General features: G+C 42.2%; 1 protein-coding gene, 1 non-coding gene and 1 pseudogene across 2 annotated transcripts; 1 reads left to right on the top strand and 2 right to left on the bottom strand.

Moving 5' to 3' along the window:
* Positions 1–25858: 25858 nt before the first annotated feature.
* LOC133114188 (NACHT, LRR and PYD domains-containing protein 3-like) lies at positions 25859–53715 on the bottom strand. Its single transcript, XM_061223357.1, has 13 exons — positions 53694–53715; positions 50415–51700; positions 50155–50336; positions 49747–50064; positions 42324–42497; positions 40156–40329; positions 38746–38919; positions 36478–36651; positions 35004–35177; positions 33375–33548; positions 27754–27906; positions 27080–27126; positions 25859–26457 (listed from the first exon to the last, which is right to left on the bottom strand). Exons 1-13 carry the CDS (start codon positions 53713–53715, stop codon positions 25859–25861), a joined length of 3651 nt encoding a protein of 1216 aa, XP_061079341.1.
* A 14044-nt stretch (positions 53716–67759) lies between these two features.
* Positions 67760–67841, top strand: trnal-aag (transfer RNA leucine (anticodon AAG)). Its single transcript has one exon. It is a non-coding gene; the product is annotated as a tRNA-Leu (tRNA).
* A 17319-nt stretch (positions 67842–85160) lies between these two features.
* Positions 85161–114258, bottom strand: LOC133114006 (NACHT, LRR and PYD domains-containing protein 3-like; annotated as a pseudogene).
* Between the last annotated feature and the right edge of the window lie 6364 nt (positions 114259–120622).

The raw sequence follows: 120622 nt of genomic DNA, 5'->3' as shown, positions 1-120622 counted from the left end.
GATGAAGTATGTAATGTCAGTCACATGTAACATCAGTAACATTTTATAACGTCAGTCACATAATTTATTTGAAGTTTCATTTTAATTTCATTAAAGCTCAGTATATAAACACAAAGTTAGTTGCTTTCACAAGGTGATGTAATCAATTATGTTAGCTAGCTAGTTTGCTTTCATAAGGACATTATAGTTGTGCTTTTATCTTCACTTGGCTAGCTAGCTAGCAAAAATTATTATTGGATAAGTCAGTGTCCTTACCATAGGTATCTATAGTTATACTAAGTTAGCTAGCTTGTGAAAATGCAGTTTCCCAAGATGAGCATGTATCATTGAGATAGCTATGGTAACAAACGACAATGTGGAAAATGTGAGCACGGTATGTCAATCATACCTACTTGACAATTCTCATTACCACACCCAGACATTACATTACAGCCATTTGGCAGATGCTCTTATCCAAAGCAAAATACAGTTGATTAGACTAAACAGGAGACAATCCTCCCCTGGAGCAATGCAGGGTTAAGCGCTTTGCTCAAGGGCCCAACAGCTGTGCGGATCTTATTGTGGCTACACCTTTCGTGTCCCAGTCATGCACCTTAACCACTATGCTACAAGCCGCCCTATGGATAGCTTTGGTGAACTTCTATAGTGGAAATTTAGGCTTAGAGAAATATGTTTTAAAATACATTTAAATGACCGAATAATAAAAAAATTATGCACATTTGTTTTGTTGTTGCCTAATGACAACTGGCAAGTGTCACATTCAACCACCATGTTAATCCTTAGGTAATAATTAGTGGTTCTAAGGGCGGCACGGATGGTGCAGTCGGTAGCACTGCCGCCTCACAGCAAGGAGGTACTGGGTTTGAATCCCCCTCTATGTGTGGAGTTTGCATGTTCTCCCTGTGTTCGTGTGGGTTTCCTTCGTGTACTCCAGTTTCCTCTCACAGTCCAAAGACATGCAGGCTAGGCTGATTGGAGAGTCTAAATTGCCTGTGGGTATGAGTGTGTGAGTGTGTGAGTGAGTGTGTGAGTGAGTGAATGGTGACCCTGTGACCCTGTTCAGGATAAGCGGGTTAAGATAATGGATGGATGGATAGTGGTTCCAAGCCATTTAGAACTCTTATACTTTACTTTGCCAACCCAAGCTGCAAACAGAGATATACAAAGTGGCTTGCGCACTGTATATTGTAAGTGGTCAGTCGCGGTAATGGCAGTCACGCTATATTTATGTAATTACTGGAAAAATAAATAACCATTTTCTTTTATTATTATTCTTTGTTCATTACTGAGATATATAGTCAATTTTCACAGTCAGTGCAAAATCAATATTTTCTTTATGTTGACTTCAAATGTCACAGGACTAGTATAGCTCTTGGCTTTACTATGCAGCCTGACCTGCTGGGAGCACATTGTGATGGTTCTTTGGGGCCTATTGGATCTGTAGTGTTCTGTTGTAAAGTCTTGGACTCTCAGGCTCCATCGTGTGGCCATTTGTTGTAACTTCCTGACCTGTATCACCTTCACCTGTTTGTAGTAGGTGACGTTGATTGTGCCTGAGTGTGTGGCCTTCATCTGTGATGATTTTGTAGGATCTCTGGGTACTTGCTGACTCCATGACTGTGGCAGGTTTCCATGTCCCAGTTAGGTGCTGTAAATGGACTGTGGCCCCTACTGGTAGTGCAGGCTTTTCTGTCGTAGTATTGTTTCTGTTGTTTTTGGCACAGTTTTCCCCTGCCATGGACTGTGCTGTGACAGGGAAGTTCTAGTCACAGTTGCTGTCGTGTCTAGGAAATGACAGAATTCTAAGTCCAATCTCTAATTTGCTGAAAAACAACTTCACGAGGGAAAAGACAGAAGGCAGCAAGCTCTTCAGGAAAATCAGACTTTATTAGCACAAGTGCACAAAGCCAGATCAGTCCTGCAGAACTGAACCTTGATTGTTGGTTTCACACACATTTTATACACTTCTTTTACCATAACTCCTCCCAAAACATTCCTCAGAAACAACAGGTGGTCTCTGTGGTGCCTCAATGCCTAGGCCCACTTTTTTGCTTTGTACGCTGTTTAAAAAATAATAATTTTCTTATCACATCTTGTTCCGAAAACTGTGAACATGACAGTCTTCAAAGCAAGACGTCCCGCCACGCCAGCCGGTCAGGTCACCCTGCCCCGCAAACTATTTTGGCAAAGACAGCCTTCAAGGCAAGATCTGTAATGAATGACATAGGGTCATTGGATTACATATTCTACAGTTGACACTGGTTTCTTGCGTTTCCATAAGCTTATCTGTAATTAATGATATAGGTTCATTGGATTACATATTGATTACATGAGTAATAGGCTGCATAAATATGATACATTGGTTATAGGCTGCATACTTATTGGTGCACTTTTGGCCTGAAGCGTTAAGAGTTTTGGAGGAACCAGCGTGCTCAATTGTAATGGTTTGGCGGTTTAGTCATTAAACAGAGGAAGAACACCTTGTTCTGTGAATTTTCTCTGACATTGCTTTTCGGTGATCAGGAGGATTGAGCAAAGACGCTTACACATCAACAGTTGTGCTGCTAACTTCAGGCCATCCACTGGTGTGTTTCTGTATTCCAGTAAGCTGAGGTAAGGATCCTCCATGCCTGTGATTTGTCCATGAGCGCTTTGGCTGTCAGTACAATCTTCTCAGCCAACCCATTACTCTGCGAGTATAATGGATTGCTTGTGACATGCTCAAAGCCCCATGCATGAGCAAAGCAACTGTGAGCTGTAGCAAGGTCCATTGTCACTCATTACAGTGAGGTATTCCGAACCTAGCAAACATGGCCTTCAGCTTTTGGATGACTGTTGATGTTGATATGAACTGCAACTACATAGTCAGTACTATTCCATTTGAATAGGTCTGTGCCTATAACCTGCCAAGGTTGTTCAGGAATTGGTGTGAAAACATTGGTTCTTTGGAGACAGAGATGCGTCACTCAAGGCAAATGCTCCAGGAACTTACTAGTGTCTCTATCCGTTTACCTATACCTGGCCAGAATAGAACATTGCTTTGCGTGTAGCTTGCATTTTTCCAAGCCTCAATGCCCTGTGTGTATGTGTGAAAGCATTTCGGCTCTAAGTGAGTGCGGCACGATTATTGTTTCCCATTTTAGCAGGATACCACTCACCTCTGAGGTTTCATCCAGATGGTTCCGATACTTAGTGAAGGCAGATGGATATTGGTTCTTTGTCTGAGGCCACCCTGATAGAATAACCAGTCTCTGAGAGTTGCTCATTTTTGGCTGTAGTGGCTCTGATCTCCGCCATCTTGTCCATGGTCGCATGGCCTATGCGACTGGTTTCTCTTTCTGCAGGACTACTCCTCACCTGTAATTCCACATCTTTGGTGTGGTCAAAACAGGCGACTAATGGACCGGGCTCCTGTATTAAAAGGCATTTCACTTGTCCTTGTTCAGCTTTATTCCTCTCTCCCTGGTTCTCTCCATCATGGCAAGGAAGATGTTGTCCATGATGATGGCAACGCCCAGAAGCCCCTCATAGGTCTCATAGGCTAGGCTTCTGTGAAACTCACCCTGTGCAGATATGATTCTGAATGGGAGTCTCTTGAACCTATATCTGCCACAGTGTTAAATGTGCTGAGAATAGATAACACTTTATAGCTTTATTGTCCAGTACCTGGACTTGGCATCTAAGACACTAAAGTACTGCGACCCGGCTAGTCTTGGCGTGAAGTCATCTAGAGTGGGGAGTGGATAATATGGTATCTGGATGGCTTTGTTCAGGGAGCGGGGATCAAGACAAATCCTAAGCTTTCCTGTTTTGGGCTTTTTCACAACCACAACCACCATGGGTTAACCCATTCTGTTGGCTCAGTGACCTTTTGGATTATGTTCATTTTCTCATTTTGCCTAGCTCATCTTTGAGCCGACTTCGCAGAGCATATAGGATGCGGCAAGGTGGGTACACCACTGGTGTTGCTGTGGGTGTGAGACAAATGCAGCATTCTCCAGGAAATAGTGCAATCCCTTTAAACACATCAGCAAACTCATCTATGATGCTTGTGTGTGCTTTTGGCTGTGCATCAACCATCTGTACTAGTTTAACCATGTTCATATCTCAACATGCTCACATGCCCAAGACCAGGGGTCGGCAACCCTGGTCCTGGAGAGCCGCAGGGTGTGCTGGCTTTCGTTGTTACTTGGCATTAATTGATCAATGAAAGCCGTTGATTACACAGTTAACTCACCTCACCTGGTTTCTTGGGTCTGAATTGGTTGCTTATTTTAAGGTGGAGACGAAAGCCAGCACACCCTGCGGCTCTCCAGGACCTCTCCAAGTTCTCTCTCTGTATCTGCATGTTAACCTACAAGCCCCTCTTCCTTTAAGCATATCCCCACTATATCCTGAGAGCTTGCTGGCTTGTGGGCCTAGTACTACATTTCCAAATATTTGGTGGAATGTGTTGACTGGTATTATGTTAGCCTGGGCACCTGTGTCTATTTTTAATTTAATTTTAAATTTTCCCTACTTCCACCTCTGCAAAGGTCTGTTCCCTAGCTGTGTTTGCATGCTGTTTTGTGATAGTGTCAACATACAGGTCATCTGGTTGCTGCCAAGCTCTTTCCAAGATGGCATGCACCCTCTTTGGTTCATACTTTGCCTGGCTGTGCTTGTGCCCTACATACTAGCAAAGTGGTTTCGTTTCTTGCATTTCTGTCCCTTTACTGGACATTGCTCCACATATCTTCTTGTGGAACTTGGGCGAAAACTGGGTTAGCTTTGGGCATAACACAGGCTTCGAAAGCATCATATGTATTCAGTAGCTGCTGTAAGAGTCCATGTGTTAAAGACGTCCTTCTCCCCAATCCATAGGAGTAAATACCTGCATTTCTCCTCCGCCTCTTTAGCACAGAATGGACCCAAAAATGCTGGCGAAACATCCTCCATGCATCAGGTAAGTTAGACGAATCCCAGTCCATCCTTGGTGTTGGAATGCCAAAGTTAAGGGTTAATGGCCTTGCTCAGGGGCCCACCAGCCATGCAGATCTTATTGTGGCTACACCAGGGATTGAACCACCGAACTTGTGGCTCCCAGTCTTGGGCCTTAACCACTATGCTACAGGCCATCTTGTGTGTCCTACTGTCGCACATTTCTCACTGTCTAGAGATGCTGTATTTCTCAGATGACCACAGAGCAAAGAATAGTAGGCACTATATTATTTTGGTGTCAAATTGCAGTGAATTCTAAAATGCACCTACTTTCCCCCACCTTCTTCAGTCTAAAGTAGGCTTACATGTTTCATTTGTAGGACCAAAAGAATGTTGGACAAAAAAAACATTTAATTATACATTTTTTTGTGTGGATTTTCTATTTTTTTTGCCATCATAGTGTCGCATAATAAATTACTCATAATCCTAAAATCACGAAGCCATGGTATTTTCTCTGGCTATAATCGTCAGGCCAGCTGAGGAGTGATGGAGGGAATTCTGTGCATACCCCTCCCTGGGAAGGAACTAGGTCCACTCATCCTGCTGTTTCTGGCAGCGGCTTCAGAGAAACCTCCCAAGTTCCTCTCCACCTGTCTGTTCGCCCTTGGATGTGAGGCTCACTGGAACCCCCGACTTCTCCATGAAGGCTTTCCATATGTGCAATGTGAATTGGAGGCTATAGTCAGAGATGATGTCCTCCAGGACGTAGTGTATGCAGAAATGATACGTGAGTATGTTGATGTATGATGTGACATACTGAACCAAGGTGGGCCACCAGTACACAGAGAGTGTATGTGCTCCTCCAAAGTGGCAGAGTGGATCAGGATTTCATCTATGCACAATGAACTAGTGACAAAGCATAGCCCTGAGGACCTCAATAACAACACTTGGAACACAGAAGGTGCATTCCCTAACCCATATGTCATCACCAGGTTAATTCATAATGGCCAGAATTAGTGCTAAATGTCGTCTTCCACTCATCTCCTTCCCGAATATGGACCAGATTGTAGGCACTCTAAAGTTCCCGTTTGGTGAAGACGCAGGACCCTCAGAGCTGTTCAATGGTAGCAGACATCAGAGAGAGAGGATAATGGTACTTTACCATGATACTGTCGTGGACTTTCTGCTGTATTACATTAGGTTACATGACAAGGCATTTAGCAGATGCTCTTATCCAGAGTGACATACAATGAAGTGCAGACACAAGTGTGAAGAGATCTAGAGAGGACAGTACAGTTCCAAGTCCTAGCGTGACCATACAGATACAATCGGAACCCTTGAAGAATACATAAATTTACAAACTAGCATACCACGGAGTACAACAATACAATAGCTAATACAATACAAAAATATCTATATCTAACTGCGTTTGAAAGAGGTCAGAGACTCTGCCGTTCAGACATCCACAGGGAGGTCATTCCACCACCGTGGGGCCAGGACAGACAGCAGTCGTGAGCGAGAAGTGCAGGTATGGCATGAGGTGGCAGAACGGCGGGGTCTTGCTGGTGTATATTTCTTGATAAGCGATTGAATATATACAGGGGCTGACGCCTTAACTGCCTGGTACGTGAGCACCAAAGTTTTAAATTTGATGCGAGCCATAACAGGCAGCCAGTGGAGGTTGCTGAGCAGGGGGCTGACATGTGAATGTCTGGGAACATTGAATACCAGACGGGCGGCAGCATTCTGGATCAATTGTAGGGGTCTGATGGCAGATGCTGGAAGGCCAGCCAGCAGAGAATTGCAATAGTCCAGGCGGGACGAGACCATTGCTTGGACAAGGAGCTGAGTGGAGTAGGTGGTGTGGAAGGGTTGGATTCTCTGGATGTTGTACAGGAAGAACCTGCATGCCCGGATCACCATCGCGATGTTCTCAGAGAAGGACAGCCTGTTGTCCATCACCACTGTGAGATGGAAAAATCAGAGAAGAGAGAGGTTAGAGCAGGGATGAAGATTACTTCCGTCTTACCTGGGTTGAGCTTTAAATGGTAGTTGCCCATCCAGCTCTGGATGTGTCTCAGGCAGGCGGAGATATAGGTGGATGTGTGTCTGATGGAGGGAAGGAGAGAAAGATTTGGATGTCATTGGCATCACAATGATATGAGATGCCATGAGCAGAGATTACAGGGCCAAGGGATCTTGTGTAAATGGAGAAGAGGAGGGGGCCAATGACTGAGCCCTGGGGGACTCCTGTACCAAGGGGGCGAGGGGTTGCCACTCTTCCAGCCCAGGTCATCTGGGAGGACTGGCCAGAGAGATAAGATTTAATCCAGTCTAAGGCTGTGCCGCAGGTCCCTGTAGATGCCAGGGAGGATAGGAGGATGGAGTGGTTGACCATGTTGAAGGCTGTAGAGAGGTCAAGGAGGATCAGGACAGAGGAGAGAGAGGTTGCTTGTACAGCCTGAAGGGACTCATTGACGGAGAGGAGTGTGGTATCCATCAAGTGGCCAGGTCTGAAGCCAGACTGGTGGGGGTCCAGCAGGTTATTCTGTGAAGTTAACAAGGGAGGTGACAAATGGGAGGATGTCAGGCGTGATTGCCTGAAGGAGGTTTGAGGGGATGGGGTCCAGGGCACAAGTAGTAGGGCAAATACTGCATCAACAGTGAGGGAGGACTGAGATGGTGGGGGAGGTGTGCTGAGGAGAGAGGAGAAAATGGAGAAAAGTTGACGAGGGTTAGAGGTGAAATTCTGAAGCAAGGGGGATGGAGAGGGAAATGAGGTGGTGATCAGACAGGGGAGAGAGCAGACTGAAATGGGGTACTGACACACCATACCATGCTAAATGGGAGGGAGCGACGCTAGCGTCACTCTGAGCATGCCTATATAACCTGCTAATTACCAAATGGAATCTAGCGATCTAATAATTACCATAACAATTGCAACCTCCAAAGTATCCAACTGATTCTGATCACCGAATCAGAATAACAGTAACGAGCGAAACTGCTGGCGGCTGGTGGAAATTGCACTACCTTCACTAACTAATATCAAAATGCAACACAGCTGGTCTAACTAACATGGCAATTTGACTAATAAATCACAAGGTTTCCTTAATATCTAATGCTCACACGCAAAAAACAGAAACAATACTTAAGTATTGGTGTGCAGGTATAATGATGCCACAACAACAATAGCCAGTTCTGGGAGTTTACTGAACAACTGCACAAGATACAGTACACATCACAGGACAGGACAGGACAAACAAAACGTGATACGGGTAGGTTAAGTCTTCTGTAGTATAACTTGCAACACTGTCGGTTGCCAATCCAAGGTCCCGGGTACAGAGGGAGGGGTTCACTCATATGTCCATGGGTTCCGGAAGACAACTAACTTAAAGCAGGTGGGCTCAATAGAGCTCCGCTGTGCCCGGAAGCCAATAAGAACACATTAAATTGTAAACATGTCCAGTAAATGTAATGGTAATTTTCACCCACGCTACAATAAAATTGAGCCCTCTGTAGTCAATGCAATGACACAGACCACCATCCTTCTTGGCCACAAAGAAGAACCCAGCCGATGCAGGGAAGGTGGAAGGTCAGATAAACCCCTGCTTCAGCTGGATGTAGTCCTCCATGGCCTAGGTCTCAGCCACGAACAAGGGATAGGCACAATCCCAGGGCTGACGAGGAGGGAGACTGGTTGCATTGACTTTGGAAAAGACCTCCGCCAGGTCCTGGTAAGCCTCCGGAATGACTGGATGGTGGGAGGCTAATGGACCCTCACAGAACCACAGGGCAGGGAAAGGCAGGTCCTCCATTGAGGTATGCAGGCGGTGATCTCTATATTTGGTGGGAATGTGGTGGGAAAACCAATACTGCCTGCTGGCTACAGAAAACTAAAGAACATAAATAGGTGGTGATTTGGAGCAGGTGGTGGAGATAATGAGGGACAGGTTCCAGTGATTAATACACTGGGGAAGTGGAGCACTGATACGAAGGTATGGGCATGACAGGAACATTCTATATTTGAAAAATGTAAGACTTTGGTTGCATTTTTTTATATACCCATTTTAATGTAAAATAGAAAAAAAAGAAAATTTGAAGAGTTTCAGTGCAAAACACTATATAAGAAAAAGGCCGATTTTTGTTAGGAATACATTATTGAACTATTTTAAATAATATGCCAGTTAAAAAAAAAAGTCATTTTTTGTTTTTTGCAAAACGCTGGAGCAAAATGCTATATATTTGGTCCTACAAATGAATGGCCAAAAGGCTCTTAAAAAGGTAAATTGTTGCTAAAAGTAATCCTAAGTGTTTCCTCCAATACCATTGTAGGAAAACAAAAGTTAAAGAGGATGTTAACAATAAAGAGTAAAGCATTAAGAATAACAAAGGAGCACCGCTTTATGACAATAGGGATATTGCTGATGCCTTAAATAGATACTTTGTTGAGAGTTTTACCCAGGAGATGGGTAAGGCAGGAGGACTGGGCAGAGAACAAGGTCCAGAGTGAGCAAGGGTCAAAACCAGGACTGGGTGGAGGAGCAAGCAGGCAATAGGAACTTGTCGGGTATCAGGAACATGCAGGGAATCAGGAACATACAGGGAAACCAGAGACAGGAAAACAGGATACAACTGTAGGCACAAGACGGTCTAGCCCAGAACAAAGACACAGGCAGACTTATATACAACACTAATGACGAGACAACAAGAAGCAGGTGAGACAATTACACATGAGGAAACACATATCAGGTGCAGGGGGCGTGCACACGTAACCAGCTCAAGAGGGAAAACATGAAATGGAATATTGACACACAGAACACAAAGAAATGGAGAAACAGGGAAAAAACTTATATCACAATTGAATTTATTTCATGAAAAAAGTGATCAAACACCCATATCACCGCTGTGAAAAAGTAATTGTCCCCTTCTTCATAACTGGTTGCACCACCTTTTGCAGCAATAACCCCAATCAAACACAGGAATTTTAGCCCACTTTTCTTTGCAGTTGTATTTTAATTCAAATTCATAGGTTTGGTATGCCATTATCAAAGGGAACTCCAGACAAGATGATTAAAAAAGATGATTACAAAGCCATTCCTCAGGCTCTGGGACTACACCAAACCTAGATGATGAAACTTTATCAATACAGAAACATTCACTCTGTCTAATGGCAGTGAATGTGCCGGTTTCATTTATTGTAATTTGAATAACTTTGCATCAAATATTTTAATATTTTGCATCAGAATGAAGATAGCAGAAATGTAAGCACAATTCAGAGGCATTACGAATAGAGCCTGTGAATGCCCTGTGAAAAACCATGGCCAGCACAATCAATTAGCTGGACTTAAAGCAGAAGTGAAGAATGACCATTTCAGCTCCAGATCATTGCCCTCTTGTGGGGAGAATGAGCACTACATGCCCAACACAGAAATTGGACAGAGTAGAAAATGTGCAAACACACTGCTTTTCTGTTTAGGTGTTAAAGAGTACAGGTGAGCAGCCAGCCAAGTTTGTGCATTAACCAAGTGGTCTGGTTGCTTCAGCATAAGAATCCATGTCTATATATAGCGATCTCTCTCTCTCTCTTTCTCTCTCTCTCACTCTCTCTCTCTCTCACGCACACACACACGCACACACACACACACACACACACACACACACACACACACACACACACACTTTGCACGGACCTATACCTCTGCAGACCTGTACAGCTGCTCTGCGCCTGCAGGAAAAGGTCAGGGTGTCATGTTCAGTAGCCAAGACAAAAAAAAAAAACCTGCTCCAGTTTCCCCGTCTGGGAAAGTCTGAGGGTTGCAACACTGTACTTGACTGGCATGGGAAAGTAGCAAAGGTGCAAAATCTGTAAGTCTATTGCCAATATACTGAACAGAGCACATACTCTTAAGTGTCTGATTTAGGCTATGTGAGATTTTTAATCTTAAGCAATCTGCCCAGTGGTGAGTACATGTTGTTTTATAGCAGAGGAGGAGGACTGTAGCTGCTGAATAATTGCATTGGCACAGGATATGGATTTATTAATGATTTCAGTTCCTTCGGGAACAGAGAAAACTTTTTTAAAAGAGGCGCCATTCACGCTAATGATAATGGGGTGAAGTGAATGTTTATGCACTTACTCTTGTTGACTCATACCTCAGTATGGAAACATCCAAGATAGTGGTCCCATTCACCCCTCGCCTTCGACACAATGCAATGGAACCCACAAACCCCCAGATAAAAAAACACAATACAAGCAAATCACATAATTTTGTAGAGGAGTGCTCTATGTTGTATGAATTGTAGAATTGCCAGTGGGTGCTGTGGCCTATTCTCCCATTGAAATAATATAATTCTATCTATCTGAAATAATCGAATCTATTTTTGCCATTCAACCCCTTATCACCCCTTTTCTTAACACAAGTTTGAAAATTACATACCCAAAATAAAATGGTTACTATTCTTGCATAATCCAGACGTACTCCAAGTATTACTGCTTCTAGTCAACTTTCTTCTTTCTTTTCTAGGAACACCCTGTTTGACCCCCATCAGTCTGGCTTCAGATCTGGCCACTGGACAGAGACCGCACTCCTCTCCGTCAGTGAATCACTCCATGCTGCACGAGCAGCCTCCCTCTCCTCAATCCTCATTCTTCTAGATCTCTCTGCTGCCTTTGATACTGTGGATCACTCCATCCTCTTGTCCTCCCTGTCAGCAATGGGGATCTGCGGCACAGCCCCGAACTGGATTGAGTCCTACCTCTCTGGTCACTCCTTCCAGGTTGCCTGGGCTGGTACAGTATCAACACCTCGGCCCCTTGCCACAGGAGTTCCCCAGGGCTCAGTCCTAGGCCCGCTTCTTTTCTCTCTTTACACACTTTCCCTTGGCCCTGTTATCACTGCTCATGGTCTTTCCTACTACTGCTATGGTGACGATACCCAACTCATTCCCACTGTCTGACACACAGGTTTCAGCCCTGGACAGCAGACTGTTCCTCTCCGAAAACATTGCAGCTGTGACCCGGTCATGCAGGTTCCTCCTATACAACATCCAGAGAATCCGCGCCTTTCTCACCCCCTACTCGACCCAGCTCCTGGTCCAAGCGATGGTTTTGTCCTGCCTAGACTACTGCAACTCTCTCCTGGCTGGCCTCCCAGTGTCCGCCATCAGACCCTTCCAACTTATCCAGAATGCAGCAGACCCAAACATTTGCATGTCACCCCCCTGCTTACTTCCCTCCACTGGCTGCCTTTCATGGTTCGCATCAAATTCAAAACATTGGTGCTAGCCTTCCAAGCAGTCAAGGGGTCAGCCCTAGCTTACCTCCAAAAAATCATCAGACCCTACACCCCTGCCAGACCTCTTCGTTCGGCCACTACAGGCCACCTGGCACCTCCCCCTCTCCGAAGTTCCACCTCCTGCTCACAACTACTGTCTGTTCTGGCTCCATGGTAGTGGAACAAACTCCCCGTGGAGGTCAGAACAGCAGAATCTCTTGCCATCTTCAAGCACAGACTGAAGACGCACCTCTTCAAGCTGTACCTCTCCCCGTCCCTCCCTACCTCCCGGTAAGCAATAACTGTTGTCGTTACCTGTGTTTTTGCTTGTGTACTAGGATGATACCTTTGCTAGTTTTGTTTGGCTAGGTAAGCAGTTTATTTTTGCGTGTTTCGGTATTGCTATTTAAAAATAATTCAAAAACTCCATAAAAAATTGATGATCAAATAGGCACTGGTTGCAGTTGAAATTGTATTTCCCTCTAGGGTCTTTCAGCGCACTTATCCCTGGTATGGGTATGCACTTTGCACTTTGTTGTACGTCGCTCTGGATAAGAGCGTCTGCCAAATGCCATTAATATAATGTAATTACTGAATCAAAGTTACAGAAATTGAAACACTATGGAAATGGAAGATTTTTTTCTCACAGAAAAGAGTATCTTATTTGGAGTGGATACAGATTATTGTGGCTGTATCTGGTGTGCTTAGAAACACAATGGAGCCACAGCCAAAACACTGGACAAATCCTTATTCAAATTTGATGACAATATCGCCAGAAATGAGCATTCTGCATTGTTGTTTCTAAGACATTTGGAGACTCCAAAAGGACACATTGGAAACTTAATTATATTATAGGTCTTATGAGTTGTAAAATACTGTATTTTGCTTATTCAATTATTTTTCTGGATACAACACTTTTTATCCAGAAAAAAATGTTCGTACTTCCCCTGCCTGTCACCTTCCCCCTAGCTCTGTCTCAACCTTTTCCTTGCACTCTCCTCAGCCAGCAACAGGTCGTAAAAAATAAGTACAGTAATCACAATAATAACATCTTGTATTATAATATATTCATTGAGGTCCATTGATTTAAGTTTTTGTCAATATCCAACCCCCTTCAACAACCCCCTTCAACAACAAATATGTGGTTTCACTACATATTCTGGTATTAGGCAGCTTGTATTTTTAATATATGTTTAAAAAATGACTAAATGACTAAATGTAAAAACTGCCATCTAAAAAATACCGTAAACTAGAAATATTCATAACTTCTGTCATAACTGACTGTAATTTCACAAAAGAATATGTTCATGATTGTAGGCTACAGTGTTTAAATTAGAATTGGGTTTTGGAAATACAAAGGCAAGAGCTATGTATCAAGGTGCACCCAAAGTAATTTTAAATCTCATTTCAGATCTTTCCAGCCAATCGCTATAAGGCAAGATTGTGCACTCAGGTCAGTTGTAATATAATAAAGAACACAACGCAACTTTTTTATAACTCTTGCAAAGCCAGCTACCTCTGAGGAGAACAGACTAATTTAAGCATAATATTTTACTTGGTGGTAAATGCAACAATTTAAAAACATGTATACATTAATTTATTAGAGGAACATTAATTTTGAGGAACATATTGTGCCTAATGGAATATTTTTCTGGAATTCTTCTGGAATTTTGAGAGGTGTCTTAGAAAATGAGTAATTTCATAAAATAGGACAGAGATTCTATTTTGAAAATAGAATGTTCTATTTTTAAAATAGGACGTGGATTCTATTTTGAAAATAGAACCTCCATGCTATTTTAAAAATGGAATCTCTGTAGGAGGTTGATTCCATTTTGAAAATAGAAACTCCATCTTCTTCTTCTAGAACATTCTATTTAAAAAAGTAGAACAGGTTCTCTATATTCCTCCAATTTAAAAAAGTACAGGCCGGATTGGTAAAAAAGGGCAGGATTGGTGACACTCACAACTTGAACTCCAGTTGATGGTGGGTGGTTAGGGGACCGGATAACGCGGAATTGAATCATCTCATGATGGTTCCCAGAAATTATTATTTGGATGGGTTTTGGCAAAACGTCTTTCCATCTAACGACCAAGTATTCTCAGGGTGGGGCAGTGGGAGACCCCTCATGTCTGTTGAGCGCTCTCACCTCAACAGATGGGCCGGATTTCTTGGACTGGAGGGTGCACTTGGGTGTGTCCTAGCCTCCCAAAATGGAAACAGGAGCCGGTTGCTCTTTGACGTCTCTGTTTTTCAGGTAAGATCTTCATACCCGCACGGGAAAGGTCCATGGGCTCTACTCCTTCACCTTGCGCCTCCTCCGGTCGGGAACTTGACCCTCGACTAGGATAAGGCTGGCTGGGTGGGACCTGTCTCTCAGTCCGGGGTTGTCTGGCACGGTTGTTGACCACACAGCTGTAGTCCAGTCCAAGGCTCTCCCCTTGAGTAGCCCCATCACAAAGCTGATCCGACGGTCGTCGTTGCTGCAGGTCTCCGGTTGCTGCCGGAACACAAAGTTGCACTGGAGCAGGAACGCCTCGCATCTCTCCGGTCCTCTGCTGAACCTCTCTGGGGGGGGGGGGGGTTGTTGTGGCTCCCAGAATTGCTAGGGTCCCATGGGGTTGGTAGGTGGAGGAGCAGGCGCGTTGGCAGGTTGTTCCACTGGGTGTGGCTGAACCGCAATGGTTGACAGGTGCAGACAATTAGCTTGAGAGCAGCATGCGAATGGAAATCAGATGTGGAGGATTGACAAGTTAACAAGATAATTAGTAATCGGTAGTAATAAACCTATCCTGACCTTGCGTTAGTAAATTAGTAAATGATATGCACGAGAAACGTAAGGTAAACAGGAACACATGGTTAGAATGTTAGTATTACCCAATCCTGATCTAACGTTAGTAGATTAGTAAAAAGACACAGGAAAATGAAACAATTCGGGAAGCGTGAGCAACAGCAAGGGAGAGAGAGAAAGCTTGAATGCAAGGTGTGTGGAAAGACACAAAAAAGTATGCTAATCAATGAATGGAACAACATAACATGAAACAAACATAAATCGTGACATAGCAAGTTTGTGAACTGTGACATGAATAAACTGTATAATGTGACATGACAAGACTGAAAAATAAATTGTAACAAGGACTAAACATGAAACGTAACATGACATGAAAATGAAACGGAACAAGAAATAAAACATAAAAACGTGGCAAGACTAGACTAACTTCATACGTGACATGACAATAAAAAAAAAAACAAGACAATAAGTAAACCTGACGTGACAAGCATGAAACGTGACAAATTGCCAACTACCAGCACACTTAAAGCTAAGTGTCTGCTTTGGTACCAATACAATGAATATAGTGGAGCAACAACAAAGATATTTAAATTAAGTCTGAATTTCTATGAACAATACAATACAGTAAGGATATGTGCATGGCAGATCAGGCAACAACACACATAATCTTATATACCCAACCTAGATTAGCTCACATTAGCCAACAGTCAGCTAGTTATTATGGAAATAGAGAATAGAATAAAGACAGTGGATTTAGGAAGGGGCGAGTATATATATATACAGTGCATCCGGAAAGTATTCACAGCGCTTCACTTTTCCCACATTTTGTTATGTTACAGCCTTATTCCAAAATGGAATAAATTCATTTTTTTCCTCAAAATTCTACACACAACACCCCATAATGACAACATGAAAGAAGTTTTTTTTGAAATTTTTGCAAATTTATTAAAAATAAAAAACTAAGAAATCACATGTACATAAGTATTCACAGCCTTTGCCATGAAGCTCAAAATTGAGCTCAGGTGCATCCTGTTTCCACTGATCAACCTTGGGATGTTTCTACAGCTTAATTGGAGTCCACCTGTGGTAATTTCAGTTGATTGGACATGATTTGGAAAGGCACACACCTGTCTATATTAGGTCCCACAGTTGACAGTGCATGTCGGAGCACAAACCAAGCATGAAGTCAAAGGAATTGTCTGTAGACCTCCGAGACAGGATTGTCTCGAGGCACAAATCTGGGGAAGGGTACAGAAAAATTTCTGCTGCTTTGAAGGTCCCAATGAGCACAGTGGCCTCCATCATCCGTAAATGGAAGAAGTTTTGAACCACCAGGACTCTTCCTAGAGCTGGCCGCCTGTCTAAACTGAGCAATCGGGGGAGAGTCAGGGAGGTGACCAAGAACCCGATGGTCACTCTTTCAGAGCTCCAGCGTTCCTCTGTGGAGAGAGGAGAACCTTCCAGAAGGACAACCATCTCTGCAGCAATCCACCAATCAGGCCTGTATGGTAGAGTGGCCAGACGGAAGCCACTCCTTAGTAAAAGGCACATGGCAGCCTGCCTGGAGTTTGCCAAAAGGCACCTGAAGGACTCTCGGACCATGAGAAACAAAATTCTCTGGTCTGATGAGACAAAGATTGAACTCTTTGGCGTGAATGCCAGGCGTCATGTTTGGCGGAAACCAGGCACCGCTCATCACCTGGCCAATACCATCCCTACAGTGAAGCATGGTGGTGGCAGCATCATGCTGTGGGGATGTTTTTCAGTGGCAGGAACTGGGAGACTTGTCAGGATTGAGGGAAAGATGAATACAGCAATGTACAGAGACATCCTGTTTGAAAACCTGCTCCAGAGCGCTCTTGACCTCAGACTGGGGCGACGGTTCATCTTTCAGCAAGACAACGACCCTAAGCACACAGCCAAGATATCAAAGGAGTGGCTTCAGGACAACTCTGTGAATGTCCTTGAGTGGCCCAGCCAGAGCCCAGACTTGAATCCGATTGAACATCACTGGCGAGATCTGAAAATGGCTGTGCACCGACGCTCCCCATCCAACCTAATGGAGCTTGAGAAGTGCTGCAAAGAGGAATCGGCGAAACTGCCCAAAGATAGGTGTGCCAAGCTTGTGGCATCATATTCAAAAAGAATTGAGGCTGTAATTGCTGCCAAAGGTGCATCAACAAAGTATTGAGCAAAGGCTGTGAATACTTATGTACTTATGTACATGTGATTTCTTAGTTTTTTATTTTTAATAAATTTGCAAAAATTTCAAAAAAACATCTTGTAGTCATTATGGGGTGTTGTGTGTAGAATTTTGAGGAAAAAATTAAATTTATTCAATTTTGGAATAAGGCTGTAACATAACATAAAATGTGGGAAAAGTGAAGCGTTGTGAATACTGTTCTGAACATTTTTTCCCCATTCTGATGGTTGATGTGAACAGTAACTGTGGCCTGTCGTGTAGTGGTTAAGGTACATGACTGGGACCCGCAAGGTCGACGGTTTGAATCCCGTTGTAGCCACAATAAGCCATTGGGCCCTTGACTCTGCATTGCCCCAGGGGAGGATTGTCTCCTGCTTAGTCTAATGAACTGTATGTCGCTCTGGATAAGAGCATCTGCCAAATGCCATTAATTTAATGCCGAACAGTGGCTATTAGTAATTCACCTATAATAAGTGTGCTGAATTAATCTTTTATTTTAAATACTTTCAAGTGCATCTCTGTGTATATTTCTGTGTCAGAAAAACATGCTGTGGAAGGAAGGAAAAAGAGGAACTTGCAGTCTGCTACTATAACAGCATTTTCGCTTATTTGAATAACTGTGGCCAGACCAAAATGAAGCCAAAATGAGAAAACAATCATCTGTTGGTATAGTTGAGTTTTAGCTCTGCAACTATAGTTGGAAAAACAGGATAAAAGGAGGATTCATTTGGAGAAGAGTGGGGACTGTTTGAGACTGACTGTGTATTTCTCAACGCAGACCAGCCCGGGTTCTTGTATGTCACTTCCGAGTCATATACAATAAACCCACTTGCATCAGACTCTTGTTTATTTGTGTTTGATTTTTGAAGAAGTTTTCATCAAGTGTGGAGGGAACACCCAGTCCATGTGGCTCATACTAGGGCAACAAGATCTCGTGTCACTCCGCGAATGTAGGACCGGCATCTCTTCATGTCAGGGCAAAACAGATATCAGAGTAGCAGCTTGCCAAATACGTTTTGGAATACAATTGGAATACAATTACCTGAAATGTAATTTATTTACTGTTAAAAAAAAAAGCAAAAAAAAAGAGTGACAGTGAAGAAGACGGGCACAATGATTTTTTATGTGAGTAAATCCAGCTATTTCTAGCCTACATGAACTCCTGAGCTGATGCGTCAGAGAGCGGAGGAAGGTCCATCCATCTATCCATCTGTTTTTACAAATAGGTTCACAGGTAACGTTAGATAATGTTACTATAAGTTACTTTCAGCTAACATATAGCTGATAGTCTCTCGATACTAATGTTATGTAATGTGACCATTACACGGCTACCATATACTATTTGTTTTATAAAATCAGAAGAAAACTATTTCAGCAATTCTGTAAGCCAGTCATAAGTAACATTTGGTCTCATGCGCTGGTCAGCTTGCTGACTTCCCCCTCCTGGAGCATACATTGTTAGCCCCCACCGTTGGCACACATGCCTGTGGGGGAGAGCTAGAGAAGGATTCTTAGAGGCGCCTTCTTGGGCCCTGGGGGCCCCCCTTTTCTCACATTCCAGAACAGGAATATTGGAGATGGTATAAAGATGTTTCATGATAATCCCAGGTCAGAATATAGTAATGTTTGGTGTTATTCTGATTGGTTCAGTGCGACTGGTGTAATGGTCTAGTTTTTGTAACAGTCTACCTTTGATAGCATAACCATTCAGGAGCCAAGGGGAAACTGGGCAAAAGCTGTCTCTGTAGAAGCCATGCGTTTTAGCCTCCTGCCTGGTGGGCCTGGCTGTAAATTATAGATGGGTGACTCACTTTTAGGGTCAAGAACTAAGGCCTGGATTTCGGAGATAAGGAGAAGAAACCAAGCAATCTGGGGTTGTGTCTCCTTTCCTTTCATTCACCCAAATCAGGTTTATCCAAAAGGTATATTACCATGAGAGGCACAAATACATATTTGCAGCATAATGCAGTTATCATGAAAACTCCCAACTACAGCATTCATAGATATGATGGGGCGGCCAGTAGCATAGTGGTTAATGTCAGGAAGGGCTGCCATTTGTGAGGGGCCTGAGAGCTGGGGTTTCAATGTTGTTTAGACTACCTGTTGGGGAGTTAAGATGTATGAGTGGTCCAAGGCCAGTTGGGTCATGGGAAAAGAATCCTCCTGAACATTGGTGACCTCCCTGTGACCCCATACCTGGTCACTTCAAGGAATCAAGGAATCGGATGAGATACATTTCATACCAAATGGAATTTAATAAACTATAGTTTCAGTAAGGGAAAACCTACACATCCTCTCTTGGTAATCATCTCACTTTCCCTACTCAACAACCCCCGACGGTGGGGGTCTAAATTCCAGATTTAACCACCCCTCCAGGTTGATTCATGGCACTGCCGCCTGGTTCCAAACGTATGATTTGGCATAAAAGCAAGGGAGACAGACCAATCTGGGAAGATCGTATTCGACTTCCCACACAGCATATTGTACGTGTATGTAAGTATCAGGAAGATCGTATTCGACTTCCCACACAACATGTCTTGTGTATGTATGTATGTATGTATGTATGTATGTATGTGTAGCAGCGGAAGATCGTATTCAACGTATTCCACACGGCATATTCTATACTCTGTGTTTGTGTGTAGTCCAAGCAGGCTAGGTATGATTATTTACTCTATCTCTATTCTTAATTTGTGTATTTTGTAATTGATTGTGATATTTTGAAGCTAATAACCTACCTGTCTGCGGATAAACTATTTTGTTTGTAACTTGCGTGATCTCCATGACTCTAATTCATCTTGTACCTTTTCAGCCTAAATTACAACTGAATATTGAGGGGGAAAAGGGGGGCCAAAAACTGACCGATCGGCAGTTTGGCACATATGTGATAGTTCTAAGCTTTGAGGCCAGCAAGTTTCTGCCAATTAAAGGGTTGGGGGACGCACGGCTCTTGTGATTTGACGCGAAGGGAACCCCTGGGCAGGTACAAGTCGAATGTAATCACTCCCGAGGTCCGCATAAGTTGCAAACCCAAATTTCTAAATTATATTTTAAATGGAGTCAGATAAACGAGTAAAACTATAGTAACTATACTATAGTATAAACTATAGAGTATAAACTATAGTAACCACTAAGCGTTGGCCCCGTTTGAGAACGGAGAATATTAAGAATTGTACTGATCCCTTTCTGGCCAGCTGTAAGCTGGGGCAGGTAAATCCATATCCGACCCATGGCAACGGACCCAGTATATTTTTAAACATAATTGTGCTCTGTTCTTGTACGGATAATTAACCCTACTAATGTTCTCCCAGCAACGCCAGAAGGACAAGCACGCAAAACCCCCTTCGGCCCCCGCTAAATTCCGTCATTGGGTTAGCGTGGGGTTTTACAATACCATCTGACAATAACAAAACTAAACTAACATGCTAGCTACATCTTTACTAACATCCTAACATTAGTTTATGACTATGGCTACTTTTCCACAACATCCTAGATGGATCATTCAGCTAAGTTGCATTGGCAATCTTGTTGTTCCCTGTGTAACTAGCTAGCTAACTTACATAACATTGCACTTACTTCATGTAATGGTCTTTTCTATGTTTGTTCTTCAGTCCATGATGTAAAAACTGATGGAACAGCTGTTTTGCTTAGACAACCTGGTCCATCATAATCTTCTGGTTGAAAATTATTGCGACAAATTCAAACATTTCTAACTTAATTTGTAGTACTTTGTTTGCAACGAACTGACAAAAATCCAAAGTTTGCACCTCCCCAAATCACACAATCGAAAACAGTTAAAATACAAAATTATGGTTTATCTCCATGCTTCTCCTCGATGATACAAGATATTGTTGACAATTTATTACATCAATCATCAATCATCAATGTGAAATGGGCTAGCTAGTTGAATGCATTCATCAGGGGCACTACTTTACCTAGAAACCTAAGCGTAGGTATACATTGGTATGTAGTATTTTAGCGTGGCTCGGAATGAGAAAATATAACAGACTGAATCTTCATGTACATGCTTGATTCGAACATGTCATCAACATAAATGCTCATATATTTTAATGGTCATTAGCAACACACACAACAAATTGGCCTTCAGTATGAACGTTTTATTTGAACTTACATTAAATGGATTACTTTACCATGATTACATCTGTCAAGATGTAATGGCCCCAAAGATTGGTCTAGTCCAGATTGGTGTAACGTCAGTAACAAAAAACATCAATTTTATTGCATAGCCTTCCATTATGATTACTTGTGCCTTTCATAATTCTCTTAGTAGAGATTGAGTAATTTATCCATAGCAAACAAAAACAACAGGTTAACTAATTGTGCTGACAGGCTGGTGTTGAAATATGTAATGTCAGTCACGCTATTTATTTGAAGTTATTAAAAATAATTCAAATTTAATCAAAGCTCTATATACAAAGACAAATGTTAACTTTACCTAAATCTTTAGATACGACCTCATCTGGATGTTAGTTGAAATGGAAATTGTTTACATGCAAAAATTTGTGATCATACTGCTTGTTGCCTGATATTAATAGTGAATAATTATAATGAATAATTAATAATAATTAATAATTTACTGAAATTCTATATTTTTAGTTTTAAGTATTTTGTCATTAAAGGATTAACATGGTGGTTGGGCACACTTTCTAGGTTTTTATTTGCTATTTGCACAAGAGGGCATTGAATAAATTTAGTTTGGGAGAAACATACAAGGAGACGTGTTATAGACAGCTATATAAAATAGGCATTTTTCCCTAACAACACCCAGCCAAACTCCTTCAATAAATGACATGGGAGTCAGAATGTAGCTGAATGTAGTTCCAATGCTTTAACAGCCCCATTGCATGACTGTACAATACAGCAACAAAATATTTTGGAAAGAGTAAAACTAGAAAAATAAAGAAATACAGAAACCGTTAACTAAGCTTCGCTAATGAATTGCATCAATTACAATGCTTGTGTTTGCTTATTCTCTAACAGAAAACTGTGTGACTTTAGAACATTATACTGCATAATTAAATGGCAAAGTTACTTTGCTTGCTTAAAGTGGCAGTTTATGAGAGTGAGAACATGGCCTTTATTTTATTAAAGGCCAGAAGACTTCCTGTCTGGTGTCTGTTAGATGCCACTACTAAGTAAAACAGATTATCAGAAACTATCAGAGCAGTCCTTTTGGTCTGACATGCTTCCTAACTGTCCCTTGAACAGTGATCTTGATCTCAAGCTTGCGTACCCTGCCATCCCTGCTGGGAAAGACAGACAAGACAAGACCCATAGGGCACTCGTTGCGGGACAGTTGGTTTTCTTTCAGTGGCACAACGTCACCTACTTGAAGATTCTGACGAGCCTTGTTCCACTTTTGTCGACTTTGCAAAGTGGGTAGGTACTCACTGCACCAGCGGCTCCAGAACCTGCTGGCTAAAGCTTGCACTTGTCTCCACTGGCGCCTAGTGTTGATTATCGGAGACACTTCAGCCGTGAAGGTGCAATGCCCTTCATGGGTCAGATTAGCTGGTCTGTTCTGCAGCAACATAGTCGAGAATGCGGCGCGATACTCCAATCCCATGCTCCCATGCTCCGCCCATGTGTGAAGCGTGTGGTGGATAAAATTCCTTGCTGGCTTAGGTGTGTCAGGATGCTTGACTGCTGGTTGTGTTCCTTCTGTAAAATCCAACTCTGGCTGCCTGGCTCCACTGAATTCTGTTCCACAGTCCAATCGTAACTGCTTTGTGAAAAAGCTTTGTAATGCTTAAATACAACTGGATGTGTCCATGGACTCCATCGCCTCTTTGCGCACTGCCCTCGTGCACATGCTCTGAGCGGCACCACCCCGAGTGCAGCGAGTTGTGATGGTCCAAGGGCCGAATGCGTCCAAGCCAACATAAGAAAATGCAGGTGATGTGTTAAGTCGTTCCAGAGGCAGATCTGCCATCTTCTGCTCCCCAATTTTCTGTCTGAGCTTTCTGCGTGTGACGCACTGACGCAACACCGATCCAATCAGCCGTTTACCACTGACAATCCACAGACCGGCTGCTCTAATGGCTCCCTCCGTGAACAGGCGGCCTTGGTGTTTCACCTGTTCGTGGTGGTGTCTTACGAGCAGTGTTGTGATGTGGTTTTGTCTCAGTAGGACTATCGGAGTCTTTTCTGGCAAACTCAGTTCCGAGTGTTTTAGCCGCCCTACAATTCTGATAAGGCCGTCATCCTTGTTGCGGGTCACAACAAGGTAATTTACTTTAGAGCTCAGTTCTTTATAACTAAAAAAAAGTATTTACTCATTAAGGCCAATCAATTATAATAGTTAACTATTAACTATTACTTCTATCAGCACTTGGGACCCAGTCCCAGAGTGTTAGTATTACTACTACTCACTCTCTAACACTCTCAGCACTTGGGACCCAGTCCCCAGAGTGTCAGTGAGAGCACACCTCTCACACAAAGAGCGTTTTTTTTTTTTAGTTTAGTTTGTGTGGTTACCCCACACATAAACGTCTCAGACCTGGACAGAATACCATCATCCTTCCCCTTACAATCCCTTCGTGGGGTGGGTTTTTCGGTTCAAGGGACTCTAACCCCTGGCAGTGTACACTGTCTGTCCGCATCACAGACTTCGAGACTGTTCTGTATAGGGAATAACCAAGTTAGCGATCCCATCCTCGTCGCCAAACTGTTAGGGAAAAATGCCCTTTTTAACATTTTACAGGTGGGTATCGTCTGATGAAACAGATCCAACAACTTGAGTTTAACTTTCGTATTTATTTGCAAAGAAATAACAGAAAGTGAGAAAGATTACTGGCTTTCTGATTTGGATCAGACATAGTAAGACTCCAGAAGGGGGGGCTCTAGCAAAACAAAAAGACATGAAGCTGGCCACTAACATTTATCAGTATTTTGTCTTCTGAATACCCCTTGTTGACCTTGCTCTAAGACCAGAATGTGCTAGCTACCCCCTTCCAGGAGGTAGCTAGTTATTTTAACCCATGTGATTGTCTTCATGTTAACACACATTGTCAATTAAGAATCAATTAAGAAAATTACCCTTACAGTGTCTAACTGCATACAGATACGTACACACAGGTAACAACCATTAGATTACATAATCACCATTACATACATTACATAATCACCATTACATCATTGTTAAAGATGTTTACATCACTAAAGCTTAAGCCTATGCTACTCGTGTCAGTATTAGAGGAAAAGCACAACTCAATAAATTCACTGAATGTATTGTTCAGTGTTCTTATGCCTAATTCACTGAATGCATTTTTTACAATAAAATGTGAATTAATATATGAAAATCATTTATTTTCTTAGCTTCTGTTTTATCTTTCAACATGTCATTATTATTTAAAAAATTAACAGTATATTTATATTCATTGCAGGTACTTATTCTTATTATGGACGTAACTCCTCCTCCAGTTGTTAAAACTAAACAGACCTATTTGGTCGCTTCCTCTTTCCTCTTTAAGGGATACAATTTATATAACATAAGGTTTTCTAAAACAGCCCCCTGACTTAACAATGGTGGAACGCTAGGTTTACAGAAGCAGAGACATTAAGGTCTGTCTGCTGGGAGAGAGAAAATAAAAGGTTATTTTAAACCATGTGATTGTCTTCATGTTAACATTGTCAATTAAGAATCAATTAAGAAAATTATCCTTACAGTGTCTAACTGCATACAGATACTTACACACAGGTAACAACCATTACATTACATAATCACCATTACATCATTGTTAAAGATTGTTAAAGAGGTGTGTGTGTGTGTATACCATAGTGTGTGATTGTTATAGAGGTGTGTATGAGGCTGGAGGAGGACACCATACTGCAGCAGTAAGAGAGGGAGGGAGGGAGTGAGAGAGGGAGTGAGAGAGAGAGGGAGAGTGAGAGAGGGAGGGAGGGAGTGAGTGAGAGAGAGAGGGGGAGTGAGAGAGGGAGTGAGAGGGAGGGAGGGATTGAGAGGGAGAGGGAGTGAGAGAGGGATGGGGAGTGAGATAGGGAGAGGCGGAAAGACAGAGGAGAGGGGGTGCAGGATTTTTACATTGCATTACATTAGTCATTTAGCAGACGCTCCAGAGCGACGTACAATAAAGTGCAAATCAGAACCAGGGACAAGTGTGTTGAAGAAACTAGAGGAAAGTCCAGTTCCGAGTCCTAGAGTGATCACATAAATACAACTGGAACCCTTGAAGAGCACATTGTGGAAGAAATATTTCTGTCGCTGTTTCGACAGCATTGATGTTGAAGAAGCACTTGGAGTCAACGTTTTTCAAACTGGAAATCTTTAGTTTATAATAAAACCGATGAATCGGGGAAACTTCAAGAAAACTCAGTGCAAGAAGCTTCAAGAGACCAGAGAATTCCAAAGTAACAGTAGGAAATATCCTAGCCTTTATGCAATATAGGCATACAAACATCACATTGTCTCTCTTAACCTTAATATTTTCTGTCACTCTATGAAAGCTGAGCTGTCTGAACCCTCATCTCTGCAATGTAAGGCTGCCCAGCCAGCAAAAACCAAACAAAAACATTTCGCTGTGAAGACGCACGGTATTTGGCCCGCAATCAGAAACCAGCGTCATGGTGTTTTAAACACCTGATTAAATGTACTTCTTGTGAGAGTGTGTGTGTCTGTGTGGGCATGTGTGTCTCTACTCCAGCTGGCACAGGGACATGGAGGAGTTATACACACGAAATCCAGCACAGACGGGTGTGTGTTCAATGAGGTGTGTGTGGAATCTGTGCAGGAGGGTCAGTGTGTCTGAGTCAGAGACACTGTAGAAGGACAGAGTACCAGCCAGTCGGTCCACACACACTCCTACCTTGTACACTCGTCTACCAGCACTGTCGTCATCATCAAACAAGCCTTCTATGCGGTAGGGGGAGGGTGGGGTAGATATGGGTGTTCGGTTCTTGTTGTGATTGACAGAGTATCTGTGATTAAACCACATCAGATTCCAGGAGTTTTTATTCCATCCAAGCCTACCATCATAATCCTCTCCTTTCCTGCTGATTTCATTATATGTCACTGCTATAAGAGCCCATCCCCCCTCAGACACACTGAACTCAGCCTCCCAGTAAAAGGACGTATGCACACTCTCTCTGCACATGAACTGGGACTTGTAGTCAAATCTCTCTGGATCGTCAGAAGGCTCTTCTGTCTCCTGTGTGTGTGTCACCTTCCTGTTCCTCTGAGACAGAGACAGCATTTTGTGCACTGTGTCTAGATCCAGTGCCATCTGACAGCCATCTGCACAGCACAACCATTAAAGAGATTAATTATCATTATTAATATTCACCTCATCATGATTGTAAAAGCTGTGATAGCATCTGTGTGTTCCTATATACTCAGTGAGCACTTTATTAGGTATTTATTAGACTTCTGTCTTCTGCTGTTGTAGCCTATCCACCACGTTGTGTGTTCAGAGATGCTCTTCTGCATACCACTGTTGTAATGTGTGGTTATTTGAGTTACTGTCACCTTTGACCCATCTGGCTCTTCTCCTCTGACCACATTAACAATGTGTTTCTGCCGCAATTCACGTCAGCAATTTCTGAGAATAATCATTCCATGATCAAAGTAGCTTAGATCACATTTCTTCCCCATTCTGACATTTGATCTGAAAAACAGCTGAACCTCTTGACCACGTCTGCATGCTTTTATGCATTTAGTTGCTGCCACATGATTGGGTGACAAAATATTTACATTAACAAGCTGGTGTACAGATCTACCTAATAAAGTGGTCACTGAGTGTACATACTGTATGTGTTTCTGTTTGTGTGTGTTTGTGTGCAAGATAAATCTTATACACGCACACACACATAGCAGAGTGTGCATCTCTGGAAAGTATTCTGTGTCGATACAGACTCACATTTCCTGGGTCCTGGTTTGGTCCTGTTCTCTCCTCCATGATCCACACTGTAAGAACAGAAGAACAGAGTGTGTGTGTGTGTCTGTGTGTGTGTTGTGGTGGCCCGATCAGAGCAGGGCTGATGACGGAGGCAGAAAGACGCAACGCCAGTGTGGGCTTAAGCAGTTTCAGCCTAAAGACGAACAAACTCCCACAGAGAGAAACGTGGAGGAATTCCTGGAGGAAACCCCGCGACCGAAACTGACACGTGAGCATATCTCTCCTTCTGTGAGCCAGCTAACATTGTCCCGCTCTACCCCCTAGAACTGAATCCCCTACGGAGGACGGCTAGGCTGGGAAAGCGGGCGGTCGAGACCGGGGAGACGGAGACAGAGCGACCCCGCCCCCAGACAAAGACGGACAAACGCTGTTGCGTGGATGCCGATTCTTTTTGTGTTTTTTCGCTGCCTTTTTGGGGTTCCTAATTTTTTGGCCGCTTGCATTTTTTTTTTAAAGGAACCCGGTTTTTTGTTCTGGACAATTGAACTCTGCCTTAAAGGCCCTTATTGAGAATAAATTAATTTTTATTCACCCATTTTTATTCTGTTCTCTCTCTCTCTCTCTCTCAACCAGTGGGGCACCACAGTGTGAGAGAGAGTTGTGTGTGGGGCAGTGTTGAAACTTTCTATACTTACAGCAGTGTGAGTGTGTCCAGTTTAGCAGCAGTCAGCCCTGAGTCTCCCGGGTGATTGTATCTCAGGTCCAGCTCTCTCAGGTGGGAGGGGTTTGAACGCAGAGCTGAAGCCAGAGAATCACAGCCTCTCTGTGTGACTCTACACCCTGACAGTCTGCAGAGAGAAGGAGAAACACACCTTAGAGGACATTAATATAAAGAAACAGGGTTGTGTGTATCAAACATGATGGGCCTCATGCAAGAACCACTCTTACAAACTTATTTGTTGTTAAATAGTGTGTATGAGTGATTTAAGACAACTTGGCATATTCACCAATCTTCTCGTATTTACAATTTGTTCTAAGGTAGGAACAACATTTATGAGTGGTCCCACCTGTTGTAGGAATCATGTAAACAACACATTACATTCATTTTATATGGAGAGGCTTGTAGTGCGTGACGCCCGGATGTGCATGACTACAGTGGCGGCAGCTATTTATGATGGGCCCTTCCTCTGACAAAAAATGCCAACCAAGATGCAGGTATGCGCACAAAAATGCATATAACCTATGCAAGTGTGTGCGCGCACACACACACACACACACACACACACACACACACACACACACAGCACCATTAGACAGATATTTTACGTACAATACTTTGGATTTTATTTGGCTCATGTGTAACTGTGGTTATTGGGACACAGGCTACATCGTTTGCAATACTTTACAACATTTGTATTAATCATGTCAGAACCATGGACCAACGTGGATGGTCATAGAATCAAATCAACAAGTCAACTAACAATATTTGGGATGTTTACATAACTAAAGCTTAAGCCTATGCTACTTGTGTCAGTATCAGAGGAAAAGCACAACACAATAAATTGACTGAATGTATTGTTCACTGTGTTCTTATGCCTAATTCACTGAATGCATTTTTTACAATAAAATATGAATTAATATATGAAAATCATTCATTTTCGTAGCTTTTGTTTTATCTTTCAACTTGTCATTATTATTTGTATATTAACAGTATATTTATATTTATTGCAGGTACTTATTCTTATTATGGACGTAACTCCTCCTCCAGTTGTTAAAACTAAATGGACCTATTTGTTATGTACGGTGCAGGGAACCCAGACGCAGACCACAGGATAATCCAAAAGAGTAGTTTTAATGTCCAGTAGTCACAAGCCAAGAGATCCAGTACACAGCCAAAAACGAAAAGCAAAAGAATGGTCGAAAAAACAAGCGAGAGGTCAAAATCCAGAAAATTACAGGGCGAAGGTACAGCAGGGCAAAAGCAAAGTCGAAGTCAAGGCAAAGGGGTGTCTTTCAAGAATCTCTATAACAAGGCTTACAATCAATCGGCACTTATCAAGATCAACGTTCTGACAACGAAGCATACTGAGACTGAGGTTTAAATGGCGGGGCAGAGGAAAAGGTGGGCTAAACAAATGGACAACAGGTGGGGAAACACAATAGGGTAATAACATAATAACGGGAGGGAGACGAAAACGCGGACCGGATGCACGAAACAAAACATGTAAAACATACGGCTCCGGATTAGGGAGTATACATTTGCATAGTTAGAAGACGTAGTGATAGTTAGAGACAGGTGCAAACACTTCGCTGAAACTAAACGAGTAATCAGGGATAGCATAGGGAGGCGGAGTTATAGAACAGTGCAGAAATACTAAGAGATAGCGTTAGTGAGTTAGTTACGTGAATATTTCTAAACTACCCAATAAAAGTGATTGTTAGTTAGTTAGTTAGACAGACAGTAAGTGTATTAATCGGATTAGTACTGTACAAAACCTAGATTAGTAGTAGTTAGTAAGAATCGTGCTTTACAACATTTAACTATCAAGAAAAAGCAGGAAGTAAGAATCGCGAGTTTAGAAAAAATGTTGAACCCCGAAAACTACCGTAACCACCCGAATAGTGGGGCACGCAGACAGGGGAGTGACTAGACTGATAAACATTCAGACGTAGACATAACAGGGGAGGACAATAGAGAACTGTAATGGGAAAACATAAACCAGGTACTATGAGAAATGAATGATAAACAAGAATAAACATGAAAACATACAGAACAAATACAGAAACATTACACTATTTGGTTGCTTCCTCTTTGTTAAGGGATACAATTTATATAACATAAGGTTTTTTAAAACAGCCCCCTGACTTGCGCGTGAAGTACATTTACACACTTATGACTCATGCTAATGAATGATTACAAGATGGAGCAATGTAAGAATGAAGTTAGCTCACATTAACGTTACTGCATTGAGCAAAACAGGAATCTAGGGTGTGGAAATATAGGTTAAGAGACGTATAGATGGACTAGGTTAACCCCAATACAGCTCAGCTGGATATAGCATGGCTACGTCCTACTTGCTAGAAAACGTTCACGTTTGAGCCAAATGTAGCCAAATTTTCTCCTGAAAAAGTAAAGTAGGTTAACGTTACATCTAGCTTGCTATCCTACCTGCAAGGTGCGCTGAGTGCAATGATTGCGATGGGCAACTGCTAAGTGTGTGTGCGTGTGTGTGTATAAGATCTCTCTTACACACAAACACACACACATAGAAACACATACAGTATGTACACTCAGTGACCACTTTATTAGGTAGACCAGTACACCAGCTTCATTCATTCGTTCTTTCATTATCCTAACCCGCTTATCCTGAACAGGGTTGCAGGGGGCTGGAGCCTATCCCAGCATACATGGGGCGAAAGGCAGGAATACACCCTGGACAGGTCACCAGTCCATCGCAGGGCACACACACCAATCACTCACACACTCATACACTCACCGACGGGGATTCGAACCCTGGACCTCCTTGCTGTGAGGCAGCAGTGCTACCCACTGCACCATCCGTGCCGCCTAGTACACCAGCTTGTTAATGTAAATATTTTGTCACCCAATCATGTGGTAGCAACTAAATGCATAAAAGCATGCAGACGTGGTCAAGAGGTTCAGCTGTTTTTCAGATCAAATGTCAGAATGGGGAAGAAATGTGATCTAAGCTACTTTGTCGGGTGCAATGATTGCGATGGGTAACTGCTACTGGGAACAGAGCAGCAGTTTAGCGATTATTTTTCCAAAAAGCCATCCAGTTTAGGTAGTTTTGCTAACGTTTCCTAACGTTTTTTTATCGTTTCTTTTCTGCGACCCACCTTTGCACACTAGGCAGCTAAATAGCCTTCAACATTTTATGCACTAGACTAGCTATTATCAACACATGATCAAGACAGTTCACATTGGAAAACAGCAAACATTTCCCAGCAGCACTCTTGGCATATCAGAAAATAACACCAACACCAAAAGAATTAGCCTGCCACAAGTTGTTTCTTTGAATAGTTTAGACATTATAGCGTTTTTAGGTAAAATAGACACACAGTATAAAATGAGCATAATCAAATATTGTACAAATAAATAACCATGTAATTGTAATAACCATGACCGAGATGAGTTTGCTTATTTAAGGATATATAAACACACACCAATATTGTAGCATATGTAGTTATGTTACTTTCTGTGGAGTGGATAAAATATAAAAACCTGAAAAAAAACACACACAAAAAAAAACGGGCGTACATGTACAATAATACATGTAGAGACATGGGCCCTCTTAGATCAGGGCCCGCCCAAGGCCTGGTACGATATTTTAGTGGACTGCTTAGAAACTTTATCAATGGTCCGCGGCTGCCACATTGTTATGTTTTGCCAAAACCAATGAACCGCAGTCTACCCAATGAGGTGTTATACACATTCTACAGCTGAACATAAAATAGTTGGACTGTTTGCAGCATGTTCTTCATGTTAGAGAATGCATAAATGTAAATTATTTGATTTGATGCTTCCCAAAAAGATGTTTTGTACAACTGTTGTCCTATTTAACCCTCCTATTATGTTTGGGGTAAATTTGGCCCAATTCAGTGTTTGGGATGTTACAAATCATCAGTTTTTGTAAATGGATACCATCCCATTTTTTTAACGGTTATCCGTGTAACCAATACTGTTTATGACCACTAGGGGTCATATTTTTATATTATTTTTTATTTTATTTTATTATAAAAGTTTTTTAGCTGTACTGTAATTTAATTGCATTTTCAAATTTTATCATGGCCCGTCAGATAATAGCCTGTTTGCCAAATGAAAGATTTACATTTACATTGACACCGTGCAGTGTAACCTCACAGGTAGGCCTATGAAAGTCTGTAGGCTACATTACATTACATTAATGGCATTTGGCAGGCATGGCATCTTATCCAGAGCGACTTACAGTTGATTTTAGATAAAACAGGAGACAATCCTCCCTGGAGCAAAGCAGGGTTAAAGGCCTTGCCCAACAGCTGTACAGATATTATTGTGGCTAAACCGGGGATTGATCAAGCGACCTTGCAGGTCCCAGTCATGTAACTTAACCACTACGCTACAGTGGCTATGATGGAGAACCCTGCTACTGCGCCTCATTCCTGTCCCAGTGCTCCCTGATATTCAAACTACAGCTGGCTACTTTCCCCACTGAATGCTCCTGAGTGGCTAACATCATCACCCTCCTGTCCGGCAGAGGCCTTGAGTGGGGAACCGCCTTTTGGGACTCTTTGGCTCTTTGCCTCAGCCATGAAGAGGGTATTCAACCGGGCTGTCTCAGGACCTGCTGTATCACGTGAACTCTTCCGGATCCACCAGGGCGTTCGTTCTGTCTCAGATTATTCCATTGAGTTCCAGACCCTGGCAGCCTCGGCTGTTTGGGGGCACACCGCCCTACTAGGGACTCCTCCAGCCTCTGTCTGTTCCCCATCGCCCCTGGTCCCACGTAGCCTTGGACTTTGTTACCGGTTTACCGGTTGCCTTACCGTGGTGGACTGCTTTTCCAAATCCGTCCACTTTGTCACCCTACCCAAGCTACCTTTGTCCAAGGAGACCGCAGAGCTGTTCCTGCACCTTTTCAGCCTGCAAAGCCTACCCCTAGGGGTAACCTCAGCCCGCAGTTCTCCAGTCAATTCTGGAGAGCCATCTGTATGCTCAGAGGTGCCAAGGCCCTACTCTTGTCAGGCTTTCACTCACAAACCAAAGGGCAGACAGGGCGCAGAAAAGACCCTGTGCGACATGGTGGAGAAGTTGCCATCCTCCTGGGTCCTGCATTATATTCTGCCTGACTTCTGTAGCAACCCGTTTTGTTTTATACCACCAATTATTTGATTATTAGTTTTCTTCAAAAGAGGTTTCACAACTGAAGTTTTAAAAGCCTTGTGAAAAATTCCAGTTTTTAAAGATGTGTTGACCATCTTTAGAGCAGTTGTGGAGACACTCTTAAAAACATTTTTATAAAACTTGGTAGGAACAGGTCGAATTTTAAAGAGCTCTGTCCATTAAATGTTTGTTATATTCTAATACTCTTAATACAGAATATTAAGAGTATTCGTACTTGGAACTGTCTGTGAAATAAAATTATTATGCAAATTGATCTCTGCTGGGTGAAATAATTGCAATCGAGCGATCATACTACAATTGGGACAGCCCTAGTGGAGTGAACATTAAATAGAACTCTAATAGTAATGTTTCTAGTCATATTCAGGCCCTTTTTGATTTAAGTTTTATATTTAGGTTTATGTTTTTTCTCACCCCAGTCTTTGCAGTTTACAGTGTGGGTCCTCCAGTCCAGCAGAGAGCGCTCTCACTCCTGAATCCTTCAGCTCGTTGTCTCTCAGCTCCAAATCTCTTAGCTCTGAGTGAGGAGAATGCAGGACGGAGGCCAGAACATCACAGCAGCTCTCTGTGAGATTACAGCAACCCAGGCTGTGGAGAGACCACACACACGCACACACACACACACACACACACAAATAGTTCAAATTCACTGCTGATTGTGACATGTGACACTGTGTACTTTGACAGTTGATACATACATGTATTTGTACAAGCATCAAGTATTCTGACTAATCGTTAAAAGTGTAAGCCTAAATCTAATTGGCTTTATTTCCCAAGAAAAATCATTTGAAGACAATTCAACTCAAGTTTTGTAGCCGACTAGATCTCTGAGATCACTGTCGTGCACTAACATGTTAGGGCAGCCTATAGGGCATAGGGCAGCCTGTAGCGTAGTGGTTAAGGTAAATGACTGGGAGACTGGGAGACACAAGGTCGGTGGTTCTAATCCCAGTGTAGCCACAATAACATCCGCACAGCTGTTGGGCCCTTGAGCAAGGCCCTTAACCCTGCATTGCTCCAGGGGAGGATTGTCTCCTGCTTAGTCTAATCAACTGTACGTCGCTCTGGATAAGAGCGTCTGCCAAATGCCAATAATGTAATGTAATGTAATGTTTTTCAGTCTACATTTTAAAAATGCTTAAAGTAAAAGCCATTAGCTAAATAAAATACTGTTATTATCATAATTATTTTCCTTTGTCTTCCTAATCTTGCAACCATATTCAGTTGCCAAAATAAATAAAGCATAACTGAATAAAACTCTGTTACTATTTTTGGCATAAGTTTTATATACATACACAAAGGTGAAATGACATATTCAATACAAAATTGCACTCTTCCTGAATTTAACTTGCCAAAGTAACAAGTTATGTTGTTTATATGAAAAGGCTCATTTTAAATTGGGTTTCTCAAGATACATTAGGCCTAATTAATGACTAAAATGTATTTTCAAAAGAGAATCCAGACAAAGAAATTAATTTAAAATGTAGTTATACTGGAGAACATATCATCACATCATTATTACTTTTACTTTTATTTTATTCTTTCTACAAGTGTAGAAAAGGGTATCCCTAACTAACTAAATAACTTGAAGATACTTTGAAATATTTTAATCAGTAGTCTTGTCTCCCTCTTCAAGTTTAAGTTTACACTCTGATAAAAAAATAAAATGACCAGAGGATTTAAATCAGTGGTCTGTTAATGCTGCCTTGATTGATTCCAATTACTCAGTCATATGCATTTAACTGCATTAAATCACAGTATAAGCAACGGTTATTTAGAAAACACAAATAACACATTTTACTTTTTATGCAGTGGGCTCCAGAAATATTGACAGCCTTGATAAATATTCACAAAAACAACTTGACCAAAGTCTGATATTTTCCAAATAAATTGGTCAGAAGAGAGGGATGCGACAAATGTGGACAAAGAAAGAAAGGTGGTTGAAAGAGGAACAGAGAGAAGGGGCTTTTTAACATTTCACTAACTGCATAGAGCTGTAATCACTCATTCTGTTTAGTTCACACAGTACACAGCACTACTCACCCAAGTCTCTGTAATTTACAGTTTGGACTCATCAGTCCACCACAGAGCAACTTCACTCCTGAATCTCCCAGGTTATTATAGCTGAGGTCCAGATCTCTCAGGGGTGAGTTTGCTGACTGGAGAGCTGAGGCAACAATATCACAGGACTTCTCTGTGATGTCACAGCTGGTCAGTCTGTAAAGAAGAGTTAATATACTATAGCTTTTACAGTACAATGAGATATACACTCAGTGACCACTTTATTTGTATTTATTAGACTATTTTTTTAGACTTATTGGTCTTATGATGCTGCAGCCTGTCCAAGTTGAGTTTTGACGTGTTGAGAGAGGAGCTCTTCTACATTCCACAGTTGTAACGTGTGGTTACTGACACCTGCCTGTCAGCTTGAACCAGTTCTCCTCTGACGTCTCTCATTAACGAGGCATTTTTCCCACAGAACCACTGCTCACTGTTTTTGCACCATTCTCTGTATATTTCTGAGACTGTTGTGTGTGAAAATCCAAGGAAATCAGCCATTTCTGAGATATTCAAACCACCCTATCTGCCACCAAGAATTATTCCACGGTCAAAGTCACTTAACATTTCTTCTCCATTCTGATTCTGGTTCAAACTTTTATGCATTGAGCTGCTGCCACAAGATTGGCTGATTAGATATTTGCATTAACAAGCAGGTGTTCAGGTCGACATAATAATGTGGTCACTGAGTGTATATCAGAGAGCTTGCAGCCTTGTTTCAGAGAAAGCACCGCATTGATGTAATGTGAATTCTCCCCATCCTGCATGTATCACAGTGGTCCTTTCCTCAACAATTTTGTTTATTTTAGATTGGCTGTACTGAACAAACAATTTTGCAAATCAAAAATCCATCTCATAACTTTTGTGAGACTTGGTCCGAAGATCATCTGTGCCAAATTGGGTAAACTTTTTGTACTGTGAAAATAGTACATTTACACCTTTCCAAAAAATGAAAATGAAAAGTTGCCATGTCTCTACCTTGGGACCTCTCACGGTATTACCTTTTTTTTTTTTTAAAGCAAACAGATCACCAGTTATTAGCCAAAACACATTCTTGCTTATTGCAGAGCCCACCAGTGGTGAAATGACTCACAGTTTTTGCACGTCCAGAGAAGCCAATTCAACAAAGCTATTTTCAACAGAGGCTGAACATTCCAATTTAAGCTCTAAAGCCCCCAACAATACTCACCCCAGTCAGTTGGACAGAGCAGAATCGAAACTGGAGATGACGTTAGTTACGTGCTTAAATCAAAATGACCCAAAACTAGTGACTGTTAGTTAATTAGACAGACAGTTAGTACCATACAATATCTATGTTAGTCGTTAATAGTAAGATTACAAGAACATAACACTAAAAGCAACAGGCAAACCAGTGCAGAGAAGCAAATTCAACAAAGCTATTTTCAACAGAGGCTGAACACATTCCAACTTAAACTCTGAAGCCCCCAACAATGCTCACCCCAGTCTCTGTAGATTACAGTTTGGACTCATCAGACCAGCACAGAGCAACTTCACTCCTGCATCTCCCAGGTTATTGTAGCTGAGGTCCAGATCTCTCATGGGTGATGTTGATGACTGGAGAGCTGAGACCACAATATCACTGGACTTCTCTGTGAGTTCACAGCTGTCTAGTCTGCAAAAAGGAATTATTATATTACAGTAGTAATATTTGGTATCATATTATATAAATCGAGCCGAGAGAAGTCATTCTTTGGTTTGACAAATATTATTACCCATCAGGGAGAAGAAACACAAAGGTTGTCAACAGAAGGAAGAGCAAGGTGGATTTGAAAAAAATGGATTATCTACGAGTTTGTTTGGATCACTGTGTTCAGTCATATAACTTTCTCATATTTAAATCAGCATGAGCCAGTGAGCTGAGAAATACCAAGGGACAATGAGAGGTCCAAACAAGAGGATTACTAGCTATGAGGTTCTTTACAACAAAAGCAGCTAATTAATGTTGTGGCACCATGATTACTGTACTGTTACACTCAGTGAGCACTTCATTTGATATTTATTTGACTTATTGGTCTTCTGCTGCTGTAGCCGATCGGGTTTAACGTGCTGTGTGTTCAGAGATGCTCTTCTGCATACCACTGTTGCAATGTGTGGTTTTTTGCATTACTGTCACCTTCTTGTCAGCTTTGACCAGTCTGACTCTTCTCCTCTGACTTCTATCATTAACAACATTAACAACTGCTGCTCACTGGATGTTTTTTTGTTTTTTTGCACCATTGTCTGCAAACTCTAGAGATTTTTGTGGCGGAAAATCCCAGGAGATCAGCAGTTTCTGAGATAATGAAACCACCCTGTCTGGCATCAACAATCATTCCATGGTCAAAATCACTTACATTTCTTCCCCATTCTGAAATTTTGTCTGAAAAACAGCTGAACCTCTTAACCATGTCTGCATGATTGTATGCATGTAGTTGCTGCCACATGATTAAATATTGGCATTAGCGAGCTGGTGTACAGGTCTACCTAATAAAGTGGTCACTGAGTGTAACCTAACCGGTTATATCCTAACTGTTTTGAGTGTAAAGTCTTTAGCTCACTAAGAAGTGGAAAGTGGATAATTAAAGAACAAAACATTATCTCCTCGCAGTTACTGACTTCCATTTGGCATCATAGCTGGCTAAATCACTACTGAAATGTCATATCCATAAGTGAAACCTCTACTTGATTAGTAATGCATAAATCTGAGTATTAGTAGGAATTTAAGTTATAAATTGGCTATGTTTGAACTGAAGTAGCCCAGAGCTGTGCAAATTGATCTTGGTTGGCTGAAATAATTGCGATCAAGCAATCATACTACAATTGGGACAGCCCTAAAGTGCCTTGTCACAGTGGTCCTTTCCTCAACAATTTGGTTTGTTTTTGATTGGCTGTACTGAACAAATGGTTTTGCAAATCAAAAATCCATCTCATAACTTTTGTGAGACTTGGTCCGAAGATCATCTGTGCCAAATTGGGTAAACTTTTTGTCAAGTGAAAATGTTGCATTTACACCTTTCCATAAAATCCATTATGGCTGCCACATCAATTAGGTTGACATGAAAAGTTGCCATGTCTCTACCTTGGGACCTCTCATGGTATTATAATTTACATAAGTAAATAAGTTACATTTTTGCTTATTGCAGAGCCCACCAGTGGTTTTTGCACGTCCTCAGGAAGGGGTACTGAGTCCATGTACCAAGTTTAGTGTTGATACATCAAAGCATTGCTTAAATATGACCTCACTTCCTGTTTGGTGATTTTGCGGCCGATTTCGATTGGCTGTGATGGACAAATGCTTCTGAAAATCCAAAATCCATCTCATAACTTCTGTGAGGCTTGGCCTGAACATCATCTCTGACAGATTTGGTGAAAGTTGGACAACATTTGTGGCCTGTGAATATTTTTGGAAGCTTTTTCCGAAAGTCCAATATGGCAGAAATTGACAGTAATGGGTGCGATGAAATGAGGTTTTAATCTAGACTGGAACAGCCAAAAGTCCAAGGCTAGCATATCAGGGACTCAGGGCCTCAGGGCTGTAGGGAGTTAAATGATCACTCATATCATTGAGCACCAAACCATGTAAGGTCTTGCAGCAAATTTATAAATCTTTTAAGTGATTCTAAAAGCAACAGGCAAAACAGTGCAGAGAAGCCAATTCAACAAAGCTATTTTCAACAGAGGTTGAACACGTTCCAACTTAAGCTCTAAAGCCCCCAACAATGCTCACCCAAGTCTCTGTAGATTACAGTTTGGATTCATCAGTCCAGCACAGAGCAACTTCACTCCTGAATCTCCCAGGTTATTGTAGCTGAGGTCCAGATCTCTGAGGGGTGAGTTTGATGACTGGAGAGCTGAGACCACAATATCACGGGACTTCTCTGTGACTTCACAGCTTGCAAGTCTGCAAAGAGGAATTAGTATATCACAGTTGTAATATTTGGTATAATATTATATAAATCGAGACAGAAATTATTACCCATCAGGGAGAAGAAACACAAAGGTTTGTCAACATAAAGAAGAGCATGGTGGATTTGAAAAAATTGATTATCTATGAGTTTGTTTGGATCACTCTGCGTTCTGTCATAAAACTTTCTCATATATAAATTAGCATGAGCCACTGAGCTGAGAAATACCAAGGGCCAAATGAGAGGTCAAAAGGAGACCTCTCATATGAGGTTCTTTACCAACAAAATCAGCTAATTATTATTGTGGCACCATGATTACTGTACTAATACACTTAGTGAGCACTTTGTTAAATATTTATTAGACTTATTGGTCTTCTGCTGCTGTAGCCTATCTACTAAAGGTTTTGACGTGTTGTGTGTTCAGAGATGCTCTTCTGCATACCACTGCTGTAATGTGTGGTTATTTGCGTTACTGTCACCTTCTTGTCAGCTTTGACCAGTCTGATCCTTCTCCGCTGACTTCTCTCATTAACAACATGTTTTTGCCTGCAGAATTGCTGCTCACTGGATGTTTTTTGTTTTTTGCACCATTATCTGCAAACTCTAGAGACTGTTGTGGGGGGAAATCCCAGGAGATCAGCAGTTTCAGAAATAATCAAACAACGCTGTCTGGCACCAACAATACTTCCTCAGTCAAAATCACTTACATATTTTCTCCATTCTGACATTTTGTCTGAAAAACAGCTGAACCTCTTGATCAGGTCTGCATGGTTGTATGCGTTTAGTTGCTGCCACATGATTAGTACAGGTTTCATCTCTAGTTTAAAAATGTCATGGTGTTACTGAAAAATGATGCTGTTCGCAGAAGAAGTTATGTTTTACTGTTAGTGAGTGACTGTGTGATAACACCTGCTGGGTATAGTGTAACTAGGCCATTTAGGACTAATTGTTAGTTACATTGTAGCTTACCTCCGTGGTGTCACCGCTTTTATGTTAGTAATGCATAAACCTGAGTATTAGTAGGAATAACTTGGCTATGTTTGAACTGAAGTAGCCCAGAGCTGTGCAAATTGATCTTGGTTGGCTGAAATAATAGCAATCGAGCGATCATACTACAATTGGGACAGCCCTAGTGGAGTGAACATTAAATACAACTCTAATAGTAATGTTTCTAGTCATATTCAGGCCCTTTTTGATTTATGTTTTATATTTAGGTTTATGTTTTTTCTCACCCCAGTCTTTGCAGTTTGCAGTGTGGGTCCTCCAGTCCAGCAGAGAGCACTCCCACTCCTGAATCCTTCAGCTTGTTGTCTCTGAGCTCCAAATCTCTCAGCTCTGAGTGAGGAGAACGCAGGATGGAGGCCAGAACATCACAGCAGCTCTCTGTGAGAAAACACCAACCCAGGCTGTGGAGAGACCACACACACACGCACACGCACACGCACACGCACACACACACACACACACATAGTTAAAATTCACTGCTGATTGCGACATGTGACACTGTGTACCTTGGCAGTTGATACATATGTAACCAGTGGGTCATTGTGAATAGTACTTCCGGGTTATTTCCCGAGTAGTTGTTTACATTTTGCCACAGTAGCTACCAGGAGCGCAAGCTCATTCATTGCACAGCTGGCTTTGATCTCGTAATCATGCTAATAGCAACGAGGATAAAACCAGGAAGAGGCAGCTCGTGGAAGGTTTGCTCGTTGTTCATTCTGGAATCCATTTGCGGGGAATAGATGGGAATTCTGGCGAGGTGGGTGAGCTGGCGCTTGTGTAAGGCATGTTAACTTGGGTAGTCTAACTAAACATTGTATGCGTTAACAGTCGTTAAATCTGAAGTGTGAACTGCAAGTCTTAAGGTGCAAGGCTTTAGGTGGCATAATCTGGTCTTTTGCCATTTTCAGTGTAACCGAGGGTCACACATGCATGTATTTGTACAAGCATCAAGTATTCTGCCTAATCCACAAAAGTCTAGGACTAAGTCTAATTAGCCCTATTGGCCAACAAAAATTATTTAAACATTTGAAGGCAATTCAACTCAAATTTTGGAGCCGACTAGATCTCTGTGGTGCACTTTGCCTCATCTAACATGTTTTTCAGTCTACATTTTAAAAATCCCATTAGCTAAATAAAATACTGTTATTATCATGATAATTATTGTCCTTTGTCTTTCTAATCTTGCAACCATATCCAGTTGCCAAATAAAGTATAACTGAATAAAAGTCTGTTACTATTTTTGGCATACATTTTATGACACCTAATGTATCATGATATCATACACGAAGCTGAAATGACTGCATTCAATACAAAATTATACTCTTCCTATTTAACTTGCCAAAGTAATGCGATGGTAATCATGATGACACTTTTAAATCTGGCTGTTAGTGGAGCTGGTTGATAACATGGCAATTGGCAGCTCACTCTGAGTTGTTTACTGTTACCTCAATTAATTATTTTAAAATATGTTGATAGTTACTGACCTGTAAAACACAATTATCTGAAAGTATTAACTTAGCTTTTATCAGTTCTTTTTCATCAAACAACATTCCCCTCATATTGGCAGTCATTACTGCTGCTGAAAATTTAGCATTTACCAATGGTGCTAAGTTAGCAAGCTAGCCAACCTAATCGTGTTGTAGTCAAGACCAAAACTGCCTCATTTAAGACCATGATTGTCATTTTGTCAGATTGCCACTGTAATTTCAGTCACATTTATTTGAAAGCTATGTTTTCTATTTTAAAAAGGTCATTTTAAATTGGGTTTCTCAAGATAAATTAGGCCTAATCAATGACTAACAAGCCTTTTCAAAAGAGAATCTAGACAAATAAATTAATTTAAAATGTAGTTATACTGGAGAGCATATCACATTATTACTTTTACTTTTATTTTATTCTTTCTACAAGTGTAGAAAAGGGTATCCCTAACTAACTAAATAACTTGGAGATACTTTTAAATGTTTTAATCAGTAGTCTTGTCTCCCTCTTCAAATTTAAGTTTGTACTCTGATAAGGTATAAAAAATAAAATGACCAGAGGATTTAATGCTGCCAATTGATTCCAATTACTCAGCCATATGCATTTAACTGCATTAAATCACAGAGTATAAGCAACGGTTATTTAGAAAACACAAATAATACATTTAACTTTTTATGCAATGGGCTCCAGAAATATTGACAGCCTTGATAAATATTCACACAAAAAAAACTTGACCAAATTATTATATTTTCCAAAACAATTATAAGTCAGAAGAGTGGGATGAGACAAATGTGGACAAAGAAAGAATGGTGGTTGAAAGAGGATCAGAAAGAACAGGCTTTTTAACATTTCACTAACTGCATAGAGCCATAATCACTCATTCTGTTTAGTTCACACAGTACACAGCACTACTCACCCAAGTCTCTGAAGTTTACAGTTTGGACTCATCAATCCACCACAGAGCAACTTCACTCCTGAATCTCCCAGGTTATTGTAGCTGAGGTCCAGATCTCTCAAAGATGAGTTTGCTGACCGGAGAGCTGAGGCAACAATATCACAGGACTTCTCTGTGATGTTACAGCTGGTCAGTCTGTAAAAAAAGAGTTACTACACTGTAGGAACTACAACTTCCACATTGCCACAGGACAATTCCGCGACATCCACCCCGCATGACGTCTAGCTTGGTTCAGCCAATCTCGTAATGGCGGGAGCAATAAACTTTCTCGTATAAGAGCAAGACACGTTCTTGGGATCGCTCTTCTGCTCTTTTCTCTTCTCTTCACTCTCTTCGCCCACATCTTCGACGCACCCTTTTTGGCCATTCGCTTCAGCTCATCTGCTCCGAGACTCGGACTGAGGCGGAATGCTGCACAGCGCACTACCAGGCCTACGGACACACCTAGTTACTTCGCGGTAACTTCGCGGCCTATAGCGAGTGGAAACTGGTGTACGCGGAACGCTACACCAGTTTACCCCTGCAAAGCTCACCAAAGAACAATAGCAACAAACAAGGGACCAACGAACATCCTTCCAGCAACCGAGCGGACCAGACAACAACGCGCCTCTCCAGGACACGCATTCACAGCATCATCGCGGCTCCTATAAGGACAGCACGTCTTTTGGATCCAGCAATGCGTATGGACTCAGTAAGACTAAACAAGCATTTGCAGGCATAGCCAGTGTTAGTTTAGTCTTAACTGTTATTTTGAATCTGTGTTTCTATATTTGCTTTGTCTTATCATTTGAATGTATTCTGTTAGCCGTGTATGTACGTGAATTTATTTGTCGTCTTTCGCGCATATATAGAGTGAACTACACAAGTAGTCGCTCTTCTCACAGCTAACACTGATACTCATCAAAACACCCAGAACTCTAGCTTACCCAAGCTAGCTACTCCCACTTTTACCTTTCCTTTGTTCAAGCGACACGCGCGCTTGTGCGCGCCCACACACGCACACACACACCCCCTAACTTCCCCTACTAATTCCCGTTAGTTTATCTGTTCTGTGTTTGTACGTTGTTTAATAAATATATTTTATTAAACCCCGGTGTCCATTTTGGAATCACATAGACATGAGAGCCGAGTTAAAGCAGTCTTTCGAAGAACTTCCAACCTTCAGGTTATCGGTATGTTTAATCATTAATATTGGTTAGTTTATTAATTAAAATACAAAATTTGTGGTTAGATATTTCTGATAACAGTAATTTTATGAGACTGATTACTTTTCGCAGTTATACTGCTACATAACATTAACTGGCGCCCTGGTTTCGTAGAGAGTAAAATCTCTACGTTATTTGGCGGCCCGTGCGAGGACCCTACATGATTTGGAGCCCCGTGCGAGGACCCTACATAATTTGGAGCCCCGTGCGAGGACCCTACATAATTTGGAGCCCTGTGCGAGGACCCTACATAATTTGGAGTCCCGTGTGAGGACCCCTACAACACTATAACCTTTACAGTATAATGAGATATACACTCAGTGACCACTTTATTGGTATTTATTAGACTTATTTTTCAGACTTATTGGTCTTATGATGCTGCAGCCTGTCCACGTCGAGTTTTTACGTGTTGTGTGTTCAGAGAGGAGCTCTTCTGCATTCCACTATTGTAACGTGTGGTTACTGACACCTGCCTGTCAGCTTGAACCAGTTCTCCTCTGACGTCTCTCATTTACAAGTCATTTTTCCCACAGAACCATTGCTCACTGTTTTTTCACCATTCTCTGTATATTTTTTAGACTGTTGTGTGTGAAAATCAGCCATTTCTGAGATATTCAAACCACCCTATGTGCCACCAAGAATTATTCCACGGTCAAAGTCACTTAATATTTCTCCTCCATTCTGATTCTGGTTCAAAGAACCTCTTGGCCATGTATGCACATTTTTATGCATTGAGCTGCTGCCACAAGATTGGCTGGTTAGATATTTGCATTAACAAGCAGGTGTTCAGGTCGACCTAATAATGTGGTCACTGAGTGTATATCAGAGAGCTTCCAGCCTTGTTTCAGAGAAAGCACCGTATTGATGTATTGTGAATTCTCCCCATCCTGCATGTAATACAGAGTGCCTTATCACAGTGGTCCTTTCCTCAACAATTTGGTTTGTTTTCGATTGGCTGTACTGAACAAAGGATTTCTAAAATCAAAAATCCATCTGATAACTACTTGGTCTGAACATCATCTGTGCTAAATTTGGTGAAGATTGGACAAAATTTGTGGCCTGTGAATTTTTTAAAAAGCTTTTTCAAAAAAAATTAAATTTCGGAAATTCATATTAATGGGTGCGATGAAATGAGGTTTTAATCTGGACAAAAGTCCAAGGCTAGCAGATCAGGGAGACATCTGAGGACTGTAGGGAGTTAAATGATCACTCATATAATTGGGCACCAAATCATGTAAGGCCTTGTAGCAAATTAATAAATCTTTTAAGTGATTCTAAATATGACGTCCGTTCAGAGACCCAAGCAGACCATTTATTCCAATACACACAGTGCCAAATCGAGTAGCGAAAAGGATGGTAAGTAAACAATCCAGAGTCAAAAATCCAAAAGGCAGAAGTGCAAAATTACAAAGGGATAAGGCAAGCGGGAGGTCGAAAAACACAAAGCAAAGGTCTCAAAACTCAGAGAGGCGACAAAACAAAAGGGCAAAGGCAAACTTGAAATCAGGCAAAGGTGCGTCTCAGGAATCTCAATCAATACAGGTTTACATAAAATCGGCACTGGAATGATGATCAACGTTCTGACAAGGAATCTAACAGAGACAAGTAATCTAAGGAGGGCTTAAACAAACAAACAACAGGGGAGGAACATGATAGGGTAATCTAACAAAAACAAGGGAAAAACGAAAACGTGAGCTGGGTCCACATAGACCAACACGTAATACAGACGGCTCCGGATAAAGGAGTGGACAATTGTATACAGTTAGGAGACGTAGTGATAGCGGGAGGCTGAATCAAAGCAAGTAATCAGTGAGAGAATAGAGAGTTACAGAGCAGAATCGAAACTGGAGATGACATTAGTAAATTAGTTACGTGCTTAAATCAAAATTACCCAAAACTAGTGACTGTTAGTTAATTAGTTAGACAAACAGTGCGTTAATATAATTAGTACTGGATAATATCTATGTTAGTCATTAATAGTAAGATTACAGGAACATAACACTAAAAGCAACAGGCAAACCAGTGCAGAGAAGCCAATTCAACGAAGCTCTTTTCAACAGGCTGAACACATTCCAACTTAAACTCTGAAGCCCCCAATAATACTCACCCCAGTCTCTGTAGATTACAGTTTGGACTCATCAGTCCACCACAGACCAACTTCACTCCTGAATCTCCCAGGTTATTGTAGCTGAGGTCCAGATCTCTCAGGGGTGAGTTTGATGACTGGAGAGCTGAGACCACAATATCACGGGACGTCTCTGTGAGTTCACAGCTTGCAAGTCTGCAAAGAGGAATTTGTATATTACAGTAGTAATATTTGGTATAATATTATATAAATCGAGCCGAGACAAGTTATTATTTTGTTTGACAAAAATTATTACCCATCAGGGAGAAGAAACACAAAGGAAACATAAAACATAAAGAAGAGCAAGGTGGATTTGAAAAAATTGATTATCTACGAGTTTGTTTGGATCACTCTACGTTCTGTCATAAAACTTTCTCATATATAAATTTAGAGTTGTTCCGATTCAATACTAGTATCGGAAATGCCTTGGATAGAGCCCAAAATGCTGGATCAGGTATCGGCGAGTATGCGAGTCTATGAACCAATCCAATATCACGTAATTTATCATGTGATGATAGCTCATTTACGCTACTCAGACAAACAAAAACATGCGCAGTGCTAGAAGAGTGCAACATTAGTCACAGCTAGCAAAATGTCAGCAATTTAGCAATATTTGACAATGGAAAATCCCACCCGTAAAACGGCGATGTGCACAGTATGTAAGGCTTTAGTTTCGAGGGGTGGCACAGTGTTGCCAATTTCAACACCAGCAATCTTATAAAGCATTTGAAGGCGCATCACGTGAAAGAGCATGATGAGTTCACCAAGGCAAAGTTGAGTTTAACATTCAAAAAAACAGTTTTTCCTGAAGCTTAAGTGGTAAGCTCTGTTTAAAATAAATGCTTGTTCACCACCATATTATTTCAATTTATATTCTCAACAATGGACAGTCACAGTAGCTCTAGGAAGCAATCTGGCCATTTCAGGGGGTTTAAAAAGCAGCCCCACAGGGGCTGAATGCTACAGTATTATAGTTATCAAAGAATTTCTGTACCTGTTGGTTGACGTATGGCTATTAGAATACACTGTAATACCCTTCCTTTCTAAACTAGCAATCAACAAGATACAGTAGCAATCTGCGGCCATCTGAGAGAGTTAAGAATGCAAACACTGCAGGGAATTCAATGCTACATTAGTTATCAAATAATTCCTGAGTCATTTAAATCTGTAGCTGTTGGTTTACTTATGGTTTATTGTATGATATTTCTTCATCCGTGTTTATTCATTGACACGCAAATTCAAACTACGGGCAAATTGAACATCGGTTTCCTAAATTTATCTACATGAAAATAAATAAAGCAATACATTATCATTAGGCTATTTGAAAAGCCAAAATTCCTTGCTTTCAGCGAAAAATGGACCACGTTAATCTCACCTCCACAATTTTCCCGCGCCATTCAAAATGGATTGCCAAAGTTTACCCTTACAATGAAATCTAATTGTACAGAGACTGGTATTGGCATAAAAAACAATCATTAGACCAGTCGCCAATGGTAAAATAGACCTGGTGGTATCATATGATATCAGGCAAATATTGCGTGACCACAAAATTTTGAGTGCTCAACCCTGTCTGTAACAAAGTTCTTAACAGCATGCCTGGACGTACTATAGGGATTTAACTACAGATTTCTGCAACTGTGAGGTTACACTTCAATTAGGCCATCTTTTTAAAATTATTATTCATTAATTTTTTCACACACAGGTATTGGATCGGTACTCAGTATCGGCCGATACGTAAGTTCAGGTAACGGAATCGGTATCGGGAAGGAAAAAATGGTATCGGAACATCTCTATTTAAATTAGTATGAGCCAGTGAGCTGAGAAAAACCAAGGGCCAATCAAGAGGATTACTAGCTATGAGGTTCTTTACAACAAAATCAGCTCATTAATGTTGTGGCACCATGATGACATGATGTGGCAACTTAGATATTTTTTTGACTTATTGGTCTTCTGCTGCTGTAGCCTATCTACTTAAAGGGTTTAACATGCTGTGTGTTCAGAGATGCTCTTCTGCATACCACTGTTGCAATGTGTGGTTATTAGCATTACTGTCACCTTCTTGTTAGCTTTGACCAGTCTGACTTCTCTCATTAAGAACATGTTTTTGCCTGCAGAACTGCTGCTCACTGGATGTTTTTTGTTTTTCGCACCATTGTCTGCACACTCTAGAGACTGTTGACATTGTACAACATAACGTTGTATTTTCTTCCAAACATGAGAGGAAATAAGGGCCCATTGGCTGTGCGGATCTTATTGTGGCTACCTCAGGGATTGAACCAGCGTGGGTGGCCTGTAGCGTAGTGGTTAAGGTGCATGACTGAGACTCGCACGGTTGGTGGTTCGATCTCCGGTGTAGCCACAATAAGATCAGCACATCTGATGGGCCCTTGAGCATGGCCCTTAACATTGCTCCAGGGGAGGACTGTCTCCTGCTTAATCAACTGCACGTCACTCTGGATAAGAGCGTCAGGCAAATGCCATTTCAAGAAAAAAAAAGATGCAATATTCAGCAAACCAGTTTTTATGACAGGCTGATTATATTTTTTAAAAGCCAAAGAGCGATTTCCATTTAAGGGGAGGCACCACAGGTGAAAAGGGCAATTGTGGCTGGATACAGTAGGTCAATTTTAAGATATTATAATATTTAACTTCTATAACTACTGTAGTTTTATAATATATATGAACCAATTATCAAAACAAAATTTAACATTGTGACTTATTTCAGCTGTGGCAAAGGTTTGATCCATCAAATTAATCTGCATATCAGTTAATTCAATATTTATTTGACAATTGGTGTCTTTGAAAATAAGTAGTAAATCAAATGAAATAAAATATATGCAAAGTTAGGTTTCTGTATTTGATGCTGCGTTTGTTCTGGGTTCAAAACATTAATGAGAGTAGTTGTGACACCTTGAGTCAGAAATCATATTATACAATGGATAGGTCCCGTCCATTGTCTCTATTGGTCAGTTTGTATTCCAGCCGTGCCAATATCCACGATACACGCATGGCTAAATAGAATCCTCACACATCTTTTAATATTACTTCTTTTAATATTTGTAGATCACCTTTATCTACTTTGTAACCGAAATTAACCTCACATTGTCATCATTTTGCCGATAGTAGCGTACCAAAGTAAAACTAAATTGGTGATTTTAAAGTGTCCTTTGACCTTCTCTTAGATTTGGAAAGGAATAGGATAGGAACGGAAAAAATACAGCTAAAGGCAACATCCTCGGATCGAAATACCAGCAAGACCACCAAACCCCGGCAAAGAAAATTATGAATCATAACGACACTATGAGTAATTTCAATAACTGCACGTTATCTGACAGTGCCCAGATAAACGTCTACAACAAAGACAAATTACTTGTTTGTCAGTGTCGTCAGGTGGAATGTAAACTAGCAAGCTAGCTAGCTAACATTAGTTAACATGGCTCAGGCAGTAAGAGCAGTCGTCTGGCAGTCGGAGGGTTGCCGGTTCGATCCCCCGCCTGGGCTGTGTCGAAGTGTCCCTGAGCAAGACACCTAACCCCCAAATGCTCCTGACGAGCTGGTCGGCACCTTACATGGCAGCCAATCGCCGTCGGTGTGTGAGTGTGTGTATGAATGGGTGAATGAGAAGCATCAATTGTACAGCGCTTTGGATAAAGGCGCTATATAAATGCCAACCACTTACCATTTAGTTGATATCTAACGTTAGCAATACCGTTGCTTAACAACCAATAAACTACTTTTCAGCAGAATAATAAATTTAGCATAAAACATAGTTCCATTAAAATACATTCATTTAAAATTTGTCTTGTCTTTCTTTCTTTCTGTGAAATTGTGAAAGATAAATGTGGTAGCCATTGTATAAAATCATTATGGAACTCGAAACTGTGGTAGATATCGTGGATATTGGTACAGCTAGGGGGTGTTGTGTCTAACCACCCTGCTAGCTGTCGTTCCATAACCCTTAAATAATTGTAACATATTTTCACAGTTTTATTGTGCTTTACTCTTAATACAAAATGCTGTCAATCATTAACATTATTAATGACATAATACTCACATGGCCTTCCTGCAGTCTCTGATTACTGGTACCAGTCTCTGACGACCTGCTGCTGATGTGTTGTAGGTCTTCAAATCAACCTCATCCAGGATCTCCTCAGACATCAGTAACACAAAGGCCAGAGCTGAACATTGGTCTGGTTCTAGCTTTTTATCAGAAAGTTTTCCTGATCTCTGGGAATTCTGGATTTCCCTCACTAGGGAATTGTTTTTAAGTTCATTCAGGCAGTGGAAAAGGTTGATGGTATTTTCTGATGAAGATTCCTCTCTGATCTTCTTCTTAATGTACTGGACTGTTTCCTCAATGCTTTGTGACATGCTCTTTGTCCATAGCCTTTGTAAAAAAGAAACAAATAAATGGTATAAAAAAGAAAAAATGTTTTTTTTTTTGTGTCTTTCTCCATCAAACCAGCTTCCAGTCAGTGTCAGTAGTCTTCCCAGGAGAGTCTGAATGGGGTCCAAAGAGAGGCCAAGAAGGAATCGGAGGAAAAGGTCCAGGTGTCCATTCTTACTCTCTAAGGCCTGATCCACTGCACTCCTGTGTAACTCGGACAGCTGCACCACTCGGTCACCCCCAGCCTTCTCCTCTTCCTCCTCCACATGAAGAAAAACAGAATCATCATCATAACCATCTTCTTCTTGGTATCTTCTCTTTCCTGATCCGAGTACATTCATGTTCCCTTTCACACATGAATGAAACGCATACAAGGCAGCCAGATACTCCTGAATGCTCAGATGCACAAAGCAGTAGACTGTCTCCTGACCTAATCCTTTTTCCTCTTTAAAGATCTCTGTGCACAGCCCAGAGTACACTGAAGCTTCACTGACCTCAATGCCACTCTCTCTCAGGTCATTTTCATAGAATATCAGATTGCCTTTTTCCAGCTGTTGAAAAGCCAGCTTTCCCAGTTTCAGAATGATTTCTGCATTGGAGTCCGGCATTTTCTCTGAGGTTTGGTCTGCATCTGAGCCACGATACTTCTGATTCTTCCGATCAGTCTGAATGAGCAGAAAGTGTGTGTACATTTCAGTCAGAGTTTTGGGCAGATCTCCACTGTCTGTTTCACCCAACATTGTCTCCAGAACAGCAGCAGAAATCCAGCAGAAGATTGGTATGTGACACATGATGTTGAGACTCCTGGATGACTTTATGTGTGACATAATTCTGCTGGCCAGATTCTGATCTCTGATTCTCTTCCTGAAGTACTTCTCCTTCTGTGGATCATTGAACCCTCGTACCTCTGTCACCAGGTGCACACACTCAGGAGGGATCTGATTGGCTGCTGCAGGACGGGAGGTGATCCAGAGGAGAGCAGAGGGAAGCAGATTCCCCTTGATGAGGTTAGTCAGCAGCACATCCACTGATGATGACTTTGTTATATCACAGCAGATCTCATTGCTTTGGAAATGTAGAGGAAGTCGACACTCATCCAGACCATCAAAGATAAATACAACTTTGACTTCATCACCTTCAAAACTTTTGATCTTTTCCAGTTCTGGAAAGTAGTGCTGCAGAAGTTGCATCAGACTGAATGCTCTTTCCTTCTTCAAATTAAGATCTCGGAAAGGAAGACTGAAAATAAAATCAATCTCCTGATTGGCTTTTCCTTCTGCCCAGTCCAGAATAAACTTCTGCACAGAGACTGTTTTCCCAATGCCAGCGATGCCCTTTGTAAGCACAGTTCTGGGTTTCTCTTGTCCAGGTAAGGGCTTAAAGATGTCGTTGCAGAGGATTGCAGTCTCCTGTGTAGCTTGTCTCTTGGATGCGGTCTCAATCTGTCTGACCTCATGTTCATGATTGACTCCCCCATGTCCCCCCTCTGTGATGTAGAGCTCTGTATAGATCTCATTGAGGAGTGTTTGGTGGCCCTGCTTTGCTGAACCTTCAAAGATGTATTCAACCCTCTTCTTCAGGTGAGTTTTCAGTGCCTGCTGGGCTTTTTTTAAAGATTCATCTGAAGGGGAAATATGAAAAATAATTACTTTTTAAACAACTTAAACCATTCAGCAGATTTCAAGAAGAAATAGTCATACATGTTTTAGTGCATTTTATTTGCAGTATTTTACACAACAACGTTACATACTTCTTCACTCACATGGTGGTACGCACCTCTCAATTATAATCCATCATAAATTAAACAAATTGGCAAAAACAATACACACCCCTCCGAGGAATCGCCACCTTAACGTGGTGGAGGGGTTTGTGTGTTTCGGTGATCCTGGGAGCTAGGTTGTCGAGGGCATTGTTAGCCCCCAGTAGGGTCTCCCAAGGCAAATTGGTCCTGGGGGAGGGGCTAGATTAAGAGCGATTCAAAGACTCCATGATACGGCCACACGATGACCCAGTTACTTTGCCCGGAAAAGGGAAACCGGGGCCTCCTGCTGGAACCAGACCTGGGAGGGGAGCTTGTCGCCGAGCGTCTGGTGGCCGGGCCTTATCCCATGGGGCCCAGCCGGGCACAGCCCGAACAGGTCACGTGGGGTCGCTGCCCTGTGGGCTCACCACCTGCAGGGGTCGGCATCGGAGTCGGGCGCTTTGCCCAACAGGCAGTAGGCAAAGGCGGGGATCAGGGCGTGCTGATCCTCGGCGTCGCAGACTGGTTCTGGGGAAGTGGAACGTCACCTCTCTGGTGGGGAAGGAACCGGAGCTAGTGCGGGAGGCGGAGCGGTACCAACTAGATATAGTTGGGCTCACCTCCACGCACAGTACTGGTTCCAGAACCAAACTCCTGGAGAGGGGCTGGACTCTGTTCTTTTCTGGAGTTGCTCAAGGTGAGAGGCGCGGGGCGGGTGTGGGGATACTCACAAGCCACCGGCTGAGCGCCACCGTGTTGGAGTTCCACCCGGGGAACGAGAGGGTCGCCTCTCTGCGACTACGTGTCGCTGGGGGGAAAGCTCTGACTGTCATTTGGGCTTATGCACCAAGTTCATTACATTACATTACATTATTGGCATTTGGCAGACGCTCTTATCCAGAGCGACGTACAACAAAGTGCATACCCATAATCAGGGCTAAGTGCAAAAGCAAAAGTGACCAAACTTAACTATCCAAATACTGCTTACCTAGCCAACTAAAAATACCGAAACACTACATAAATCACAAAGACAACAATTAAGGATCACAGGGAGGCAGGGAGGGATGGGAAGAGGTGCTGCTTGAAGAGGTGCGTCTTCAGTTTGCGCTTGAAGGTGGGGAGAGATTGTACAGTTCTGACCTCAATGGGGAGTTTGTTCCACCACCGTGGAGCCAGAACAGACAGTAGTCGTGAGCGTGAGGTGGAGGTTTGGAGAGGGGGAGGTGCCAAGCGGCCTGTGGAGGCTGAACGAAGAGGTCTGGCAGGGGTATAGGGTCTGATGATTTTTTGTAGGTAAGCTGGGGAAGACCCCTTAACTGCTTGGAAGGCTAGCACCAATGTTTTGAATTTTATGCGAGCCATGACAGGCAGCCAGTGGAGGGAAGTAAGCAGTTCAGAGTATCCGGCCTTCTTGGAGTCACTGGGCGGCATCCTGGAAAGGGTGCCACCCGGAGACTCCATAGTTCTGCTGGGCAACTTCAACGCTCACGTGGGCAATGACGGAGAAACCTGGAGGGGGGTGATTGGGAGGAATGGCCTGCCTGATCTGAACCCAAGCGGTGTTTTGTTATTGGACTTCTGTGCTGGTCATGGATTGTCGATCACAAACACCATGCTCGAGCATAGGGTAGCTCACAAGTGTACTTGGTACCAGAGCACCTTAGGCCAAAGATCGATGATCAACTTTGTGGTCGTATCATCAGACCTGCGGCCGTATGTCTTGGACACTCGGGTGAGGAGAGGAGCAGAGCTGTTAACTGATCACCACCTGGTGGTGAGTTGGATCAAGTGGCCGGGGAGGCTGCCGGACAGACCCGGTAAACCCAAACGTGTAGTGAGGGTGTACAGGGTGTACAGCGGGAGTATGGGGTACCAGGGCCGTTGATACGAGCCATCCGGTCCCTGTATAACCAAAGTGAGAGCTTTGTCCGCATTCTCGGCACAAAGTCAAGCATGTTTCCTGTGGGTGTTGGACTCCGCCAAGGTTGCCCCTTGTCACCGGTCCTGTTTGTGGTATTCATGGATAGGATCTCAAGGCGCAGCCGAGGTGAGGAGAGTGTCCGGTTTGGTGAACTCCCACCTCCGGAGGAACTTCTCACGCATCCCGGGGGAAGCTGGGGATATGGAGTCCGAGTGGGCCATGTTCAAAGCCTCCATTGCAGAGGCGGCAAGCAGGAGCTGTGGCCAGAAGGTCATCGGTGTCTGTCGGGGCGGCAACCCAAGAACCCGCTGGTGGACACCAGCGGTGAGGGAGGCCGTCAAGCTGAAGAAGGAGGCCTTTCGGGCTTGGCTGGCCCGGGGGTCCCCTGAAGCAGCAGACAGGTACCAGGTGGCCAGAAGGGCTGCGGCTTCGGCAATTGCCGAAGCAAAAACCCGGGTATGGGAGGAGTTCGGGGAGGCTATGGAGAAGGACTTTCGGTTGGCCTCGAGGAAGTTCTGGCAAACCATCCAACGATTCAGAAAGGGAAAGCAGGGCTTGTCTCAGGCTGTTTTCAGCAGGGGAGGAGAACTGCTGACCCGGACTGGGGATATTGTCGGGCGGTGGAAAGAGCACTTCGAGGAGCTCCTGAACCCAAACAACATGTCCTCTGTGGAAGAGGCAGAGCCAGAAGACTCGGGGGAATCTGCACCTATATCCCTGGTGGAAGTTGCTGAGGTAGTCAAAATGCTCCTCAGAGGCAAGTCGCCGGGTGTAGATGAGATTCGCCCTGAGATGCTGAAGGCTCTGGACATTGTTGGGCTGTCTTGGCTGACACGCCTCTTCAGTGTCGCGTGGAGGTCGGGGACAGTACCTGTAGAGTGGCAGACCTGGGTGGTAGTCCCCATTTTCAAGAGGGTGTGCTTCAATTATCGGGGTATCACACTCCTCAGCCTCCCTGGGAAAGCTTACTCTAGGGTGCTGGAAAGGAGGCTCCGACCGACGGTCGAACCTCGGATTCAGGAGGAGCAATGTGGCTTCTGTCCTGGTCGTGGAACAGTGGACCAGCTCTTTACCTTGGCAGGGTTGCTGGCGGGGTCATGGGAGTTTGCCCATCCAGTCCACATGTGCTTTGTGGACTTGGAGAAGGCTTTCGACCGTGTCCCCCGGGGAACCCTGTGGGGTGTACAGCGGGAGTATGGGGTACCGGGGCCATTGATACGAGCCATCCGGTCCCTGTATAACCAAAGTGAGAGCTTTGTCCGCATTCTCGGCAAGTCAAGCATGTTTCCTGTGGGTGTTGGACTCCGCCAAGGTTGCCCCTTGTCACCGGTCCTGTTTGTGGTATTCATGGATAGGATCTCAAGGCGCAGCCGAGGTGAGGAGAGTGTCCGGTTTGGTGACCTCAGAATCGCATCTCTGCTTGTGATTCTGAGTGACTTTGCTCCAGTCACTGGCTCCAATGCCGCAGATGTCCTTGGTGACAGCCCTCACCTACACTTTGTACCGCGAGTGCCTGTTGTATGGGATGTACACTGGTATGTCTTCGAACACATCGGGGGGTTTGCAGTGCAGCCGCAGCATGTGCCTCTCCTCACTGATACTGAGGTTAGGGGGGGGGAGGCTTCAGGTTCTTGCGTGGGTCCAGCAGGAAGGTGTTCTGTAGCGTGGAGGGACCCCGCGTCCTGTCTGTTGGCCGCCAGGTGCAGTTCATGGCTCCAAGCATGTCGTAAAAGCAATTCAACTCTTTCACCAGCTTTTCACCAGCCCACCCTCAGAAGCTGGCCTTTTCGACTTAGGACCGGAGACGAGGACGTGGCTGCATGACACTGAGTTGGCCATCTGACGATATACGAAAGAAGAAGAAGACCAGCTTTTCTGTATGATGAGGGATGCGCATGAACACCTCTTCGCCATCAGTCCCGCCACCACAACTCTTGCCGAGTCCGCACCGCGCACGCCACTCCGTTCTCCATAGGGAGAACCAGAGGGAGCGCACCACTCCAGCTTGATTATAGTTGTCCTGCGTTGCTCTCTCCTCAACAGCCCTTAGATATCTTGTTAAGCGAAATCCTAAGAGGCTTTTCTAACGTCTAAAAGCTCACTCCTTATATATCCTGAAACTTGTACAGAAGTGTACCTGTTTTTGATAAGAAATGTCCTCATTATACCAAGTGGGAACACACTAGCTCTTATGCAACTTTTTTAATGAGCCTTTTCATCACTGGTATCTGTCTCACTGTCATAGTCTCTCCACACTTTGATGTCATATACCGCTCCAGGAGGGAGTTTCCACCATGTCAATACATTCTTCAGGTGCACTTTCTTGTGGTGCCTTAAGAAATCAACAAAGGACATCCAATTAATAGCCGAGTGTAATTCGTCACCCAACTCCTCTACAGTCAGTCCTTTGAATCTATCCAATAAATTATCAGATTATCATTTCCACATCATATTGTTTTCCTCATCTTTTTGCTTTAACCAGGCCTTATGCTCCTCCCCTGTAGGAGCAAGCCCACACTTCTCAACCAAGAATGTTATTATACATTCATGTTACGCATGGCCTCAATCAGACCTTTAGCCTTGCTCTCTAGAACCCTAAATCTAAGTCCCCCGACTTCAGACTCCTCCTGTCAATCTCTCATCAGGCGGGCCTAGGGCCGGGTCCTCGACAATGTGGTTCTGCTGGCTTCATCGGACCGTGACCTTCAGCACGCACTGGAGCGGTTTGCAGCCGAGTGTGAAGTGGCTGGGATGAGAGTCAGCACCTCCAAGTCCGAGGCCATGGTTCTCTGCCAGAAAACGGTGGATTGCTCCCTCCGGGTTGGGAACGAGTCTTTGCCCCAAGTGAAGGAGTTCAAGTCTCTCGGGGTCTTGTTCACGAGTGAGGGTAGAAGGGAGCGTGAGATCGACAGGTGGATCGGTGCAGCGTCAGCAGTAATTCGGGTGTTGCACCGGACATAGATCGATTTACTGGTCGATCTACGTCCCAACCCTCACCTATGGTCATGAGCTTTGGGTAGTGACCGAAAGAACGAGATCGCATATACAAGCGGCCAAAATGAGCTTCCTCCGTAGGGTGGCCGGGCTCAGCCTTAGAGATAGGGTGAGGAGCTCGGACATCCGGAGGGAGCTCGGAGTAGAGCCGCTGCTCCTTCGCGTCGAAAGGAGCCAATTGAGGTGGTTCGGGCATCTGATCAGGATGCCTCCCGGGGGCCTCCCTTTGGAGGTTTTCCGGGCTAGTCCAACTGGGCGGAGACCCCGAGGGAGACCCAGAGCCCGCTGGAGAGATTATATATCTCTCCTGGCCTGGGAACGCCTCGGGATCCCCCAGGAGGAGCTAGAATGCGTTGCTGGGGACGCCTGGAATACCCGGCTTTGCCTACTGCCACCGCGACCCGACTCCGGATAAGCGGGTGATGATGGATGGATGGACAATACACACTTTCATTTGTACAATAAGGACGGTGGAACAAAAAAAACCCTTAAATCTGAGAAATGGTTAATTGCACCCATTTTCATTGCTTTATGTTGTGGACTCTGGTCCCATGTCTTCAAAGGTCCCATGGTAATTTCAAAATGTGCTCTTTAGCTCTGGATACAAACTCAGGACAGTCTGTCTGATGGGACTGTGGTACAATAATAATGATAATAATAATGATTAAATAATTGCTGAGTGTAAATAAACATTAGAGAGGGGCCTGATATGATAAAACGAATGTTTAAAACGAAGGCAATGACTAGCTAAAATGAGTAGCTAAAAGTTTAGAATTTTCAAGAAATTCTCAAACAATGAAATTGGCCAATATGAGCTACATTCAAGGGCATCTTTCCCATTCTTGAGGAGTAAGCTGGGCTTTTATTTTAGGAACAAGGCCTGTTTCTCTTTTAATGCAAAAGAGACTTGTTGCTGCAACCTTTATGTCTATTCTTGAATTTGGTGATGTTCTATACTTAAATACATCTGCCCAATATCTACAATCTATTGATAGTCTTTATCATAGAGCTTTAAGATACATCACAAACTGTAAAGCGCTCATGCACCATTTCACCCTGAATGCTTGGGTTGGCTGGTCTGCACTAGCCACCCATAGACTTAGCGTGCGTTCGTAAATTCACTCTGAAAATGTGGTCTGATTTCAGAGCGCTCTGGTTTCAAAATCATAGAGTGCTCTGAAATAAGTACATTTTCAAATGGTCAGTTAATCGTGTTAACGTTGACATTAGCTAACGTTAGTGTTAACTAGCTTTATGTTGCTAACTTTAGTGCTGTTAGTGCTCTACCCCCTCCTCCAGCCCCTTTCCCCACACATTGTTTTACCCCCAACCAGATCTAATCACTTTACCTCCTCACCAGATCTAATCACCCCCCTCTCCACTTCCTGTAATGTGTTTTCATTTATGGCAAGGGCCATTTCGGCCACTGTTTCCATTAAGGGACAGGGTATAAGTATTGACATTCTCCCTCAGTTGTTAGTTCTTGTTAATCAGTACGTGGGGAACCGAACCACTAGTTCCTCTACTATATTAAACTACCTATTTGAAAAAAAGACGTACCTGCATTCATTTTTCAACTGACAATCGTACATTTAACTCTTAAAAACTTCTACAATGTTGACAGTAGATACTCGTTAATGAACGTTGCCCTTTTCATCTTTTTAAAATGAATAAACGTTAATTCATCCCATGTATAAACATGATTATTACCTGTTTTGTTACACGTAGATGCGTGTTGAATAATACTGGCTAGAGTACCAATCAAACAGCATCCGTCGACATCCTCCGCCATTTTTAGATTGGAATGTTCAGATGCTCAGATAAACAGTCTTTTCAGTCAGAGTGCCCAGTGCTCCCAGAGCACAGTGCTCTGAATTTTCGAACGGGGACGCTCTGAGTGCTCTACGACTAGAGCAACCCAGGCGCGCTCCCACGCTCTCAGAGCATATTTATGAACGCACCCTTCCTCTATTCCTAGTATTCCATGACGTCACTCAAAATAAACTTCGCCCATATAATACGGATGCACAGTGCAGCAGCGAACAAAATATCATGAATGACAACCAGAACCAACCAATACCAACATGAAATATAAGGACACTTTTGATAAACTATCACAGAGACGATATGAAGAAAAAATTAATAATTAGTAAGGGATAATCCAAAACAAATTATCAAGGGATTAGATTAGATATCACATGGATATAACAAAACTTGCCCGGAAATAAAGGGAAGATATCATAAATGTAGCTGAGGTGGTTAATCTTACAACACATTTATTACAGCCACAGAGCTGTTTAGCCTAATGACAGACCAGTTGTCTTACATTAAAGAAACCATTCAGCCCACTTGTCAACAATAATTAGAGCTGCAGTTTTTGGCCCAATTGTTGATTGACAAAACAATATGTGAAAACCTCCACACCATAACATCACTTGTTCACAGCTGAACACTATTTCTCATGCCATTCTACAAATTGCAAATGTGAATCACATTTATGCAAATGATAAGTCCAATTGTCAATTGTGTAAGTCTTGCTGATCAGAATAGATTATGTTGTTTTCTGTTGAATAGTTTTACTCTCAAACACATCTGTGCAACTACTCTTTGTGTATGTCATCATATGCCATACACAAAGAGTCCATCCAACCATCATAATATTTCAAGTAGATACTCCCTAACATATAAATGGTTGGCATTTATATAGCGCCTTTATCCAAAGCGCTGTACAGTTGATGCTTCTCATTCACCCATTCATACACACACTCACACACCAACGGCGATTGGCTGCCATGCAAGGCGCCGACCAGCTTGTCAGAAGCATTTGAGGGTTAGGTGTCTTGCTCAGGGATCGAACCGGCAACCCTCCGACTGCCAGACAACTGCTCTTACTGCCTGAGCCATGTCGCCCCACAGGTGCAATGTCAGATAAATTAATAAATTGCTTGTTAGGTGAATCTGTTATGTTCCTGTGTTCTGTGTGTTAGTTTAGTCATTGTTTTTTATCATCATTCTTGTAATTTATTATTTTTCATATTCATGTCTGGTGTTCTGTTTATATTTGTTAGTCTTTGCACTCGTCTTCCCCTGTGATGTCTGAGTCTGAATGTTTTCTAGCCCAGTCACTCCCTTGTCTGCGTGCCCCACTATTCCCCTGCCCTTGTTCCCGAGTCCTTGCCCTTGCCCTTGCCCTTGCCCTTGGTTATGTTTTTTTTTTTTGGTTTTCTGGTTTTGACCCCTGCCTGCTTCCTTGGACTCTTCTTTGTGTTTTGGATTATTGTACCTCTGCCTTTTTGGACGGACCCCCTGGTTTTGACCCTGGCATGTTTTTCGACTCTGCTCTGTCTGCCCATTTTGATATTAAAACCTGTCATTTTTCTGCACCCCTGTCTGCTATTGGTTCCTCTGTTCCCCCCTGCATAACAGAATCTTATGAAGGGAAGTTTCCCACATCTGAGATCACCCAGTCACAAACTACTGTCAAATTACTTTATGGCACAGGTGCAACACAATTACAGTACTATATTTTCGGATCATGGAGGAACCTGCTTAGGCAAACATTGAACAGGGGCACGTGTCTGCTCATTCAAAACGAAGGGGAAGAGGAAGAAAGATGCATGGTGGTATGGTTAGGAGAAGACCACATAACAGAGGAAGAGGACAGAAGGACATGGTTGTTTCCAACAAAGTGAGGGCCACCATTGTGTACTATGTAATCAACCATGGTCTTACAATTGCAGAGTCTGGTTGAAGAGTGCAACCTAATGTGGGCCAATCCACAGTGTCATCAATCATATAAACATTATGAAAGGAAAAATGGTGCACAATTGTCCAATATTGCTATTTCGGTTTACAGTAAATGCATGTTTGAAGTTAATAAAGAATACACACACTGCACTGTGATGTGTTGGTGATTTCCAACTGATTCCCCTGTATTGTTGTGTTTTCTGTGTACTGTATTGCACTGTGTCACAGTATCAATACAATTGATTCTGAACAATTTTACAGGAGATTGATTTGGAGACTGTTAAAAAGTGTTAAAAGCTAGTTAGCGTCATTCTTTTATATTTCAACAATAATTCTGCTGTCTGAAACGCATTTCCTCGTAACTAGATGCCATCAACACGGTATTTGCATGTTCTGTTGCTGGTGAGATTGCATGTTCTCTCATGGGTAATGAAATATTCCATATCAGCAAGTCAGCTAGCTAGCAAGGTTTAACTACTGTTAAAAGCCTAGCTATGGGCTAGCGAGCGAGCTAGTAAAGTAGCCGGCATTAATACACTGTCACTGCAATTTTTCTGTGTAGCTAGGGCTAGCTAGCAAGCCTAAGGAACTCACTCTGTTGGTGATTATGATGAGCCTAATAAACTAGCTAGCTAAAATAGCTGGTGATTTAGCTCTAAGTTTTCTGTTTATATATGCTGACCAAGCTGGACACCCTTGCTTCACTGTCTCCAACATGTTTTCATAAATTGATTGCTTGCTTTCCACTTTGTACAGATAGTGAGATTGGCTGCTGTTAGCATGTCCGTTTCATTTAGCGACAACCTGCACGCGAAAACATTGCTGAATATAGCGGTTTCATGTGAACATAATGGTTTCATGTTAACATACCGTTCATAACTTAGTCAAGTTAGCATTGTGTTTCTCCATGTTGAGTCTATGGGTTGAAATTTAATGTAATGTAATAAAATGTACAGTTATGAAATTGGAAAAAGCATGCATGCTTCTGAACTACGGACATAATGAGTAGTCTTTTGTTGGGATTAACTGGACTGAAGTCAAGTTATTTTTGCCCCAAAATTTCTTTATGTTTTATGCAATGCTTTTAAGGGTATCCATAATACAGAAATGGCGCAATGTAGCAATACCAAAATCGGTAGTTCGGGAGCCCGTTGCCATTTTAGTAGACCTGTGAAATGGCATTGAGATTGGGTTTCGAAACGGGAGAGATATTGAGGTTCATAATTTGCTGTTTTGAATGTGAGTGCCAATCAACGCAAACATGAGCTACCATGCTCACTATAATATGCTACACCAACCTACATCTGAAATGTGCCAGTGCAGTTTAATTAATTGAAATTGAACCTGTTTAATTATCTTTTATTACCTGTGAACTCACCTCTGAAATTAAGTGCAGTATTCATTGAATGATCACTTTTCAGAGATAGACAGCTGGGCACAGGTGAACCTACTCTTTCCAAATGGTCACTGTGAACAAACATGGAGACAGAGCTTCCAGTTAAAATCATCCTCTTAATGCAGCTATAACTGACAGCACATCAAAACAGAACTTCCAATTAAACTCATACTCTTACTCACAGCCAGGGGACCAGGGGTTGACATTACTCCAGAAGTTATTGTAGCTTATTAAGCCTCTAGTGCCAAAAAGCTATTTCACCCATTGAAGTGTTTTGTGTGCATTTTAATCTGTTTAATAACCTTGGATCATCTGTGAAGCCTCCTCTGAGGTTGATTGGATAATCCATTGAGTGTTCACTCTTCATTGACACACCACTGGGAACAGGTGACCCTGGTCTTTCTGTCTGGACCCTGTGAATAAAAGATGGAGACAGCGTTTCCAGAAAAACCCATCCTCTTACTGCAGCTTTAACTCACAGCACATAGAGATGGTCAGGTATCAGAACAACAGGATCCAGTAGCAAGACCACAAAGTAATGTTCAGAGTATTTATTGAAAACTTGGCAGAATATACAGGCAGAGGTCGATAGCCAGCAAATAGAATCAGCTGGGAATAGGCAGTTTGTAGTTAAGTGTCGAAGCAGAGGGTCAATACAGCAGCAAACAGAGATAGCAGGGATAATCCAAAACAAAGTGAAAGTCACAGCCAAGGGTCGATAACTTGCGGGCAAAACAAAGAAAAACAGAATCCAGAAGCCAAAATTGGTCAATAAACTCTGGTTCAAACAAGACAAATGGATAACACTACAGCCGGAAATCGAAGACAAAATAGGTCATAACAGGAATCAATCCGATATAACCGCTGGAATGTATGGTCGAAACACTTAACAATCTGGCAAGGAACTAGACCAATAAAGGGGTTTTTATACACAGGTAACGAGAGGTAAATGACAATCAGGTGTAAGGAAACAATAAGGAAGTAGAAGACAGGTGAAATTAATGACAGGGAATTAATTAACTGAGAGACTACGGTGTGCAAAGAGGGTAAGAATACACGGAAATGCTAACCACTTCGACAAAACTAGACAACAAAAAACCCAGAACCTGACAAGATGAGGCTTTCAGTTAGACTCATACTCTTACTGCAGCTCTAACTCACAGCCAGGGGACCAGGGATTGACATTACCCCAGAAGTTTGCAGGCTCTAGGGGCTACTGGAGGTACTGTAGCTAATTAAGCCTCCGGTGCCAAAAAGAACATTTCCCCACTGATGTGTTTTGTGTGCATTTGAACCTGTTTAATAACCTTGGATCATCTGTGAAGCCTCCTCTGAGGTTGATTGGATAATCCATTGAGTGTTCACTCTTCATTGACACACCACTGGGAACAGGTGACCCTGGTCTTTCTGTCTGGACCCTGTGAATAAAAGATGGAGACAGCGTTTCCAGAAAAACCCATCCTCTTACTGCAGCTTTAACTCACAGCACATAGAGATGGTCAGGTATCAGAACAACAGGATCCAGTAGCAAGACCACAAAGTAATGTTCAGAGTATGTATTGAAAACTTGGCAGAATATACAGGCAGAGGTCGATAGCCAGCAAATAGAATCAGCTGGGAATAGGCAGTTTGTAGTTAAGTGTCGAAGCAGAGGGTCAATACAGCAGCAAACAGAGATAGCAGGGATAATCCAAAACAAAGTCAAAGTCACAGCAAAGGGTCGATAACTTGCGGGCAAAACAAAGAAAAACAGAATCCAGAAGCCAAAATTGGTCACTAAACTCTGGTTCAAACGAGACAGATGGATAACACTACAGCCGGAAATCGAAGACAAAATAGGTCATAACAGGAATCAATCCGATATAACCGCTGGAATGTATGGTCGAAACACTTAACAATCTGGCAAGGAACTAGACCAATAAAGGGGTTTTTATACACAGGTAACGAGAGGTAAATGACAATCAGGTGTAAGGAAACAATAAGGAAGTAGAAGACAGGTGAAATTAATGACAGGGAATTAATTAACTGAGAGACTACGGTGTGCAAAGAGGGTAAGAATACACGGAAATGCTAACCACTTCGACAAAACTAGACAACAAAAAACCCAGAACCTGACAAGATGAGGCTTTCAGTTAGACTCATACTCTTACTGCAGCTCTAACTCACAGCCAGGGGACCAGGGATTGACATTACCCCAGAAGTTTGCAGGCTCTAGGGGCTACTGGAGGTACTGTAGCTAATTAAGCCTCTGGTGCCAAAAAGAACATTTCCCCACTGAAGTGTTTTGTGAGCATTTGAACCTGTTTAATAACCTTGGATCATCTGTGAAGCCTCCTCTGAGGTTGATTGGATAATCCATTGAGTGTTCACTCTTCATTGACACACCACTGGGAACAGGTGACCCTGGTCTTTCTGTCTGGACCCTGTGAATAAAAGATGGAGACAGCGTTTCCAGAAAAACCCATCCTCTTACTGCAGCTTTAACTCACAGCACATAGAGATGGTCAGGTATCAGAACAACAGGATCCAGTAGCAAGACCACAAAGTAATGTTCAGAGTATTTATTGAAAACTTGGCAGAATATACAGGCAGAGGTCGATAGCCAGCAAATAGAATCAGCTGGGAATAGGCAGTTTGTAGTTAAGTGTCGAAGCAGAGGGTCAATACAGCAGCAAACAGAGATAGCAGGGATAATCCAAAACAAAGTGAAAGTCACAGCCAAGGGTCGATAACTTGCGGGCAAAACAAAGAAAAACAGAATCCAGAAGCCAAAATTGGTCAATAAACTCTGGTTCAAACAAGACAGATGGATAACACTACAGCCGGAAATCGACGACAAAATAGGTCATAACAGGAATCAATCCGATATAACCGCTGGAATGTATGGTCGAAACACTTAACAATCTGGCAAGGAACTAGACCAATAAAGGGGTTTTTATACACAGGTAACGAGAGGTAAATGACAATCAGGTGTAAGGAAACAATAAGGAAGTAGAAGACAGGTGAAATTAATGACAGGGAATTAATTAACTGAGAGACTACGGTGTGCAAAGAGGGTAAGAATACACGGAAATGCTAACCACTTCGACAAAACTAGACAACGAAAAACCCAGAACCTGACAAGATGAGGCTTTCAGTTAGACTCATACTCTTACTGCAGCTCTAACTCACAGCCAGGGGACCAGGGATTGACATTACCCCAGAAGTTTGCAGGCTCTAGGGGCTACTGGAGGTACTGTAGCTAATTAAGCCTCCGGTGCCAAAAAGAACATTTCCCCACTGATGTGTTTTGTGTGCATTTGAACCTGTTTAATAACCTTGGATCATCTGTGAAGCCTCCTCTGAGGTTGATTGGATAATCCATTGAGTGTTCACTCTTCATTGACACACCACTGGGAACAGGTGACCCTGGTCTTTCTGTCTGGACCCTGTGAATAAAAGATGGAGACAGCGTTTCCAGAAAAACCCATCCTCTTACTGCAGCTTTAACTCACATCACATAGAGATGGTCAGGTATCAGAACAACAGGATCCAGTAGCAAGACCACAAAGTAATGTTCAGAGTATTTATTGAAAACTTGGCAGAATATACAGGCAGAGGTCGATAGCCAGCAAATAGAATCAGCTGGGAATAGGCAGTTTGTAGTTAAGTGTCGAAGCAGAGGGTCAATACAGCAGCAAACAGAGATAGCAGGGATAATCCAAAACAAAGTCAAAGTCACAGCCAAGGGTCGATAACTTGCGGGCAAAACAAAGAAAAACAGAATCCAGAAGCCAAAATTGGTCAATAAACTCTGGTTCAAACAAGACAGATGGATAACACTACAGCCGGAAATCGACGACAAAATAGGTCATAACAGGAATCAATCCGATATAACCGCTGGAATGTATGGTCGAAACACTTAACAATCTGGCAAGGAACTGGACCAATAAAGGGGTTTTTATACACAGGTAACGAGAGGTAAATGACAATCAGGTGTAAGGAAACAATAAGGAAGTAGAAGACAGGTGAAATTAATGACAGGGAATTAATTAACTGAGAGACTACGGTGTGCAAAGAGGGTAAGAATACACGGAAATGCTAACCACTTCGACAAAACTAGACAACGAAAAACCCAGAACCTGACAAGATGAGGCTTTCAGTTAGACTCATACTCTTACTGCAGCTCTAACTCACAGCCAGGGGACCAGGGATTGACATTACCCCAGAAGTTTGCAGGCTCTAGGGGCTACTGGAGGTACTGTAGCTAATTAAGCCTCCGGTGCCAAAAAGAACATTTCCCCACTGATGTGTTTTGTGTGCATTTGAACCTGTTTAATAACCTTGGATCATCTGTGAAGCCTCCTCTGAGGTTGATTGGATAATCCATTGAGTGTTCACTCTTCATTGACACACCACTGGGAACAGGTGACCCTGGCCTTTCTGTCCGGACCCTGTGAATAAAAGATGGAGGCAGAGCTTCCAATTAAAATCATCCTCTTACTGCAGCTCTAACTTACACTCATCGAGCACTTTATTAGAACATTTTTACTTTATTACACCTACTTATTAATGCGATTATCTAATCAGCCAATTGTGTGACAGCAGTGCAATGCATACATTGCATTACATTACATTACGTGGCATTTAGCAGACGCCCTTATCCAGAGCGACGTACAGCAAAGTGCAAATCAATCACAAGAACAAGTGCAAAAGTAGACCTAAGAGGACAGTACAGTTCCGAGTCCTAGTGTAAACATACAGAAATTCAGAACCCTTGAAGAGTTGTTTGGAGCTGTACAGTATAAAACAGAGCTTTAGGCTATTAAGATTCAAATAATTTGAAGACGATGCATACAAAACTGCAGTGGGCTATACGTTATCCGTATCCTTTCTTGAAATGAATGTTAAATAGCTCTACATTCCGACACTGATATCCATTACGCACCATATCGCACAATATAACATTACTGGTTTCCCGTTTCCACTTCATTCAATCCGAAGAGAAACCCCCACAAATGTTCTGTTTGGTGGGACTGTACGACCTAGGTTAAACTACACTAACCACTAAGCTATCAGTGATGGTTTTCAGAATGTATTATGATACAACAATTATCACCTTACCATCTGGGTTTGATGTTGTCTCCAGTGGAGGCATGTCGGTGTCTCCGTCAGGTATAATTCCTGACAGAGAGGTCTCCCCAATAATGCCAGCGATGCGCTCGTCAGCAGGTGATATTTGTGCCTGTGAGCCTCCTCCTCCTGTGGCTGATGCATGTTTTTTTTGTGCGCTTATGCGTTTCTTTGCCTCCAGTTTCATGTCAAACCATTTACGTTTAACCTCGGATATGGTTCTATTGTCTACAGAGGCAACATTAACAGCATCTGTCACCTCCTTCCAGGCCTTCGCTTTGCCTGTCCCTGTCACAACGCCACAACTGATAGAAGAATATAAAATATTTTTTACCCAATAAAATATATTTCACCCAAGATGATTTTGATCTCCGCTTCGAAATTTTTTTTTTCTTTTTTCTTTTTTTTTCTTTCTTTCTCTCTCTTTCCTTGTTTGCGCCATGATGACTGACAGGTCGACTGGATGCGTCTACACCTCCTTATATGGCAATCATTGTCTATTCATGGGCGGGGATTTATGCTAATTGCTGATTACCGGGAGCGCGCTTTCACTTTACGATGGATTGGCATTCATGATCATACACACGAGTTTACGATCAGATCTGAGTTTCCCGCGGCGTTCATGAATCCGGAGTAGGTTTTTAGTAGCGTGGACGTTTATGTGCAAATCTGCACATAGACTTACTAACGTTTCATGAATGAGACCCAATAAGATCCACACAGCCATTGGGCCTTGCTCAAGGGTTTGCCAGCTCAGGTCACCGCTGATGGTAGCGTGGCCGAGTGGTCTAAGGCGCTGGATTAAGGCTCCAGTCTCTTCGGGGGCGTGGGTTTGAATCCCACTGCTGCCAATACGGCTTTTGGTACATGACTGGGACCTGGAAGCCACAATGTAGCCACTATAAAATCTACAAGGCCCTTAATCCCACATTGCTCACTGGGGTGCTGCACTGCGACCGCCCACTGCTCCTAAGTGACTAGGATGGGTCAAATGCAGAGAGCAAATGACCCCACAAGGTTCAATAAAGTGTGTAATCTTGTTCTTCTGCATTACATCAGTGCTCACTTAAATGCAGATTAGGCCAAAGTGAGACATTTCATAGTGGGACACATGAACAGTGTTTAAATCTCATTCATGAACTTATTGCCTACTTATTGCAACCTAGTGTAAACATACAGAAATTCAGAACCCTTGAAGAGTACAATCAACATTCAAACTAGCATACCACTGTTGGCGGCTAGAATACAACAACATACAATCATGTAGATACGGATCAGGAGCTTCAGTTAATGTTCACGTCAACCATTAGAATGGTGAAAAAATGTGATCTGAGTGATCATGACCGTGAAATGATTGTTGAATTTTCAAAAAAACATAAAAAACACCTAGTAAGCAGCAGTTCTGCAGACGAAACTCATTGTTAATGAGAGACGTCAGAGGAGAATGGTTAGACTAGACAAAGCTTGCAGGAAGGTGACAGTAATGCACACACATTGACACAGAAGTATCAGAAACAAAAGAGCATCTCTGAACACACAACACATCATAACTATAAGTGGATATGCTACAGCTGTAGAAGTAAAAAAAAAAAAGTATAATAAATACCTAAAAGTGCTCACTGAATGTATATCACATGAAATATCTGAGTCATGCATTTATACCTCTTTCTGTCTGTGCTGAGGATTCTACCTTTGGCTCCTCTGAGAGACTCATTTTATAAACAGTGAGACTCTCAGGAGACTGGAACACATTAGACCAGGAATTTAAATGGTCCATAAGCCTATACTCCACATCCATCCATCCATTATCTAATAACCTCACTTTTGGTCAGGGTAGGGCTGGGGCCTATCCCAGCATGGATTGGGCCAGAGGCAAGAAAACACCCTGGGCAGGTAGCAAACCCATCACAGGGCAACGCATGATACAGTCACCGCAGTAATGTGGGACCATTGATAATGTTGAAGTGTTTCTTTATAATAGAAGTGCATTATAAAAATAACAACAGTTTGCTCTGATGCTTTAACTGTCCAACATGCAGAATGTATTTCATTAATGATTCAATGGACCAAAATGACACATTTCTCAGATCATACATTTATTTACTGAAATTAGCCTTCACAATTATTGTCCCCCTGTAGGGCCTATTCAGGATGTTATACATAATTGGGTAATGTGGTTACACCGAAATCTCATTTCATTGTCAGTTTTCAGTTTTATTGAATTGTCATTGCGATTATACCTACAGATTCCCATTCCTTCATACATCCCTTTACCCCAAGCTTCTGTTCTCTCCATCTCACCCCACACTTATTCCGTTCTATTATTCAAATTCATTCCTTCTTTTACTCTCTCTTCTTTCTCGCCCTCCTTTAAAATGGCTGTTCTTGGCATTGGCTAAGGGCGGGCGTAGAACGAGTTCAGTTGGTTTGGCAAAGCCTTGTCACTGTCAACAACACGCTTGATCTCACTTTGTATGGTAACGAGTAATTATCTTTCTCTTTCAGTCACTTGTCCTTGTAGGTAGAATGGGTAGAATTTATAGACCGTTCTGAGTTGTGTTTCAATGTTTTATATGACAGGTCATCGCCAGAATGAATAGATAAAAATGTAATTGAGTACAAAGAGCCGGTTTATTTGTAAAATGTTTACTCAGTGTATAATCAATCCAACTTGATGAATTCATGAACATTGTTATGGACAATGTTTTGTCAAAAAGGTGTTTAAAATACAGCCAGGTAAAATGAAATAGAATGAGCACATGAATCTCATCAGGGCATCAGTGAGCTGTAACTAAAGGATACATATTTGCCCCGTAACTAAGACTGTGCATTGTGTGCCAGTGCCCATTGTTTGATTAATGTTACAATGTGTCAGGGTTTTCCTACTCATGTTCCAGGCAGTATCGTTTTTCGGGCCCACACAAGCCAGAAAAATTGGTATCCAGGTGCAGTCTAATTACTAACCAATTATCGGTTATTGGTAGGCGGCCTCTACCCTATTTAGGATTCATTCATGCTTGAGTGTCACATTACATTACATTATATTAATGGCATTTGGCTTATTCAGAGCGACGTACAGTTGATAAGACTAAGCAGGAGACAATCCTTCCCTAGAGCAGTGCAGGGTTAAGGGCCTTGCTCAAGGGCCCAACGGCTGTGCGGATCTTATTGTGGGTACACTGGGGATCGAACCACCGACCTTAGGGGGTCCCACTCATGTAACTTAACCACTACGGTTGGATAATTCAGTTTGTAAGTTTTTAATTCTATTAAAAAGTTCCCACCAGTCGTGATGAATGCAATATTTTTAAGTATTCCTGCTGTGTTTTATTTATAAAGAACACTACTTTCTCTCATAATGCAGTCAAGCAGTCGCTGCATTGAGTGAATTATCCTGGAGCCGTCGATTGGCCTAGTACTGTCGCCTGTAGACGCTATCCCTTAAGCAACCTCCTACATGCCTAGAAAAGTAAACAACTTTAGTAAGGGCACTTTCCTATAGTTCATTAGATTTGAACCGAACCAAATACAAATTAGCATTTTTTGTCGTCGGTGTGTGTGAGTGTGTATGAATGGGTGAATGAGAAGCATCAATTGTACAGTGCTTTGGATAAAGGCGCTATATAAATGCCAACCATTTACCATTTACAAATGATCTGCTCCAGAATTTGTAACAGGACTGAGACCACCATCTCAACAGGGACTCGGTTTTTTTCCGCACCATGGTTCAATTGCTGTATTCCAACCTGCCCAAAAGAGCCGCACCAGGAGGCGTAGGATTCGATTTAAATGAGGCAGGTATGAAAGTGCCCTAGGGCATAGCTTTCGAATCATTGTAAAACGCTATGAGACACCATTATCAGGAAACGTGGCCCAGAACAGAAATTCCTGCACCATCTAGTGGCCGTATTTATTTTATCATTTCTCCATCAGTCATTCCTGCAACTCCACAGGTGTTCTCATGTCTTAATAATTGCAGTAAACGGGGCTTCCTGATTTCAGAGACAGACGCAAGATAGAGGATCTCCCGAAAATCCTTTCATTTTAGATTTTACACACCAAACTCTTCATTAATTCACAACTAAAAGTACCACTGTGGTAATTTCTAGAGTAGCAATGCAGGGTTAAGCCAGGTTGTCGCTCTCCAGTAACACCCCTGATACTGGAGAGCCACAAGCCCAGGTGATATTGGGTAAATGCGTTGTAATTATGTTAGCTTAAGGAGATAGCAAATACTCTATACCAGGGCGTGCAGAGGCCTTTTGAAGGGCAGGTGTTCAAAATGAGAAAGGGCACACCAACCTAGACATGCTGTTTTACAACAACACCCAGTTATACAGAATATACATTAACCCAAAATGAATTAATGAAAATTAATGACAAATAATAATGACACTAATCTGCTTGGGCCCCTGCGAAGCCACCCTCTCTGCACATGCCTGCCTCACACTGTATACTCCTGAATCTCGGCCCGAACTCTGAAACTGACCACAAAATGACAATGGTAAAATAAATTAAAGAATGGCATTTATATAGCAGTTTATAACTTTTACCTTTCATTTACCCAGTCACACACACCAACGGGGGATTGAACCTACTCCGACCACCAGACGACCACTATTACCTCCTGAGCTAATGCCTCACATCCGTTCTGGTGAAGCATTACAATAGAGCACAAGTATTGGTAACTATCGCAAGCAAGAAATAAAATGCATTATTTTGTATCCATAAAACGTATAAAAATTTCCTGGGGCACATTAGATCAGTTATTCAAACACCTCCACTCGATATTTGATCTGTATAGTAGAAAATCATCTGGCTATTAAAAAAATAAACAAGAAAAGGATGTTAGTTTTACATTTTTTCATTTCATCTTGGAAGGCCATGCAATTATATCAAAATTGTGAAAAAGTCCAATTCTGATCGGTGATTTTTATTTCGTAAATTTCATATTGTAAATGAAGCATACCCCAACAGACTCATGAAAAGTAATTTCATATGACTTTGGTGTGTGTCTGCAAATTAGATAGATTAGGATGTTGGTCAATACATTATGTTTGTTGTCTTCTTCCTCCAGTTACAGCATATCCTGCTGCAACATGTGCAGCATACAGCAGACCATGACACTTGTGCCACTTTCTGCTGGATTCTTGATGCTTGTCAAAACGTTCACTCTCTTTTTCTGTTATAGTAGCAAGTGTCAAAATGTACCCTACAAGTAGCCTATAGCCTGCTCTTTTAATCAAACCACAGAGCCAGTGATGTCTGTCACATCCAAAGAGGTGTAGCCTAAATGGTAAAATAGAATATAAAAAATACTAAAATACAAGTAAAGTTAATTTGTGTTTGATCCCAGATTCCCAGATTATAAATTTGAAAATAGCCCATTGTGTAAATGTGATTACTCACAAATTCCCAGGCCTTCCCACACCTTCACCTCTAGCTTCTATTCACCCCATCCCACTCTGCAACAGGCTACTTACTCCGTTCTTATATTCCATTTTCTTATTCCTTTTACTCCCTCTTCTTTCTTATCCATCTTTGAAATGGAGTTTGAATTTGAAGCACTTTCAGTTTAGGACGTCCGGACTTTAGACTTTTTTGTTTACTTTTATACTGGCTCAGATAGGACCTACGCCTTTTTATATCAGTGGTTGAATCATTTATAGCATTTAGTTATTCATTCAAAGAGACAAACATTGCATGCATGTAGAATAGTTAGGTGTGTTCAATCAACCTAGTCAGCTGATGTCACATACACTCAATAATATTGCCTGCAACCACTGTCCCAATGAGAGTGTTCTGCTTTAGAGGCTGATATTATGTTTTGTTGTATTTTTAGAACTCATAATGGGTAATTTGTATTTTAATTCCCAAATTACATTTGTCCCAGTTTTTCTTTCCACAAGCGTGTTACATTTCTAAAAGCATGTTTTTAAATGAATAACAAGATTTTACATTTTCCACCTAGTGAGTGTCCTGCCTCCTTTACCTTTCCCAAAACCTAAGGGAATGCATAACCAACATGCAATGAATTTGCAATTTTCATTTTTTTTAAATGAAAGTGTGCAGATTTGAACCTCATCCTGATCTACTCATATTGAGCTCATATAGAATTCCATACAGAATATGGTTCACACAGTCGTAAATCATAACAGCAAAATATTTTTATAATTCACGTTTAATCACTGAAGATCATTGTCCGAGAACACATAAAATCACAGCAACAGGTTGGAACCAAACAATCATGACAGATTAGGAAAGGAAACTGAACCCATTACTGTTTGCAGAAATGAAAGAAAATAAGCATTTTGCATTCTCCCCATCAGCTGCATTTGCCCACTGAAATTGTCACATTGGAATTCTTGTGAACATTAATGAAAGTAACTGTAAAAAACGAATACAATGCATGGGTAACTTGAGGAGTTTGCCACTGGCTTCTTTAAAACAAAGTTGCTGATACAGGAAACATAATTATTACTTGTTTTCATCATGTTCTAAAGGACATAGACACACCTTGAACAGTTACAACATGTGTATGTGTGTGTGTGTGAGACAGATTGTGTGTGTATGGATGTGAGAGGAAATGTGTGTGCGTGGGTAAGTGCATGTGCGCGTGTGAATGCTTGTGTGTGAGTATGAGTGCATGTACAGTCATATGCAAAAATGTGGGCACCCCAGGTCAAAAAGCCTTTTACAATTAATATATTGGTGAACAGAATCAAACCTGAACTGTAAATGTTAAACATGAGACATTTCTGCAAAATTTGAAGCAAGATTGTGAGGTGATTTACTTGTTAGTGCTTCAATGAGTCTGGAAGACTAAAATAATGTTCCGATAAAATGGCCCGAGATCTGGTGAAAAATGCTCAGAAGGACCCACACATCACTGCAAAAAAGAGGAGCAGGCACCAGTGGCGTTCAGACACTACGCCCTTCCCATATTGACTTGAATTAAACACCTAGGCCGTAAAATAATAACATGCAGCAATAAAGGGCCTACCCTTAACTGGAATATTAGGGAAGTAGAATATAGCTGGAGAACGACTGGCCCCAGCCACCCATACACACATAAACACACTCTGTCCTGACACACATTCTGTGGCCTCTAAATTTATTTTCTTAGCACCACCTGGTGGTGGTTTGTTGTAAAAATGGTGTTACCAGTAAAAAGTATTTCTTCTTAGTTCAAGTCATGTTACATTACATTACATTACATCACGGTCATGTGACGGTTAGAGGTAAACCAGGAAGTTATTTCAGTATCCAGTATTTTTCCATGTGGTTAGACCGAAAAGCTTATCTCCCCATTTCCTTTACATTTTGTGCCTTGGAGAGCCTTTGCTTTTTTACAAGAAAAGTAAGAAAAGAAAAGAAAGCAAATCAGACAGTAAAAACCCTTCAACATTACTCCTGTGTTTTGGAACTTTTCTGAATCCTGTTAGCTATCTGTCGGTTTTGCGTTGCTGGAACACGCATAGCGGACAGAATACTATTATACAATTGCTGTAAATTCCCAATACTACACCCCTATACAGCACCCATACACCAATATACACATATGTACATTATATGCATACTACCCATACTACCCATATATACATATGTCGGGAGCGGGAAAAGCACCAGCTGACTCCCGCCCCCTCCACAGGTTCCTATTGTTCTTATGCAGAACCCACCCACCACAAGGAGCTCAGGACGAAGCAGATAAGGGCAAAAAGCTTTATTTTCGTTCTTCAAAAAACACAGAGCACGCCACAACTCGCACCAACCCCACCCCCCTTCAACTTCCCCACTACTCCTACACCAATACTTCCCCCCCTCCCGTACCCAGAGCCCGGCACAGGGAGAGCGTAAACCCATCACACAACACACAAAGGCAATCACGGCTAAACTCCCCAGTGACCAAACAGCACTCCAGTGTCCCCCACCCAGGGCCCCCCTGCCACCCAGCCCACGCCCAGGAGGGGGGAGAAGAAACCCCACTCAAAGGGGAAGTCAACCAACACGGGCGGGGTCTCACACACGCACTCACACCTCACTTCCACACACACCAACAACACAACAAATAATCTTTAAAGAAGGGATGTAGTTGGCCCCCACCGCTGTGCTGGGCCTCTACATCCCAAAACAAAAAAACACAAAAAAAAAGAAAACCCAACCCCTAACCAATCGGCTGTCTCCCGCTGCGCATTAAAGTCTCTGGGCCGCTGGACTGCGCACCAAACCACTCTGCTGTCCACTACACGCTGGAACTGCCGCACTGTCCGCCCTCAGCGTCCTCGCTGTTCCTCCAATGGGGAGTGAGCTTGTGCTGGTTCCGGTCCTGGTCCGCCCGTTGCTTTGCCGCCGCGTGGAAGACACAGTTTCCTCCGCCCTCGTCAGGGTGAGTGTAGTCCCACTGCGTCTTTCCTCCACCAAGTCACGCGGTCTTTGCCACGGCACCAGTCCGGCTCCACACCGCGCTGCTCCACCGGCATCGCGCAGCGCTGGTCCCACTTGCGAACAGTATCGCCCGTGTAGCGTCCACAATTTCCCGGGGCTGTCAGCCAGCTAACCACCGCCGATGCGGGAGACAGCCTAAACAAAAAAAGAAACCAAAACAGGAAAAGGAAAAGAAAAAGAAAAAGAAACCCAAACACAACGAACTGAAATATACTTGACCAGTTAAAATTCCGTTCGCGGAACCCAACATTCAACCCCGGCGTCTCTCTCGCGTCTACCCCTTACCTGCTCCTTTTAAACCTGACTTCATTAGTCAAACAGGAAACAGCTGTGTCACGCCCCCAAACCTGACAGCCGGCACATCACATGCGTGGATCCATGTGCACACCGAGCCCCACCCAACTCTGGCAAATCCAGCCCAGCTACCAGGCTCCTGACACATATATAGGGGCGACATGGCTCAGGCAGAGCAGTCGTCTGGCAGTTGGAGGGTTGCCGGTTCGATCCCCCGCCCGGGCTGTGTCGAAGTGTCCCTGAGCAAGACACCTAACCCCCAGATGCTCCTGACGAGCTGGTCGGCATCTTGCATGGCAGCCAATTGCCGTTGGTGTGTGAGTGTGTGTATGAATGGGTGAATGAGAAGCATCAATTGTACAGCACTTTGGATAAAGGCGCTATATATATTCCAACCATTTACCATTTATACATCAACACAAATGCTGTCATGCAGGGGCGGTTCTAGGATTTCTTTTTATTGGGGTGGCCAAGGGTTGTCTGGGGGTGGCCACCATATCTCCTGGCTTTGTGCGCACGTTTTTTTTGGGGTTAACAAAAGTTATGGCTTTTGAATAGAAAAAATCTCAAAGCAAACTACCCAACAAAAATGCATTATGCAATTTGCTCTTTAGTGCACTGTGTGCTGAAACAGGCAGTGTGGCAAAAATGTGGCATGGAGTAAGGGCTAAGCATATGGAAAATGGAATGGAATGCTTTGAGTCTACACATACAGTCCATTTTCCATGCCACACTGCCTGTTTTAGCACACAGTGCACGGAAGAGCCTGCAATTGTACCAATTATGACTAATCTGAATTACATAGTATATCTTTCATTACATCATATATTGTTATTATAAGACAATTAGAGATGTTTATGGTGCAATAATAAAAACAAACTATATACAATGTGACATATACAGTGGTGTGAAAAAGTGTTTGCCCCCTTCCTGATTTCTTATTTTTTTGCATGTCTGTCACACTTAAACGTTTCAGATCAAACAAATTTAAATATTTGTCAAAGACAACAAAATGCAGTTTTTAAATGAAGGTTTGGCCCACTCATCTTTGCAGAATTGTTGTAATTCAGCCACATTGGAGGGTTTTCGAGCATGAACCGCCTTTTTAAGGTCATGCCACAGCATCTCAATATGATTCAGGTCAGGACTTTGACTAGACCACTCCAAAGTCTTCATTTTGTTTTTCTTCAGCCATTCAGAGGTGGACTTGCTGGTGCATTGTTCTGCTGCAGAACCCAAGTTCGTTTCAGCTTGAGGTCACGAACAGATGGCCGGACATTCTCCTTCAGGATTTTTTGGTAGACAGCAGAATTCATGGTTCCATTTATCACAGCAAGTCTTCCAGGTCCTGAAGCAGAAAAACAGCCCCAGACCATCACATTACCACCACCATATTTACTGTTGGTATGATGTTCTTTTTCTGAAATGCGGTGTTACTTTTATGTAATGGGACACACACCTTCCAAAAAGTTCAACTTTTGTCTCGTCAGATCACAGAGTATTTTCCTAAAAGTCTTGGGGATCATCAAGATGTTTTCTGGCAAAATTGAGACGAGCCTTAATGTTCTTTTTGCTCAGCAGTGGTTTTCATCTTGGAACTCTGCCATGCAGGCTATTCTTGCCCAGTCTCTTTCTTATGGTGGAGTCATGAACACTGACCTTAACTGAGGCAAGTGAGGCCTGCAGTTCTTTGGATGTTGTTGTGGGGTCTTTTCTGACCTCTTGTCGCTGCGCTCTTGGGGTAATTTTGGTCGGCCGGCCACTCCTGGGAAGGTTCTCCACTGTTCCATGTTTTCGCCATTTGTGGATCATGGCTCTCACTGTGGTTCGCTGGAGTCCCAAAGCTTTAGAAATGGCTTTATAACCTCTTCCAGACTGATAGATCTCAATTACTTTCTTTCTCATTTGTTCCTGAATTTCTTTAGATCTCGGCATGATGTCTAGCTTTTGAGGATCATTTGGTCTACTTCACTTTAGAGAAATTGAACTCAGGTTTGATAAACCACAGTTAAGTTATGTTTTAACAGGGGGGGGCAAACACTTTTTCACACAGGGCCATGTAGGTTTGGATTTTTTTTCTCCCTTAACAATAAAAACCTTCATTTAAAAACTGCATTTTGTGTTTACTTGTGTTGTCTTTGAATAATATTTAAATTTGTTTGATCTGAAACATTTAAGTGTGACAAACATGCAAAACAATAACAAATCAGGAAGGGGGCAAACACTTTTTCACACCACTGTATATACGATGAGATGAATGTTTACATGTAACATTTTAAAGAGATTTTGGAAACGAAATTAATTAATTTTTGTCTTGAGTACTTGCATCAATCAACATGTCACACAAAATGTCTCAATGCTATAAGACCAGGACCAGCACCAGCATGCTATATGCACCAGCACCTACACAGTGGGTACAATATTATTATGTGAATACACATCCTTTCAAATCATCTGTTACAACGATACGTTGGCTAACTAACTACTTAGCGATTTGGCTATATAGATTTAGGTGATTTAGCCAGTAGTACACAAGGGGGGCATATTATATTAAAGATAAACACAGAATTCAATTAATTTATTTCTTGATGAGACAAACGTTCATCAGCTACCAAGCTAGCTAGTCACTAGTGTTCAATTTAGTCAGCTAACGTTACCTATCGTCAGCTAGCTAACTATCCATCCATCCATCCATCCATCCATCCATTATCACCCACTTATTTGGAGTCGGGTCGTGGTGGCAGTAGGCAAAGCCGGGTATTCCAGGCGTCCCTCTCCCCAGCAACGCATTCCAGCTCCTCCTGGGGTATCCCGAGGCGTTCCCAGGCCAGGAGAGATATATTATCTCTCCAGCAGTTTCTGGGTCTACCTCGGGGTCTCCGCCCAATTTGACATGCTTGGAAAACCTCCAAAGGGAGGTGCCCGGGAGACATCCTGATCAGATGCCCGAACCACCCTCAATTGGCTCCTTTCGAGGTGAAGGAGCAGTGGCTCTACTCCGAGCTCCCTCCGGATGTCTGAGCCCAGCCACCCTACGGAGGAAGCTCATTTTGGCTGCTTGTATCCGCGATCTCGTTCTTTCGGTCACTACCCAGAGCTTGTAACCATAGGACGGAAGCCACATTGCTCCTCCACATTGTACGACCATTGGTCGGAGCCTCCTTTCCAGCACCCTAGAGTTAACTTTCCCGGGGAGGCTGAGAAGTGTGATACCCCGATAATTGGAGCACACCCTCCGGTCCCCCTTCTTAAAAATGGGGACCACCACCCCGGTCTGCCACTCTGCAGGTACTGTCCCCAACCTCCACGCAATACTGAAGAGGCGTGTCAGCCAAGACAGCCCAACAATATCCAGCTCCTGCCTGCCACCTCTGCAATGGAGGCTTTGAACATGGCCCACTCAGACGCCAGTCCCCAGCCTCCCCCGGGATGCACGAGAAATTCCTCCGGAGGTGGAGACCTTGCGGACGGGGGCCTCCGCCAGACGTTCCCAGTTCACCCACACTACACGTTTGGGTTTACCAGGTCTGTCCGGCAGCCTCCGGCCACTTGATCCAACTCACCACCAGGTGGTGATCAGTTGACAGCTCTGCTCCTCTCTTCACCCAAGTGTCCAAGACATACGGCCGCAGGTCTGATGATATAGCCACCCTATGCTCAAACATGGTGTTCGTTATGGACAATCCATCACAAGCACAGAAGTCCAATAATAAGTCACCACTCGGGTTAAGATCAGGCAGGCCGTTACTCCCAATCACCCCCTTCCAGGTTTCTACGTTGTTGCCCAGATGAGCGTTGAAGTCACCCAGCAGAACTATGGAGTCACCGGGCAGCACTCTTTCTAGGATGCCGCCCAGTGACTCTAAGAAGGCTGGATACTCTGAACTGCCGCTTGGTGCATAAGCACAAATGCCACATGTCATCTTTAATTTGTGGCTATTTAAATCCATAATGGGCAAGTCCAAGTAGGAATTACATCCCTTTTTTATACAAAGTCCCTCCATTTTACAGGACCAAAAGTAATTGGACAGTTGGCTTCTCATCTGTTTCTGATTAGTCAGGTGGATTCAATTGCTTCCTTAGTGCAGGTATAAGAAAGCTTTCTTTATTAATATTGATTCTAGGCCTTTGGAGTCTGTTACTGCATTTGACAACATGAGGAGGAGAGTTGTGCCAGTTGGACAGGTGTTTCAGAGTTTTACTTCAGTAAGATTTCTTCAGTCATAAACTGTAAGGGTCTTCCTTGGTCGACCAGCACCTTTGCAATTACTGCGCTCACCAGCACTCTCTTTCTTCTTTCAAACTGTTTATTTTGGTAAGCCTACTGTTTGGTCTATGTCTTGGACATATTTTTCTTATTTCCTTCACTGTCACTGGCACAACTATGGGCCTCATCGTGACAAACACCAATAACAATCAGACTCCAAAGGCAATCAAAAGCCTAGAATCAAGACTAGATACTGAAAGCTTTCTTATACCTACCCTAAGGCATAAAGCGATTGAGTTCACCTGATTAATCAGAACAGCTGAAAAACCAATTGTCCAATTACTTTTGGTCCCCTACAATGAGGAGAGGGGATTTAATTCCTACTGGGATCACCTGATATTGATGTAAATTCCCTCTAATTAAAGATGTTCATATTTTCATATATTCATTATTTAATTTAAAATCTCTAATTTCAAAAAGTACTGAGCTAAAAAACAGAAATTGTACAACAACCAGGTGGGATGGGTTCATAATTTTCACCTAGCCCTCATTAGTGCCAGGGGAGTCTGCCTCCTGAGGGTATTTAAAGCCCTTGCTGGCAGTCTGTCAGTGCTTTAGTATCAACTGTTTGCTCTTGCACCAAGCTGGTAAGCACGCGGTAGACTCTGTGTCTGTGTCTGTGTCTGTGTCTGTGTCTGTGTCTGTGTCTGTGTCTGTGTCTGTGTCTGTGTCTGTGTCTGTGTCTGTGTCTGTGTCTGTGTGAGGTATCGTGCTGGTTCGGGTTTCTTTTCACGCTTAAAAGAAAAGGTAAGGAAGGTGATCAGGTGGTTTCAGTGCTCGTCACCTAAGCACTTATTTTGGTTGGGTTGTTCGCCCTGTTTTTCAAGGGTCGCTTTTATTTTCTTATAGCCCTTTTTGGGCTTGACCTCTGATTTGGTCGGAGTTTGTCTCCGGGTTGTTTTCTGTTCCTCTTTCTGTTCCAGGAGAAGTCTCCCTCTATATTGTTTTCTCCCTGTTCCCTTATCCCCCGGGATTTTATGGCGAACACGTTAGCGTGTCCGCTTAGAAGGTATAATCCTTAGTCACTCCTGGTTCTCCGCCAGTCCCCGTCACTACACAACTGTCAAAAATGTACCTGGGAAGCCTGCATGACTGTGTCGTCTATTTGAGCCTTATTTGAGTTCTTTTTGGCAGAACCTGGGTAAACATCCCTTTGGCACTTCTGCTCTGGTCGTCTTTAATCTCTGTTCTTGTACTCTGTAGGAGAAAATAGGTGTACAAAAGTGTCAGTAACGATACGCCATTGGAACAACCATAGTGTCTTTCTGCATGAATGCAGGCAACTAATACATCCCCGTCGTTACAGAAACATAAAGGCATAAACAAAGGTAAATGTAAGTCTAGGTGCTCAACTGAAGATTAGAGGCCATACAGGTTTTCAGGATTTTGATTTGAGATTTAAAAGCTTTGAGGTACCTTCTACAAAGGACCAGAAATGCCGAAATGAGGAATTAATAAGTAAATAAACAAATAGATACAATTCTTACTCACCTAAAACTACAAGTTATAGCTCATTAGCCGCTAGCCAACTAGATACCATAAGAGTGAATGTTACCACTGCCACTACTACTACTTAACTTAGCTAAATGACAAAAACCCTTTTGTCAAAAGTAAAACAAATTCTTACACACTGTGACACCAATTTTTCAATTTCAATTTCAAAAGCCAAAGTTGCGGATATCACAACAAATAATGTTACTGCCGGATGACCTCTCTGAATCGCTTCGGTTCGTTGTTTGCGCTCTCTCGATTGACAGCTGGTCAGGGACTCTTCTCATTGCATCCAATGTGGCGAAACAGTGCCACTGTGGTGCCACTGCTCCATTACGCCCCTCAAGGTGGCAGTAAATATATTGCATCCGTAGTGGTTTAAGACTACCATTGAGAATGAATGGGTTTTGGTTTAGGCTGGTTTAGCTCATCGAATCTTTCTTCAGTGGTCCGAACAACAGAAGCATCACTTTGTGCTCTCAAATCACTGTATTCAGAATCTAGAATCCTGCAGATCCATGCTGAAGGCGGACAATATGGCAGATTCTGAAAACAGCTTTACTGTTCCAGGGTTCCTTGTAGCATTTGTTGTGGTAGCCAGAGGGGAATTGGCTGAAGTGCGCTTGCTTAGCATGTGCTAGATATGTGGAGAGCGTATTATGTGTGCAAAGGAACTTTATGCTTGAAACAATGCCTTCTAAAAACACTGCATCAATTATTTTCAGCAGATTTCCCAACTGCAAATCAGTCATCCGTCAGCAAGGGTTTGATAGAGCTTTCCAGCTATCATATTGACCATCCCAAGTAAGCAAACTACCTCAATTGCCACTCATTAAGGACAAACAATTCCACCACAGCTGCTTCTCGTTTTGCATGCTTTCATTTGCTTGCTTTAAGGTTTGAACATTACCCTATCTAAATCCTTAGAAGCACCATGATAGTGCACATTTCAGCCTTTGAGACCTTCATTATATGCTTACAACATGCAAGTCACATCATCCAAGACAAGTGCAATTGCATTGCTGAAATTAACCTTAAGGTTCGATTGACATGATATGACGATGTTCTTAAATCATCAATGCAGGACTCTTGAAAGTAGGGCTGGAATATACACATGCTGCCTCAAATTTGGTGAGTATTGGGCAAACTTTGTGGCCTGTGAAAAATGTTTAAACCTTTCAATAAAATCAATTAGGTTGACGTGAAAAGTTGCCATGTTGCCTTGGGACCTCTCACAGTATCACCAGATACAAAAATATTTTTTTTATGCAAGCAAATCACCAGGTATTAGCATTTTATTGCAGTGCCCCCCCAGTGGTTAAATGATGGAAAATTTGGTCCGACCCCATTCCTCAGAATGGGGGCCGAGTCCATGCACCAAGTCCATGCACTCAAAAGTGTTCCTGAGTTATCACCTCACTTCCTGAGCGACTTTGCTGCCATTTTTGATCGACTGTAATGGTTAAACGCTTTTGTCTCTGCCTTGGGATCTCCCAAGATATAGCCACACACAAAAATTACTTTAAGGCAAAAACATCAACAGTTATTGGCCAAACCTTTTTTTACTTACTGCAGTGCCCCCCAGTGGTCAAATTATGTTTTTTTGCACATCCTCTAGAAGGGGTACTGAGTCTACCGTATGTACCAAGTTTGGTGTCGATACATCAAAGCTGAAATATGAGCTCACTTCCTGTTTGGAGACATCACCACCATCAGTCTTGTTCTGAACATCATCTGTGCCAAATTTGGTGAAGATCAAAATTGGTTATACGGTGTAAATGTACCTCAAACTTTGACCTGTCAGTGGCGCTAGAGCGCTCGAGGTGGAGAAATGAATCTTGGTGAAGTGAATCATGGGACTGTTTCCAAACAATGTGCTGACTTTTTACCATACGGTTCTAGGGGCTGCCATAGACACCCTAGCCAGAAAAAAGACGATGACGATGACGATGACGATGATGAATAAGAAAAGGTAGAAACACTGTGTGCCTACGCAGCTTCACTGCTTGGCCCCCAATTACACTACCACTACACTCCTGGAATGTAACAGTCATCCGAATTGCACTTTTCTTAATTACAGTACCACATTTTACAGTAAATTCACTTACCAATGCTCAGTCCCGAAAACTCTTATTCAAGATCATTGTTAACCTTTTTAAGTTTGGCTGCACAATCCTTCCAGCTTCTTCCATTGTTAGCCCTCAATTTAGGACACGGCCAATCGCTGTGGCTTTTATTTAATTTGTTACTGTACAATAATTATTTCTTCTACCTCCCTGACCATGACGAATCTCAGCTATGACATTTAATATCAAGTGCATTGGGCTGCTCCACATTGTCAGAGACTGCCACACAGGCTTTCTAACAGCCTTTTATGTAGTGCTGAAGGCATTACCAATTGTGTTGAAATGTGACTCACCTGGGCAATGATGGAACTGATGAAACAGTATTGCAGGGGTGTCCAACCCTGGTGCCGGAGAGCTGCAGAGCTTCTGTCTGAATCTGATTCTGTCTGAATCGAGCAACTACTGAGTAACAGGCTTTCGTTGTTACTCAGTAGTTGACAAAAGCCAGCACACCCTGCGGCTCTCCAGGACCAGGGCTGGCCACCCCTGTAGAATTACAAACATATTCACTTCATTTCATGATCTGCATGCCTAGCAATAAGCACTACAACATTGTACTAATATGAGGTGACTGTATTGCGAAAACTGAGTGTGTGATTTCATTTTCCACTTCCACAAGCATTTCCACAGTCAGTTGAGCACATTGAGTCACACAGGGTCTCAGAAACACCTCAGAGACTGGATATCGTGCAAACCACCGCATGACAGCTTTGAGAGTTAATAAACACCAGCTCAACAGACATGTAGTGACCTGTCAAAATGTATTGAATTGTGGCTGTACTACAGTAACAGAAGCAACCACTCAGAAGACATTGCATAACTTGTGTTTATTATACTGGATTTGGTTTACACTGCTGTTGATACCCACACATTACAACAGTAGTCTAATAAATACCTAATAAAGTGCTCACTGAGTGTACAATCCCATACAGAATATGAAATGAGCAGTTCACACAGTAATAAATTATAACAGCAAATTATTATAATCTTTTTATAATTCACATTGTTGGAAAATACAGAAAATGACAGGTTCAAGCAAAACAATTATGACTCAATAAATAAGGAAACACAGTCCATTATTGTTTGCAGAAATGAAAGGAAATATGTACATGGCAGTGATCAGCTACATTTGCCCACAGAAAGTGGAACTCTTGTGTAAAGGAACCAAAGCAACTGTAACAACAAAGAAGTCATGAACTAGTAAGTAAAATGCACCAGTTTGCCACTGGCTTTTTTTATTCAAAGATATAATTATTACTACAAAATAATTGTTACTTCAAAAGTCTTTAAACCCTGCCATCTTTTACTAGTATCAAACTCTTAATATAATATTACTCAGTAAGTACACATTAAGATAGCAAGTGCTTATCCTGAACCTGCTAAACGATTATATTCGTATATATAGGGTTTAAGCTGAGGTGAATATTTGCACTGGACAGTGTGTGCACATGCATGTATGTGTGAAGGTGTATGAGTGAGTGCACGTGTGTGCACAAGTGGAGAGTGTGTCTGAGTGTGTATGTGGGCGCATTTGTCTGTGTGGGGGGGTGAGAGTGCATGTGTGTGCGTGTGTGTGTGTGTCTCTACTCCAGTTGGCAGAGGGACACTGAGGAGTCACACAGTCCAAATCCAGCACAGAGGGGGGTGTGTTGAGTGAAGTGCGTGTGGAATCTGTGCAAGAGGGTCAGTGTGTCAGAGTCAGAGACGCTGTAGAAGGATAGAGTGCCTGCCAGACGGTCTACACACACTCCTACCCTGTACACACACACTCCTTTGCCAGTACCATCATCATAGTTGCACCCTCCTGCTCTATGGTAAGGGGAGGGGGCGGTAGGTATAGGTGTTTGCTTCTTATTGTGCCAGACACAGTAACTGTGTTTATCGCACATCAGACTCCAGGAGTTTGTATTCTGTCCAAACCTACAGTCAGAACCCTCTCCTTTCCTGCCGATTCCTTTATATGTCACTGCTGTAGAAACCCATTGCCGTTCAGACACACTGAACTCAGCCTCCCAGTAACAGCGCTCACGCACTTTCTCTGCACACAACCTGGGGCAGATGCTCAAACCTCTCTGGATGGTTGGGATATGGCTCCTTTCTCCCCCAAGTGTGTGTCACCTTCCTGTTGCCCTCAGACAGAGACAGGTATCTGTACGCTGTGTTTGGATCCAGTGTGAGCTGACAGCTGTCTACAGAAATAAAAGAGACGTAACAGGCGTTAAAGAGATTGTCAATGCATAATATTAAATTAATTATGTGTGAGAGAGAAAGAGCTGTGTGTGTCTGCATGTCTACATGTGTGTATCTGTTTGTGTGCTTGTGCGCGTTTAAGATTTCTGGCAAAGTCTCTCTTAAACACAGAAGCCGAATGTGTATCTATGGGAAGTGTTCTGTGTTGATACAGACTCACATTTCCTGGGTCCTGGTTTAGTCCTGTTCTCTCCTCCATGGTCTACACTGTAAGAACAGCAGAAGGAAGGAAGGGAGTGAGCGAGTGACTGACAGAGAAAGAGACAGATTGTTGTCTGTGCAGATGTGGAAACTGGATACTCAAAAAATATGTATTAATTTACTCCACTATCACCCTCCAGTATTCTGGGGCCCAGAAACCAATCTTTGTGGATTCCCTCCCTCCGCTATTGGAGTAGCGAAGCAGCTTCAACTAGGCCCTCCCCTACTCCACCAGCGAAGTGTACAAAGATGTGGGCTTCAGTGGAAATCTCTTCAAATTTCTGGGTGACTTCATCATGCTCACGCCCACATTCTATGAAAGCCTGCCCAACAAAATCTGGCACTATCCAGCAGAGATCGCAAAGAACCTGAATCCCCCTATCTAAACAAGATATTTTTCCGAATTTGTGTCTTTATATCAGTTATTATCATGTATAGGCTCGATTGCTTACCACGGATAACAGTTTGTTTTTGAGGCCATATCATACAGAAAACATTGTCAATTTAAGATGGGGAATTTGTTTGTTTGAACCTAAAACCAACATAAGAATAAATAAGAATGGCAGCTACGTGAACACGCATGCACTACTTTATTCAAGCAACCATTTACAAATTACCAATACATTTGATTTCAGATTTTAAAGTGGGAAATAATTATTTTTCAATGTGAACACTAATCTTTGGGAAACTCACATAATATGACATATCCATTTCAATAATCTACGGAAATGCATGTGAATTGCAATGAACTTGACATTGTGTCATTCTGAGAAAACTCTGTGTGGGGGGTGACTGTGATCCAATATCACAATGAAATACAAATCTGGTAAAAAGACTTATACATTATTACCATTAATTATACATTAACCAAGATCCCTTAATGGTCCATTAATTTGCATGCAAATTCCTAAAACAGGCGTTGACATTGCGCATAGCGCATTGATTTGAAAGATTTGGAAACTTGTTGGAGGAGAAAGAGATTGACCTGCACCTGTGCTTTCGTTTTTGGGAAGCAGAGATACAGAACATAACCGACCTTCTCCCTGTGTACAGAAATAAATTCCTCTGTAAATTATAAGAGGTCATAATAAAAAAGACTATTTCATACCAAGTCAATTGTTGGAGAGCAATACATATCAAAGAATAAACGCTGTTAAGGTGGTCCATATACATCCACTAACAGCCCATAATGAGTCACCAGCTAGAATGGGTGGCACCTTTAGCCTACACGCTGATCGAATGATTCAGCCATCTATGCTCAGTAATTTTCTTTATTAAACGTACCAAACGTCCTGCGATCAAATCATATTCTGCTTTTAATGTGCAAATAGCCTTCGAGCTCATGCGCCCGGTTCCTTCGGTTTTTTTTATATCACAAACTAAAGTTTCATCAACTGCTCTTACATCGTCAAAAGCCCTTTTGCCCATTTCATCGATTGAACTTCCGAGACCTCCAATAGACTTCCCTGATTACATACAACTTTCCTGTTGTCTGTTATCTTTGCGTTGATTTTACAATTCCATAATATCCTCAGGCCAGGCTCGTTTGGCCTCCTCTCCTCCACACACCAGCTCAGGGAAGACTTTTGGCATAATCATTATTTAAAATGATTCATTTCAAGAACTGTCTGGGGAGCTGTGTTGACGTCATTCCTGCTGGGTGGATTGCGACCATTTTTTTGTTGTTGAAATGAACAGCGATCTCAGAGATGGCTTCTACAGGATACATGTATATATATGACGGAAAACTGCAGTGGAGACGGAACTTTAATCCAATAAAAGAGATAAGGAGCTGAAGTATTTTTTTTCTTTTTACAATTCACAAGGAAAAGCACAAAAAGAGAGAAACAGCAACTGCCAATGTTGCTTGGGTTAATAGACAAATTATATTATAAATCCGAAATCTGATTAGTCTACTGCACCGTGTATGCTGAAATGAGTTGAATGGACACACTGGGTAACTAATTGTAAAATCAAGTTTTTCGAATCACTTGTTTGTTTGTGTTTGTCTCTATGTATTCAGGACGTTTCGGCAACATTGTACGGGAACCCTCCCCTCATTCGGATCAGCACCAATGGCGCTGTCTAATTTCAAATGGTAAAGTCAGCTATTTAATAATACTGGCCTATCACGCAATAGTATGAAGTTTATGTTACACACTCTGATGTACTGCCTCTGCAGCCAATTGAAAAAATAAAAGTAAAAATGCAACAATTCTCCGATCATCACGGATAATGATCCAATTGCTTGTACAGCACTCGTGACAGGTACTTGTTTTGTCTGAGTATTTGGATTTCCCCTAGTACTTACAGCAGCGTGAGTGTGTCCAGTTTAGCAGCAGTCAGCCCTGAGTCTCCCGGGTGATTGTATCTCAGGTCCAGCTCTCTCAGGTGTGAGGGGTTTGAACGCAGAGCTGAAGCCAGAGAATCACAGCCTCTCTGTGTGACTCTACAGCCTGACAGCCTGCAGACAGACAGACAAACACACATTACAGCACATTCATATGCACTAACAGGGCTGTGTGTATCAAAAGCGTGTTACAAAATTGCACAGCTTCTACTTAGGAATATAACATAATAGAACGGTTTAAATCGTTTTCTTAATTTTGACGAAAGTATAAATTCTTTTTTTTCCTTCTCATATCTGCGTAGATTCTTATTCTCCCAAGAGGAATAACAGGAACATGCTGAAACTGGAAGGTCTCTGGAGTGCATAGAACTGTTGTGTCAGGAATCGGGACAGAGGAACCAAACACAGACTCAGGGATAATCAGGCAGGCTTTAATGACAGAGGGACATAAAACGGAGAGAGCGGAGAGCGGAGAGCGGAGAGCGGAGAGCGGAGAGCAGAGAGCACGGGGAACAGAAACAAAGAAAGACAAACTAGCCACAAGAAACTGAAAAAGGGCAGGTTAAATAGACTAGTGATTGACAGAAAATGAGACACAGGTGAGAGGCATGACAGAAATGGCAGGAAGGAAGTCCATATAAGGAGTGGGGAGGCAGAGGCACAAAATGGGAAAGCTGAATCAAATGGAAAAAGGTGAATGGAGCTGAAAACAGACTATGGTGGTCACAGAGGGAAACAAAAGGCGAAAACGCAAGAGAGACAGAAATCAGGAAACAGAAAACACAGAACCTGACATGTTGTCTATTTTCACATTAGAAACATTAACTTTTTGATTGAAGGGGTTTGTGTTTGTTCTTTTTGAAGCTCAGTTCCAGGCCAAGTCTGACATGTTGCTCGCTAGTGCAAGTGTGGCTGGCTCCAGTATTGATGTTTCAGCTACTGGTTTCAATGTAAGTCAATACGCTAATAAAAATCTAATGTCTCCCCATATGCTGATTTAAGTTAGTGCATTATTTGGACAATATGTTCTCATTTTATGGATGAATCACGGGCAGTTTGCGTCAGTGCATCTCTTGACCTTAATGGACTACCCAGACCCGGACATCATGCCCATATAAGGGTCCCCCTTTTCCCTACTAGAGGAGACTCCAACTTGTGCAAAATGGTGGCACCTGAAAACGGTACTTCTGTGTTACAAAATACTTTTAAGAAATCCGTGGAAAACCAATGGGTGATGTCACAGACACTTGGTCCATATTTGTTTCACAGTCTCATATGTTTTGTACTCACCCCAGTCTCTGCAGTTTACAGTGTGGGTCCTCCAGTCCAGCAGAGAGTGCTATCACTCCTGGATCCAGCAGCTCGTTGTCTCTGAGCTCCAGATCTCTCAGCTCTGAGTGAGGGGAACGCAGGACGGAGGCCAGAGCATCACAGCAGCCCTCTGTGAGATTACAGCAACCCAGCCTTTGGAGAGATCACACACACAGAGATTCAAATTCAATGCTGAATGTGACACTGCACATTGGCAGTCGGTACATATCTAATGTATTATTATTATTATTATTATTATTATTATTATTATTATTATTATTATTACTACTATGCATTCCTAGGCTGCACAGACAAGCAGGGAGGGAGTCATGCAAATTAGGTTCAGAAACTATTCCGATTAATCCACAAAAGTTGGTAACTTGGCTCAATAAATCAACAAAAATAACGAGAAATTATTATTCCATTTGCATCCCATTGATATTAAATAAATATATTATCCCCTATTTAATCAGCCAATCATGTGGCAGCAACTAAATGGTTACAAGACATGGTTGAGCTGTTTTTCAGACCGAATGTGGGGAAGAAATGTGATCAAAGTGACTTTGCGTTATTAATGAAAGAGGTCAGAGGAAAAGGGCAAGACTGGTCAAAGCTCACAGGAAGGTGACAGTAACGCAAATAACCACCCATTACAACCGTGGTATGCAGAATAGCTTCTCTGAACACACAACACAACAAACCTCTAAGTGGACAGGCTACAAAAGCAGAAGACCAATAAGTCCAGAGGATAAGTATAATCAATACATGATAAAGTGCTACTTTAAAACTACCCACAGTTCCTAGAAAACAGTCCCAGCCCACTATTACCAAAGTTTATTGGACAGTTATTTGGACAGTGACACATTTTTGTTGTTTTGGCTCTGTACTCTGTAGTATAAGGTGTTTTAATTAATTTGAGGGTGTTGAGGGTGTTTTCATCCATATTGGGTGAATGCTGTCGGAATTATATATATTAAGGGCAACCGGTCATGGAGAATGGAACACAGCACAAGGCGAGAACAAACAGAAAGGGAATCTTAACCCCTAATTCTAGCCCAAAGCAAACGGAAGTTCCTGCATTCCTTTCAATAGAAAAGGAAAGCAGCACCCCCGGCTAACGTCTACCTAACTTGGTGAACGTGCTGGTAATGGCGGGTAATGAGGAAAGAAACAAAGTGAATTCTAACAATGTCAGAGCAGTTAAACCCGAGGTACACAACACAGATCTAGGAAACAGGTACACAAAGGCATCTGCCTCTGGTGCGCATAGCAATGGCAAACGACCTGGTAGCCCATGAAAGACCAGGATGAATCCTTTGACTGGGGAAGAAAAATCAATTTGTCACAGTTCAAAAGATCAAGAACACTCTCCAGGATGTAGGTGTAGATGTGTCAACGAGGACCATCAAGAGAAGACTACACCAGTATAACCTCTGAGAGTTCACAACAAGATGCAAACCCCTGGCAAGCTTCAAGAATAGAATGGTCAGGTTACAGTTTGCAAAAATGTACATTAAAAAACCTATACTTCTGGAACAAAGTGTGTTGGACAGATGAGACAAAGATCAACCCATACCGAGTGATGGAAAGAGGAAAGTGTTAAGAGAACTACAACTGGGCCATATTGGTGAGGGAAAGCTGTTCATCCATGATGCCCTTGCTTCTGATTATATTCACCCATCCACATCTCCTGCAGGAACTAGCTTCTTCTTTGTTGCCAAGGATTGAGTTCTCCGCCCATGCATTGATTGGTGAACACTCCTGCAGTTATCCAATCCCTCATCAATTATTTTATTTGTGATGTGCTTAACTGTTTTGTGTTTGTCCACATTGATGACATCCTCAACTTCTCTTACACTGACCAGGAACATGTCCAGCACATCCGACAGGTCCTATAGGAGTTACCCAGGAACAACTCATTTGTCAAGCAGGAGAAGAATGAGTTAAATAGGAAAACACAAATAGAAGAAAATACTAATAAGTGTCCACAGTGTTCTTCCTGGGTTTTATCTTCTCAAGAGGCAGTTTCCTAATTGCTTTCTAATCCCCATAATCCTGGCAAGAACGAGGCAGTTAGATTGGCCACGTCCAATTTTGATCAAGCAGGTCCATTTGTAACTTCAGTTCCGTCACGGTGCACTTCATAGCCCCAACCAAGAGAACTTCTAGCATTTCAGTTGGACATCAGAGGCTGGTAAGGCTTCCAAGGATTTAAAGTGACAATTCATGTCAATTTTCTCCTGCTGAAAATAATTCTGATAATAGCCATCAGAGAATTGCTAGTGGTCAAGTAACATTGGGGAAGCAGAAACTTCATCATCTGGACAGATCACAAGAACCTATGATCTTCACTAATTCTATTTAGTGAAGGTCGCACAGTACACAACACTACTCACCTCAGGCTCTGTAGTTGGACATTGGTCATTGGACTCATCAGTCCAGCACAGAGCAACTTCACTCCTGAATCTCGCAGGTTATTGTAGCTGAGGTCCAGATGTCTCAGGGGTGAGTTTGATGACTGGAGAGCTGAGGCCACAATATCACAGGACTTCTCTGTGAGGTCACAGCTGTTCAGTCTGCAAAGAGGAGTTCACATGTTATAGTAAAATAATATTATTTATATTAGGGATTGGACGGTATGAAAACTTCATGCCAAGATTATCCTTGCCAAAATCATCTTAATTCACTGTATTATCTTGGTATAGTTAAAATATGCTGAACATCTTTAAAAAGTACTAAAACAGACTGCAATCACTGGAGCAAGTACTTGGGAAAGTCTACTGTAGAAGTCCCAGTAGGCTATGGCATAGCTTACCGGTCCATTCTCAAACTTCTATGTCTGAGCCAAGTTAACGGTGAAAAAGTTCTGTTGCAGCTGGCAATATTTACAGAAATATACCATTCAGTCAAGTACAGGTAAGTCATTTAACAACAGACAATTAGTTTTACAAACAGATTTTAAATCTCATCAAGTTGATATGCTTGTCTCCACTTAATATGTCTGCTGTTGTCAGAATCATAATCCCTTAGGCGGTGATCACACCTCATCTGCCATTGCGTCTGCATAGAACGTAAGTTTGTTGTTTTCAAATGGAAGGATCCGTAGCTACTGCAACTTTGCATTTTATTTGCGATGCCAATGTGTTGCGGTGCTTTGCAGCTGTTGCATGCTTTGGATTTGTATATCGCTGGTATGGAAAATGCATCCTGCATCCTTCAGCCTTCAGCCACTATCACATCTAACCCATTACATTACAGTTATTTAGCTGATGCTTTCATCCAAAGTGACTTACAGTTGATAGACTTGGCAGGGAACAATCTCCCCTAAAGCAATGTGGGGTTAAAGACCTTGCTCAACGGCCCCAGAGCTGTGGGGATCTAATTATGGCTACCGACCTTGCAGGTTATGTCACGAATCCTGTCATTGGGTTTCCTTTGTATTGCCATAACATAAATAAAAGCTAATTTCTTGCGCATTCGGTCTCTGCTCCTGATGGAACCAGGCTTGGGAATCTATAGTGTGTTACTTCTCGCAACTGTACACACATAAAATATAATACATGTCAAATATAATTGATAACCTGAAGTTGGAGTTCTTCGACTCTCATGTTAACGCAAAATCAAAACAGACTCCAGGTTTAATAAAATAATTTATTATACAAACGTACATAGAACATAAATGGGTAGCTACAGTGGGAACAATAATTATTTGATCCCTTGCTGATTTTGTAGGTTTGCCCACTTACAAAGAATGGAACTGTGTAGAATTTTAATCATAGGTACATTTTAACATTGAGAGACAGAATATCGCAAAATAATCCACAATAACAACATCATATAAATTTTATAAATTTTATATCATATTTTCACATGAAATAAGTATTTGGTCCATAGAACAATAGGACTTAATACTTGGTGGAGAAACCTTTGTTGGCAAGCACAGAGGTCAGACGTTTGTTGTAGTTTTTCACCAGGTTTGCACAGATCTTGGGAGGGATTTTGGTCCACTCCTCTTTGCAGATCCTCTCCAAATCCTTAAGGTTCCGAGGCTGTCGCTTGGCAACTCGAAGCTTCAGCTCCCTCCACAGATTTTCGATGGGATTTAGGTCTGGAGACTGGCTAGGCCACTCCAGGACCTTAATATGCTTCTTTTCGAGCCACTCCTTTGTTGCGTTGGCCGTATGTTTTGGGTCATTGTCATGTCGGAAGACCCATCCATGACCCATTTTCAGTGCTCTCACTGAGGGAAGGAGGTTGTCGCCCAAAATTTCCTGGTACATGGCCCCATTCATCCTCCCCTCGATACGGTGAAGTCGTCCTGTCCCCTTAGCTGAGAAACACCACCAAAGCATAAGGTTTCCACCACATGCTTCACAGTGGGGATGGTGTTCTTGGGGTTGTACTCAGCATTTCTCTTCCTCCAAACACGGTGAGTCGAGTTGATGCCAAATAGCTCTATTTTGGCCTCATCTGAACACATCACCTTCTCCCAAGCCTCCTCTGGATCATCCAGGTGTTCTTTGGAAAACTTCAGACGGGCCTGTACATGTGCCTTCTTCAGCAGAGGAACATTGCGCGCGCAGCAGGATTTCAATCCTTCACGGTGTAGTGTGTTACTGATGGTTCTCTTCGTGACTGTGGTCCCAACTGCCTTCAGGTCATTAAAAAGCTCCTCCTGTGTAGTACTGGGCTGATCCCTGACCTTTCTCATGATCATTGATATCCCACGAGGCGAGATCTTGCGTGGAGCCCCAGACTGAGGGAGATTGGCGATGACTTTGTGTTTCTTCCATTTTCTAATAATTGCTCCAACAGTTGTTAACTTCTCACCAAGCTGCTTGCTTATTTTCTTGTAGCCCATCCCAGCCTTGTGCAGGTCTACAATTATGTCCCTTATGTCCTTAGACAGCTCCTTTGTCTTGGCCATGGTGGAAACGTTGGAATCTGATTGATTGTGTGGACAGGTGTCTTTTATACAGCTACATAATGATGAAACGAGTTGACACAGGTGTTTTGGGTAATGAGTTGAGATTAGGAGTGCTTCTTAATGGAAAACTAACTGGTCTGTGGGAGCCAGAATTATTGCTGATTGGTAGGGGATCAAATACTTATTTCATGCAAAAATACGAGAATAAATTTATAAAATTCATATGATGTTGTTATTGTGGATTATTTTGTGATATTCTGTCTCTCAATGTTAAAATGTACCTATGATTAAAATTCTACACAGTTCCTTTGTAAGTGGGCAAACCTACAAAATCAGCAAGGGATCAAATAATTCTTGCTCCCACTGTATGTATGGGAACATCAGAGAGTGAGTGGGAATGTGAATGTGTATGTCCCTTTGACTGAACAAAGGCCAAAAGGGGTAAATGTAGCTAGTGTGTTACTAGGCCTATCAGCCAGGCTGAATTATCTGATTTTGCTACATTCATCACACGCTAAACAGGCGTGATAAAAAGTGATACCAGTAATTACTAGGTCATTCATCAACTCATCAACAGAGTTCTGAGTTGGAAAGGGGGGAGAGAGAGAGAAAAAAAGAGAGAGAGTGAGGGTATGTGTGTATTTTACTCAAGCCTACATAAACCCAATAGACCACAAACGTATTCACATAAATACACAGCTAATGCAAAAATTCAAGGCTTACACAGCCATAATCACATTACTACTCACTCAAGTTTCTGTAGTTTAGTAATCATTCCAGCATAGAGAAGCTTCACTCCTGAATCTCCCAGGTTATTGTAGCTGAGGTCAAGATCTATCAGGGGTGAAGTTGATGACTGGAGAGCTGATGCCACAATATCACATGACTTCTCTGTGAGTTCACAGCAATTCAGTCTGCAAATAAGAGTCCATAAACTGTAGTATAATAATATTAGGTAAACATAAATCACTAATTCTATTTAGTTAAGGTCACACAGCACTACTTACCCCAGTCTCTCTAATTTACACATTGGACTCATCATTCCAGGGCAGAGAAGCTTTACTCCTGAATCTCTTAGATTATTGTAGCTGAGGTCCAGATGTCTCAGGGGCGAGCTTGATGACAGAACTGAGACCAAAATATCACAGGACTTCTCTGTAAGGTCACAGCTGTTCAGTCTGCAAAAAAGAGTTAATATACTTAATATCATATAAGCTTCATTTGGTATTTATTAGACTTATTTTTTTGACTTATCGGTCTTCTGCTGCTGTAGCCTATCCACTTAGAGGTTTGATGTGTTTTGTGTTCAGGGATGCTCTTCTGCATATCACTGTTATAATGTGTGGTTATTTGCGAATTACACCTTCCTGTCAGCTTCAACCAGTCTAGCCCTTCTCCTCTGACCGCTCTCATTAACAATGCATTTTTGCCTGCAAAACTGCTGCTCACTGGATGTTTTTTGTTTTTTTGCACCATTCTCTGCAAAATCTAGAGACTGTTGTGTCAGGTTCTGTGTTTTCTGTTTTCTGTTTGTGTCTAAGTTCTTAGCGTTTTCATTCTTCGTTACCCTCAGTGCTCAGTCTGTCTGTCAGTTCATTCATTCACTGTCATTCGTTAAACCTGTGTCTCACTTCCTGATTGTTTCACACATCCGAATGTTATTCTCTCTCATTACCTATGTATTTCAACTCCTCTGTTTGTCCCACTTGTTGCCAGATTGTCATGTGCTATATCCATACTCATTCATTCATTATCCTATCCCGCTTATCCTGAACAGGGTTGCAGGGGGGCTGGAGCCTATCCCAGCATACATTGGGCGAAAGGCAGGAATACACCCTGGACAGGTCGCCAGTCCATCACAGGGCTATATCCATACTCTCCAGCTTTTATTTGTCTGATCTCCCGTGCAACTTGTTTTGTTTTCGACTTCAGTTTTTTTAAATTCCCTCTTGTTCTGATTTGACCCACTGTGTTTGGACTCCCTGTTACTTTTCGGATTTTGATTTTGGATTTTGTTTCTGTTTGGATGGTCTGTTTGTTTTCAACCCTTTGCCTGTGACCTCGACCATTCTCTGGACTATCCTTGTTGTACCCATTTGCCTGGAAACCAAACCTTTCGACTCTCGTTTACAAACTACCTAATCTCTGCCATTACTGTTTCCTGGTTATCGACCCCTGCCTGTCTGAACTGCTCTTAAGTTAATTAAGACCTTAACGTTGACTTCTGTCGTCTCGCTCATGGGTTCAGTGCTCTGGTGCCTGACACTCTTGTGCGTGAAAATCACAGGAGATCAGCAGTTTCTGAGATACTCAAACCACCCTGTCTCGCATCAACAATCATTTCACGGTCAAAGTACTTAGATCATATTTCTTCCCCATTTACTAAACCTCTTGACCATGTCTGCATGTTTTTATGCATTTCGATGCTGCCACATGATTGGCTGATGACATGTTTGGCTGATGACATGTTTGCATTAAAAAGCTGGTGTACATGTCTACATAATAAATTACTCACTGAGTGTATTATGGCATATTATAAAATGGGCAAGACAATTCTCGCAACCTGATTAATAGCACAGATAAAATAATGATATACCACTGTTATGACCTGCTTGTTTACAGTTCTATTTCAATTATCACTCCACGGTGAGGCAGTCATTCAGGTAAAACCGATACACGCAAGCCGATGCACGTCAATCACTTACAATGTTGCCCATGATTTGCAAGCAGCAGGGATGCAGAGCATCACACTGCCTTCGCTTCCACAGGACTCAGAAACTATCCCATGCGCGTCCTGATTTGCGAGAGAGATTTGTGTCCGTTAGCAGGCAGACGTTCTCTAGGGTGACCGAAACTTGAACCGGAGAAAGCAGGGCAGCGCTTGCCATGCTGAGCAATATGCCTTCTCCAAATAATAATAGTCGACCTACGCAACGTGATGTTGGAAAGTTTCTCAATGTTTGCACAATGGGAACGTACAAATAAACATCAAAAGGGCATAAACTCTTGTTTGCTCAGACACGGTAGCTTGCAAGCTAACTAGCTTGTAACACAGTTTACTATCTGGAGCAACAGGTGAATTATTTCTTGTGAATTATTCTTGTAATGACATTGTTAATAAAAAAACACTTTTAATAGGATTGCGTCTATAATATATATAGTAAATTAGTTTGCACTTTAGAAACAGGAACTAATGCACATACTCAGACATATGTATGGATGTGATGGTGTTTATAATAGGAGATAAAATAAATGGAATTGAAGGTAAAGTTTCTATGAAAATCACAATTACAATTACCACTGTAGACCACTGCAGGAAGACAAGCAACATATACCAAAATGACAGATTTAATTAAGGAGCAGACTGAGTATTTGGACAGAGACACCATTTCTGTTGTTTGGCACTGTACTCCAGCACATTGGACTTGAAATGAAATAATGAATATGAGGTTAAAGTACAGTCTATCAGCTATTTTATGGAGTCTGTCAAGGTACAGAAGAATAACCCAGTAGCGAGACCACAGGACTAAGTGCTCAAGTCTTTATTTTCTTGGCAGCAGAGTGAATACAGGTGAAGGTTGATAACCAGCGAACAGAAGCAACCAGAGATCCTGCAGTTTGTAAAAGAGAGTCCAGGCAGTGCACCAGCGAACAGATATGAGGGATAATCCAAAATGAAGTCGAAGTCACAGGCAAAGGGTTGCTAAGACACAGGCAGTCCAAATAAAAACAGAATCCAGAAACAAAAGAAACAAACAAAAACAAAATCAAGAGGCGGAAGTCTAGTACAAAACGGGTCATAACAGAAATCAGTCAGAAATAAACGCTGGAGAGTATGGACATATAACAATCTGGCAACGACAGAAACAAAGGGGTTTAAATACACTAAACTAGAATCAAAACAAGACACAGGTGGAATCAATGACAGTACACAGGAAGACAGTACATATGAGGAGTGGAAAGGCGGAGACATGAAACGAGACACAGATGAAACTAATGAATGAACGGAACAACCAGGAAACGGACTACGGTAAGTACGAAGGGAATGAATACACGGAAACGCTAACCACTCAGACAAAAACTGACAATGAAAAACAGAACCTGTCAAGAATCAGTAAATTTGTTTTCTTCCCTGCTGCAAAATTCAAACTCTTACACAGCCATAATCACTCATTCTATTTACGTAAGCTCACACAGTACACAGCACTACTCACCCAAGTCTCTGTAGATTACAGCTTGGACTCATTAGTCCAGTACAGAGAAACTTCACTCCTGAATCTCCCAGGCTATTGTAGCTGAGGTCCAGATCTCTCAGCGGTGAGTTTGACTGCAGAGCTGAGGCCACAATATTGCAGGACTTCTCTGTGAGGTCACAGGTGTTCAGTCTGCAAAGAAGTCAATATATTAAAGTTTGATAATATTAGGTATAATATTAGGTATATGAAAATATGCAATCCAAACCCATTTCCTACCTAATTCCACCGTTTCACCATTGGAGTAAAGTTTACAAGATAAAAAACAGTTTTCTTTGTGTAATTTTGTCATTTTAATATTACATGCAGTATGTTATGCCAAAAAGATAAATTGTTACAGAACACTGCAATAATCATCAAATTTATAAATGAATTGCTTCCATAATTTGCGCCAGCACTTAGTGACTATATGAGTTACAAAAACAACCTCTGGAGCAGATCACCTTTACTGTAATAGGAACAGAACCAGATTTGTAGAATCTGCAAAAGTACTGATTAAATCCCTACTAAAGTTGCCGCAAGGAAAGGCTCGAACTCAAGCCTTTGTGAATAGTATTCACAAAGAGAAGTAGATATTCTCTCTCTCTGGTGTACAGTTTCTTGCTTCCATACAAGTAAACCCCAGTCAGTTTGTTTGCATGCAAACTTGTATTCACACAAAAACATTTTTCTGGACAGAGTTTTTAAATAAATGAGTCAGTAAATTTGTTTTCCTCCCTGTGACAAAGTTGAAGCTTATACAGTCATAATCACAAATTCTGTTTTTGTGAGTTCACAAAGTACACAACACTACTCACCCAAGTCTCTCTAGTTTACAGTATGGACTCATCAATCCAGCACAGAGCAGCTCTACTCCTGAATCTCCCAGGTTATTGTAGCTGAGGTCCAGATCTCTCAGGGGTGAGTTTGATAACCAGAGAGCTGAAGCCACAATATCACAGGACTTCTCTGTAAGCTCACAGCTGTTCAGTCTGCAAATAAGATAATATATTACAGTATTATAATATTAGGTATATAAAAACATGCAATACAAATGGGGCCAAAATGACCTTGAAATTCTAGGTTTTTAAAATTTCCATGGGTAATTCCACAATTTCACCTTGGGAGTCACTGTTAATTCAGGTTGATGGCAGTAAAGATTCAGTTAAAATTACATAGCTATTCATTTGAACACCTTCATTTGAACAAGTACTACACAATGCTTCTCTTTATGAAAAGCAGGCAGTTTTTTTTCCGGTAGTCCCACAGGTAGCTCGGTCAACAAATAAAAGTGGAAATATTTGCAAACCTTAGCTAGCTAGCGTGCTAGCTTATCAGATTTAATATAATGTCAGCTAATCATTATCTTCAGTAGTCCACTAGACTCATTTTACCTGGGTAGATAGAGCTTTCTCAGGTAAACTGGATAATGTTAACTTAGTAGGTTATGCAGTAGGCAAATACCAAGGATAGCTAATGTTAGCGGTTAAACTCTGCAGATCGTAAAAAAACTAAAATGCTGTTGCTGTACTGATAAATATTCTGTGCATTTTATATTGAATGTTACATTCAATATAATGCTGATTGGTCAGGCTCTTACAACATGGTGCAGGTCCTGATTTGGGTAACACAAGACTGCAAAAAAGCATAAAAATGTTTTATCTATTGACTTCAGTTAATTAAATTAAGAACTAATATATAAGAATGCCAACAGCTGAAGTGTGAATGCTTGGACGAGTATACCACGTAACTACATTTACCACGTAACTACATTTCCCATGACGTCACAGGACACTTGCAACACGACCCCGGCGTGGTACCGTTGAACCAGTACCGTAGCGCCAAGAGCAATAAACTTTCACACTATAAGAGCTAGGAGAATCCATTGTCTCTTTTCCCTTGCCTTTTTCACCCATTGCTGCTCTGTCCACTTGGACAGAGGCTGAGATCCTAACATGCAACTTAGCTTACTTTACAGTAACTAAGTCCAGGACACTTTCAACCCGGTGAACTAGTGTACACGCTGCACTAGATGGCCACCGGAAAACTACCTGGAACTTGGTACACGCCCCGTGTATCACAACAGCTAAACAAACTTTTGCGGCCTGCAACCAACGTCACCAGCGCTCATCTTTCAGATGGCTGGACCACGCATCGCTTTGCCTAGGCTAAAGCCGAACGCAGCTTCCTGTTAGTTAATTTTATTATGCGAGTATGCATGATAACTGTGTAGCTTATTTATGTATGTAACCTGTAGAGTAATCACACGTGTGTTTAACTACTAACCACACCTAACTCTTCCAAACTCCAATATTAACCAGTAATGCACACTATACTAACATACCGTGTATCCTCCCTTCTCTTTGTCCAGAGACAAAACAAATTCTGGTACTATTACGCCCACACTGTTATCGACACACACACCACAAAGCAAGCAAATATGCGCATACACGTACACGTACACGCACCCACACCCACATTCCTTGGTTAGCGTCCCCTAGAGCCTCCCTTGTTAGCATTCATTCATTAGATTAGTCCTCTATTTGTAGTTTTGTATAATAAATTATCTTATTAAACCCGATGTCTGATTTGGTGTTGTATGACATGAGAGCCGAGTCCAATCAGTCTTTCAAAGAACTTCCAACCTTCAGGTTATCGGTATGTTTAGTCATTGATATTGGTATTTGTCTTAAGTATTAATTAAAATACTAAATTTGTGGTTAGTTATTTCTGATAACAGAGACTCATTACTTTTTGCAGTTATACTGCTACATAACATTTATTAGCGCCCCGATTTCGTAGAGAGCAAACCTTGCTTTGCTTTCTCTCTCTCTCTCTCTTGCTGTCACTCACACTTCCCTAATTGTTTCATTTTCCCTTGTCTTCTTACTAATCTACTAACTTTAAATCAGGATTGGGTAATACTAACATTCTAACCATGTGTTCATGTTTACTTTATGGTTTTTGTGCATGTCATTTACTAATTTACAAACGCTAGGGCAGGATAGGTTTATTACTAACGATTACTAATTATCTTGTTAACTTGTCAATCCTCCACACCTGATTTCCATTCACATGCTGCTCTCAAGCTAATTGTCTGCACCTGTCTAAGCCCGCATAAAGCCAATTTCGAGTGTTTGTTTTTCCGACTACGGTCACTGGACATTCCCTGAATAAAGCCCTGATGGGACTTTATTACTTCTCTGTTGTCTGAGTCGTGCATTTTGGGTCCAACCCCCCACACAACACCCGTCTCATATAGTCAGCTTGTGTTAAGCAAGTGAAGAGACAAAGAGTCCCATTTATAGGCTCTGATGGCTAGCTGATGAGCTATATCCTAAAAATTAAAAAAGCCAGGGAATAATTAATTATACTGCATTAAAATAATTCACTGGTGAAAGAAAAATTTCAGATTTCATATTTATTCTGAAAAAGTAATGTGATGTGACAAGTCCATAACACGTAGGATAAGCGCTGGTAATTTGTTGAATAGATTGAATTGGTTGACCAGGTTGCATTGTAACTTAATTTAGCCTCTCTTCATTTTAATCTATTTGAGTTGTACGTTTTAACAAAGGTTGGTCCATCAGATTACTCTGCCTTTCAATTAAGTCATTATTGATTTGACAATTGGAATCTTTGGAAGTAATTTTTAAATCTAAATTAAATCTGTAGGGCAGCCTGTAGCGTAGTGGTTAAGGTACATGACTGGGACACGCCAGGTTGGTGGTTCAATCCCTGGTGTAGCCACAATAAGATCCGCACAGCCATTGGGCCAGGGGAGGATTGTTTCCTGCTTAGTCAAATCAACTGTACGTCACTCTGGATGAGAGTGTCAAATGGAGGGCACTAGCTTGACTCAGAAATTATTTTTATGAACCAACTTTTCTCTTGCCAAACTATTTGCACTTTACTCTGACTGGAAATAGGAACTGTGAAAATCTGATGTCAAACATTATTAATTATATGATACTCACATTGCCTTCCTGCAGTTCCTGACTACTGGTAGCAGTCTCTGATGACCTGCTGCTGATGTGTTGTAGGTCTTCAAGTCAAACTCATCCAGGATCTTCTCTGACATCAGTAACACAAAGGCCAGAGCTGAACATAGGTCTGGTTCCAGATCTTTATCAGAAAAGTTCTCTGATTTCAGGGAATTCTTGATTTCCTCCACTAGAGAGTTGTCATTCAGTTCATTCAGACAGTGGAACAGATTGATGGTCCTCTCTGAAGATTCCTCTCTGATCTTCATCTTAATGTACTGGATTGTTTTCTCAATGCTCTCTGATCTGCTTTCTGTCTGCTTCCCTAGCCTTTGAATTAAAGTAAAAATGGAGTGTGTTTTGCATTTTCCTCCTCCTAAGCAAATATCAATGGAATCCAGAGAGAGGCCAAGAAGGAATCGGAGGAAAAGGTCCAGGTGTCCAGTCGTACTGTGTAAGGCCTGATCCACTGCACTCCTGTACAACTCAGACAACCACACTCTGCCACAATGAGGTTTTGATTCTTCTTTTCGGAGTACATTTCTCTTCTCATTTACACATGAATGAAAGACAAGCAAGGCAGCCAGATACTCCTGAATGCTCAGATGCACAAAGCAGTAGACCTTCTCCTGGCCTAATCCTTTTTCCTCTTTAAAGATCTCTGTGCACAGCCCAGAGTACACTGAAGCTTCACTGACATCAATGCCACTCTCTCTCAGGTCCTCTTCATAGAATATCAGATTGCCTTTTTCCAGCTGTTGAAAAGCCAGCTTTCCCAGTTTCAGAATGATGTCTCTATCTGACACTGAAATCTTCTTTGGATTCATCGCATTGGTCCCACGATACTTCTGATTCTTCACATTAGTCTGAATGAGAAGGAAGTGTGTGTACATTTCAGTCAGAGTTCTAGGCAGGTCTCCAATCTCTACTTTACCCAAAATTGTCTCTAGAACTGTAGCAGAAATCCAGCAGAAGACTGGTATGTGACACATGATGTAGAGACTCCTGGATGACTTTATGTGCGAGATCATTCTGCTGGCCAGACTCGGATCTCTGATTCTCTTCCTGAAGTACTCCTCCTTCTGTGGGTCATTGAACCCTCGTACCTCTGTCACCAGGTGTACACACTCAGGAGGGATCTGATGGGCTGCTGCAGGTCGGGAGGTGATCCACAGGAGAGCTGAGGGAAGTAGATTCCCCTTAATAAGGTTGGTCAGCAGCACATCCACTGATGACGACTCTGTTACATCACAGCAGTTCTTGTTTCTTTGAAAATCTAGAGGAAGTCGACACTCATCCAGACCATCAAAGATAAACAAAACTTTGACTTCATCACTTTCAACACTTTTGATCTCTTTCAGTTGTGGAAAGTAGTGCTGTAGAAGTTGCATCAGACTGAATGCCCTTCTCTTCTTCAAATTCAGATCTCGGAAAGGAAGACTGAAGATGAAATAAATGTCCTGATTGGCTTTTCCTTCTGCCCAGTCCAAAATGAATTTCTGCACAGAGATGGTTTTCCCAATGCCAGCGATGCCCTTTGTGAGCACAGTTCTGGGTTTCTCTTGTCCAGGTAAAGGCTTAAATATGTCGTTGGAGAGGATTGCAGTCTCCTGTGTAGCTTGTCTCTTGGATGCTGTCTCAATCTGTCTGACCTCATGTTCATGATTGACTCCCCCATTTCCCCCCTCTGTGATGTAGAGCTCTGTATAGATCTCATTGAGGAGTGTTCGGTGGCCCTGCTTTGCTAAACCTTCAACTATGCATTCGAATGTCTTCTTCAGATGGGTTTTCAGTGTCTGCTTGGCACTTTTTATGGTTTCTTCTGAAGGGAGGAAATATGAGAAATAATTGTTCTTAAAATAAGCTAAACATTTACCATAATATTTGACACACATTATAGTGTTACACACCACACAGTTATACACACCTCTCTCACAGTGTGTTACACAGTATTAACCAACTCTCAATTATAATCCATCATGATTAAAACAAATCAGAGCAAAGGTGAACACTGTTGGATTTGTGCAATGAGGATGGATACAAATGCAAGGCAGTCTCTGTCTGATGTGACAGTGGTTTAGTTTTTGGCTTTTGTGCACAAGGTACCTGTGTAAGGGTGGTGGTTTGGAGGACAGAGTGTGACTGTGAAGGGGATCCTTAAGTTACTCACAGTCCGTGAGGTAACCACTAGTAGTGAAGTGTAGTAAAAATAAGGAAAAGGTTCCTCGGAAATATAAAGCTACCCTGAAACAAGGGAGTGAGAATAATGAAACAGAAATAAAGCGGGTAGACTTCTGACACACGACTGAGATCAACCAATTAACCCTCCGCCTCGTGCTCCTCTAGTAATCTCAGGAGCGCACATCCAAGATGATTGTCAACAGGTAGATAATGCGACTGCCTGTTCAAGGGCAGCCTGTCCTGGAGCAAAAACCAGACCTCCGACTAACATCTAGTTTGGCTAGGTAAGCAGTGTTTGGCTAGTTAAGGGGTTTGGTCATACTATTGCGTTGTTTGGTGTTTGTTTAAAAAAAAAAAATCTAATAGGCCCTGGTCCTTATCTTTGTTGTGCAGGTAGCAGTTGAAATTGTACTTCCCTCTAGGGTCTTTCAGCGCACTTATCCCTGGTTATGGGTATGCACTGTACGTCGCTCTGGATAAGAGCGTCTGCCAAATGCGATTCATGTAATCTACCTACCTTGCTGACATGGCCAGTCCCAACGAAGGCTGTACACCCAGTAAACTCCACCTCTAGCCCGACTAGCAGTGAGAGAGCTACCAAAACGAGGTGAGAAGGGAATAGGTACAGCCCCCTATCCATGTCCAAAGCTGCAGGCTGTTCCTACATCACACTGTATGGCATACCACACTACAGACCGTGCAATGCTGCGTGGCTTACAATCCTACACACAGCACTGAGTAAGTAGGATGTTCTAAGTGACATGTAGACCTACACACATCACACAGATCGGCACTGTGTACAGAGTGGCTGCAGCGCTGCACACAGCATTATGTATAGTAGTACGTTCAGAGGCACACGCAGTCCCAAACATAGCGCAGGGAACAGTAAGGAGTTCAGACTGCCATACAGCTCTACCCACAGTGCAGTGTTCACTGTGATTTAAGAAGTGCAGTCTTCTGATAAATGCAACCCTAGCTTTGTAAATAACAGAAATGAGAAAACGAAAGTAATAGCATAAAGTCACTCCTCTGGCTGTTATTATGACAGAGCATCTACTGAGTTGAGCACAGAAAACACACGTCGCTGCAGCTACAGTCAGCGACAGTCAGGAGAAATAACCCCAGCCCAGAGTGAAAACTTTAGCCCAAATTAAAGGGTGATTCTGCATCTCTATTTGAAGTGAAACAGCTGATACGCGAGGTGAGGGAGAGTTTCAGGTAGAGAGACCAAATGGCCGGAATTTCAGGTGGTGAGTCTCCTGGCTAGTAATCAACCAAACGTGGCAAAGAACGCCACTTCTTAACTTGGTTCCCTAGCTACTGGAAGATCCGGGATTTGTTTTACTTAGAAACATTCCCGTCTTTCCAATACCGTATACCCTCCATATTGTGTAACTAAAGAGTGAGACGAAGGACATTCACAAGCCGACTCTGCCTACAGCTCTACTAACCCTGAAATTAGCTGATGACCAGGTGAGAGGAGATTTCAGATAGATATCAAACTGCCAAAATTTCTGACAGCCAGACCCGAAACTACAAACCCGACCAGAGTGTCAACAGGTTCCCTAAAACCTTTGTCAGCCCTAACTAAGGAAGTTCCTACTTTGAATCCTCAGGGACATTTAATCTCATGCGCATTTGCTTGGCTTTGTAATCACTGCTTGATGCTATTTTTACATTTAAGTGCTTTTGTGTACATGTTGAATATGTATTCTATATATCAGATTGTCAATATAAAACAGTGGCACAATGAAAGTGTGGATGCTATATATCAGAACACTGTGTACCGTTGGATTTGTTAGCTAAAAACATTCAGTATTTTAATGGACACACAGTAGCAATGCGTGAAACTCTTACTGTGTTGCTCCTCTCTCTCCAGTGAGTCAGTGAGATCTTTCTGATTCATGCTTTTCATGATGTGAAGCGTGATCTTGAGAGACCTCTCACTGCCACAGGTCTCCAGCATCTTCTCAACTATGTACAAGACTTCTGGATCCTGCTGCGCTCTCTTGGTGCGTTCTGGGTAGTCATGAATTTCATGACTCTTGAACAATTTCTTAAACTTCACAAACTTATCCAGTACAGATGGATCTTCAGACAGATTCTTAACGCATTCGGGACAATCCTGACTCAGATGGCTCTGAAACAGTTTAAGCTTTTCTTCCTTCTTCAGCTTCATCAGAGTGCACAGGAGAGCCTGAAATGAACACACAAAGAGTTATGCTGTATCAGTGTTTGAAATAAATACATTGGTTTTCTATATCGTTGATTGTGCCAAAACCAATAATAAAAACACTGATGCTACAGGTTCAAATCGTTTGCGGATATGTACTAATCTGTTTTTTGTTATTCTACCATGTTTAAGTTCCCTGACCCCCCTACACCGACATGCTAGATCTGTAACAGGCGCTTGTGAGCATTGTCACATGGGTTAGTCAGTGAGTGAGCGAGCGAGCAAGCTAGTTAGTTACTTACTTAGTTCAGCGTCATTGAAAAGGTAAGCCCTGTAAATTATCAAATCTGCCAGGCAGAGGGGCAGAAAAGGATACAATTATACCATTTAAACCTTTTAAAAAAGTGGCATGCGCAAAAAGCGCTATTCTCTTGTCTCCTAGTCACAGAACATCGGGAGCAGCCCAGAGCAGATGCACTGCTGGGATCAAGCTTGACACCCCATCAGAAACAGGAGTTATAAGAAGTTGAGCCGTACTGCTCTTATTGGACATCAAATCCAGACAGAACTGGTTAAGGTACTGAAGGTTCGGCCTTATCAGGTGCCCAAAGACAGTGGTCAAGTCCAATTGTCATTGCTCCTAAACCTGATGGCAGCCTTAGGTTTTGTAATGATTTTAGAAAACAAAATGAAATTTCCCAGTTTGATGCCTATGCTGTATGTGGATTAATTAATTGAGGGATATTGGCAGGTTCCATTGTCTCATTCCAGAGGCTCATGGAGCAAATGCTGCGACCCCATCAACTATATGCGGTTGCCTATTTAGATGATTTGATAATCCACAGCCACAACTGGGAAGAGCACAAGAAGAGGCTCTGTGCTGTGTTGGGAGCACTCTGGAAGCGAGGTTCACTGCCAACCCAAAGATGTATTGCCTGGGCCTAGAGGAAGATGAATACTTGGGTTTTACCAGAGGCAGAGAATGTAAAAGGAAAAGGAAAGGAAAGTTCAAGCCATCAGTGAATGGCCACGGCCCATGAACAAGAAACAGGCAAGGACGTTCCTGGGGTTAACAAGTTACTATCAACGTTTTATTCCAAATTTTGCATCTTCACGCTTGGGCTACTCAATGGTTCTTGGCACTACAGCCTTTTAGTCTCTCTGCGATGCATAGGTTGGGTACTATGCAAGGGAATGCAGATGCTCTGTCCAGAAGAAATATGCTCTGGACGGCTGTTGCCCTTCCCATATGGCCGAAGCTGAAAAGGGGGGGGGGTGTAATAATTGTTGAATAAAGCACCAGTATAAATACTGTCATTATCCCCTCCAAACCACTTTCTTGGGGATTGCATCATTGCGTGATTGCCTCTTGTTACTGCTGCCAACCCTGGGCCTTAAGTCATTAAGTTTAAGCAGGAAATTACTTTTTCACAGGGGTGAAAAGGGTATTTGATAACTGTGTATTTGTATATATTGGTAAATCAGAGCCTCTGTGTATGTTGGTTGTGTGAGTGATGCAACAGATTTATTTTATTGTATGTGTATCTGTGTTTTTGGGCACCTTTAAAAATTTGACGATTCATCTGAAGGGGCTATAGCTGATTTTAGACAAATGGAGCTCTCTGGTCTCTTGTCTAAAAGTTGTCCAATTTTGTCTAAAGATTTGAAACTCAGTGTGACAACTGTGAACATTACAAATGTCTGAATTAACCCCTTAAGTCTCACCAGGTTTTTTAATTTTTATTCATTCCTTTTCCAGGGTGCCATTTTCAATCTCTATGGTAACAGTGTATACCATTTGAAAGCTTTCAAGCTCACGGTTCTATCTGTATAACCTATTTTAACATTGCTTTTGCCACAACAGTTCCTTATTTTGTAACGTGGGTGGTAAAAGAAGTGTGGGGGGACCTCACCTTCTCTGTATTTTGTAAATTCACATACTACAAGAAATACAGTAATGTCAGTGTCCTTTACACAAAAACTGCCCAGATATAGGTTAGAAAAAACAATGCATAATGCACATTTTTGAGGATATTTTCCTCAAACGTGAAAGGGGAATTGTCCAGTGTTGTGAATAGGCTCCATTGTGTTTTCTAAGCACACCAGCCACAGCTACAAAAACAAAATCTATTCAGTGAAAAAAAACGCTTCCACGCTTTCACTTCTGCAACTTTGTTTTTGTAATATTTGGAGTAATTATGACTCTTGGACAGCAAACCTAAAAGGGTTACCCTTCAGATGAGACCAGGATTATGCCTATAGTCAGGGTACAAGAATAGTAACCATTTTATTTTGGGTATATCATTTTTAAGCTTGTGCCAAGGAAATGGGTGATACTTAAGGGGTTACCTGTAATTTACTGTATAAAGAAAATACATTTTAAGAACTTAAAAACAATTAGAAAAAGCAAACCTGTTTTGGGGAAGATGATTTCTCTGAACTCTTCTCTTGTAAAGAGCAGGACTCCAGTGATTGCTGGATCCTGTGAACAAAACTCCCAGTAAAACTCATCTTCTTACTGCAGCCCTTACACAGCATATGAATAAGTCCTTATCTTTGTTGTACAGGTAGCAGTTGAAATTGTACTTCCCTCTAGGGTCTTTCAGCAAACTTATCCCTGGTTATGGGTATGCACTTTGTTGTACGTCGCTCTGGATAAGAGCTTCTGCCAAATGCCAATAATGTAATGTAATGTAGACTCCTCATGTACACCTAATATGATAACTCACCCACCTACACTTGAATGTATAATTAAACACTAGTGTCAATATCAACCTGTTACTTTACCTTTGATCACCTGTTAACGCTCCTCTGAAAACAAGTGGAGTATCCATTGAATGATCACTCTTCATAGATAGACAGCTGGGTAAAGGTGACCCTGTTGTTTCTACCTGGACCCTGTGAACAACACATGGAGACATCCTCTTATTGCAGCTCTAACTCACTGTTATGATCCTGATTTCTGTCTGTTAGTTTATTTGGTATTTTTGTCTTTGTGTTCTTACTTCCTGCTTTCTCTCCATTTCATGTTTGTAGATAGCACGAATATACTTATCCCAACTAACACAGAATTTGTACAGTGCTAATTATATTAACACACTAATATGTTCATCTAACTAACAAACTAACATTCACTAGTTTTGGGTATTTTTTATTTAATCACGTAAATAACAGACTAACTCTACCCCTACTTCAATACTGCTCTATAACTCCACCTCCCTGTTCTAGCCCTAAATTGCTTGCCTTGATTCAGCGAAATGTTCGCACCTGCTCTCCCCTATCACTATGTTCCTTAACTCTGAGCAATTGTCTACTCCCTAGTCCGGAGCCGTTTGTATTACATGTGTGTCTTTGTGAATCCAATCCGCGTTTTCGTTTCCCCCTCGTTATTGTATTATTGCCATTTCATGTTTCTCACCTGATGTTTATTTGCTAGACCGCCCTCACACCCTCACTCCCATCCTAGGTTGTCTCATTCCCCTGTGTATTTATACCTGTCCTTCGCTGTTGCACGTTGCTAGTTCGTCATATCCTATTTTTCGAGTCCCGAGCCCTGATATTCCTTTACCCTTGTTCTAGCCTCCTTGTTCCCGAGCCCTTGCCCCTGTGGCGTTCTGTCCGAAAGGTTTTTGTTTTCTTGTTTTCCTGACCTCTGCCTGCTTTTTGGACTCTTTTCTTAGGATCACGCTTTTGTACTTTCGCCTGTTTGGACTGACCACCTGGTTTCTGAACTTTGCCTGTTTGTGATTACGCTCTGTCTGCCCCTTCATCTGCCTTAATTAAAACCTGCCATTTTGTAATCATCCCAGTGTCTGTGATTGGTTCCTCTGTCCCCCCTGGTGTGACACTCACAGCATGTAACATAAACAGACCTGGGTCAAATACATAAGTATTTGAATCTAAAATAATTGTCTGTGCTCGATTGATCTTGCCTGGTGCAATTGAGGAAATTGAGCCAACCAGGAGGACCAGAAGGTGGGGTTTGCACTTTTCGAGAGTATTTCACAGGTTCCAATACACCGGGCAAGCTCAGTAAAGCATAGAAAAGGATTTAAATCCAAATCAATGACTTATTTGACCCAGGTCTAGACATAGTACACCTCATGTACACCAAAATGTGATAATACACCCAGCTACACCTGAAAGGCGCCAGTGACATTAAGGTATAATTAAATACTTGTATTATTATGAATCTGTTCATTTACCTTTGATCACCTGTTAACTCTCCTCTGAAGACAAGTGGAGTATCCATTGAATGATCACTCTTCATAGACAGACAACTGGGTATTGGTGACCCTGCTCTTTCTACCTGGACCCTGTGAACCAAACATGGAGACAGTGTCGAGTTAATCTCATCCTTACGTCAACTGTAACTCACAGCCCATGGACATAGAGCTTAAAGCTAAACTCATTCTCTTATTGCAGTTGTTTATCATGGGGATGGTTCACGGTCGCAGAAGTTCACCGCTGACAATGGGGGTACCAGCAATTGTGCTTGGGGGACAAAATACCTCCCAGATCCACCCCCGCTGGTCCTTTGGTTATATTTGATTTAGAATTTTTATTAAAAATAAATAAAATGTACAATGACTTTGTTGTGTTCGTATTTGTTGAAATATCCAATGTGACAACTTACCCCACATAGAGTGACAACTTACTTACCCACTGATGTGTCACAAGAGCACAATCTCCACTAAACTGTTTATAACTCTACTGAAATATGATATGCAGATGTAATGAACACCAAATACAGTATGTGTCTGAGACTTAATTCTTTCATTTGGTATGACATTTATTCCATTGCGCCCAAGAAATGTAAGAAAGAGTGAAAAGTGTAAGAATATGTTGCTCTCCCCATACCAAAAAATGATCATTCACCCACCTACACCTGATTGTGTCTTTTTTTTGGGGGGGGATTTTTCCCTTTTTCTCCCAATATGGTAGCCAATTGTACCCTGTCTGATTCAATTAGAGCTAGTATTAGATACACCGCCCACACCCCGTCCCTCAGCAGCCCGAAGGAGAAAGACACACCTTCTTCAAGCCGTCTCGTCTCATGCCCGTGTCCGTGATTCCGAGGTGCCCATTGTGCAGCAATCTACTAACTCAGCCAAGTTCCTCCCTCTGGAGCAGCGAGCCAATTATGCTGCTCCACATGAGCCGGCCAAACTTGGCTTTTGGCAGGACCAGGAATCGAACCCCGGTCCCCAGTGTCCAACTGCATTAAACTGCAACCGCAAGTCTGCTGCATCTTAGCCTGTTGCACCACAGCCCTCTGATTGTGTCTTTATCCACCCACTATTACACCTGAAATGTGCCAGTGACACTGTAGTATAATTAAAAACTAGCATCAATATCAACCTGTTAATTTACCTTTGGTCACTTGTGAACTCTCCTCTGAAAACAAGTGAAGGATCCATTGAACAATCACTGTTCATAGACAAACAGCTGGGTTCAGGGGACCCAGTTGTTTCTACCAGGACCCTGTGAACCACACATTGAGACATCCTCTTATTGCAGCTCTAACTCACTGTTATGATCCTGATTTCTGTCTCTTAGTTTATTTGGTATTTTTGTCTTGCTGTTCTTACTTCCTGCTTTTTCTCCATTTCATGTTTGTAGATAGCACGAATATACTTATCCCAACTAACACAGAATTTGTACAGTGCTAATTATATTAACACACTAATATGTTCATCTAACTAACAAACTAACATTCACTAGTTTTGGGTATTTTTTATTTAATCACGTAAATAACAGACTAACTCTACCCCTACTTCAATACTGCTCTATAACTCCACCTCCCTGTTCTAGTCCTAAATTGCTTGCCTTGATTCAGCGAAATGTTCGCACCTGCTCTCCCCTATCACTATGTTCCTTAACTCAATTGTCTACTCCCTAGTCCGGAGCTGTTTGTATTACAAGTGTGTCTTTGTGAATCCAGTCCGCGTTTTCGTTTCCCCCTCGTTATTGGATTATTGCCCTTTCATGTTTTTCACCTGATGTTCTGTTCATGTGTTACACCGCCCTCACTCCCATGCCCCGCCTAGGTTGTCTCATTACCCTGTGTATTTATACCGGTCCTTCGCTGTTGCACGTTGCTAGTTCGTCATATCCTATTTTTCGAGTCCCGAGCCCTGATATTCCTTTACCCTTGTTCTAGCCTCCTTGTTCCCGAGCCCTTGCCCCTGTGGCGTTCTGTCCGGATGGTTTTTGTTTTCTTGTTTTCCTGACCCCTGCCTGCTTTTTGGACTCTTTTCTTAGGATCACGCTTTTGTACTTTCGCCTGTTTGGACTGACCACCTGGTTCCTGAACTTTGCCTGTTTGTGATTACGCTCTGTCTGCCCCTTCATCTGCCTTAATTAAAACCTACCATTTTGTAATCATCCCAGTGTCTGCGATTGGTTCCTCTGTCCCCCCCTGGTGTGACACTCACAGCATGTAACATAAACAGACCTGGGTCAAATACATAAGTATTTGAATCTAAAATAATTGTCTGTGCTCGATTGATCTTGCCTGGTGCAATTGAGGAAATTGAGCCAACCAAGAGGACCAGAAGGTGGGGTTTGCACTTTTCGAGAGTATTTCACAGGTTCCAATACACCGGGCAAGCTCAGTAAAGCATAGAAAAGGATTTAAATCCAAATCAATGACTTATTTGACCCAGGTCTAGACATAGTACACCTCATGTACACCAAAATGTGATAATACACCCAGCTACACCTGAAAGGCGCCAGTGACATTAAGGTATAATTAAATACTTGTATTATTATGAATCTGTTCATTTACCTTTGATCACCTGTTAACTCTCCTCTGAAGACAAGTGGAGTATCCATTGAATGATCACTCTTCATAGACAGACAACTGGGTATTGGTGACCCTGCTCTTTCTACCTGGACCCTGTGAACCAAACATGGAGACAGTGTCGAGTTAATCTCATCCTTACGTCAACTGTAACTCACAGCCCATGGACATAGAGCTTAAAGCTAAACTCATTCTCTTATTGCAGTTGTTTATCATGGGGATGGTTCACGGTCGCAGAAGTTCACCGCTGACAATGGGGGTACCAGCAATTGTGCTTGGGGGACAAAATACCTCCCAGATCCACCCCCGCTGGTCCTTTGGTTATATTTGATTTAGAATTTTTATTAAAAATAAATAAAATGTACAATGACTTTGTTGTGTTCGTATTTGTTGAAATATCCAATGTGACAACTTACCCCACATAGAGTGACAACTTACTTACCCACTGATGTGTCACAAGAGCACAATCTCCACTAAACTGTTTATAACTCTACTGAAATATGATATGCAGATGTAATGAACACCAAATACAGTATGTGTCTGAGACTTAATTCTTTCATTTGGTATGACATTTATTCCATTGCGCCCAAGAAATGTAAGAAAGAGTGAAAAGTGTAAGAATATGTTGCTCTCCCCATACCAAAAAATGATCATTCACCCACCTACACCTGATTGTGTCTTTTTTTTGGGGGGGGGATTTTTCCCTTTTTCTCCCAATATGGTAGCCAATTGTACCCTGTCTGATTCAATTAGAGCTAGTATTAGATACACCGCCCACACCCCGTCCCTCAGCAGCCCGAAGGAGAAAGACACACCTTCTTCAAGCCGTCTCGTCTCATGCCCGTGTCCGTGATTCCGAGGTGCCCATTGTGCAGCAATCTACTAACTCAGCCAAGTTCCTCCCTCTGGAGCAGCGAGCCAATTATGCTGCTCCACATGAGCCGGCCAAACTTGGCTTTTGGCAGGACCAGGAATCGAACCCCGGTCCCCAGTGTGCAACTGCATTAAACTGCAACCGCAAGTCTGCTGCATCTTAGCCTGTTGCACCACAGCCCTCTGATTGTGTCTTTATCCACCCACTATTACACCTGAAATGTGCCAGTGACACTGTAGTATAATTAAAAACTAGCATCAATATCAACCTGTTAATTTACCTTTGGTCACTTGTGAACTCTCCTCTGAAAACAAGTGAAGGATCCATTGAACAATCACTGTTCATAGACAAACAGCTGGGTACAGGGGACCCAGTTGTTTCTACCAGGACCCTGTGAACCACACATTGAGACATCCTCTTATTGCAGCTCTAACTCACTGTTATGATCCTGATTTCTGTCTCTTAGTTTATTTGGTATTTTTGTCTTGCTGTTCTTACTTCCTGCTTTTTCTCCATTTCATGTTTGTAGATAGCACGAATATACTTATCCCAACTAACACAGAATTTGTACAGTGCTAATTATATTAACACACTAATATGTTCATCTAACTAACAAACTAACATTCACTAGTTTTGGGTATTTTTTATTTAATCACGTAAATAACAGACTAACTCTACCCCTACTTCAATACTGCTCTATAACTCCACCTCCCTGTTCTAGTCCTAAATTGCTTGCCTTGATTCAGCGAAATGTTCGCACCTGCTCTCCCCTATCACTATGTTCCTTAACTCAATTGTCTACTCCCTAGTCCGGAGCTGTTTGTATTACAAGTGTGTCTTTGTGAATCCAGTCCGCGTTTTCGTTTCCCCCTCGTTATTGGATTATTGCCCTTTCATGTTTTTCACCTGATGTTCTGTTCATGTGTTACACCGCCCTCACTCCCATGCCCCGCCTAGGTTGTCTCATTACCCTGTGTATTTATACCGGTCCTTCGCTGTTGCACGTTGCTAGTTCGTCATATCCTATTTTTCGAGTCCCGAGCCCTGATATTCCTTTACCCTTGTTCTAGCCTCCTTGTTCCCGAGCCCTTGCCCCTGTGGCGTTCTGTCCGGATGGTTTTTGTTTTCTTGTTTTCCTGACCCCTGCCTGCTTTTTGGACTCTTTTCTTAGGATCACGCTTTTGTACTTTCGCCTGTTTGGACTGACCACCTGGTTCCTGAACTTTGCCTGTTTGTGATTACGCTCTGTCTGCCCCTTCATCTGCCTTAATTAAAACCTACCATTTTGTAATCATCCCAGTGTCTGCGATTGGTTCCTCTGTCCCCCCTGGTGTGACACTCACAGCATGTAACATAAACAGACCTGGGTCAAATACATAATTATTTGAATCCAAAATTATTGTCTGTGCTCGATTGATCTTGCCTGGTGCAATTGAGGAAATTGAGCCAACCAAGAGGACCAGAAGGTGGGGTTTGCACTTTTCGAGAGTATTTCACAGGTTCCAATACACCGGGCAAGCTCAGTAAAGCATAGAAAAGGATTTAAATCCAAATCAATGATTTATTTGACCCAGGTCTAGACATAGTACACCTCATGTACACCAAAATGTGATAATACACCCAGCTACACCTGAAAGGCGCCAGTGACATTAAGGTATAATTAAATACTTGTATTATTATGAATCTGTTCATTTACCTTTGATCACCTGTTAACTCTCCTCTGAAGACAAGTGGAGTATCCATTGAATGATCACTCTTCATAGACAGACAACTGGGTATTGGTGACCCTGCTCTTTCTACCTGGACCCTGTGAACCAAACATGGAGACAGTGTCGAGTTAATCTCATCCTTACGTCAACTGTAACTCACAGCCCATGGACATAGAGCTTAAAGCTAAACTCATTCTCTTATTGCAGTTGTTTATCATGGGGATGGTTCACGGTCGCAGAAGTTCACCGCTGACAATGGGGGTACCAGCAATTGTGCTTGGGGGACAAAATACCTCCCAGATCCACCCCCGCTGGTCCTTTGGTTATATTTGATTTAGAATTTTTATTAAAAATAAATAAAATGTACAATGACTTTGTTGTGTTCGTATTTGTTGAAATATCCAATGTGACAACTTACCCCACATAGAGTGACAACTTACTTACCCACTGATGTGTCACAAGAGCACAATCTCCACTAAACTGTTTATAACTCTACTGAAATATGATATGCAGATGTAATGAACACCAAATACAGTATGTGTCTGAGACTTAATTCTTTCATTTGGTATGACATTTATTCCATTGCGCCCAAGAAATGTAAGAAAGAGTGAAAAGTGTAAGAATATGTTGCTCTCCCCATACCAAAAAATGATCATTCACCCACCTACACCTGATTGTGTCTTTTTTTTGGGGGGGGATTTTTCCCTTTTTCTCCCAATATGGTAGCCAATTGTACCCTGTCTGATTCAATTAGAGCTAGTATTAGATACACCGCCCACACCCCGTCCCTCAGCAGCCCGAAGGAGAAAGACACACCTTCTTCAAGCCGTCTCGTCTCATGCCCGTGTCCGTGATTCCGAGGTGCCCATTGTGCAGCAATCTACTAACCCTGCCAAGTCCCTCCCTCTGGAGCAGCGAGCCAATTATGCTGCTCCACATGAGCCGGCCAAACTTGGCTTTTGGCAGGACCAGGAATCGAACCCCGGTCCCCAGTGTGCAACTGCATTAAACTGCAACCGCAAGTCTGCTGCATCTTAGCCTGTTGCACCACAACCCTCTGATTGTGTCTTTATCCACCCACTATTACACCTGAAATGTGCCAGTGACATTAAGGTATAATTAAATACTTGTATTATTATGAATCTGTTCATTTACCTTTGATCACCTGTTAACTCTCCTCTGAAGACAAGTGGAGTATCCATTGAATGATCACTCTTCATAGACAGACAACTGGGTATTGGTGACCCTGCTCTTTCTACCTGGACCCTGTGAACCAAACATGGAGACAGTGTCGAGTTAATCTAATCCTTACGTCAACTGTAACTCACAGCCCATGGACATAGAGCTTAAAGCTAAACTCATTCTCTTATTGCAGTTGTTTATCATGGGGATGGTTCACAGTCGCAGAAGTTCACCGCTGACAATGGGGGTACCAGCAATTGTGCTTGGGGGACAAAATACCTCCCAGATCCACCCCCGCTGGTCCTTTGGTTATATTTCATTTAGAATTTTTATTAAAAATAAATAAAATGTACAATGACTTTGTTGTGTTCGTATTTGTTGAAATATCCAATGTGACAACTTACCCCACATAGAGTGACAACTTAATTACCCACTGATGTGTCACAAGAGCACAATCTCCACTAAACTGTTTATAACTCTACTGAAATATGATATGCAGATGTAATGAACACCAAATACAGTATGTGTCTGAGACTTAATTCTTTCATTTGGTATGACATGTATTCCATTGCGCCCAAGAAATGTAAGAAAGAGTGAAAAGTGTAAGAATATGTCGCTCTCCCCTATACCAAAAAATGATAATTCACCCACCTACCGGATTTTTCCCTTTTTCTCCCAATTTGGTAGCCAATTGTACCCTGTCTGATTCAATTAGAGCTAGTATTAGATACACCGCCCACACCCCGTCCCTCAGCAGCCCGAAGGAGAAAGACACACCTTCTTCAAGCCGTCTCGTCTCATGCCCGTGTCCGTGATTCCGAGGCACCCGAGGTGCTTATTGTGCAGCAATCTACTAACCCTGCCAAGTCCCTCCCTCTGGAGCAGCGAGCCAATTATGCTGCTCCACATGAGCCGGCCAAACTTGGCTTTTGGCAGGACCAGGAATCGAACCCCGGTCCTCAGTGTGCAACTGCATTAAACTGCAACCGCAAGTCTGCTGCATCTTAGCCTGTTGCACCACAACCCTCTGATTGTGTCTTTATCCACCCACTATTACACCTGAAATGTGCCAGTGACACTGTAGTATAATTAAAAACTAGCATCAATATCAACCTGTTAATTTACCTTTGGTCACTTGTGAACTCTCCTCTGAAAACAAGTGAAGGATCCATTGAACAATCACTGTTCATAGACAAACAGCTGGGTACAGGGGACCCAGTTGTTTCTACCAGGACCCTGTGAACCACACATTGAGACATCCTCTTATTGCAGCTCTAACTCACTGTTATGATCCTGATTTCTGTCTCTTAGTTTATTTGGTATTTTTGTAAATGTATTATTTTTCATATTCCTGTCTGCGTGCTTCACTATTCGGGTGGTTTCGGAATTTTCCGGCTTCCCACGATTCCTTCTGTCTTGCTGTTCTTACTTCCTGCTTTCTCTCCATTTCATGTTTGTAGATAGCACGAATATACTTATCCCAACTAACACAGAATTTGTACAGTGCTAATTATATTAACACACTAATATGTTCATCTAACTAACAAACTAACATTCACTAGTTTTGGGTATTTTTTATTTAATCACGTAAATAACAGACTAACTCTACCCCTACTTCAATACTGCTCTATAACTCCACCTCCTTGTTCTAGCCCTAAATTGCTTGCCTTGATTCAGCGAAATGTTCGCACCTGCTCTCCCCTATCACTATGTTCCTTAACTCAATTGCCTACTCCCTAGTCCGGAGCTGTTTGTATTACATGTGTGTCTTTGTGAATCCAGTCCGCGTTTTCGTTTCCCCCTCGTTATTGGATTATTGCCCTTTCATGTTTTTCACCTGATGTTCTGTTCATGTGTTACACCGCCCTCACTCCCATGCCCCGCCTAGGTTGTCTCATTCCCCTGTGTATTTATACCGGTCCTTCGCTGTTGCACGTTGCTAGTTCGTCATATCCTATTTTTCGAGTCCCGAGCCCTGATATTCCTTTACCCTTGTTCTAGCCTCCTTGTTCCCGAGCCCTTGCCCCTGTGGCGTTCTGTCCGGATGGTTTTTGTTTTCTTGTTTTCCTGACCCCTGCCTGCTTTTTGGACTCTTTTCTTAGGATCACGCTTTTGCACTTTCGCCTGTTTGGACTGACCACCTGGTTTCTGAACTTTGCCTGTTTGTGATTACGCTCTGTCTGCCCCTTCATCTGCCTTAATTAAAACCTGCCATTTTGTAATCATCCCAGTGTCTGTGATTGGTTCCTCTGTCCCCCCTGGTGTGACACTCACAGCATGTAACATAAACAGACCTGGGTCAAATACATAAGTATTTGAATCCAAAATAATTGTCTGTGCTCGATTGATCTTGCCTGGTGCAATTGAGGAAATTGAGCCAACCAAGAGGACCAGAAGGTGGGGTTTGCACTTTTCGAGAGTATTTCACAGGTTCCAATACACCGGGCAAGCTCAGTAAAGCATAGAAAAGGATTTAAATCCAAATCAATGATTTATTTGACCCAGGTCTAGACATAGTACACCTCATGTACACCAAAATGTGATAATACACCCAGCTACACCTGAAAGGCGCCAGTGACATTAAGGTATAATTAAATACTTGTATTATTATGAATCTGTTCATTTACCTTTGATCACCTGTTAACTCTCCTCTGAAGACAAGTGGAGTATCCATTGAATGATCACTCTTCATAGACAGACAACTGGGTATTGGTGACCCTGCTCTTTCTACCTGGACCCTGTGAACCAAACATGGAGACAGTGTCGAGTTAATCTCATCCTTACGTCAACTGTAACTCACAGCCCATGGACATAGAGCTTAAAGCTAAACT

The sequence above is a fragment of the Conger conger genome, chromosome 16, assembly GCF_963514075.1.
Source record: "Conger conger chromosome 16, fConCon1.1, whole genome shotgun sequence".
NCBI lineage: Eukaryota > Metazoa > Chordata > Actinopteri > Anguilliformes > Congridae > Conger > Conger conger.
This window is presented reverse-complemented; position numbering and strand designations above follow the sequence as displayed.

Coding starts and splice junctions, on each gene's coding strand:
- LOC133114188 (XM_061223357.1), bottom strand. CDS start 53,715: ATGGCTCGTATCAACGGCCCTG. Junction 40,330..42,323: donor TGTAAACTTCAGAGACTTGG/GTGAGTAGTGCT, acceptor GTCTCTCCACAG/CCTGGGTTGGTGTTTTCTCA. Junction 26,458..27,079: donor CAAACCAGGACCCAGGAAAT/GTGAGTCTGTAT, acceptor TGTGCTGTGCAG/ATGGCTGTCAGATGGCACTG.